This window comes from Humulus lupulus, chromosome 8, assembly GCF_963169125.1.
Source record: "Humulus lupulus chromosome 8, drHumLupu1.1, whole genome shotgun sequence".
NCBI classification, from domain to species: Eukaryota; Viridiplantae; Streptophyta; class Magnoliopsida; order Rosales; family Cannabaceae; genus Humulus; species Humulus lupulus.
The window spans coordinates 17,308,722-17,452,900 of NC_084800.1; the positions used below are offsets into that span (position 1 = coordinate 17,308,722).

Below are 144,179 nucleotides of genomic sequence, written 5' to 3' on the forward strand. Positions count from 1 at the left end.
GTGGAGGTCACTTTGGTGGGACAAGGACTGCTGCAAAGGTTCTACAAAGTGGGTTCTTCTGGCCAACTCTCTTTAAGGATCCTCATGAGTTTGTCAAGGCATGTGATCGTTGTCAGAGGACTAGTAATATTTCAAGAAGGAACGAGATGCCTTTGATTGGTATTTTAGAAGTGGAACTGTTTAATGTGTGGGGTATTGACTTCATGGGCCCTTTTCCGTCATCCTACAACAATCTGTTTATTTTGCTAGCTGTGGACTACGTTTCTAAGTGGGTGGAAGCGGCTGCAACTCATGCTAATGACGGTAAAACAGTTCTTACTTTTCTCCAAAAGTACATTTTCACCCGGTTTGGTACTCCTAGAGCTATTATTAGTGATGAGGGGAGTCATTTCTGTAACAAGCAATTTGAAGTGTTACTTGCAAAATATGGAGTTAGACATAGAAAAGCATTACCTTATCACCCGCAGAGTAATGGACAAGCTGAGATTTCCAACCGGGAAATTAAGTTAATCTTGGAGAAGATAGTACAACGTTCGAGGAAAGACTGGTCTAAGAAGCTCGATGATGCTTTGTGGGCATACAGAACAGCTTTCAAAACACCTATTGGTATGTCACCATATAGGTTGGTCTTTGGGAAAGCGTGTCATCTTCCAGTGGAACTAGAGCATAGAGCATTTTGGGCCATGAAGACCTTGAACATGGACTTGGTAGCAACTGGTGAGAAGAGGCTTTTGCAATTGAACGAGTTGGAAGAGTTTAGAAACGAAGCCTATGAGAACGCCAAGATTTACAAGGAGAGAACTAAGAAGTGGCATAACCAGAACCTTGTCAGGAAGGAATTTCAACGAGGTCAGCAGGTATTACTCTTTAATTCAAGATTGAAACTTTTTCCGGGCAAGCTGAAATCGAGATGGTCTGGTCCTTTCACGGTATTACAAGTGTTTCCTTATGGCTCCGTCGAAGTAACAAGTGAAAAGACTGGCAACTTTAAAGTAAATGGTCAGCGGTTGAAGCTCTACTTGGGTGGTCAGTTTGATCAAGCCAAGTCCGCCATCCTCTTGGCGCCGCAGTAAAGAGGAAATCAACGTCCGGCTATATGACGTTAACGACAGCGCTCTTGGGAGGCACCCCAACTTTTTACAGTAATTTTTGTTCAGTTTGAGACATTCTAAGTTTTATTATTTTTTGTTTTTTTTAATTATGTAGTCTTTACACTAAAAAAAAAATAAAAAATAAAAATTTCTGGCCAACCAGCGCGACCGCACTCACAGAGAGCCAGGCCATCAGGGCGACCGCGCCAAGTGGGGCGCGTTCGCTCCCATAGAGGCCCAGGCCAAACGAGGCCACTAGCGCGACCGCTCTAGGATGGGCGCGACCGCGCTCGACGCCGCCCCTACGCAGCTTTGGAGGATTGTAGCGCGACCGCGCCAGGTGGAGCGCGACCGCGCTGGAGCGTACCAGGGTGTTTAAAACACTGTCGAACCTGACTAATAAGTCACAGCTTCACAGTTGATACTAGCACCTTTGCCAAACCTGACTAATGAGTCAGTATTGTGCACAAGTGAGCAACATATGCTAAGCATTCTATATTCAATCCATGTCCATATTCTCACAATCAACATGCCTCATGAACATCCATGCATGTCACACTTGGGGTGCAGTTCTCTTACCTTTGATTCGAGCTAGAATGAACAAAAGAACAACCCTTGAGAACGGTTTAGCTTTTAGTCCTTTAGCGGTTACCTAATCACAACACATATAGGATACCATCAATAATCAAGATATTCAAGGGTCTCAAACCATTATCTAACCTCCAAGAGATCAATCCAAACTAATCCAAGTAGCAAGGACACTCTCGAGGCCTAAAACTAGGTTCCCGGGGTCAAAACGAGCAAACGGGGCGAAAACAGGGCAAGGGCTGCAGCCCTAGCACCTTGGGGCGCGGCCCCCAGGGTTCCCAGAGGCTAGGGCCGCGGCGCCCTTCATCAAGGGCCGCGGCGCCCAGCGAGCACAAGCGCCCCATGTAACGACCCACTAATCTAGACTCTTGGACCATTATCGAACTATACATACATATTCTTACTAAAACATATATTTGCGAAAATACCACAATTTATTATAAACTTGTAGAAACAAAGGTTACTTTCATAAATAATAAGTAGGATATGGGTACCCATTGTCTTTAAAACAAAAATAACTTAAAAACTAAAAAGAGTTACATAGAAAATGCGGAAAATACATTTAAAACCATAAAAGCATAAACAAGACTACATCCTCGAATCGAATAACGCTCGGCCCCTTGACTCCATTCACCATCGATACACATCCTCCAAGCGTCATGAATCTTACCGCCTCTAAAGCTTATTTCCTGCACATAAACAGAAAGGAGTGAGCCTAATGCCCAGCAAGGAAAATCTAACACATAGTCATAAACATAAACATAATTTCATAATAACGTAAAGACATATCATAACACATAATTCACTTATTATAATGGCCATTATTACTTGGGGTCCCATAGACTAAACAAGCTTATGCCCATGAGATTAGTGGGGTCCTACCAGCTAAATAGGCTTATGCCCACAATCTTTTTGGGGTCTTGTTAGTCAAATAGGGCATATGCCCAAGCCTACAACATACACATCAATAACATATTCATAACATATGAAAACATAACACATAAAATAGCATAAACATAAACATATAGATTCTAGCCTATTTTCCTTACCAAAGTTACCGGGATTATGGACTGAGTTGGGACTTTTGGAACACTCCTAAAACCATAAGAAAGAGTGAGTCTAAAGAAAGGAGATGAAATGAAAGAGATGGAAAGACTAAACCATAAAAACATACTTACCAACTTATATGCTTAAGAGCTTGGATTCCCTAACCAAAATAAGAATAAGGTTAGGGGACTGAGTAGAAGGTTTTGAGAAAGGAAATAACATAAAATACAGAAAGGAACTAGAGTTTTGGGTTTACCTCAAAGATTGCAAGATCAATCTAACCTTCACCGAAATACTATAGAACTCACTTCCCAAAGTGTTTGATAAGCTTATGATGTTTAAGCTTATAGTTTTTCCCCAAACCAAGTGTTTACACTCTCACACTCACTTAACACTAGCAGCTTCTGAACTTAGAGCAAATGGTGAATAATGGCTGGGTACTAGGTCCTATTTATAGAGTTTGGGAATGAAAATATCTTGATTTTACTTGAATAAAAATAATGGCTTTTTAGGTGAAAATCATTTGAATAATCGTTCAGCAGAGGCTGAAGACTCGTTCACAAGATGCTGGACTGTTGAAGGAGTTTGAATGGCTGAAAGGAAATGAATTCAAAAGAGTTTGAATCCATGCTGAAGGAGGCGATATATCGCCCCCTGTAGGCGATATATCGCCTGGGCCAGTATGCCCGAGGCGACCGTGCATCGTTTCGTGTTTTCCGTATCTACGTGCTGCGACATATCGCCCCTATAGCTGCGATATATCGGCACACGCTGAATATTTAAACACGAAATTACACATTTTTAGCTAAGTTTGAATGGAGTAAACAGCCTTGACTAAGCCCTCAACGTACTCAAAGCTGCTGACTGACCCTATAACATTCAAACTTTACTCCTTATTATATTTAATCCTCAAAAATCTTAATCCTTAATTACCATTCAAAACATGTGCTTAAAATCCTATTGGTTGATGTCTAAACCTTATAATATAATAATATAATCCTTAATATCAGTCACATTAATCAAACCTTAGGTTATACTTAATATTCTTAAACTATAGGTTAAACTTAGAAAATCTATAAGTACTACTATGAGTGTCCAAATAACTCCCGGTCTGAACCAAAAATCCAAAGTAACAAAGATAATGCTATAAATACTATCATACTACTATCTATCTTAGCTAAGTAAAGTACTTGGACTCTACACCCCACCTGCTTCTTCAAAGAAGGGCCGCGGCGCCTCAAGAACAGGGCCGCGGCGCTCCACCCTGGGCCATTACCAACCGCGTTTCTTACACTCCAAAGCCTCCAAAAACATACCTAAACATCCCCCAATCATCAAGACAAAGTTTCCAAGCTTCCCCATACATCAAAACCCTCAAAACCCAAGGCTCGAACGAACCGAAAACTCAACAATTTACAAAATCAATTCAAAGCTTAGAAACTCGGAAAAACTCAAAACTTAAACTTCGATTACCTTCAATTGGGTTGTTTTCCGTCGAATCCTTCGGTTAAGAAGCTTCTAATCTTCCCTAGGATCGCTATGCCTCGATCCTCACTCGATTCCGACTCCTAGAACTCAAGATTTCGTCAAAAAGGCTTAAACGGTAAAACGGACTTTGAAAAGAAAGAACGGAAGGTTTTCTTATCGTATGTTCTATCTGATAAGCTACTTCAAACTTAAGTAACCTCAAATAAAACCTAATGCTCGGGGTCCCGAAAACACCCCCGGGGACATTATAGTCAAAACCTCCAAAATTTCACCATGTTCTCAAATATTCCCAATTTATCATCAAATGAACATTTCTATTACCCCAAAATTGACCCCATTATGGTAAAACCGCTAATCCACTAAAAATAACCGTCTCATGTTGCTTAGCTCGAATATATCTCCATAATAATGGAATCTCATTCACAAATCAAGTTATGCACCCAAATACACAAATTACCCTCAACGGGCCAAATTACCATCACACCCCTGTAATGAGAAATATGGACTCACATGCATGCATTTCACACCATATCATAATATAATCAACATATACATGCATTTAATCAATTAACAACATATTTAAGCAAGTATGGCCCTCCCGGCCAACTATTCATGCCGTTAAACACATCGGAGAATTCAGGGCATTACAAATTTTGTTAGTACTTAGCTACAATTCCCTTGGGTTCGACCTCACCTGTGTGAGTACTACTTGTATGATACGTGCACTTGCGTGTATTAAAATATAGCAACAGTATATGACATGCATGGTTTGATATTGAGGCATGTTGGTTGATATATGTGGACGTGGATTGCATATTAAATGCTGATGTACGCTGGTTACCTGTTTAAGACACTGACTAGTCAGGGACCGACTCTAAAGTCGAGAATCATGCATTGAATGGCTTTATGGCATTAATGCTAGACCGACCCTAAGGTCGAAGAACTTATAAGCGCTTGCCTGGTCTACGACCAGATGGTTATAGCCAAGGTATATGACCCTGGTGACCGTTTGTCACATGGCTAAGGGACGTTGTCCATAGTTTCGACTCTAGAGTCGTGAGGAAGGTTATGTTGGTGACTAGTCACCATACACCTGTCCTGAACAAGCTTATGAAAGAATCACCTATCAGTTAAGCCCTGGTGACCCTATCGTCACATGGCTAGAGGGAGCGATGCTCATTATTGTGACTTTTGGCTATTGTCACCTATTTGCTTGGACTGATAGTCCTGGATGGTTATTATGATCGTTGTTGATATTATATCGTGTCTTATTGTGTTTTCTTGCTGAGCCTTGGCTCATGGGTGCTATGTGGTGCAGGTAAAGGGAAGGAAAAGCTTAACCAACCCTGAGTGGAGAGCTTGGGTGATGTGGTGTACATACAGGGCCGCTTGACTGCCACGGTCAAGGTGTTCTCAGAGGGACTAGGGGTTTACCCTATTTTTGCTGCTTAGGCTGGCGGGGGCTGTAAATCTGAAACAATAGCAACTCTTTTGTAGTACAAACTACTTGTAAACATTTTGAAAGGCTCATGAGCAGTTTATTTACTTAATGAAATGTACCCTTTCCTTTTTACTGATTTTTCACCTTAATCTGATAATAACACTTAGATCACGTTTTTAACTGTAACTCCCATTTCTTTCTACAAATTCATTATAACAGTTATGAAAAATAATAAGAGAATATATTTTTATTCATACTTTTGAGTGCATTACAATGCTAACCGAATGTTAGAGCTATTAAGTAAAGTGGAAGAATAACTAATGAATATGCAACTATAACATTCATGGGCATTTCATTAGTATAATACCCATAGAATGATGCTAAATACAAGCAAACAATCATTAAAGTTATGAAAAATAAAGAGAAATTCATGATTTGATGATGAATTTTATCTAGAAGGTTAAGAGATGAAGAAGTTGTGCAAGTAAATGGTTGAAGGAACAAGTATTTATAGGAAAAAAACTAGCCGTTTATGACCGTTGGTGAATAGTGATCATGACCGTTGGGGATATAGTTGTTTTCTATTATGAGATTTTAACAATTCTAAGTTGTTGGAGTAACTAACAGGTGGGAATAATTAATTTATGGGTGTTAGAGAAACATTTTCAGAAAAGTTTGTGAGTAAAAAATGTTAAACTAAGTAATATAAGAAGATTGAGAAATTTCATTTTTTTACTATTCACCGGGTACTATTCATAGTGGGGTCTGCAAGGGTCCCACAGTAGGGTCCACATGGGTCCCACAGCGGGGTCCACCCCATGGGTCCCACATGTTGATGCAGTAGTGATATAGTGATGACTTAAGCAAATTACTATGCTTGATATTTTGAATATTTTATTATTTTACTATGCTTGATATTTTTAATATTTTATTATTTTACTATGCAGCATAGTAACCCAATGTTTTCTTATAAATAGAGCCTTTCAGAATTCATTTTGAATTACGAAAAATATTTCTTTCTCTCACTCTGCCTAAAACTCTTCTTAACACTCTTTTAAAGTTTTAAATCTCTAAAATCTAGGCGAAGTTTTGTTTGTAACGCTAGCCTACGAAGACCTTTTTGGGTAAGCTCCTTCCCGAGCCTTTCAGTTCAGTTATTTAACTATTATTTATATATAGATTATTTTACTATGCCTTTATAATGTCAAAATTTATATATAGATTATTTTATCATGCCGTTATAATGCCAAAATTTATATATAGATTATGCTACTGTGTTTAAAAATTTATATATAGATTAATTTACTATGTCGTTATAATGTCAAAATTTATATATAGATTATTTTATCATGCCATTATAATGCCGAAATTTATATATAGATTATTTTACTATGTCGTTATAATACCAAAATTTATATATAGATTTCTTTACCATGTCGTCATATTTTACAATGCTAAAATTGAAATATGAACTATTTTTTTATGTATCCTCATAATGCTAAACTTATATAGGCTATGGTCATACTTTGGACTATTATTATGGACTCTTATAACCTTATTCCCTATTATTATGGACAAGTATTATGACCTGGACTTTTTCGTATGACCATGACCATGACTTTTAGACTAAGACCTTGCCATGGACATATTTAGTATGACCATACGCCTGGACATAAAATAAGCAATAAAACTGGGATAATAACAATTATAAGCTAACATTTCATAATGTAGATTTTATGTAAATTAATAGTTTGTGTTTTTATCAGGAAGCTAACAATTTCGGTTGTTTTATCAGGACACAAGGTAAGTAGAATCCTCATCTACAATACAAGTCTTTTATGTGTCTTATGTGCATTTATATGCTTTATATGTTATTCTGACATGTTGTTATGCATAAGTTATTTTTAAGAATGTTATATTTCTTATGCATAAGCACGATTAATGTTCACAAACAAGTTATTGAAAGCGTTAAAGTAGAGGTGCTGCTTGGGAGACCTACGTCCCAAAAATGTAAGGAGGGAGATGTACGTCCCTATATAATGAATGTTTATGAGGGAGAAATTCCCTATTATCATGTTTATGTTCAGGTGGGAATGTGATTCCCTATGTAATGCCGGCAGCAGCATCCTCTGGGGCCCAAAAGAAAGGAAAGTGAAAGAAAGAAAGAAAATACATAGCATGTTGCATGTTTATTTTAATGCATATGAGGTAGTTATTCTGCTTACTGAGCCTTAGCTCATCAGATAATGTTTTGTATTGTAGGTAAGATGCATCAAGTATAAATCGTTGATGAGTATACGTGGAGCCAACATGACTGTACATATGGGGCTGACCTGAAGGGAGTGGAGTTCTGCTATGCTATTTTATAAATAAACGAGAAACTTGATTTTATAATTATATTTCATTAAAATTATTTTGTGAACTTTATAATTTACTTAAAGCTTTAAAAGTATTTCATGAACGTTGTAATTTACATAAAGCTTTTCAATTTATCGGTTGGATACATAAGTATTAAGATTTGTATGTAAGATAAAGTTTTTATTTAGTTGTGAGTATTGTATGGTTTGAGGTTATGAACATTAGTTATGTATTGTTTAATAAAGTTTTTGTAAATTCAGAATTTCAGTATTGTTATATTCAGGTTAAACTTTGTTTTTACACTATATATATGTATGTTAAGAAATGAGGTCGTTACATTAACCAAAGGATTCGGGTAACGAGTCAAATTTCCGGTTCACTGTTCACCGTAACTGTTCTGGGGTAGCCAGGGCGTTACACTATATCTCTATTAAGATACAACTTTTTATAGCAATAAAAATTAGTATCATCCCAACATTACTATTACTTAGAATTTTATTTTATTTTTTTCCAAAACCAAAGAAAAAGAAAAAAGAAAAATCTAGGGTAATTAAAATGTTTCTTTCTATAAAATAATGCATCGGAATATTATAAATATTCAATTATATTTGTACACAGGAATCGTCACCATGATGTGTTATTTATTCAATCAAGTTCTATTCGTAACCTTTTTTTCACAATCAAATCTGACTGAAACACTAGCAGCCAAAAGTTGAGCTTTATATGGATCAGTATTAACAACATAGCACTACATGTTATGAATTATTTAAGATATGTATATATAAAAAGAAAGATCTACAACCAATATGACGAATTTAAAGATTAGTCGCCAATGGGAAAAGGTTATGGAAATAGTTACACATGATTATTACTTTGTCAACTCAAGTAATGTCTATTTTGTTTAAATATTACCATTTTGGTAAAAGAAATTGTAAATGTACCATATTTCTAAACAAATTTTCGAAAGTAGTGTTCGGTATTTTTGGGCGTCCTATATTTATTTATTATTGTTTATATGTATTGAGAGACTCTCCTATTGGGGCTTCAAAAAGAACTCTACTAGTGGGGTTCTTGTGTATTTCCGACTCATGAACAGTTTTCAGTACGATTTTTTTATCACCGTGTATTTTGTAGTTATTTAAAGCATCCAGCTAATTTTCATAAAATTCCGAATAATTTACACTACTGAAAATTAGGTTCAAAACAAATTGTTGTATACGTGACTAATTTTTTTTTAAAAAATTCACTTAAAATGTCAAATTTAGTAAAAACATTATGACACTGAAAAAATTACTTTAATACAATCAATATGTGTGTTTTACATTTTTACGGCACCTACTGCTTCTTGTTCTTTTGATCGGAGTAGCCGACATCATAGTGGATCGAACCCAGAAGCATCATCGTCCAAGGCCACTCGAACCCCATAACTTGGCTTATCATCGATTTTAATGGAGCCGGAACAAAAAAGGACGATCCTGGGCGGTAGGATGGCAACGGTCTTTGACCGAAGAAGACGATCCTTGGGCTGTCGTCACCAAGAAGCTTCCTCATGTCGTCGGCAAATGAAGAAGATCCATTCCCTACTTTCTCCGAGCTGTCCCATGACCAGATCCCCTTCCCTTTATTCTGTGTCATTTAAGATATTTAAAATACTCTCTTCTTTGCCAATCAACTCTCTCACCTAACCTATTTTTACAGTGCTCTGCATAAGTACCTAGCAAGTTAGTGGGAAAGAAACCGAAGAACGACCTTTTAATTTTACAGTGTATATATATGTATATGACACGTCAATTTCTTCTCCAAGTTGAGCAAGTCTTAGCGCACAACGTTGAGTTCTATTCGAAGTGGATCGATCTGCGACCACCCTCAATTGTAGGTTTTGCTGTACATTAACTAGAAGAAAGAGATCTAAGAAAAAAAGATACCCTTTTAACGTTGTCTTCGACCTCCCCAATCATAAGGACCTTTTTTTTAACAATACATATAGTCATAAAATTAAGATCATAAAATTAAGATCATGTAACCCACGAAACTTGTCACATTGGAGCACTTCATTCTCTTACAAGAAAAGTCTATCCGGTGTGATGACTTTTAATTTTGTTGCTAGTTGTACATATAAAGCTCTCCTTATGCATGGTCTTAAGTAGGGAAATATGGACATGTATAATGTTTCTGTTAGTTGAGTTGACTCAGCATTTAACTTTTATTGCTCTTGTATGTGCAGATATGAGAATTTGTATTAACATTACATATAATATATATTATATGAGAATTTGTATTAACATTACATATAATATATATTATATTTATTTGTTGCTTGTTATTATATAATTTACCAAAAAAGAAGTTACAAATCAAATAGCTAAAAAAGTTGTATACTTTTATTGTAAATACTTCATACATAATGTATGTCTAATTGTTCTAAGATATATTTTGAGTATTTTTTTTGACACATTTTAATATGAGTTTTAAGTTTCTTTTAAGTATAGTTTTGGTATACTTTCCGTACAATTTAAATTTATATTAAGTATATGTTGATTGATTTGTGTTTTTTTAAGATTAATTAAACTATATGTGTTGTTTTGTGATTTTTAAGGTTGATGTTTAGTTATTTTGTAGTTTATTTTGAGTATATGTGCAGTTGTTCTGAGGTATTTTTAGTGTTTTTTTATTTAGTTTAATTTAGGTAAATTATTAGTGTATATTTTTAATTTTTGTTGTTGTTATGTTAGTTGATTTTTCATTTATTTTGGGTATAAGATTAGTTTTCCTTAAGTATATTTTGGGTTGATTTTTAATTGAGAGTATTTTTTGTTTAATATTTTATTTTAGGTATACCTTAGGTTTATATATATATTTTGAAAAATAATCTTTGTGTTTAATGGTAATATTTTTCAAGTTATTTTTTAGTTTATTTATTTTTTTGTACATGTTTAGTTGTTTTGAGATATATTCTAATTGATTTGTAATTATTTTTTCAACAATTAATGTATTCTATGGAGTTGTTGTCTAGTTAGTTTTATGTTGCTTTTTTAACATTGTTTGTTGTGGGGTTAATGTCTACTTAAAATCGTATTTTTGTAGTTATAAAACTTTAAAATTGTAGTTTTGAAAACTTGAAAAAAAAAAATCAAGGATCATAAAAAATATAAAAAATGTGTATTTATGAAAAATTCTTATTTTTTGATGTGCATGGTTTTTTTTTAAAGCACCTACAATAAAATTTCTCTATATATAAAAAAAGATTGTTTGTGTATATTTTTTTTAGTGACCCTATTAAACCCTTTGGAAATGACCAAAATAAATAAGCTCTGGCGGGCTTGATGTGGAGTACTTACCAATTATAAAATCGAATTTATTTTGCCTTTTTACAATTGATGTTGTTTTTTTGAGCAACACATTTGATGTTGTTGTGAGTTGGATAACAATAAGAACAGCAGTAAATAATAACTATTCTCCTACTCATCTCTGATTATTCTTTTTTTTTTTTTTTTATGGAAAGGAAAAAACCCAAACGAAACAAAGAGAGAACCGAAACCACTAACTAAAACAGGGACTACACTTCACTTCACTCCAATTTATTCCTAGACTTTTTTGTCATTGTCTAACAGTTGATGCTAGTAGTCAATCTGATAACGAATGTAACAAATTAAATGCCCAAAAATGAAACATGCACCTACTTCAAACGATGTGCTTATAATTATAAACAAAATCTGAATTATTAAGGGGTATGGAAAGGGATCTTAACTATTTAAAAATTCTGAAAGCAAATGTTATCTCTCTTCCTTCTTTACAAGGATTCCTAGCTATGAAGATCACAGAAGAAGCTAGTTGAAACTATAATAATAATAATGATAACAAAAATCATCATTTATTGGAATACATAATAAAGTCTGGTTGCATTGTCTAGCCAAGTAGCCGACCAATACCACCATAGAACGCAGAAACATGGGTCCCTTTTCCCTCGGATATATGGGGAATAATTGTGATAAGTTGGTAGCATCAACAAATTTATTAAGTCCCATTAATTTGTTTGATCTGTTAATACAGATATATTATCTTGTGATCCTTGGAAGAAATAACCTAATTATACATTAGTTTATTGTTCCACTAGAAGTTGGATTTGGTTGTTACTTACAAACTATTGCTTCTTAAACTACTGTTTATTTATATGGGGCAACAATTAATTATGACATAAACTACTTTTGTTTGTTTATTTTTTGTTCTGTTTCTGTAATAATATTCCCCTTTATTGTGAGAACTTTTTCATTCGATATTCTAAAGGAAATTTATACAAGTCATTTACTTGCACTGGTGAGACTTTAAATTTTGGGTGGATTATTCTTTTTCATTTATTCTCTTTAGTATTTTAAACTTCTAATCTCAAATAGATTCAGCAATAATTATAACATAATCTTCTGGGTTCCGACATTTAAAAACATGTATTTGATAAAATTAAAGTTTAAAAAAAATGATAATCGGTTTAACGGCGCAGCCAGTTACTTGTAAAAAAACCAAATGAGTATTATAAAGACAATCGTCGATACAACTATTCATTGGTGTGAGAGCACATGGGGCCAGTTCTTTATGCAAGACATATCATGGCGAAACTCTTGTGACCAAAAATTATTCTTTTTTGTAGTTTTTTTTTATAATATTCTTTTTGTAGTTTATTTTTTTTTATAGGAATATACAGTTTTGTCTTTGGTTTTAAAATGAAAAATAAAAATAGGAAAACAAATTAATAAAAAAAGGAAGAAAATTTGCCAATTAGTATTATAATATATTAACTTAAATAAGATTTGAATAGATGAGATGTAGCCACGTAGCATTCACATTGATTTTTGGTTAGTCTTAACGACCTGGACTAACAACGTCAATAAAATCATCTTTGTCAAATTTTTTACATAAGCTATTTAAATCTAATCCATATTTGTTAAATTTATATATTTAATAATTTAAAGATTTATGTTATTTAAGTCTTACTTTTAGTTTGATTTAATAGTAATCTTAATCTTGAATTTCACATTTTCTTAATTTAGACACTCAAACTCTATATAAAAAGTTTTACTTCAAATTTTTCTATGACAAATAGTATTATCATCAAAATATTTACATAAGTATTTGAGGGATACACAAATATCTTAACAGGTTTTGCCTCAAATATATATTAATCTTTAATTTTTCATGGTAAAATATAATGAGCTCCCCATATTTTTTGTAAACTGAAAAAGATGGTTTGGGTATTTGGTTTTCATATCTAAGTCATCATTTGTAATTTTTTTGTTTTGGTAAGTTTCTTGTAGGTTGTTAGTTTTTTTTCCCACTTATACCTTTTATATATATTGAATCAAGCATGAACTAATGTTATCGAATTAAAATTTCGAAATTGAAAATGCATATGTATAAGACCATGATCTTCTATTCTTCGATGTTTTAAACTCCACCATTTTGCACCATTCATGATTGAAAATTAAGATTATCTTCTATTCCCTTTTCTAAAATTGCACTGTTTTACTTTTTTATTCAATTTATTTTCTATATCTAACTAATTTTATTGCTAAATAAAATTAAATCTCAATAATTATTTTTTAACTACATTGAAAAACTATAAATAAATATATAAGTTCGGTCAAAATTTAAAAATAATATTAACTAGTTTGGAAAAAAAAGTATTTTATAGAATTTATATAATAAATTATTAATTAAAATGAGTTTTGAAGTAAAAGTCAAAACTAAAATAGTATCTTACGTTCTTTTATCAATTCAATCAAGTCTTTTTCCTCATTACGTTACTGTATGCTTAGTGAAACAGTGAAAAGATGCATTCCTGAGCAGTAACTATATAAATATATATATAAAACTCCGACAAAATCTTAAAAAGCTCAGCTTTAACATATATTTATCTTTTCAAAAGCGTAACATTAACACCATCAACGCATGAAGTTAATTCAACACACAACACGAACTTATTATTATTTACTCCGTACAACTTATGCTTATAATATAATATAAGCTTAAGTTTTTAAAAGCTACTATAAGTTACAAACATCATAGAACACTGCCACCCATTTAATAAAACATAACTAACAAGAACAGACATAGCTATACGACGCAAACTAATAATTTAACTAAATCCCATGATCTATTTTGCTGTCGTTTTGCTCTTTTTGATTAAAATATTAAAATAAAGCTTGTTCTTACTTTCTCAAACAATTGCAATAGGACCCACATTGACGGTGGTTTCCATGGCCTTCATGGCTTCAAACCTGGGCTCCTTAGCTTGGAATTTCAGTCCGGCGTAGAGCTTCATGTAGTCCTCAAACACAAACTTTGGGTACACAATTGCTTGGCTTTCGTTCTGGTCCGCTGCAGCTTCTTCCACCAATGCCGGCGCTGGAAAGATAACGGCGTCACTTCCAGGGTTATAGAACGATGCTATGGACATCCTGTTACCGTCCGATTGAGCTATCACCCGGTGCACAATACTCTTGTATTTTCCGTTAGTGATTACCTATACACGGAAAATATTCGAGTTACTAAAAAAAAAGGGTCAAACCTCGCCAAATACGTGTTGAGACAAAGATATGAATATGTTAGACGGGGGTTTTGCTTTACCTCAAGTTGGTCACCAAGGTTGATGACAATGGAGTGTCTCATTGGAGGAACGTCAATCCACTCACCGTCCTTAAGGAGCTGAAGACCACTGACCTTGTCGTCCTGGAAGAGAAGTATGAGGCCGCCGGCGTCGGTGTGAGCCCGGAGACCCTTAATCAGCTCGGGTTTTGGGCACGGTGGGTAGTTACTGACCTTAGTTCCATAAGTTGGGCCTTTTGATCCGAAAAATGCCTTTTTCAGGTATCCTTTCTCGAGTCCAAGATTCTCACACAGCAAGTCCAGAAGTTGCTCCGCCAGTTTTTCCAGCTCTTTAGCAAACTCTTTCATTGCATCCCTGTAATAATTACATGGGGAAAAGTTCATGTTATAAGTTTTCTTTTTATTTTCATAATAAATAGTAAATATAAAACTCATGATAATAATAATATTTTAGACCTGTAGTTTTGATCTAGATCAGGGATTTCGGACATGTTTGAGGTGGGACGATGGCGCAAAAAGAAGGTGCTTTCCCAGTCCAAGTCGTCGATCTCGGACTGTACGGCCTCAAGGCCTTTGCTTGCCACCATATCCTTGAACCTTTGTTCCATGCACTGTCTGTAGTGCTCCTTTGTTAGCCTCTCAACCGTGTCCAGGAGGTCATGTGATATACCATGGTTCATCAACTAAGATAATTTTATTTGAAAAAAAAAATCAATTAAGGATCCCAGGAACAAAATAGAAGATCAGAGCTTTATACTCTATATATAATAAATATAAAGTCTAGTTATATATGCAGTATATATATATAGTACCTCAAAGAAGCCCCAGTTCTCACAAGCGTCGTTGATCAACTCCATGGTTGTTTTTCTCTCATCAGTGCTGAGTTTTGCCATGTCAACAATGGGAAAACTTGGTTGAATTGCCATTTTTTTCTTCGCTCTCTCTGTTTTTTTTTCGAAGTGACTTTCACTCAGTACTCTATTTTCTTTTGTCCTCAGAACAGTGAGTGCTCTTAAGAAATAATATGCTTGAAAGTCGGAATGTGGTGAGATTGGTCTGAGTTTGAGGCAATTTATAGGCGTTAAAGAGAACAAATGATGAAGATGGAATAATAGAGTTCTGAATTCTCTATAGTGAAAAAGAAAATAGTAAATGTTTTTTTTAATTTATTTAAGAAAAGATAAAGAAAGTAAAATGAAAATGAAAAGAAAAAAAAAGCTGAAGTGTAATGCAATAAATGAAGCTAAAAAAAGGAGCTGGAGTCGTGGAAGACGTATGTGAGCACATCCTGTGGGGGCCCTATTCTCCTTTGTGCTGTGGCATAATCTATGAGTTGTTTTATCCCAAAAAAATTTTAAAAAAATCTATGTGATGTTAAGTTATGCTATTTTCAGGGAAATGGGCCTATTTCTTCTTTGGCTCTTTGTGGTTTATTATTATTATTATTATTTTCTTGTGTCTAGTGACTCTCTTTCTCTTTTCAGACTCTTTTTAACAACAAGAATAATGGTAATTCTCATGTGTTCATTGAGACGAGTTAGATAGCTTTTGTTGTAGCAAAACCCACTAGTTATGTATGTACATTGTTGAATGTCATATCTAAAAAGAAAATTGTAAAAATAGTAATGATTTGTTAACATTAATTTTTTTTATATTATATATATATTCTTTTTTTTAATGCTAAGAGTAGTATTGCATTTGGAACTTGGATCTTAAAGAAGATTCCCTTCGTCTATAGAAAATGTGTCACAGAAAACTAATTACACAGAAATAGAAAAGGGGAGATATATGTGTGAAAGTGCCTCTAAGTTTCGTATGCATTTTACTCATTAATAAAATGCAATCTAGTATAGCTGTGTCTTCAATTTCCTCGAAGAACCTAGAAAGAGTTCTTTCTTTTGCTATTTTAATTTCAGGGGTGTATGTATATATATATATATATATATATATATTTTAATCATCTCTCAGATGATTTAAAATTTGCCGAGCTTCTAAAGTTTGTGTACACTACACCCTTTTTATATATTTTTGTTTTTATAAAAATAAATAAATTAAAATCGACTGAAAAATTGAGTCGTACTTGTCTTGACAAATATGAACGCGATGTTCCTCTTTTAAACCTTTGCTAATAGAATATTTCGGCTACATATAATCATGTCGTGCTTTGGTTTAAAAGTTAAAATTAAAGACAACTTTTGTTTATTAAACAGAATGTACTTAAATCTTAATATATATGGCTACTTTTACCTATATTGTTGCATAGACTTTAAAATACTCAAAATAGTGTCGGCCATTAATTTAATTTTGTTCTAAAGCTTCGAGAATCCTCATAAAATTATAGCACTCCAGATTTATAATTTATATTCTGATCACATCTAATCTAATGTTATATCCTGCTAACTATATTAATATATCTCTTCTATATAAAAAAAAAAAGTGTGTAGATAAAGAAAATTATTGATTTTAATGGTTGTTTATTTGTTTTTGTAATTTTAACAGAATATTCTTATATTTAAGGGTATATTGTAAATATAATTTAAATTTAGATAAAATTAAATAAATAAACAAATTAAAATAAAATATTTTTGAGATATTTTACAATATAATTATTTAAAAATAATAAAATTATACGTTTTATAACTTAAATAAAATTTAATTAAACTTAAACTTAACGTATTAGAATAATATCATATTAAACATATAATATAATCTACTATCAACTAACGATAAACTTAAATTTAAAATCCACGTATAATATTAATATTATATTAAACATATAATATATGATCTCTTGTCGTTAATATCAAATTCAAAAACTAGAACAAACATAAACTTAAACAAAAATTAATTAATTAATTAAAATATAATATTTTAAAGATATTTTATGATAATTTAAATGATTAAATCATATTTATTTAAAAATAATAAAGGTATACATATAATTATGTTTTTATCTTATAAATTTTTGTGATAGTTTGTTTTTTATCAAGTGATTTGGAGTTTTTTTTCTTCATCAAATTCATCAAAGAATATTGTAAAATAATTAGAAACAAAAAATAGTTGATGCATACTACTGTCTATATTGTGACTTTTTTTATTCTTATTTTATTTCTATTATTAATTTCTTTTTAAATATTATTATAATTTATATATATGTCATGTAATCATATAAATATATATCTATATTAATATTGTGTTTAAATATCTTATATATAAATACTTATATATATATACTATAAAACTATAATTTATCATATTATATATATATTTTTTAAAATAATAAACTAATTTTTATTAAAATTATAAATAATATTTATAACTTCAAAACTAAATAATCATGCATTATATATATAACCATCTACTTTAATCTACTCTTTATAAACACACGTCATACTTCATATTTTTTTGCCACGCCATACTTCATATTAAGCTTTGCCATTCTTATTAATTTTAATTTTCCTAATATAAATGATTTTACTTTTACACAATAATTTATTATTCGTTTGATTTTCTTGATTAATTTTACAAAATCTTAATTGTTCAACCGGTATTTTCACACACAAAAAAAATGTTGATTTATAATAAGGTGTTATACAATTAACATTATTATTCATTGAATATAAAATGCTAATAAATATATAATGTAATTTTTCAACCCTAGTCTATTTTTCGTTTTTTTTTATTAATTTTTACAAAATTTCAATTGTTAAACTTTTGTTTCTTTTCCTCCAAAAAAAAAAACGCAAATTTATAATATAAAATGTATTAGAAAAGTCGTTTGAGAAGCATATTGAGTATTTTACTTAATATTGTTAATAGATAAATAATATAGATATATATATATATATCTTTTAAGAGAATTAGGTCATTTTTAACAACGTATATAACATGCTAATAAAAAACCAATATATATAACAAATTTAAATTGCTTACAAAGTAACTTCAATAACCAACACAAACTTATTATTTACAATTTTCATCATCAAAATATATTAACTTTAATAATGACTATAGCTTTTCAAAAAAATAAAAATAATAATGACTAAAGACTTATAATTATTCAAAAGAATAAAAACTATTATTAAAAATAAAACAACCATCCATAAAATCTATGAACACCAGTATTACATTATGCCGATAAATCATGAATTACAAATTAGGGAGAGATGCCACAATCGATCATCATGATGGTAATCCTCACAAAGATGGTAATAATTTTTCAGCCCACGTCTAAAAAGTATTAAAAACTCCCAAAGCAAGTCCTTAAAATTGTTAAGTAAAACACTCATTTTTATTTAGCCCAGATTTTTTTAAGAGTCGCATTTTTTTAGGACACTTATTGCGAGTCTTAAATTATGTTTTTTCAGTACTCTCAATAAGTGTTCTAAAAACTCCATAAACATTTTTTAAAGACTTGCATTTAAGTGTGTGCCCTAAATAAGTGTTCCGTAAAAAGTATTTTATAGTAGTGTCATTTTGCCTAGTATTATCACTAATAACATCGCATTGAGTGCGTAACTATCACAAAAACAGAAAAATAAACAAAAATATTCTCTAAATAATAAATACATTAGTTAGTAAGAAAAAAAAAAGGCGAACAAAAAAATCTAAGGAAAAGTGTGCTACAAAAAGAATCGAATTAAGAATTAATATAAAGTGAATTTTTTTGGCGTAAGTTAGTGAAATCATTAATTAAGAAAGAACAAACTTTTGATTAAAATGAGTGGGACCTAAAGAAAATGAACATTAATAATTAAGTAAACATAGTAGAGAAAGATAATGAAGAGGACTTTCCGAAAGTTTACACTTTTCAAACGAGGACTCTGAATCATGAAAATTACAAAAGTAATAGTAGGGGTTTCACAAAAATATTATGATTATTTGTTTGAAAAATCTTCAACCTATATAGCTCACATTTTGTATTTAGGTCTCATCATCAGATTTTAAAATTTGATTGCCAAATCTTCTTTCTCTCAAACATCCTTTTAATTTTCCATCAAATTGTCCGTAAACTAAACTTTTGTAGCAAAACTATGCAACCTAACTCATTGTTTGCACTTACGTTCTTAACTTAATCCACATTTTACACTTAGATCCCCAACATTACAATTCATTATTTTTTTTTCCAAAATTGAAGATAACTTCAAAGCTGATTAAAAAAAATACATTTATAATTCATAATTATGCATTTACTTTTTAAAAATATATAAAATCTTAATGTTGATATATATAAAATCCAAATAATAATAATAATAATAATAATAATAATAATAGCATTATGATTTAACTTTTGAGCTCTTAATTTTATCAATTTTATTGGGTTTTTTTTTATTTTAAATTATTTTTGCTAGGGTTGGGTTGACCCACACTTGCCCAGAGTGGATGCTAACTCTATGAAAACAAACGTATAATAATTTGATTTTTTTTTTATATAAAAATATATTTAAAAAGCAAAAAACAAATAAGCACAAATAATATAAGAAATTGATTTTTTTTAATAATGTTGTACTAGGTATATACGAATACTATATTATCACTGTTAAAAATAGAGCTTCTACCCACAATATGTGTGGTCGATAGAAGACACCGTGTTGTCGGTAGTGCCCTTTACCAACAACGCGTTGTCAGTATTGAGTTGACAGTAAGCCCTGTCGGTAGAAGCCAATCTCTACTGACAACAAATGTTTTTTTTTTTAAATATCCATATTGTGTTGTCGGTATAGGTTGTAACGACAACACTCGTGGTCGACAGAAGCCTCCTAAGTTGTCGGCGGAGACTCTATCGAATCCTTTTCTTGGCTGCTTTATGTCGACCATATTAATATTAATAATATTATAACATCAATTTTTTTTATCAATATTTAATTAAATTTTGTTTTATATCCACAGTAATAATAATATTATAAAAAAATTATACTAAAACACTTTCATTAAAGGCTTAAAGCAAAATACATGTGAGTTTTTAAGTTCAAAATCATATATTGTTCTTAAAATTAAAATATCATAATTTGTGAAAACAAAACATACAAGTAATAAGTGGACCTACTGGCTCGCTCCTCCGACATCAGGATCATCAGGTGGTGGAGGTGGATCTCTGTAACGTCTTAAATTCCCTAATAAGGCTTAGTGTCTTTATTAGGGGGCTAAGAGGGCAATACTTGGATTAATCATGTGTTTATGTGAGTTATATTATGATATGACTAGTGCTGCATGTTTAAGTGTATTAAATATGCACGTGGACTCGTTTCTTATTAGAATGGTATTTTCGTAATCTTGACCCGTTGAGGGTATATTTGTAAATATATGTGTGTTATACCCAAAAATTGGAGATCAATAACGTGGCAATAAAGGTGACAAGTGGCAGTGCATGGTCAGTAAAAGACACATTAATAGTCAATAAATACATTGACTCCTCAGAGTTGTGATAAAGTGACCCGGTAGACTGACTAAGAATTTGGACTGCTTAAAAGATGTCATAACCAAGCCAAGTGCATCCTAGGAGGCTAGGGAGAATGCATCCTAGGAGGCTAAGGAGAATGCATCCTAGGAGAGCTAAGGAGAGTGCCTCCTAGGAGAGCTAAGGAGAGTGCATCCAAGGAGACCCCAAGAGAGTGGTCCTAGGAGACCCCGAGGATGTGGTCCGAAGAGAGACCAAGGGACCTTGGATCGAGGAGAAGTCCAAGGAGATTGCCTCGGACCTATCCGAGGTGAGATGCCAAGGAGGTTGCCTCGGACCTATCCGAGGTGAGATGCCAAGGAGATTGCCTCGGACCACCTTGGTCCGAGGAGAGCCATGCATGCATAACCTTGAGCCAAGGAAAGCCTAGAGGAGTGCATGTCCTACCACCATGCATGTCCTACCACCATGCACGTCCGACCAACAAATGTTTGTCCTACCACCATGCACATGTTCGACCAGCACTTGCATGGGTGGTCAGTAGGAGGTGGATCAACTAGCTAGAGGAGACTAAGTCAAGATCCCCAGAAACAACTTCAACAAGATATGCGGGAATCTCTCATTCTTCCCACAAATAGGGGGTTTGTTACATTTTGAATTTGAATGTTTCTTTGTAATTTAAATGTAATAAATATATTAAAATATCCCGGTTCTAGGGGATACCGTATGTATGACCCTAAGCCTATAAATAGAGGGCTTATGGGATGAGAGAAGGGCTTCTTCTGCTTCTTCTTTCTAGAGAGAGAAATTTGGGTCTGAGTATTCTAGAGAGAGAAAGTGCTGGAATTTGAGAGAATTCTTGTATTTTTGCAATCTGTACTGAAGAAACTCAGTTGGCTCAGTCCATCTGATCTTGAGTACAGATCTATAAATCATAACTCTAAGTGGATTAGGCTATTACCGACAATCGGGGCTGAACCACTATAAAAATCTTGTGTGTTCTTTATTTTCTTTATTAAACTGTCTGTTGTCGTTTACATTCTCTTGAAGGCTTGTCGTTATTGACGTTCTCACGTCGTTGGCTAAAAACGCAGTCAACAATGTGATTTGTGATTGATACTACATTATTATGTTGATATATTTGGGTTACTCGGCACGAGATGATCCTAGTGAGCAAATTAGCAGAAAGGTCACAACATGATTAAATACATGGTTCGAGGTGAGTCTAAGGGTATTTTGGTAATTTAGTACATTACCGGGGTCTATCAAGTAATGTGAAATTATTTGATAAGTATTTGGGTGTAATGAGAATTAGGAAAAAGACCGAAATGCCCTAGGTTTGGTTAAATGGGCATTGGCTTGGGTAAGGGCAAATTTGTCATTTTGGCCACTTGATTAGGCAAGAATAGACCAGAGGCTGAGCATTTTGGCATCTATCTCTCTCCCTCTCTCTCTCTCTCTCTCTCTCTCTCTCTCTCTCTCTTTCTCTCTCTTTCTCACACACACACACACACACTCTCTCTCTCTCTTATGTTTCCTTCTTGGAGAGGTTTTGAAGACAAACAAAGCTTGCGACCACTTCTAGATCTTTTGTTGAGGATTCTTGGATTTGGAGGCTTGGAAAGGAAAATCAAGGACTGGGGAAGGGAAGATTGCAACTAAACACTCCATTTTTCAGCCTAGGGGTTCACCTCATCATTGAGGTATGGATCCTTTGAGTTTGCCTTATTCTATTATTCATGTTCTTGAAGGAATTTTGGAGACTTGCTTGAATTTCAAAATCTATGGGCATAGATTTGGTTTGGCTAATTGGTTTAGGTTTAAAGATGAGTTTCTATGTTGTTTAGGAGGTCTGTTTGAGGCTGGAGGTTAAGAGTTGCTGTGAGAATTCTATTTATTTTTTTAGAAATGGGTTTTGAGACCCAAGACCCTTTTTGGGATACTAGCAGGAATTCTTGGGTATTCTAGATGATCTATTGTTGTTTAGGGAGTGTTGTGGTGATTTTTAAAGTTGGTCTAGGCTTGAAATGAGTTTTGGATAGATTTGTGAAGTTTTGGGTCGGTTTATGGTGTTTGGAGTATGCGCCCTTGCGCTAAGCAGGGGAGGGCTTTGGGGAATTTCTGACTTGCTTGGGTACCCCTACCCTTCTTCTAGGCGCTCCTGCACTATGCAGGGGAGTTCCTGGGAACTCTCTGACTTGTTTGGGCGCCATTGCCCTTGCTTAAGGCGCCCCTGCGCTATGTCAATTTCTGCAAGCCTCATTTTTAGATCCTTGGAAGAACTTGAGGGCTCGGGGGACAATTCCACCACTCCGTTGGGTGGAATTGGAAGTCCCGATGGCAAGGGATTGGCCCTGGAGGTTGTAAATGGGATTGAGTCATAATGAGGATATTATTTATGGTTGTGACTAGGTTACCGCTAGGGCTCGGGAGAAGATCGTGCTCGAGGGTCATTTTTATCTATCCAGTGCTTGACCAAAGGTAAGAAAACTGCACCCAGTATATGATTAGAGCTTGACCCGGTTATTGAACATGATTATGACCATGCTTGGACTGTTTTATTAGACATATTAATTGTGTCGTGCATACTTGTAATTTATAATGTATACTTATCTGTTTTACTTGATTGAAAGACTTGGCTTTTGAGTCACGAGCGGCAATAGTGCGCTCGGTGTAGGCTGGTATGGTTAGGCCTATATAGGAGCGTGGTATACGCTTGACCGGCCCTATGGTCGCTTGGAAAATAAAGTGCTACATACGCTTGGCCAGCCCTAAGGCTGCTTATACAGAGGATAGGGCAACAGGCCCTGGGGTGACTCTACAGTCATTTATCTAGGGCAACAGGCCCCAGTGTGACTCTATAGTCACTTATCTGGATTGAATATGCATGCACGAGTAGGGTTATTATGGCTAGGATACAACCTTGCAAGATATAAGAACATATATTTTAGTTTATAAAGCAATTGGACAATGACTTAGTAGACCCATCCAACAAATTTGTTCTATAGTCTTGACCATTAAATTCATTAATGCAATAGATATATATCTTACATATCTAAGTGGAATAGACAAACCACCACATACTCTTACAGATATATACAAGCACAACGATCATAAATATCATAAATATAACTATGTTGGAGACAATATGTTCAACCTCTTGTTACCTTCTTTATAGCCTACAATCAAAATACAATTTAATCATCAATTGGCCTTGTGTAACTTAGACAAAAAGATGAGAAAATACGTCAGCTTTATTGTTATGACAATTCTAAATGCTTACCTTATAGGCAACAATAAGGTATCAAATATTTAAACACACCTAGAGTTCTTGCAATTTTATATTAAATAACTAGATAAACGGCTAGCATTACTATATCAAATATTTTCTCATAATCAAAATTAGTAGTTGTTGATATTTGTTGACGCGGTTATTCGGCAACAGATAATTATACGAATAAATGGGATGGATTAGTGCTAAATAATGAACCGTAATATGAAAATATTTATATTCCACACTGGCGAAATTAGTATTGTGGGAAAGTTATCACTCCTTTCCTTTTGGGTGGTTCGAAGGTTAAAACCCCTTTAGTCCACCAGTCAATATTATTGATATCTCTTGAGTATTCCTTACAGAGTGTTTCTTTACAATAAAAATGCCAACCCTTTGCAACGTCCAGGGTCTCGGTATTTATAGGGAGAGGATATCTGGGTGTTGGTAAAAGGGGTCATCCTGTGACCTTCTTACCCATCATGTCAAATCCGTGACACTTATGATTAATTCCTAAAACCTGACAATGAGGTGTTGTCTAATCAATAGGTAAGGGGAGATAATGGGCCGCATGGCCCAAACCAGTCGTGGGGTGCTTGAACACGCACGTTTATGCTGCATGTCCGAGAATTCAGGAATGGAATAGACATGTAATGTCTAATATGCGCACGTTTACATTGCATGGCTGACTTCACAAATAGTCGGGGATTCCAGATCTACGCCGCACCTCGAGCTTGTTGTAGTGCCAGCTCGTGATATCCATACTGCTGACCCGTTGCCTTCGAGTATACTGCCAACTCTTTGATTAGCTCGGACTAAAGAGGTGGAGACTCGTAACAACTGCTCCGGGTGGACGGTTTACACGTGGCGGACTGAATTAGGCCATTTTCTAGCTCGCTAATAACTCGTGGATACTTAGGGCGTACAATATTAAAAGAGCAAATCAAAGATACGTAACGGAGAATAAGCATTTTTTTAATAGTTATCAATACCAGCCAAGATCAAACACACACACATATATATATATATTAAATCACATACAATCAGATAAGAGATTACCTCTCGTTGCCTATCAAGTGTCATTGACTCTTTTTGTATAAAATCAATGATCTTCCTTTCCAAGTTCTGAAAGCTCACACCTTGATCTTCCATACCAATGCTCAAACACACAAGGACGTGTGTGGGCACGTATAATTCAAAAGGTTAATTTATGACTCTCTAGATGTACTCAACACATGAGATCTAGAGATGTTTGATAAAGACCGAGAAGAGGAATTGAATAGTTTTCAGGTTTAGGAAAACTATCGCTTATGTCTTAGAGAGAGAGTCCAACAGTCTATGAAAACAATCTTCTTTAAAAATATAGCTTCTTTTCAAGTTTATAGAGATAACTAACTAATTTAATTAATCTTTATTCTATTAAAATAAAACTGATCAGTTAAAATCTTATTTAATTATTTAATTTAAATCATATTTAAAAAATAATAATAAAATAAAACCAATTATTTGAAATTCAAAATTCAAATCCCAGAGATAGTGTAATGTCCCAAATTCTTTAATATGGTTTAAGCTTAGATTAGGGGGCCGAGAGGGTCATAATTGATTTATTATGCAATTATGTGATTAAATGCATTATTATGTGAAATATATGATGATAATTGCTGTAACGCCCTGGCTACCCCAGAACAGTTACGGTGAACCGGAAATTCGACCCGCTACCCGAGTCCTTTGGTTAAAAACGTGATCTAGGTGTCGTTAACAGGTTAAGGTGCAAAACCAGTAAAAAGGAAAGGGCAATTTTCATTAAGTAAATAAACTGCTCATGAGCCTTTTAAAATGTTTACAAGTAGTTTGTAATACAAAAGAGTTGCTACAGTTCCATATATACAATCTCCGCCGGCCTAAGCGGCAAAAATAGGGTAAACCCCTAGTCCCTCTGAGAACTCCTTGACCGTGGCGGTCAAGCGGCCCTGTATGTACATCACACCGCCCAAGCTCTCCACTCAAGGCTGGCCAAGCTTTTCCTTTCCTTTACCTGCACCACATAGCACCCATGAGCCAAGGCCCAACAAGAAAACACAGTAAAGCACGATATAATATCAACAACGGTCATAGCAACCATTCAGGACTATCAGTCCAACAAATAGGTGACAATAGCCAAAAGTCACAATAATGAGCATCGCTCCCTCTAGCCATGTGACGATAGGGTCACCAGGGCTTAATCGATAAGTGTTTCATTCATAAGTTTTCTTAGGACAGGTGCAAGGTGATTAGTCACCAACATAACCTTCCTCACGACTCTAGAGTCAAGTCTATGGACAACGTCCCTTAGCCTTGTGACAAACGGTCACCGGGGTCATATACCTTGGCTATAATCATCTGGTCATAGACCAGGCAAGCGCTTATATGTTCATCGACCCTAGGGCCGGTCTCGCATTAATGCCATAGAGCCATTCAATGCGTGATCGTCGACTTTAGAGTCGGTCCCTGACTAATCAGTGTCTCAAACAGGTAATTAGCGTTCACTAGCATTTAATAAGAAATCCATGTCCACATATATCAATCAACATGCCTTAATATCAAACCATGCATGTCATATACCTACACAGGGTGCAGCTGTGTTCATACACTGTTTTCTTACCTCAGATTCGAGCTAGAAAGATTAAAAGAACGGCCCGCGAGAACGATCAACCTTTAATCCTTTAGCAGTCACCTAATTAAAACCAAACATGAGACATCATTAATAATAATGATCAACATAGGTTCCCACACCAATATCTAGCCTCCGGAAGATCAATCCCAACTAATCCAAGTAGTAGGAACACTCCCGAGGCCTAAAACTAAGTTCCCGGGGTCAAAACAAGCAAACGGGGTGAAAACAGGGCAAGGGCTGCGGCCCTGGCACCTTGGGCCGTGGCCCCCAGGGTTCCCAGAGGCAAGGGCCGCGGCGCCCCCCAACTAGGGCCGCGGCGCCCAGCAGGCACAAAGCCTCCACCTGCTTCTTCAAAGAAGGGCCACGACGCCTCAAGAACAGGGCCGCGGCTCTCCACCCTGGGCCATTCCCAACCGCGATTTTATCACTCCAAAGCCTCCAAAATCATATCTAAACATTCCCCAATCATCAAAACAAAGTTCCCAAGCTTCCCCATGCATCAAAACCCTCAAAACCCAAGGTTCAAACGAATCGGAAACTCAAAAATTCACAAAATCAATTCAAAGCTTAGAAACTCAGAAAACTCAAAACTTAAACCTTGATTACCTTCGATTGGGTTGTTTTCCGTCAAATCCTTCGGTTAAGAAGCTTCTAATCTTTCCTAGGATCGCTACGCCTCAATCCTCGCTTGATTCCGACTCCCAGAACACGAGATATCCTCGAATATGCTCAAACGGTAAAACGGGCTAACAAAAGGAAGAACGAGAGGTTTTCTTAATGTACGTTCTATCTGACAACTACTTCAAGCTTAAGTAACCTCAAATAAAACCTGGTGCTCGGGGTCCCGAAAACACCCCCGGGGACACTATAGTCAAAACCTCCAAAATTTCACCCTGATCTCAAATATTCCCAATTTATCATCAAGTGAACATTTCTATTACCCCAAAATTGACCCCATTATGGTAAAATCGCTAATCCATTATATATGACCGTCTCATGCCGAATAGCTCGAATATATCTCCATAATAATGGGATCTCATTCACAAATCAAGTTATGCACCCAAACACACAAATTCACCCTCAATGGGCCAAATTATCAGAATAGCATAATTATTTAAATGTGGACCCACATGCACGCATATAACATCATATCATAATATAATTCACATATACATGCATAAACACATTTAATGGCGTAATTAAAAAATTATGGCCCTCCCGGCCTACTAATCCAGCCATAAACCATAACAGAGAATCCGGGGCGCTACAATTGCATATATGTATATTTATGTGCATGTTGGTGATTTATGGATGATACCACATTATAATGTGGATATGTTCGAGCCATTCGACATGAGACAATCTTAGAATGCAAATTGGTGGTTTGCTTATAACGGGGTAATTTACCAGGCTCGGGGTAAGCCTTGGGGTAATTTGATGTTTAGTAGATTACTGGTAATAAACGGGTAATGGGATATGATTTAATTACTATTTGAGAAAATTGGGAGTAACGAGAATTGTAGGACGTTAATTATGACTAGCGGGATAAGTGGGAAATGTCGGTTTTACCGTTGTTAGCCTTGAGAGGGAAATAAATGACCTAGGGGTATTTTGGTCTTTTGACCATGGGATAGACTTAAGGTTGGCTGGTTGTAGAAGGGTATAAGGCAAAACAGAGGAGATTGGTTCATCTCTCTCTCGATCATCTCTTTCTCTCCTTCTCGGTTTGGAGTCTTGAAGCTAAGTGGAAATTGGAGCTTGAGGGTTAAGGTTTGGAGACTTAGGATCCTGTTCAGTGATTGAAAGAGGTCTAATTCGTAACTGGGGTAAGATTTCCAGGCTTAGATTCTGGATTTTTTCTCTATTTTTATGTTGTTTCAAGCTTGAGAGTTTTGATCTTAGAAGTGGTTATTTGGTGTGGTTTTATGTGTTTTCAAAGCTTGGGTTTTGTTGCTTAAATGTTGGTTGTGTTGTGGTGATGATTGGTGTTGATTTTGGGATTGATTTGAGGAAGGTTTGGTTGTGTTTGATTTGAGAAAAAACAGGGGGAAAATATGGTTTCCAGGTCGAGTTGCAGCCCTGTTCTGGGGCTTAAGCTGTGCAAAGGAGAAGATGGTATTGCTGGGCTATTAGAGTCGCAGCGCCAATTAGGAGCGCCGCAGCGCTAATTCTGTCAGAGAGAGCTTTGGGCTCCTGACTTGAGCGGCGCTGCGACTCAAGTGCTTGGGGTCGCGACTCAAAATGTGAAATCTGGCCAAAATGGGTTTTAAGTGACAGAAACTTGAACCTAAGGGATCGGGATCGAACCTACTACCCGATTTAGTAGAATTCGACATCTCCGAGGTCAGGACTTGCTCTGGGAACCTTTATGTAATGCCCCGAATTCTCCAATGTGGTTTAATGGCGGGATTAGTAGGCCGGGAGGGCCATATTTGCTTAATTATGCCATTAGTTGATAAATGCATGTATATGTTAATTATATTATAATATGATGTTAAATGCATGTATGTGGGTTCGTTCGAGCTATTCGGCATGAGACGATCTTGGATTATTGATTAGCGGTCTAGTCATAACAGGTTTAAGTTCGGGACTCGGGATGAGTCTCGGGGTGATTTTAATGATTAGAGCGTTACCGGGAATTAAAGGGAAACGGGATATGAATTATTGGTGTTTGAGATTATCGAGAATAGCGGGAATTGGAGAGCGTTAATTATGATTAACAAGATTGGTGGGGAATACCAATTTTGCCCTTGGGAGCCTTTGGAAAACCTTATTTGACCTAGGGGTATTTTGGTCTTTTCACCCCTAGGATAGATATAAACCATTTTTGAGCTGTGAAAGAGGTAGAAAAACAGAGCTTCTTCAAGAGCCTTCCCGTACCATCATTTCCTTCATTTCCTTTGAGATTTTTGAACCATTCTTGAGGATTCAAGCTTGGGAAGTAAGCCTTGGGAGTTTGGGAGAGTGTTCCTCCATTGAAGAGCATCATAAGCTGAGCTTTGGGTAAGTTCCTAGCCATTAAATTCCCTGGTTTGCCCTGTTTTAGTTATGTTTTGCAGTTGTGATTTCTAGGTTGAGATCTTGGTTTTGTTGGGAGTTTTTGCTAGGGTTCTTATGGTTGTGATGTTTGAGGTATGTTAGGATGGTTTATGGGTTCATTTGGCATCAAAAATGGGATTTGGAAGCATTGGAATCAAGTTAGAATCGAAGGAGTTGAAGGAGGTTTCAGGGGGTATCTGGTCTGGAGGTAGCGCTATAGCGCCCACCCTAGGGCGCTACACAGGAGGCATTTGAGCGTTTTTGGGGTTCTGAGAATAGCGCTGGGGCGCTAGGGAGCAGCATTGTAGCACTACTCTGTTCCTTCAAAGTCCCGTTTTGAGTATTTTTAAGGGTTTTTGGCTTGGGATCTCAATCCTTAAGGCCCGGGATCGAATCTACTCACTGTGTGGGCATGTTTCGAGGTCCCGAGAGTGGGGTTTAGATTAAGACCCTTTCCATGTTGATTTTCATTAATGGAGGTTATAATTGGTTGTGATTAGGTAATCGCTAAGGAACCAAAAGGTTGATCGATCTCAGGAGTCAAAAACTACACCCTGTGTGTGTGACATGCATGATTGTTGTTGAGGCATGTTGATTGATAAATGTGGTTATGGATTGCATATTAAATGCTAGTGAATATTGTTTACTTGTATATGGCACTGACTAGTCAGGGACACTGACCTAAGAGTCAGAAACGGCATAAGCGTCCTGAACGCAGGGTCAAATGAAGATTAGATCTAATCGATATCATCGTTAATTGACTCTAAGGCATTAACGCTAGACCAACCCTAAAGTCGATGAATCTTATAAGCACTTGACTAGTCTAAGCTAGTTACTCAAAGCCAGGGCCTAAGGCCTAGGTGACCGTTTGTCACATGGCTAGGGAACGGTGTTGCAGGGTTATGACTTTATGGTCATGAGGAAGGTTATGTTGGTGTCTAGTCACCATGCACCTATCTTGTTTAAGCTAGTGAAAGGCTCACTTATCTGTTAAGCCCCGATGACCCTATCGTCACATGGCTAAAGGGAGTTGTCCCCATCCTAGTGAATTTTACGACTGTCACTTAACTGTTTGGACTGATAGTCCTGAATGATTATTATGATCATTGTTGATATTATATCATGCTATATTGTGTTTTCTTGCTGGGCCTTGGCTCATGGGTGCTATGTGGTGCAGGTAAAGGGAAAGAAAAGCTCACCCAACCTTGAGTGGAGAGCTTAGGTGGTGATGTGTACATATGCGGCTGCTAGACCACCACGGCCAAGGAGTTCTCAGAGGAACTAGGGGGTTTACCCTATTTTTGCCGCTTAGGTGGGCGGGTTTGTAAATTTGAAATAGTAATGACCATTTTCAGCTGTAAATAACTTGAAAATGTTTTGATGGGGCCCATGATCAGTTTTATGTTTTAAATAAAATATATCTTTTCCTTTTTATTGGTTTTCCACCTTAGCCTGTTAATAACACTTAGAGCACGTTTTTAACCAAAGGACTCGGGTAGCGGGTCAAATTTTCGGTTCACCGATCATCGTAACTGTTCTGGGTAACCAGGGTGTTACAACTTGGTATCAGAGCGTGCCAAGGTTAGGGTTCCTATAGACTGGCTGGGCATGTACACACATCACTGAAGTCAAGCTCGACTCATGGTTTGGTAACTATTTATGTGGTTATATGTATAACTACTTAAATATAGTCTACATGCTTTACATGTATGCATGAGACACCTTGTTAAACCTGTGCCCTGAAATATTATATCCTTAGCAAATGTGTGCTAATTAGTACTGAGATTGCTGGAACATACTTATAAGTATGGTTGATTGTGAACTATTATGTGATACATGCTGAGTGCTAAATGCTATAAACATGTATCTGCTTGTATAAATTTATGACTGTGGAATATGATAATTGTCTGCTTGTTCTTGGACCGTAAGGCAGCAAGAGGTTTAGTTATTGCTACCTGACTGGCTGTATTGATCATTATTTCAGCAAGGTGTCAGATAAGAATGAATCCAGGGCAGACAGATACTTCAGCTGGCCAGAGTGATCAGGGCCATAATAATAATAATAATAATCAGGGTCAGGAGAATGGCCAGTCACAGATTCCACAGCCAGCTCCTGTAAACTGGCAGCAGATAATCAGTGATCTGTAGGCAACAGTGTTGAGATAGGGAGAAGAGCTTCATCTCCTGAAACAGCAGTAAGTGCCTGCAGTGGCTAGTGTATCAAAGGCACCTCCTTTGTCGGTGCCAGCAGCTGAGCAACTCCCTGAGGTTGGAAATAAGTGGGAACATCTCTATGAAAGGTTCAGGAAGCAGCAACCTCCGGTATTTGAGGGCAGTGCAGATCCTGCCAAGGCAGAACAATGGATGAGTATGATTACCACCATCCTTGACTTCATGAGGGTAACTAGTAATGAGAGGGTGGCCTGTGCCACTTATATGTTTCGGGAGGATGACTGAATTTGGTGGGAAGTGATTACCCAGGCCAAGAATGTTAATGCCCTGAGTTTGGAAGAGTTTCAGACTCTGTTTAATGAGAAGTATTATAATGATGCCATCAGGGCAGCTAAAGCTGAGGAGTTTATTAGGCTACTTTAGGGAAGTCTGTCAGTCACTGAGTATGCCTTGAAATTTGATCGTTTGGCAAAATTTTCCATGGAGCTAGTGCCCACTGATGGGACCAGGAGAGAAAGATTCCTTCAGGGGCTTCAGCCTATATTAGCCCGTGATGTACGTATCACCACTGTGGCTGGGGTTACTACCTATGCATAGGTGGTTGAGAAGGCACTCACGTCTGAGAGTGCAGAGAACAGGATCTGGCGTGACAGTGCAGCCATAAAGGATTTTAGGAGGACAGGTCCTCCATTTGTGGGTTCTGGTAGGGGTATAGGCCCCAGTGAGCAGAAGAGGAAGGTTCTTGACACCTTCCCAGTTCCAAGTCCTGATAGGCGGCCCCGTGGTATTTCTATGGGTCGTCCAGGTGGTAGTGAAGCCTGGAAGTCTTATCCTGAGTGCCCTAGATGCAAGAGGCATCATTTGGGAGAGTGTAGGGCAAGGGCCTGCTTTTCATGTGGGGCAGTGGGCCATCTTAAAAAGGATTGCCCTAAGGCAAGAAAAGAAGAACCCATGAAAGCGGACAGCTCGGCCCTAGCTCGAGTGTTCACATTGACACAAGCAGAAGCTGAGGCTTCTCCCTCAGTTGTTACAGGTCAGCTTCTTAGTGCTAGAACCCCTTATAATGTCTTGAGTGATTTTGGTGCTACACATTCTTTTGTTGCTAGTAGTGTTATTGATAGATTGGGTAGACCCTATGATTTTTATGCTGTGGGGTTTGGAACTTTGTTACCCACTGGAGAGTTAGTGGTATCCAGGAGATGGGTTAGAGCTTTGCCAGTGACAGTGGAGGGCAGAGAGTTGTCAGTGGAATTGATAGAGTTGGTTATGACTGACTTTGATATGATGATGGGTATGGACTGGTTGGCAAAGTATGGGGCAACCATTGATTGCAGAAGGAATATGGTCACCTTTGAGCCTAAAGGTGAGGATCCTTTTGTGCTTGTTGGTGCTGTGCATGGACCTTGCCTACCTATGATTTCTGTATTGAGGGCTAGGGATTTATTGCAAGGAGGTTGCATTGGATTCTTAGCCAGTATGGCTGATACCACTCAGGTCGTGCCAGTGAGACCAGAAGATACTAGACTTGTTTATGAATTTCTGGATGTGTTTCTAGAAGATTTGCTAGGGTTGCCACCACACAGAGAAATTGAGTTCGTTATAGAACTGGCACCAAGGACGAAGCCAGTGTCTAGAGCACCTTACAGAATGGCCCCAGCTGAGTTGGAAGAATTAAAAGTACAGTTGCAAGAACTGTTGGATTTGGGTTTTATCAGGCCTAGTTTCTCACCTTGGGGTGAGCCAGTTCTATTTGTAAACAAGAAGGATGGTTCTCTGAGGATATGTATTGATTACAGAGAACTGAATAAGCTGACAATTAAGAATAAGTATCCTTTTCCGAGGATAGATGATCTGTTTGATCAGTTGCAAGGTAAGAATGTATTCTCAAAGATCGACCTTCGTTTTGGTTATCATCAGTTGAGGGTCAAGGAGGGAGATATAACAAAGACTGCTTTTCGTACCAGGTATGGGCATTATGAGTTCCTAGTCATGTCTTTTGGATTGACTAATGCCCCTACTGCTTTTATGGATCTGATGAACAGAGTGTTCAAGGATTATCTAGACTAGTTTGTGATCGTCTTCATTGATGATATTCTGGTATATTCTCAGTCTGAGTCAGAGCATGAGTAGCATCTGAGGTTGGTTCTACAGAGACTGAGGGAACACAGATTGTTTGCTAAGTTCAAGAAATGTGAGTTCTGCTTATCTTAGGTATCCTTTCTTGGGCATATTGTCAGTAAGGAGGGGATTAAGGTAGATCCATTGAAGATTGAAGCGGTCAGAGACTGGCCAAGGCCAAAGAATGCTTCTGAGGTTAGAAGTTTCCTTGGATTGGCAGGTTATTATAGGCGTTTCGTGGAAGGGTTCTGAAAAATTGCTTCTGCGTTGACTGAGCTGACACGCAAGAATCAGAAATTTGTGTGGTCAGATAAATGTGAGAACAACTTCCAGGAACTGAAGCAGAGGTTGATTACAGCTCCGATTCTGAGTCTTCCAAAAAATCAGGAGAAGTTTGTGATTTACTGTGATGCTTCTCATCATGGTTTGGGCTGTGTTTTGATGCAATCAGAGAAGGTAATTGCTTATGCTTCTCGTCAGTTGAAGGAGTATGAAAAGAGATATCCCACTCATGATTTAGAGTTGGCGGCTGTGGTTTTTGCTTTAAAGATATGGAGGCATTATCTTTATGGAGAAAAGTGTGAGATCTACACAGACCACAAGAGCCTGAAATACTTCTTCACCCAAAAAGACCTGAATATGAGGCAAAGGCGTTGGCTCATATTCGATGAAAACTAAAAGTGTTTGTCTAGTCTAAAGGCTAGTTACGTAGAGTCAGGGCCAAAAGGCTCAGGTGACTGAATGTCACATGGCTTAGGGTGCAGAGCCCTAGAGATAGACTTATTAGTCATCTATTCAGAGTATGACTTAATAGTCACTTATCTGATTAGGGTGTGGAGCCCAAAGTGTGACTCACTATCTGATTAGGGTTGCAAGCCCCAGAATGATTTCCATAATCATTTATTGATATTATATACATGTAGTAATAAGTTTTCTTGCTGAGCCTTGACTCATGAGTGTTATGTGGTGCAGGTAAAGGGAAAGAAAAGCTCACCCAGCCTTGAGTGGAGAGCATAAGGGGCGATGTGTACATATGCAGTTGCTTAACCACCACGACCAAGGTGTTTCTCAGAGGAACTAGGGGTTAACCCTATTTTTGCCGCTTAGGTCGGGGAGTTGTAATTTTTATACTGTAATGACTATTTTGGATTGTAAATAACTTTGTAAACACTTTTATGAGCCCATGTACAATTTAATGTTTTAAATAAAATATATCAATTCCTTTTGATCAAGATTTTTCACCTTAGCCTATTAATGACACCTAGATACACGTTTATAACCAAATGACTCGTTTAGCGAGTTAAGCACTGTTTAAAGTCCACAGTAACGGTCTTAGAGTAACCGGGGTATTACAGATAGGAAATCCCTATGTGTGGCACCACACTCACTGTACAGCGAGTGTGTCGACCACACCATTAGGGTTACTCCTAATTTTCTCAATTGTTTCTTTAATTAATATTTAAGACCATATATTTATCCCAAAATAAATATCAATTAATTCAAAATTAATTTTATCTTAAAATATCAATTTTAAATAAATAAATAAATACCTTATTATAAATAAGATAATTATTAATCTCTCTTTATGCATTAATCCAAACAAGATTAATATTTATTTTAACCTATAGTTTTTCAAAATAAAAACTATATAGTTAAAAAATTAATCAATTGCCTATAATTATCACATAATTATTTCCTTGCCCTAGAAAATTAATTCCTTTGCAATTAAATCCTTCTCTCTAAAAATCTTTCTTTTGACATCCATTCCCTTGACAGTGTAAGACAGAGGTGATTTGGGGACCTTTGACCTATAATACGAAACTCCAATAAACCAGATTATTAATTAAACTCCTTAATCCAACAATCTTATTTATTAATTCCATGAATACTCCACTATAAATATGGAATTTCACTCTAAGTATTTACAAAATTATATTTAAAGAGTTTATTTGTCCTCTATTTATTGGTTCGTTAATTAGAGTTGGTCAAGATTACCGTTTTACCATTCTAATGACCTCTTGATCCTTAAGTACCTTTAATGCACTAGCAAATAATTAATCTATAATCAAATTATAGATTTGAGCTCAATAACTATTCAGTTCCAGAACTAACCCTTAAGGGAACCAATATTCGATCTGTTAGGAAAGTATGAATTCTATTATTTTAATTCATGTTCCTCGCCATTCATGATATCGAATCTTCAAAACAAAAGTCATTAGCCTCATTATACTAAGAAAGATTAACGGGTGAATCAAAAGATCCAATAAACACAAACAAGAGTTCATGAATACTCAGGATTTAGACAGATCTACAAATGATCATTTATTATGATAAGAATCAAATCTTTATGTCAAACGACAAGTTTATAAAGATGACTAATTCTTATCGCTCTTGTCATATATAATCTCTATTATATACAACACATTTATTAACATGTTTATCCACATCAGTAATCCGAATATAGAAGATCACTTGCATCTCGTATGCTTACTAAACCACACTCATAACCATTTATTAAAGATTCTGTACTTTAATATGTTACTAACTATTTTATTCATTATATATGATCTTAATTCTCTCATACTAATATAAGATCATATTCTCATGAATGAATAAGGAATTTTCTTGATATTATCATATAATTAATTCAAACAATAATTATAATATTCAAATATAATAAAATTGTTCTTTTATTTTATTCAATAAAATGTTTGTATTCATGCTTTTAGAGCATTAATCCTAACATTAGCAAGCACCACCAGAAGTACTAGATAATAATTAGAAATTAGAAGGGAAGTTAGTCTATGAAATCTTCATAAATTTCATAATAATCAAAACAAATAGCCAGATCAATAATATTTTTTTAGCTTTTAACTAGCTAGTAGCCAAGTTCAATCGTACATAGCAATATCGATTGGCCATATAATACTCAATACATACCTCACTTACAAACTTAAACAAAGCCTTACCTGAAAGGCAAGCAGAACATTCAGGTTCAAACAAATTAACATAAAACTCAACATCAAATTATATGAGTATGTCCCAAATAGTTAGCAAAAGAACATAGAAAATCCACGACATAACATGCAAAATGTACAAAATATATATACTATAATCAGATTCACATGAACCAAACCATTCTATAGACAACAAAATTTTGAAGAACTGAGAATCAAACCGTTAGCAGATGAAGAAACCCATACCTTGTTCGCTGTTGCAACATGTTTTACGTCTATCCCAGCCCCTCACTTGTGCAAGTCGTTCATCTTCATCGTCCCTGCCCCGAGCTGTTGCTGGTCGTGCGTCAAGAAAGAGGGAAAGAGGTGTGTGGGGTCACTGGCTAAAGGGAAAAGAGAAGAACTGACAAAAATTTTGGTTGTTGTTTCAGACCTGTGTTGGTCGGAGTGAGTAAAACTGAGAGAGGAAAATAGAAGAATGAAGGCGTGACTGAAATTTTGAGAGAGGCGACAGTAAAATAAGCAGCTCCTTAATTTTACTCTTCTAGGGTTTTTCAATGAGAAAGAGATGGAGAATGGGTTAAAGTATTGTAACGCTCTGGATAACCAAGACCGTTACACTATGTGTTTAAAATAGTGCAGGACTTGCTAATCAAGTCTTTCAAATGAAAACGTGATCCTATAGTCATAATCAGGTAGAGTTTAAAAGATTTTGGTGATAATTCTCATTAAAATGATTGTTTAGTACATGGGATCCCAAAACAAGGTTTAAAAGACATATTTACAAAAAATTCTAAAAGTTATAAATAAACATGGCCATTCTAATGCCAAAATATACGTTTTAGGTTTTCGTCCCTGTACAAACCCTCGACCATGGCGGTCGAGCAGCTGACAATGTACACCTCACCCCCAGAGCTCTCCAACTCATGGTTGAACCATCAAACCATTGCCTTTACCTGCACCACGTAGCACCCGTGAGCTGAGGCCCAGCAAGAAAACTCTATTGCATTGCATAATAAAAAATAGTAAACAGATAACTCACAAATCATTAATCAAATATTCAATAGACCGCATCATTCACATAATCAGTGATATAAGCCAACCAACCAATAATTAACCATCAAGACAATGAGCATGCCATAATCATCATATTAATATCAATAAACATATCACACAATATTTAGGGTCGACACCCTAAGGTCGCACCCTCTGTTTAAGTCACTGTCTTCGGCTCACTTAGGCTGAGCCCAGTGTTCAACCCACTAACTCTGGCTCGCTTAGGCCAAGATCAGTGATTATTTGATTAACCTCAGCTACTAGTGGCTGAGTCGCGTCCTGTGCACAAATATTGATTCCGGCACTCTTAGGCCGTTTATCACATGTCCCCATGGCATAATACCATCTTATAACATCACATAAAAGTATAGGGAACTCTTAGTCCCAACATAACCACAAACCCGGGTGCAATTTTCTTACCTTTGTTTCCGAGCGCTTTGGCTAACTGAAGCTACACTTGAGCACGATCCCGATCCGAGCCCTAGCGAAAAGCTAGTCACAACCATAGAATAGAACCATCATTAACTCAATTCCGTAACCCAACTTTGGGACCAATCCCAAGCCCTCGAGAAGCTCAATTCCACCAAACGGGGTGGTGGAATCGACCCTTGAGCCCCCAAGCAAAAACCCTAAGAAAAACACCCAAAACCCACTTCTGAAGGCAGGGTAGCGCTATAGTGCCACAAGGTGGGCGCTACAGCGCTACAAACAAGGACAAAAACCCCCCAAGAAATGAAGGCTAGTGCTGTAGCGCTCCAAGGCTAGCGCTACAGCGCTACAAACAACATGAATGAATTTTCTGGGTTTTCCCTTCGAACTTCCCCAAGCCAAAGCTCTTCCAAAGCACTCCAAAACTTATCCAACCTAAAAATTGACCTTACTACCCACTATAACTCAACCAAAACAACCCATCAACATAAAAAACTAAGCCAAAAACATTATCAAACACAGAAATCACACTTGAGCTCAAGAGCTTAAGAACACCATCAGAAAACCAGAAACCCATAACTTTAAGGTTAGAATTGATTACCTTAATTGAGAGAATCCGACCTTAGGTTGTTTCTATGCCCTTCCAGCCTTTAGTTCCTCAAATCCCCAAGCTCAAGCCCCTTTATTTTCATCCAAAACTCAAAATCAGAATCAACTTCTACAAATTTAGAAAAAATAGACCAAACTCTTAAACCTTACCTTAACTTGAGCTAAATCTTGCTGAACTTCTAGCCACTCCAAGGATCAGAGTCCTAGGACCTTGCCTAGACTTTTCTCTAAGTTTCCAGCTCCAAGATCCACAAGAAATGGTGAAGAATAGGCAAAACAAGTGGAGGAGAAAGAGGTATTTGTTTTTTCCTTCTCCTTATCTTTTCTTTCCTTCACCTTCCAATTCTTTCTACAAATTCCACTAACTCCAAATAGACAGAATAACACTTATCCCCCTAAAACTCCAAAAGATCCTTTTGCCCTCCCAAATAGGCCTAAGCCTTTAAACACTATAAGGGCATTTTGGTCATTTGCTCCCAATTCCCGCTAATTCCTCGAGTGTCTAATTAATCACCAATTATTTTCCCCAATGCCTAATAATCTCTAATATATTTCCCAAGTTCCCAGAAATACCCCCAGGCTCCCTCGAGCCGGGTATAAATTCCCACCGTGACTATTTCGTTAAACCGCTCACTAGGATCGCCTCGAGCCACAAGCTGCAAATATATCCACATAATAATATGGTCTCAAAAATTTATCACATATAATTACATTTATGCCTCAACGGGCCAAAATTAAAAACATGCCCTTGTGAACAAAGCAGGGCCCACATGCATATTCAACACTCATAAACATGCATCTAATATCCATATACTCATCTAATCATGCATGTCATATAATCATGCATTTAATCAATAATTCACATAAATATCAATTATGTCCTCCCGGAACACTAATCAATGACCTTAAGCTTTATTAGCAATTTTGGGTCGTTACAAGTATTGAGTGAATATTAACTTCAGAAAAAAAAAAATTGTGTGCGTTAGTTTAGAAAAAAAAATGATACTATTTACCTAAAAAAAAAACTTATTAAATGTGGCATTATATTCTAATTTATATATTTATACTAAAAAAATAAAATAACCATGGTTTTCAATATTAAATATAATAAATTATTTATTAATAACTAATATTAAATATTAAATATTGTTAAAAAATCTGATAAATATTTAAGTAGCTTATTTTTAAAACAAAAGATATTTAGTATTGCAAATTATTAATTAATATTATCTTTTATATTAAGCATTCATATTGAATATATCAAACATACAAATTTAATTAATAATATTACAAAAATTATATGACTTTATACCACAGTTTGTATAGAAATGTCATCATGTATTAAAAGTAGACATGTAAAAACAATTTTATTGGAAGTGTTGTCTCATGTATGTTTTAATTGACATGACACAACAATTCGAGCGCTACTGTCGTCTCATGTTTATTTTTAACATGAGACGATAGTTCTACGAAAATTGTTGTCTCATGTAATTCGTCTAAGTACAATTTTGTAGAGTATTCTGTATATGATGAGAAAACATATCGCAACTAAGTGAATATTATATACCAAAATTAAAAGAAAGAAATAATTAATGAATACAAATGATATGGGAATGTGAAACAATATTCATGTTGTAGATCGATCTATACAGATTAGTCATTTTTGTTATAATAATTTTACAAAATATAAACCTTTTGATATTAAGATGCATTTTGGGCCATTTTTAATAATAAAACAAACATTTTACCAATATCCGCCGCACAAAGTGCTATGGTCGTTTGAGTTACAAAAATTTGGACCCTTGCCATCTTTAGCTTTCAACTTCTGACCTAAGAAAAAAATTATTCTTAAACACTCCAAACTTTGGATCTTCAAATCACATGCAATGTCTTATTTGTAATCTGGCTCTACCAAACCACTAGTCATTAATTTGTATAATTTATTACTTGTTCGTTTTATATGCAATTTTGGCAAAGAGTAATGTTGAAAAGAGAGGAAGAAAACAAAACATAATTCCATATTGTTTTTGGTAGAGCTTTCCTAAGTGTTGTTTTGTCTATTCAGCCATCACAATACTTGGTTGTAAATTGGGATAGTGAGTTATGACTCATCATACTATGACTCTGTGTTTGAACCAAAATGAGTGGACCTGATAGAGAGTGAGACTCAAAATTATTTGTTTGGCTAGGGGAGAAGCATTACAAAAGATTATACATTCTCTAGGTCAACCGTTTTTAATCCTTCCAAAAATAGAAATATTTGAGCACTCGTTCTATTTTTTTTTTTTGTAAAATAACACATTTGCTCTCTTAAAATAATAATTTAGAAATAAATACTTATTTATGTAATTCTAAATGGATCTCTAATTAAAGTTTCAGCAAAATACACACAAAGAATTTCATAGAGGAACAGAGAAAAAAAGACCATGCCACTGAAGTTGCATCTCCTAATTTTTCATAATTAAATTCCAATACAAATAATGTCAAATTCTATCCCTCTCCAACCATATATATAATTAATGTGGGACATCTTTCTAGAACTTGGAGATTTTGACTACTTATAAAAATATTTTAATTAATCAACACACAAAATTTATATAGAAATGTTACAATTTAAGGATATATATATATATAAAAATATATTATGTAATGTCTATATAGCTAATTTTTGGTGGTTGATGAGTCTTGAGTGTGTGTGAATAGTGTGGGATTCTAGTCTTCATTACACACAAACATATATATTTATATATATATATAGGTGGGTGTATGTGTGAGGAGTGACCCTAGGGTTCCTAATGTAATAAAGTATATTAAAAAAAATGTTGGCTGATTTTATGGATATTGGATTCAAGTGCTACAGTACTGCTGCTAGCTTTATGTAATGTCAAATAACAATTTGGCTACTATTCTTATATTGTTCTATAACAATTAGGCCGCAGAGTTAAAGTACATTGAAATAGTTGCTAAAGACAAAGTATCAAAATTAACTTTTTTCATATTGTTGTACAGATATAACAATATCCTCTTCGATTTGTGGGTAACTTTATATTATAATTTTTGGTCTTGATGATCCTTTTCTTATTATTACAGATAAATCTCATTCTGGTAAAAATGACCATACATACCATTACTTTGGGGGACATAAAATTAAATAAAATTTCTCCCACACCATGAGTTTGCTCCCATTTCATAACTGAGCAAAGCACATGCCCAAAAAGCCACAATGGGACGAAGACCCATGTTTCGCTGTGTTAGGTTTTGGATCACGTTCCATATTCTATGAATTTATTTTTACGTGTTAGATATTTTGAATCTAATAATTATATATATTACGCACGTACAGCATTAACGTATATATTTGATGGGAAGTTTTCCATATCGTAGTTTCCTCTCGTGCATTTTTCTATGTATATATGATGGAAATATTATTATTATTGTTGTTGTTGTTGTTTTCTAGAATTAGTTTCATTTGAAATTATTGAAAATTCAAATTATTCCTTGATGACCCTTTGGATATATAGTCTGTGACTGTGAATGTTATATATATTTTATTTCAGTGTTTTTTTTTTAAGGATGTAACGTGAGTGGAGTAATATATAATTGCGTCTCGAGGATGAGTACTACTGCATATACTTACTTGTACCCACTTAGATGACATACCATGTTCTTTCCAACTCCTCTACAATTGGCTCTATTAGCTAGGTATATAAATCTTTGGAAATATACACACGTATATACGAAACCTATATCCGTCTATAGATATAAAAAAAAAATATACATATATCTCACAGTGGTGTACCATTTTGATGGTCAGTAGGTGTAGGTCACAGACTCATTTTACGTACAGACGTAGTCAAGAATATTATTACCAGCTTGGAAAAAAAATATATAAATATTTTATTTTATTTTTTAAAAATAAACTCGTGGTTCGTCCTACTCGACATATTGTCATTACATTAATTTGCTATATAGTGGGACCGAATGTGAAATAAAAAGGAAACTAATCCACCCATTTGTCAATTATTAGTATAATTTCACGAGATTTTACATATCATAAGAATATTGCCTTTTTATTTGTTATTATTTATTTTTTAAAGGGAAGTATTGTTTTAGCTAGGCTACTACATGGTGGTACACATCTTTATTAGTGTGGTATCCATTTTTATTAGTGTAAGTTGATGAGAAACAGCACTAATAATCAAACTCTAATAGAGTTTTCATTTAATTGTGTGTGATTGGATTATGTAAATAAAAATAAAAATTAAATGGTGATTTATTATAAATTAAAGAAATGGATGTTGAATGTTTGTATTAAATATTTAAGTGAAACATTATTATTTCATCGTACAACATGTCTTAAATAACGTCTCTCGACTCTACATATGAAACCAACTCAATTGCTCTGGCACTTTTGTCTGGTAAGGATATAAGTACGTACGAGGGAACACGTATGCATTAATTTATTTATATAGTTTGTAGTTTGTACTGTATAATGTAAATATATATTGCATGTAATATATATATAAATTAAACTTAAATTATACAAAAATAAAAATAGAGGATCGAAAGTATAGAACTTGTATCGGAGTTAATATTCGGGTTGGTCATGAGGCCAAAAGCAGTCTCTAAGTTAAACCAAAACACAGCTTGTTGGAAAGTTAAAGGCTGTACATAGTGTTATTTAATTACAAGTAGGAAGGTGGAATATCCTTTCAACAAATTGAGTCAATCAATATAAAACTTTGTTTTTCAACAAACAAAAAAAAGTGAAAGTTATTATAATAATGATAAAAGAAAGAACATCGTCAACAACTATTATTGCTTAAGAGAATATTTATTGTATCGATTTGATTTGTGACCAAGGGATATGATTCCTTTCAAATGGGAAAAAAATGTTTAGGACCAAACATAAATTATTGTCATAAATTGGAGCCTGGTATCTAGTACCAAATGCTAATATTATACCACGCTTATTTTTAAAACCATAATAACGATACATATAGATGAGTACTGTGGACCACGAGTTATAACAATTTGGTAATTATATGCACGCATGTATGATTGCACTATTTTTTTCGCTAGAGCATTGCCGCCTTCTAATATTTAATATATCTAAACGTTTTTATGGCGTTTTTTTCCACAAAATGTAGTAATGAAAAAGCAGCTTTTTGTGATATATAATATACATGATTTTTTTGTAATTATTGTGCAATCAAAGAGTATTTAATATGTAACCATTAGGAAGGTTTCATTTTGTAAAGGCAAAGCATACTCATATATAATTATGGAACCAAATTTTCTATCCCACTTACATGTCTCAATTCATGTCACAACCACTTATATATAGACAACTCAATTAAAATACCACATATACATTTAACAAATTTTTTATTAACTCATATACTTTTAACACCACCGTTAGTGCAAGAGGACTTCTTTGCAATTAATGACCTCTTTTATGCAGTCCCATACGAAAAAAATAAAAAATTATTTGCAATCTCTTCTAAATGCCACATTCTCTCTCCTGTCTCTTCCCAAATTTCTCTGCTAATTTTCTCCACTTTCATATTTATATATAATATACATATATATATATTACAATATATATATCAAATAAAATTCATTCAATAAAAGAAAATAGGACTATGAACCAACAAAAATTTATTATACCGAAAATTTTAAACGTGGACTAAAATTTTTACTAAACCAAATCAAAGGAGAGGAGCCTCAAACAAAGGAAAGTTCCAACAAGGACAACAAACACAAAATAAAGAATCACCATAGATAACTTAAAAAAAAAATCATCATAGATTTTAATAATCAATCGCCAAACTAACAAAAACAGAGAAAAATTTATATTAAAACAAAAAACTCTTTATGTTTGGCCAAGATCACAAAGAGTTTATAATATAAAGTCTCAAACCATATATCAAAATGCAAATTATTCATTATCACTGTGGTGATTTTTGAAAATAATTGCCAATAAATCTTTGAAATGTAGTAGGAGTTGATATAGCCTGTAAAAAAGAAAAATTACAGTAAATATCATCATATTTAATAAAATTATGTCTCCAAACAATATATGGATACATACACAATTAATTACTTGTTGCAATAGTTCAGTCATATTTGTATTCTCATTTAGATCTTCATAACCATCATAATTATGAGTATATGGTGGAATATGAAATTAAGATTTTAAATACATTATTATAGAAAATAAGTTTGATAAATAAAGCATAGAATAAATGACAGATGTGACAATATAAATACTTCTTTCTGATGCAAGGAAGCTATATTTGCTGATGAAGATGACATATTCTCTTGAAAATAATTAGAAGACAAAAACGGTATTCCACTTCCATTATTGATTTGATCATTTGCTTTTTGTTCATGAAAATCCTATAGCACATCAAAATACGGTTAGAAGAGAGACTATGAAAACAATTATAAATGACAATATTTAAAACTAAGTGAACATTACCTGTTGTGATGGAGAATCTTCCTTAACCATCTTTTTCTTATTTTTGGCTCTCTCAAGTGCACCTTTAATTCTTCTAGATCCACCATGAGCTTTTCTTTTAGTCTTAAACCCTTTAATTTGATCACTTATTCCATTATTGTTCTTGTTTTCAATATCATTATGTCTGGTAGTAGAAGTTGAAATCTCTTTCCCTTGAGCTCTATCATTTGCATCCAAATCTACAAAAATCTTACTAAACGCAGAAACAACAATTTTGTATGCTTTCTCATCTTCAGCGGCTTTTGTTGCTAGCTGAGTTTGCATTCTACAAACTTCTTTGTAACGTTTTGCCATTTTTGCTTTTGCATCTTCAACAGACACACTCTTGCTCTGCATAATTGAAGAAATTCCAGTTTTTGAATGCATTGTCCATCTTTTTAAAATATATTGAGAAGGAATTTTTGTGACATTCCTATATGAATATACCTTCAAAATATGTGCACATAAAATTCCTGCAAAATCAAATTTCTTACAACCACATGTCACTGTATCATTAGAAGAATCATATGTAACAATATGCTCATAAACCTTTCCATGAGGGGTCACTGTATACTCTGACACTATTCCATTCTCACTTTTAATGTTCATAGCACAATCATAAGCCTTGCAAAATTCTTTCTCAAACATTCTGAATACAGCTGGAGTGTAAACAATTGATGTATGCTTCAAAATTTCTATTGGCAAAGACAATGACAATGAAGTTTGAGTTGCTTTAAAATCAGCCTTCAACTCATCATACCGATGATCCTCAACTAATCTTTGAAAATGCTGAAAAAATCTTGGTATTTCATGCTTGTAGCTAACATAATTCTTAATTACATTATTCATACTTTCACTCCGCTGAGTAGTTGTCATGTCTGCACAAAATGTCTCTCTTCCATATACCAATGCCCATTTTTCCTTCAAATTGAACATTTTTTTTAGCCACTTATTGTCTCTAAGATCATATTTCTCAAGCATACTATTCCAAGCTTCAATAAAAACATCCTTCTCATCATAATCATAAATACAACTACTAAAATCCTTTGTGAATTCTCTAAAATTTTGAAAAACCCCACTAAGATTTTTTGCAGCATTCTGATATATGTGCCAAATGCATAAACGGTGAGTTGTTTCTGGCCATTGAGACTCTAAAGCTTTTTCCATTGCTGCGTCTTGGTCAGTAAGAATAGTCTTTGGCTTTTTTCCTGACATTGTTTTAGCAAAAGTGTCAAATAACCAAGCAAAAGTTTCAGCAGTTTCATCGTATAATAGTGCAGCTCCAAAGATAATAATTTGCTTGTGATGATTCACCCCAAGAAACATTGCGAACGATCGACACTCTTTATTTTTTTTTGTAAGTTGTGTCAAAGGAAACAACATCACCGAAATAGAAATAATATGTCATCATTCTTCCATCTACCCAAAAGATATTGATTATCATATCATCTTCATCAGCTTGCATGGCACTAACAAAAGCAGGGTCTTCTAATTGCATACTTTGAAGATATTCAAGTATACCACCAGTATCTCCTACTCTCATTTGAATTGTTCGTTTACTCTGCAAATAATTTCGACAATCAACAATAGTATATCCAAAGTTCTCGCACCCACCAACTCGCCTAGCCATTAAATCATAACTTGCCTTAGGAGTAATTCCTGAGATGTTAGCTAAATCAATTTCGGCAGCTTGGGCTACAGTCAATCTTCTTTGAGATCTATGTAAATGACTTTTGCTAGGACTTGATGTCACATGTGTATGTTCCATAACAAAATCGACCACACGATATTTACTATTTTGACGAGAATTGATTTTCATTCTTGCCAAACAATCAAATCTCATTTCAGCACGATGAGATTTCACTATAACATCCCGTTTATCTTTTTCTCGATGACCTTCACATGAGCAACAAAATATTCTATCTATTATCCGTCCATCTAAAAAATCTTTATGCATTTTACTCATTCTAATACTAAAACCTATCTTATACGCATATGCATTATAAAAATTATAAGCTTCCTCTTCAGTATTAAACTCCATACCAACCTTTGGTATTGCCTCTTCATCAATTTTAGAATGAAGAGATTTTATATCAACATTTGAAGACAATATCCCATCTTCACTTTCAAAATCTATTTTTCGACGTGATTGTAAATCATTCTCCACCAAATTAGTATTGTCCATCCTCTTCAATAAAAAGACAATAAATTTTATAAATTCATGTAACAAATAAAATATTAGACACTATTTTGATAATTGATAATTTTATTAGAATACACTACATGACTTAACATATATATATATATATATATAAAAGAACAAAAAGGTTTATACAAAAATCTGATCAGAATTTTAATTTATAAAATTTAGCCATCAACTCAATATATAATAATTTTTCAAACATATCTCTCAATTTCAAATATTCATATATAAGTCTATATTGATGTAAAGATTTACCCTTTAATAAAGAATTTTAATAGTATTTAAAAGAAATATAATATGGTTCTTAGCATATGAGTCAAGATTGATTTTTTTTATATATATATATATATATAATAAATAAATCAAATAGAACAAAAAGTAGAGATATATATATATATTACTAATCTTTCACAGTAGGACCATATATGTAGAATTTTGTGAGTGACTATAAGGCAGAGAAATCTGATAGTTTTTATTGATCAAATTAAAAAGAGAAGCTTAATAGGACTAACAATAATAAAAAAAGGAAACGAATTTGAAAGGGTTTTTGTAAATAATAAAAATATTAATAAAGAGAATTAATTGCAAAGAAGTCATCCTGCACTTACAGTGGTGTTAAAAGTATATGAGTTAATAAAAAATCTGTTAAATGTATATGTGGTATTTTAATTGAGTTGTCCACATATAAGTGGTTGGGACATGAATTGGGATAGAAAATTTGGTTCCTATAATTATACTATTTTCGGAATAAAATCCATTAGATATGAAAAACCATTTTTTATTAAAAAAAAAAAAAAAAAAAACAGTTTCCGGCGGCGATGCCATTTTATAAATCTATGCGCATCAAAAAACATTTGTCCATCGACTCGGTGGATCTCCTCTTCTGTGCAAAATTACATCCCAAGATAGTAAATTTCTAAATAAAATAAGAGGCACATATTTATTTATAACTTCTTTTAAAAGTAAGGACACAATATATATATATATGTAAATGAAATGAAATCAGTAGCTGGATTCTTGATTCTAGATGATAAATTATGTATCCTCTGGAGTCTTAAATTCAACTATACATATATCAAGCCTATCAGCATGGTAATATATTCATATATACACAACTATTAATATAATATATATTGGACCACATAGAGAGCTTGCAACTGAAAAAAAAGATGTAAAAGGAGACCCCACATGAAGATATGGGAAGATGAATATCAATCAAATGAGGATTTAATTGGATCCTTTTGATGGTATATTTAACTATTTTATAGATGACCCCACATCCGGTATTATCCACCCACCCACCTGAAATAGTAATCAAGCTCTTACATTTACTATTGATATTAATTATATATATATAAATCTTAATTTGTGTTTGGCTTTGAATGACTTATCCATATGGTTTGACCAGTTGCTGTTTTGGTCCAATATGATTGTGATTTTAGAGTGGATAAAAGTTTATATGTGGGACACAACAGGCGTGCATGTTATGGGAGAGAGACCCGCACATCTAAGCTAAGCTTTATAATGTGTACATTATAGTCTAGAATATGATAATGATTCCCAAATTTATGTACAAACTCCAACTCAATATAGTCTACTAGATACGTTTTTGAGGAGTGTCAAAACTTGCTAATAAAAAAGAGATAGCAGTTCCACATTATTACAACATGGGAACCAACAACATCACCTATTAAGAGAAGAAATCTATACATATATAATATGTAAAATTAATGGCGTGAGGGTTTGAAAAAAATTTCTTCTCAAGAGAGATTGAAGAACACCAACATGTCATTTGAAAAAAATAAAAAAGAAGAAAAAAATAGGGATTTCTCCCATCATAAAATGGGAGAGAATTATATTTTACTTAGAGTGTTGTTATTCGACACCTTAAGGTACTAAACATCACATAAAAGTGACATAATATATGGTTGATTAGCTATTCTTTCACTTAATAGTAAAAAGTTTATATAGTGTACTTCTCCGGCATATAGATATAGAAGCCAATTTGGATGAACTTTTTTAAAAAGTACTATTAATGTTGGAGATACATGTGCGATTATAAATCCAAGAACAGTTTATTTCAGATCTTGATCATAGATTTAATCAAAATTGTTAAACAATTAATTATATCTCTTTTACCAAATAGATTTTGGCTTACAGATTTTTTCGCGAGTGATTTTACTTTATGCCTAAGTATTATAGGTTACATCCTTAATAAGTATTAAAAGTTGCCAAAACTCCTTTTTTCTGTATTATTTATAGAAAAAAGGAAAGAAAAGAATAAAACGAGTTTAAGATCTTTTAAAGGATTACATCAAAGAAAAGCAGAAAAAGATTGGCAGATGGGTAAGAGTACCTTATGTCATCTTTCTGAGACCACATAATTGGAACAAACACTCCAAGTTGAACATCTTCCACTAACTCTCTCATCATATAGTTCGGAAAGAAGGTTATTAATTATTTTATTTTTGGTTTTGCATAATTAAAAAGATGTACATACCTTGCACGTAACAAAAAAATATCAATTTCACAAAGCCTATAGAATCATATGCTGTCGAATTCAATTTATATAAATGTGCCACATTGATGATGATCATGAGTTTCTCACTCCTTGATCTCCCTTTAACTCATTCTTATCCTTGATTCCCACTTCTGCTTATAAATAGGAAAATTCCTATTCTTTCTGTTAGGCACGTCCTCGTAGACTTAATTTGCTTAAATGTACGTATGTGTGTACATATATAGTTATATATTTGTTTATATATAGTTGCTCTTATAAAGAAAAAAATATCAAAAAGAAAGATTCTAGTACTGGTTTCATAACAAGATGATATAAAATAGAACTAACTCTTTTTTATACTCGTCTGAATATTTCAGCTTTGATTAGGTAGTGATTGCTGACTAGAGCTTTTAGATCTCTAAAAGCAATGGGGAAGCATATCCATTTAACTATTTGGTTATGGATTCATAGCGGTTAATGAAGCTTAGGCCCAAATCCAGGAGAAGGCCCACCCTAGCTGCTTCATGCTATATCCATTCTTTACATCAAAATCTGACCCAGCTCAAAAGAGATGGGTCTATGAATAGAGTGGGCTCCAGCATATATGCTCATTCAGTAGAATGTCTATAAATTTTAACAGCCCAAGAGTCAAAACCAAGTAATGGTGGAATAGATGAAAGGCCCATCATGTGTCATTGCTACGAGAGGCCCACGACACTACGATTTCAAAGTCAATAACAATTAATTTTGCATGTATTTTTTTGTTTTTTAATTTATGTATCAGGATAACATTTAAGAAGTAATGATTGTGATTTGGTGATTCATATGTTGTAGCAGTGTAGCTAGTATAACGTATTGTGATTTGGTGATTAGCGGTTGGTTAAGTGTGCTCCTTTTATATTAGGATTAATTAGGTATTTCTTTTATTATATATATATATATTAGTTTAAGAGCGTAGATGTCTAATTGTCTGGTCTAGCATCTTAGCATCTGTACATGTTTTTCTGGAAAAAGCTTTTAAATATATATAAATAAATACTATATACTGTATAGATGAGTTTTGATATCTTGTTCTGAATTTCTTAATTGTTAATATGTTTAGTACAAGCAACAAGCGTTGAAAGTTACATAAGTAGTTTATTTTACTTGATTTAACAAAGCGTTGAGTCAATGTCTCTATTTCTATGTACGTCAAATAACCAAGAAAAAGTAGAGACTTTGCTTCATTGTAGTACTTATGAGGAATATATATAAAAACTATAATCTCATTCTCACGTTGAAATGTAAAAAGTTATAGAGTGATTTTTACGAAGAGAAAGAAACAATAAAAATGAAAAAGGAATTTGTTAACCCAGCTCAATCAATACTGAGCATTTTCACTCTCTCTCTCTCTCTCTCTCTCTATATATATATATATATATGGGGTCGGCAAAATGACCTCTTTTTATAGTGCAATTTGCACTCTGGTCTAATTTCAATAGTTTTTAGTTAAATGACTTCTTTTATTAATGAATTTTTTATATTACCCATTTTACCCTTAAAATAAAATAATAATAAATTAAAACAAAAATCTTAATAATAACTATCATCTTCTTCCTCTCACCCATCCACTCACACCCATCCACAACTACCCACTATCATCCCCCGCCGCCACCACCACCAGCGACCACCGCCCCTACCGCCGGCGAACACTGCTCATCACCGGCTGCCACCATTTCTGCACAAATCCGACCACCACTCATTCAAAAGGTTGGTTTATAAAGTTTTTTTTATTTTTATAAAATATGAGATTTTTGATATTGTTTTTGTAGATTTAAAATGAAAAATGATTGTTTTAGTATGTTGAAAGTATAAGTAAGAATTTAGGTTTATTTCTTGAGTTTTATGGAGGTTAAAGCTTGAAAATCTGAAAAAATTAATGGTGGTTTCAGTTATTTTCGAGATAGAAAAATCAAGAATTTTTTGACAGCTTATCTAATTTTTCGACAAGGAGTCTAAATTTTAGACTAGCAGTCGTATTTTTTCGACCACCTGTCTAAAATTTAGACAAGTAGTCTAATTTTTAGACGGGTTGTCGAATTATCAGACATGATATTTAATTTTCAGACAAGTTGTCTAATTTTTAGACAAATTGTCGAATTTCTAGATTTTTCAACTTGATTTTCATTTTTTTATATAACTTTTTAATCAAAGTAATACCAATAATTTATATTTGTTTATTGTATTATTTTTTTCAGATGTCTTTAAAAAATATTGTAATATTATGTGATGGAATGTGGAAAAAGAATGAGGACTCGTGGAAATGGATTTCAAATGGCTAACGATCAAGATCAAGTTTGGTACAAACTAACCTAACTTATGAGGAGTTAGTTGAACATATTTATGAAGTTACAACTAATTGATCGCAACCTCTTCGATACAGAATTAACTTACAAGATAACGACAATGGTAGAGATTGAACCAATTGCAATAAAAAAAAATAGTAGAGACATTGTTAGTTTCTTTACATGGCAAGAGCGTGATTTGGTTCCATTATGTGTGTGTTTGATCAAGAAGATGGAAAATGTGCTCATTAAGGATAAACTTGTTACTAATATTGATTCTACTACAAATGTTAATTAAGATCCAATAACCTACTTTCAAAATTGTTCTACCCGACAACCATCTTCTCCTTGTAGTATGACAATGTTTATGTATCAAACTCTTATAGTATGACTTGTATTGGATATTTATTAGCAAATGCAATGGAATGGTATTTTATTTATGTATCAAACTCTTATAGTATGACTTGTATTGGATATTTATTAGCAAAGGCAATGGAATGATATTTTGTTTATGTATAAAACTGTTCTGGTATACCACAAACTGTTATAGACTACTTGTGTTGGATGTTTCCGTTTCAGACCTCTTTGTGTTATATTTCGACAGCCTGTCTAAAACTTTCGACAGCTAGTCTCAAATTTTGACAGCCTGTCTAAAACTTTTGACAGCTAGTCTAAAATTTCGACTGCCTGTCTAAAACTTTCGACAGCTAGTCTGAAATTTCGACTGCTTGTCTAAATATTTCGACAGCTAGTCTCAAATTTTGATGGTCTGTCTAAAACTTTCGACAGCTAGTCTAAAATTGCATCTGCCTGTCTAAAAATTTCGACAGCTAGTCTGAAATTTCGACTACTTGTCTAAACATTTTGACAGCTAGTCTAAAATTTTGACTGACTGTCTAAAACTTTCGACAGCTAGTCTCAAATTTCGACAGGTTGTCTAAAATGTTTGAAATGTCTAAAAATGATCCAATAACACAATAAAAGAACATATATCTCAATTAACATTTTATAAAGTGAAATAAAACTTAATCTTTATGAGATTATGATGATTACAGATTGAGTGGTACATATTTCAATCAAACTAATATTGTAATGCCCTGGCTACCCCAGAACAGTTACGGTGATCGGTGAACCGGAAATTTGACCCGCTACCCGAGTCCTTTGGTTAAAAACGTGATCTAAGTATCATTAACAGGTTAAGGTGAAAAACCAGTAAAAAGGAAAGGGCACTTTTCATTAAGTAAATAAACTGCTCATGAGCCTTTTTAAAATGTTTACAAATAGTTCATGTTACAAAAGAGTTGCTACAGTTCCAAATATACAATCCCCGCCGGCCTAATCGGCAAAAATAGGGTAAACCCCTAGTCCCTCTGAGAACTTCCTGACCGTGGCGGTCAAGCGGCCCTGTATGTACATCACATCGCCCAAGCTCTCCACTCAAGGCTGGCCAAGTTTTTCCTTCCCTTTACCTGCACCACATAGCACCCATGAGCCGAGGCCTAGCAAGAAAACATAATAAAACATGATATAATATCGACAACGATCACAATAACCACTCAGGACTATCAGCCCCACAAATAGGTGACAATAGCTAAAAGTCACAGTAATGAGCATCGCTCCCTCTAGCCATGTGACGATAGGGTCACCAGGGCTTAACTGAGAAGTGAATCATACATAAATGTTTAGGACAGGTGTATGGTGAATAGTCACCAACGTAACCTTCCTCCCGACCCTAGAGTCATGCCATGGACAACGTCCCTTGGCCGTGTGACAAACAGTCACCGGGGTCATATACCTTGGCCATAAACATCTGGTCGTAGACCAGGCAAGCGCTTATAAGTTCTTCGACCTTACGGTCGGTGTGGCATTAATGCTTTAGAGCCATTCAATGCATAATTCTCGACCTTAGAGTCGGTCCCTGACTAGTCAGTGTCTCAAATAGGTAATCAGCGTTCAATAGCATTTAATATGCAATCCACGTCCACATATATCAACCAACATGCCTCAAGTATCAAATCACGCATGTCATATACCAATACAGGGTGCAACTGTACTCAAACACTGTTTTCTTACCTCTGGTTCGAGTGAGAATAATTATATGAACGACCCCTGAGAACGATCAACCTTTAAATTCCTCGACGGTCACCTGGTCATAACCAAAATATAGGATTCATCAATAAAAATGATAACCGGGGTTTCCCAAACCAAATCCCAGCCCCCGAGACCTCAAATACTACCCAACCGGGTACTAGGTCCAACCCCGAGGCCTATGGTTTGAATCCCTAAGCTAAAAACCACCTTTTAGCAATTTTGGCCCTATGGGCCGCGGCCCCCAAAAGCCGTGCCGCGACACGCCCCAAACAGAAAGCCCCCCCCCGCCCCTTCTACCAGACGCTCATGGGCCGCGGCACACTAAAGCCGTGCCGCGGCACCCAGCCCAGGAAGCAAGAACACCCAAACTCGAACCAGTTTTCTCCCTGAGCTCCTTCCTCTCAAACCAACCCCTCAAACCAACATAGAACCACCTTCAAACATGTAATTAAAGCCCCAATAACACCCTTAGCTCACTCACATCAAACCCCAATCAAACTAACATCAAAACCGTCTTTGATTCACACTTTCCACAACCAAAACTCATGATCTAAGAACTAAAACGAAAACAGAGTATATGTAAAAACCAGTGGCTAAAAGCTTACCTTAAGCTCAGGTTATGGTGCTCTTCAACAATGAAACACTCTCCCAAGGTACCAAGGCTTGGCTTCCAAGCTCAAATCCTCAACAAGCCCACAAAATCTCACAAGGAAGATGAAGGAAAAGAAGGTACGGGAAGGGAAAGAAATCACCTCTGTTTTACTCTGTTTTATTCTACAACCTTCAAGTCACTTAGTCATATAGATCCTCCCCTAAAAAGACCAAAATACCCCTATGTCATCTTAAGCCTCCAAAGCCTCCCTAAGGGCGAAATTGGTACATTCCGCTAAACCCGTTAATTATAACTAACACTCCCCATTTCCCGCTAATCTCAAAATCCTCAAACACCAATATTTCATAACCCGTTACCCTAAAATCCCCGGTAACGCTATAACCTTTAAATTCACCCCGAGACTCACCCCGAGCCCCGAGCTCAAACCTGTTATGACCAAACCGATAAATCATGTTTAAAGATCGTCTCATGTCGGAATTCTCGAACCAATCCACATTATAATGTGGTCTCACAACATATCATTAACATACAACAAATATTCAATTATACCCTCAACGGGCCAAATTACCATAATACCCCTGTAAACAAATGTGGACTCACAAACATGCATTTAACATCATATGATAATATAATTCTCATAAACATGCATAAACACATTTAATGGCATAATTAAACAGTTATGGCCCTCCCGGCCTACTAATCCGGCCATTAACCATAATAGGGAATCCGGGGCATTACAAATATGATGATCAAAGATTGAGTGGTAGATAATCTATTGAGGTACTATTATGATGATTATGTTTATAGTATAAGAACAACACTTTATCATGTAGAATTAGATCTTAATTAATTATATCTTTTTGACAATTAGTCGAGAGTTTCGAAAACTTGTCTAAAAATTTATAAAGTTAAACAAAACTTAATCTTTATGAGATTATGATGATTACAGATTGAGTGATACATATTTCAATCAAACTACTATGATGATCAAGGATTGAGTGGTAGATAATCTATTGAGGTACTATTATGATGATTATGTTTATAGTATAAGAACAACACTTTCTCATGTAGGTTATTGGATCTTAATTAACATTTGTAGTAGAATCAATATTAGTAACAAGTTTATTCTTAATGAGCAAATTTTCCATCTTCTTGATCAAACCCACACATAATGGAACCAAATCACGCTCTTGCCATGTAAAGAAACTAACAATGTCTCTACTATTTTTTATTGTAATTGGTTCAATCTCCACCATTGTCGTTATCGTGTAAGTTAATTCTATGTCGAAGAGGTTGCGATCGATTTCTGTAACTTCATAAATATGTTCAACTAACTCCTCATAAGTTAGGTTAGTTTGTACCAAACTTGATCTTAATTGTGAGCCATTTGAAATCCATTTCCACGAGTTCTCATTCTTTTTCCACATTCCATCACATAATATTACAATATTTTTGAAAGACATCTGAAAAAAATAATACAATAAACAAATATAAATTATTGGTATTACTTTGATTAAAAAGTTATATAAAAAAATGAAAATCAAGTTGAAACATCTAGAAATTCGACAACCTGTCTGAAAATTAGACAACCTGTCTGAAAATTAAATATCATGTCTGATAATTCGACAACCCGTCTAAAAATTAGACTACATGTCTAAATTTTAGATAGGTGGTCAAAAAAATACGACAACTGGTTTAAAATTTAGACAATTGGTCTAAAATTTAGACTCCTTGTCGAAAAATTAGACAAGCTGTCAAAAAATTATGGATTTCTTTATCTCGAAAATAACCGAAACCTCCATTAATTTTTTCAGATTTTCAAGCTTTAACCTCCATAAAACTCCAGAAATAAACCTAAATTCTTACTTATACTTTCAACATACTAAAACAATCATTTTGCATTTTAAATCTACAAAAACAATATCAAAAATCTCATATTTTATAAAAATAAAAAAAGCTTTATAAACTAACCTTTTGAATGAGTGGTGGCCGGATTTGTGGAGAAATGGTGGCAGCCGGTGATGAGCAGTGTTCGCCGGCGGTAGGGGGCGGTGGTCGCCGATGGTGGTGGTGGTGGCGGCGGCGGCGGGGGATGATAGTGGGTGGTTGTGGATGGGCGTGGGTGGATGGGTGAGAGGAGGAAGATGATTGTTATTAGAGTTTTTAATTTTAATTTATTATTATTTTATTTTAAGGGTAAGATGGGTAATAGAAAAAATTCATTAATAAAAGAGGCCATTTAGCTCAAATGTTTTGAAAGTAGGTTATTGTACAAAATGCACTATAAAAGGGGTGTATTTCCACCAATTTCTATATTAATATATATATATGCTTAAAGAAGAAAAGTAATTTACAAGCTACTACCAATAGGAGCTTGGCGCGTGGTAGAGTTTATTACAAAAAGATGGATAACAACCTATAAGAAATTGTACAGCAATACTTAGATAATATTATCGAATATACAGCCTTATACTTACACGTGTAGCATTTCTAATTACAAAATTAATTGACTACATACAATTATTTCTTAACTCCACCCCTCAAGCGAAAGGGGGAGTCCATCACACCGGGCTTGCTGACTAAAAATTAGAACTTGGATTGTGACAGTCCTTTAGTTAAACAATCACTTACTTGTTCTTCAGAGGGAACATAACAAATTTCCAATTGCCTCTGCAAAACTTTGTCTCTCACAAAATGCACATCAAGTTCAATGTGCTTTGTTCTTGCATGATAAACTAGATTAGCATCTAGAGCACTTACACTCATATTGTCACACCATATAATTAGTGTCGTGAGTTGTTGAACCCTCATTTCTTGTAATAACGCCTACAACCAAGATAGCTCAGCAAATAACTGTGTCAGTGATCTATATTCAGATTCAATGATTGATCTTGCGACCACGGACTGCTTCTTGGATGACCAGGAAACTAAAGAATTTCCAAGAAATACACAGTAGCCACCTACTAATCTTCTGTCGTTTGGGCAGCATGCCCAGTCGGCATCCGAGTATCCCACAAGTGTTAGTTGATCACTGGGCTTATAGCCCTAAATAGAAGAGTGACAATTGTAAAAGTCACTAAAGTGGGTTCCGCTCCCTTTACAAATAAGTGATCACGTCACTAGCTTAAACAGAATAAGTGATAGATAAGTAAGTCACCAATGCAAACCAATCAAGTGACCATAGAGTCAATACTGTGGGATTTCGTTCCCTCTAGCCATGTGACGATACGGTCACTTGGGCCTTCTGACCCCGGCTCTGAGTAACTAGTCATAGAACTAGGCAAGCCACCAGTGTAAACCAAGAGATTGACCATAGAGTCACAACTGTGGGTTCCGTTCCCTTAGCCATGTGATGATAGGGTCACCTGGACCTGCTGGCCCTGGCTCGGAGTAACTAGTTATAGAACTAGGCAAGAGGGAGTGACCATAGGGTCACAACTGTGGGTACCGCTCCCTTAGCCATGTGACGATAAGGTCACCTGGGCCTTTAGCCCTGGCTCTGAGTAACTAGTTATAGAACTAGGCAAGCGCTTATAATTTTCATTGAACTTAGGGTCGATCCAGCATTAATACTCTATATGAGTCATTCAATGCCGATGTCGATTAGATCTAATCTTTTATCGGCTCTGCGTTCATGACGCTTATGCCACTTCTGACTCTTAGGTTAGAAACACACGACCAGTGTCGATTCTGACTAGTAAGTCAGTGCCACGTACAAGTAAGCAATGCTACCAAGCATATATCATATGTCAAATATCTTAATATAGGGCATTCAACATGCTTACTTAAGAATTACTAGCATAATTAGGATCATGCACAAACACAGAGACTCAAGCTCTGATCAATCTCATATTTAACATTCATGGCATGCCCTAACCACATGTTCGTCGTGCATCACATTTAAACACTCGACATGCCTCAATAATAACCATGCATGTCATATACATAAGGTGAAGTTTTCTTACCTTTGGTCCAAGCACAGGTTGCCAATAAACGAGCCACAAGCACGATCCTGATTCCAAGCCCCTAGTGATAACCTAGTCACAACCATAATATAAAACCTCATCAAAAACTATAAATAAATACTTCCAAACCCAACCCAAGCCTCCAGGACATCGAATCCCACTCAAACAGGTAGTAGGATCGATCTCAGACCCTTAGAGTTAAGTTCCCATGACAAAAACACAATTTTGGCAACTTTTTCCCTTAAGTGTTGCGGCCCACCACACACCATATGCTGCGGCCCGCCCCCCAGATAAAGTCTACCTCCCTCATCAACAAGCTTGGGCCGCGACGCCCTTGAACAAGGACGTGGCCCAACCTCGAACCAGCCATTTCTCCTTGTTTTTAACATTTTAAAACCTACCCAAACATATCCAAACTCAAGAATCAAAGTTCTCAAACATCCTCATGATCCAAAACCAACAAAACCCAAGCCTCAATTCAATCAAAAACTCATCAAAACATAAAATCCAATTCAAGCTTAAAAACTTAGAACTTAAAACTTGGATTACCTCTGCTTGAGTTGTTCCCAACTAAATCCTCCGGCTAATAAACTTCTAATCTTCCCTAGAATCCCTATGCCTCGATCCTCGCTTGAATCCGAGTCCTAGAACTTAAGTTTCCTTCGAAAATGCGATCGGGAGACAAAAATGGAACTTTGAAGGAGAGAGAACGTTCTGAACATTCTTTTTATTTCTTAACAGGTTACTTTAAGCTTAAGTAGCCTCAAACAAATTCTAATGCTCGGGGTCCCGAAAACGTCCCCGGGGGCAAAATAGTCAAAACCTCCTGAATTTCTCCCTGATCTTACTAACTCCCAATTTATCATCAAATTCTTATTCCTATTACCCAATAACTCGGTAATGTTAAATACCCCTTGACTCACTCCGAGTCAAGCATAAATCTCTTTGTGACTCTCCCACTAGCTTACCTCCTAGGATCGTCTTGTGCTGAGTAACCCTAGCATAACCAAATAATATTGAAGCACCACACACATATCACATATTTGCCAAATATGCCTGAAATGGCCAAAATATGAAAATCACCCAATTAATCGAAAATGGGTTCACATGTATATTTAATACACCTAAACATGCATATTATCATTTAATAACATAATAAATCAATTATGGCTCTTCCGGCCTCCTAATCAAGGTCCTAAACCTTATTAGGAAATTTAGGACATTACATCTAGACACATAGATCCGACCATGAGGAGACAAACATTTAAAACCTTTTTGATGCTCGCTAGGACCTAAGTTGACACATTTCATAGAGTGAAATTGTAACGCCCCACGTCACTATGGCTGCTTCCATGAATGACGATTGGCCCTACAAACCAACACGAATCTTTCCAGCGTGCTTTGTCCTCACTCGCACGCTTCCTGGGAAAACTTCCCAAGAGGTCACCCATCTTGAGATTACTCCAGTTCAAGCATGCTTAACTTTGGAATTCTCAAGTGATGGGCTACTGAAAAGAACATGCATCTTGTTGATATAGGTAGTACCTATCAATCAATTTAAGCTTTCTTCAACTATGTTGTCCCATACCTACACAGTCTTAGAATCACCACACTAGACCTTCCCCAGGCGGTGTGGGATTGCACAGCTTTACCCGGTCTTTCCCTTTACGGATCACGGGATTCTGACTATCACAATCACCCCCCCCCTTACGGGCCCGACGTCCCCGTCGGACACACTTCTGGCTGGGTCAAGGCTCTGATACCATTTTTAATGCCCCACGTCACTATGGCGGCTTCCTGGAATGACGACTGGCCCTACAAACCAACACGAGTCTTTCCAGCGTGCTTTTTCCTCACTCACACGCTTCCTGGGAAAACTTCCCAGGAGGTCACCCATCTTGAGATTACTCCAGGTCAAGCACGCTTAACGTTGGAGTTCTCAAGTGATGGGCTATCGAAAAGAAGATGCATCTTGTAGATATAGGTACTACTTGTAATGCCCCAAATTTCCTAATAAGGTTTAGGACCTTGATTAGGAGGCCGGGAGGGCCATAATTGATTTATTATGGTATTTAATGATTATATGCATGTTTATGTGAATTATATTATTATATGATGGTAAATGCATGCATATGGGAGTATTTATAATTATAAGGGTATTTTGGTAATTTGGCCGCTGTGGGTGTAATTGTGTATTTTGGGTGCATGGTTGTGATTAATTAATATAGCCACATTATAAGGTGGATTGGTTCGAGCTATTCGGCATGAGACGATCATGAGATGTAAGTGTTCGGTCTAGTCATAATGAGTTTAAGTTCGGGGCTCGGGGTGAGTCTCGGGGTCATTTTGATGACTAGAACATTATCGGGAATAAAAGGGTAATGGGATATGATTTATTGGTATTTGAGATTATTGAGAATAGCGGGAATTAGAGAGCGTTAATTATAATTAACGAGATTGGCGAGAAAGGACGGTTTTACCCTTGGGAGTGTTTAGGAGCCTTTATTTGACCTAGGGGCAAAATAGTCTTTTCACCCCTAAGTTATATATCAGCCTTTGGGAGTGTTTAGAAGGCTGTAGAAGTGTAAAAAAACAGAGCCCTTATCTCCTTCTCACCCGTGCATCATCTCCTCTTCTTACCCTTGGAGGTTTTTGGTCCCAAATTGAAGAAGCAAGCTAGGGAGTCAAAGCTTGGGGATTATAGATTGAGTTCATCCATTGGGAAGGATTCAAATCAGCTTAAGGTAAGGAATTGAACCTGAGTTTAAGCCATACTCTGTTTTTTAATTAAGTTTTAGTTGGTGAGTTATTGATGGTAAATAGTTGGAATTAATGGAAGTTTAGTTGATGTTTAACTTGGGTTTTGATGTGGGTGAGTTGTTGATAATGTTTAGTGGTTGAATTGGATGTTAGGTTGAGGTTTGGAACTGGTTTGAAGGGTTGGTTCCGAGGGAAAACACAGGGGGAAGCAAGCTGGTGCTTGCTGGTTTTGGTAATGGGTCGCGGCACGGCTATGGTGAGTCGCGGCCTACGTGCGTTTTTGTGAGGGGATTGGCTATGTCAAGAGGGTGAGCCACGGCATGGCTCTGGTGAGCCGCGGCCCATCAGGGCAATTTTGGCCATAATTGTGTTTTTAGCTTGGGGATTCAAGCCATAGACCTCGGGGTTGATCCTACTACCCGGTTAAGTGTGGATTGATGTCCCGGAGGCTAGATATTGGTTTGGGAACTTGTATTGATTATTTTTATTGATGATATTCTATATTTGGTTATGACTAGGTGACCACTAAAGGACTAAAAGTTGATCGTTCTCAAGGGTCGTTCTTTTAATCATTCTAGCTCGACTCTGAGGTAAGAAAACTGCACCCTGTGTATATGTGACATGCATGACTATTATTGGTGCATGTTGGATTGTTAAATGTAATGCATATGATGCATGAGAAACATGTGATTAGGACATGCTTTATATACTGAGTATGATATCGTTCAGAGCTTGAGCCTCTGTGTTCGTGCATAGTCCTAATTGTACTAGTACTTGTTAAGTAGGCATGCTGAATACCTTGTTATGGATATTGGATATGTGATATATGTTGGGTGGCATGGCTTACTTGTGTGTGGCACTGACTTACTAGTCAGAATCGGCAATGGTGTTAAATCCATCTGTGAAGCTGTGATTTACTAGTCAAGTTCACAATGGGTTGAACACTGGTCGTGTTTTACTGACCTAAGGGTCAGAAATGGCATAGCGTCATGAACGCCGAACCAAATGAAGATTAGATCTAATCGATATCAGCAAGAATGACTCATATGGGGTATTAACGCTGGACCGACCAGAAGGTCGACGAAACTTATAAGCGCTTGTCTAGTCTGAGACTAGTTATTCAGAGCCAGGGCATATGGCCCCGGTGACTGTCTGTCACATGGCTGGGGAACGCTGTTCCATAGTTACGACTCTAGAGTTGGGAGGAAGGTTATGTTGGTGACTAATCACCATGCACCTATCCTGTTGAAGCTAGTGAGATGTTCACTTATTTATTAAGCCTTGGTGATCCTATCATCACATGGCTAAAGGGTGATGTTCCCATATTTGTGACTTTTGATATCTGTTAAGCCCTGGTGATCCTGTCATCACATGGCTAAAGGGTGTTGTTGTAATGCCCCAGATTCCCTATTATGGTTAATGGCTGGGTTACTAGGCCGGGAGGGCCATAACTGTTTAATTACGCCATTAAATGTGTTTATGCGTGTATATGTGAATTATATTATGATATGATGTTATATGCGTGCATGTGGGTCCACATTTAAATAATTATGCTAATCTAATAATTTGGCCCATTGAGGGTAAATTTGTGTATTTGGGTGCATAACTTGATTTGTGAATGAGATCCCATTATTATGGAGATATATTCGAGCTATTCGGCGTGAGACAGTCATATATGATGGATTAGCGGTTTTGTCATAACGGGGTCAATTTTGGGGTAATAGAAATGTTTATTTGATGAAAAATTGGGAATATCTGAGATCAGGGTGAAATTTTGGAGGTTTTGACTATTATGTCCCCGGGGGTGCTTTTGGGACCCCGAGCACTAGGTTTTATTTGAGGTTACTTAAGCTTGAAGTAGCTATCAGATAGAACGTACGATTAGAAAACCTCTCGTTCTCCCTTTCGATAGTTCGTTTTACCGTTTGAGCATTTTCGAAGATATCTCGAGTTCGAGAAGTCAGAATCAAGCGAGGATTGAGGCATAGCGATCCTAGGAAAGATTAGAAGCTTCTTAACCGAAGGATTTGACGGAAAACAACCCAATCCAAGGTAACCAAGGTTTAAGTTTTGAGTTTTCCGAGTTTCTAAGCTTTGAATTGATTTTGTGAATTGTTGAGTTTCCGATTCGTTTGAACCTTGGGTTTTGAGGGTTTTGATGCATGGGGAAGCTTGGAAACTTTGTTTTGATGATTGGGGAATGTTTAGGTATGATTTTGGAAGCTTTGGAGTGATAAAATCACGTTTGGGAATGGCCCAGGGTGGAGAGCCGCGGCCCTGTTCTTGAGGCGCCGCGGCCCTTCTTTGAAGAAGCAGGTGGAGGCTTTGTGCTTGCTGGGCGTCGCGGCCCTTGATGGAGGGCGCCGCGGCCCTTGCCTCTGGGAACCCTGGGGGCCGCGGCCCAAGGTGCTAGGGCCGCAGCCCTTGCCCTGTTTTCGCCCCGTTTGCTCGTTTTGACCCCGGAAACTTAATTTTAGGCCTCGGGAGTGTTCCTACTACTTGGAATAGTTGGGATTGATCTTCTGGAGGCTAGATACTGGTGTGGGAACCTATGTTGATCATTATTATTAATGATGTCTCATGTTTGGTTTTAATTAGGTGACCGCTAAAGGATTAAAGGTTGATCGTTCTCACGGGCCGTTCTTTTAATCTTTCTAGCTCGAATCTGAGGTAAGAAAACAGTGTATGAATACAGTTGCACCCTGTGTAGGTATATGACATGCATGTTTTGATATTGATGCATGTTGGTTGATATATATGGACGTGGATTGCATATTAAATGCTGGTGTACGCTGATTACCTGTTTAAGACAATGACTGGTCAGGGACCAACTCTAAAGTCGATGATCACGCATTGAATGGCTCTATGGCATTAATGTGGGACCGACCCTAAGGTCGAAGAACTTATAAGCGCTTGCCTGGTCTACGACCAGATGACTATAGCCAAGGTATATGACCCCGGTGACCGTTTGTCACGTGGCTAAGGGACGTTGTCCGTAGTTTCGACTCTAGAGTCGTGAGGAAGGTTATGTTGGTGACCAATCACCATGCACCTGTCCTGAGCAAACTCATGAATGAGACACTTATCGATTAAGCCCTGGTGACCCTATCGTCACATGGCTAAAGAGAGCGATGCTCATTATTGTGACTTTTGGCTATTGTCACCTATTTGTTGGATTGATAGTCCTGAATGGTTATTATGATCGTTGTTGATATTATATCATGCTTTGTTGTGTTTTCTTGCTGGGTCTTGGCTCATGGGTGCTATGTGGTGCAGGTAAAGGGAAGGAAAAGCTTAACCAACCCTGAGTGGAGAGCTTGGGTGAAGTGATGTACATACAGGGCCGCTTGACCGCCACGGTCAAGGAGTTCTTAGAGGGACTAGAGGTTTACCCTATTTTCGCCGCTTAGGCCGGCGGAGTTTGTAAATTTGGAACTATAGCGTCTCTTTTGTATTACGAACTACTTGTAAACATTTTGAAAGGCTCATGAGCAGTTTGTTTACCTAATGAAATGTACCCTTTCCTTTTTATTGGTTTTTCACCTTAGCCTGATAATAACACTTAGATCACGTTTTTAACCAAAGGACTCGGATAGCGGGTCAAATTTCCGGTTCACCGTAACTGTTCTGGGGTAACCAGGGCGTTACAGTTGTCCCCATATTTGTGACTTTTGTGATAGTCACCTATTTGTTTGGACTGTTGGTCCTGAATAAGTAATACAATCTCTATTGATATTATATTATGTTATATTGTGTTTTCTTGCCGGGCTTCGGCTCACGGGTGCTATGTGGTGCAGGTAAAGGCAAAAGAAAGCTGGACCATCCTTAAGTTGGAGAGCTTAGGTGATGAGGTGTACATATGCAGCTGCTCGTCCACCACAGCCGAGGTTGAGAAGGAACAAGGGTTAAACCTTTTTTTAACGCATAGAACGACCTGTTGTAAATATCTTTTTGTAGTAGACTATGAAATTATTTTTGGGATCCCAATGTATATATTAAACATTTTAGTGAAATGTTACATCTTATCCAAAGTTTTTAATCCCTAAACCGCTAATCACACTTAGTTACATGATTTTGGCCAAATAACGCGATTAGCGAGTTTAGCACTATTTGCAAGGCACACCGTAACGGTCCCTGGAGTTGGGGTGTTACACTACCCATCCATCCATTTAAGTCATCTTCAACTGTGTAGTCCCATACCTACACAGTCTTAGAATCATCACACTTGACCTTCCCCAGGCGGTGTGGGATTGCACAACTTTACCCGGTTTTTCCCCTTACGGATCACGGGATTCTGATTGTCACAGAAACTGAAATTTATGTGTTTGATATGGGCGAAGACAAGGAAAACAGGTACTGCCAAAGGTCCTAAGAGCTTTATAATATGGTTTCTTTGAATACAAACATTCAAACGGTGATAGACCACCAAGTACCTGAGTGGGTAATTGGTTAATGAGAAACACAACATTTTGGAAGGCATCAGTCTAATATTTCTGAGGCATTGCTGCTTGATCTAAGAGCGTTATACCCATTTCGACAATATGCTTATATTTATGTTCTGCTCTCCCATTCTGAGCAGAAGTATGGTGACAAAGGTGTTGAAATCTATTCCACACTGTATAGCCAGATTAGAAAATGTCCTATACTCTCCTCCCTAGTCAGTTCTAAGGGCCTTAATTTTATGTTTGAGAGGAAACAACCAGGTATATCGGCTAAAATCGTCAACAAAATGAATGTAAAAACTGCAATTGGTATGTGATATTGTAGGTGTCGTTCCCTAAAGGTCAAAATGAATTAATTATAAAACATGAGAAACTCTACTAGTCGACTGAGTAAAAGGAAGTGAATGAGACTTGCCAAATTGGCATGCATCACATAATAGTATTTTTTTTCATTAGATTTAGTTTTACATTTGTCAGTTTAAGCACTTGATTCATTACAAGACTAGATGGGTGTCCAAGTCTTCTATGCCATATGTTAACTTGACTCACACTGGATGGCTGTTTATTGGAATGCAACTAAGAAGTGACACCAGTAATGCACATCGACTTTGATTTCTGACTTGTAGTCTTTCCATTCACCAACAAGGAAGTGTCCAATTGATACAACCCCTCCTTAAGAGTTCCGCGCAGAACCACCCTACTGGTTTGTCGTTCCTTCACACAACAAAAATCACAGAAAAATTCAATAGAGACATCATTATCGGTAGTGAGTTGAGAATCATTGTCAAGTTCTTAGCAATTTGAGGTACATGTAGTAAATTATTCAAAATCAGAGGAGATGAATTATTAGAATTTAAGCTACTAATAGAGGATGTGTGGGATAGTGTATTGGTACCCATTCTACTTAGATGACTGTCAAATCGTAAGAGTAGTGTAGCGTCCCAAATTTGCTAATAAGGTTTAGGATCTTGATTAGTGTGCCTGGAGGGCAATAATTGATTTAATTATGATATTATGTGGATTTGGTAATTATGTGATTGGACATGCATGATTGTGTGTATTAATATGCATGTGGGCCCATTTCCGTGAATAAAGGTGTGTTTGTAATTTTGGCCCATTGGGGGGCATAAATGTAAGTATGCATGTGTTGTGAGTGAGACCCTAGTGTTATGGGGATATATCTGAGATGTGTGATCCGAGACGATCCTAGGGAGCTCTTTGGCTAGAAAGTCACAACGGGGTTGAATACCCGACTCGGGGCGAGTCAAGGGGTATTTCAGACATTAGACGTTTTATGGGGTTATCGAGTTATGGAAATAAATATTTAGAGATATATTTGAAGATAGAATGTTTAGGAAGGAATATCAGGAATATTTATCATTTTGCCCTCAGGGACTTAACGGGATTTGGTAAAAGACTAATTGCCCTTGGGGTTACTTAGGGGTAAAGGATAGGCTTAAGGGGCAAAATGGTAAATTGGCTTTAGGAATGGATAAACTTGGCTGAGGAGAAGTCATCCAAGTTTTCCTCCCTTAGACATATGCTGGAATCATCTTTGGAAGCTCTAGAGGAAAGGAAAAGCTAAGAGAAGAAGAGGAGGAAGAAAGCTGATTTTCTTGGAAGCAAAGGAGGAATTCTAAGCTAGACTTTGGGGGCTAGAAGCTGGAACTTAGAGGACTAATTCAGGGATTTAAGAAAGCTCAAAGGTAAGTTTTAAACTTGATGAACAAGCTGAAATTCTGCTGGTTTTGGTTGTTAGAACTTAGGCATGCATAGATTGGTTTCTAGGATTGGTTTTGAATGTTTAATGGGTGTAAGAATTGGTTCATGAGTTTGTTAGAATGTTTAGGTTGTATGGGTATGAATTTTGGGCTTAATTTTGAGATTGGGTGAAGTTTGTGGTGTGAGACATGGGGTTAAACTTGGGGAAAACTTGAAGGAAAGGCTGGTTTTTCTGGGTTGCAGGTCGAGTCGCGGCCCTAGGAGGGGCATGCCGCGGCCCGTGTGCACACGAGGCCTGGGGAAGCCTCTGATTTTGGGGTGCACCGCGGCGCTTGACTAAGCATGCCGTGGCCCGTGTCTCTTTCCAGGGAGGTGTTTTTGTAACGCTGTGGATAGCCAAGACCGTTACACTGTGTGTTTGTAAAGTGCTAGACTTGCTAATCAAGTCGTTTAATTAAAAACGTGCTATTGAAACTATAAAGGAACTAGGGTTAAAATGTTGTGGTCTCAAAAGTCACATTATTCATAAAGAGACGTTTCCTGTTTACACGGGATCCCAAAAATATTAAGATTAAAGACCGTTTACAAAAGACATAAGGTTTAAATACAATATCAAGCCATATTAAGGCAAAACAGACAGTTAGGCAATCCCTGTCTTGATCCACTCCTCGACCATGGCAATCGAACAGCTGGCTATGTACATTCAACCCCGCAGCTCTCCATCTCAGGATTGGTCCAACTTGCCTTTGCCTTTACCTACACCACGTAGCACCCGTGAGCCAAGGCCCAGCAAGAAAACACAACAATAGAGCATAAGCAATCAACAGACAAATCAACATCTCATATCGCATCACATATTCTTAACCATATCAACATTCAGAATAGTCAAGTATTCAGCATACTAAACATATCAATTTATAGCATACACCAAATCACATACGATAACTAGGGTTAGCGCCCTCAAGCCGCACCCTCCGTTATCCCACTGACTCCGGCCCGCTTAAACCGAGCTCAGTGAATATTAAGCTGTCCTTGGCTACCAGTGGCCAAGCCGCGCCCTGTGCGCAAATATTGTGTACGACACCCTTAGGCCGCTTTCACATGTCCCATGTCATAATACCATCATTGACATAATACAAGTATCGAGAGCACTTAGTCCCATCACAAACATATAACCGGGTGCAGTTTTCTTACCTTTCAATTCGCTAGTTTTGATCACTTGACTCCTTGAGCACGATCCCTCTCGAGCCCTAGCGCTCACCTAAACACAACCATAGACCAAAGTCATCACCAAACCTCAAGTCCAAAACCTAGCCTCGGAACCAATCCCGAGCCCTCGGGAAGCTCCAATTCCACCAAACGGGGTGGTGGAATCGAACCCCAAACCCTTGGTCAAAAACCCTTGCAAACAACCCTAAAATCCCTTTCTGGAAGCAGGGTAGCGCCCTCCTACAAGCAAAAGCAAAATCCCCCAGGAAGCATGGCCTAGTGCTACAGCGCCCAAAGGCTAGCGCTGTAGCGTTAGTCACAGACAAGCAATACCTCAGTTTTCCTTCATGTGATTTCCTCGAACCAAACTCAACCAAAACCTCTCCAAACCTTCACCAAACTCAAAAACAACCTTATTAACACACTCCACTCATCCCAAGCACCCCAAATTCCCAAAACTTAAGCACATGCATCCCTAATCTCAAAATTCACCATAGCTACTCCTAGACATCAAAACTCAGCAGAAACCAGCCAAAACATCAGAGTTAAAAGCTTAGAATTTCATACCTTCAATGGGAATTCGATTTCAAGAAAACCTCTACACCTCCTTATCTTGCTCTTCCTCAATCTTTGGCCTGAATTCCCTAAAATTCCCATCAAGTCCAGCTTATGCACCATAGGTCAAAAACTAAAACCAGAAACTGAAGAAGCTACAAAGTCTTACCTCAAGTGATGGTGTGTTCTTGCTAAACCCCTGCCAATTCTTCAAGCCTAGCTTAGGATCCTTGATGCTCAGCCTAACCTAGCTCTCCTCTGAGCTTGCTCCAAGAAAACCCAAGAAAAGTGGTGAGAGAACCACAAACCAACCCTAGAGGAAACAGCTCTATTTTCCTCCCTTTCTTCCCTTTCTTTTCCTTCTTTCTTCAGACTTCTATATTGTTCTAAAATTCCCACTAAGTATAAATCCTTAACTTACTTATCTCTGAAAATCCAGTTGACCAAAACGCCATCTCTATTAATTCTAAACCCTTTAGTCCACTTAGGGCCATTTTAGTCATTTTACCCCAATTCCCGCTAACTCCTCGAGTGTCTCTAATATTTTCCCGCTTACTTTCCAATACCTAATTAATCACCAATAATATTTCTCAATGTCAAAATAGACTCCAATATACTCACTAAATTCCCGTTTATACCCCTAGGCTCACCCCGAGCCGGGTATAAATCCCCGCCATGGCTTTTCCGCTAATCTGCTCACTAGGATCGTCTCGAGTCACAGATCACATATATATCCACATAATAATGTGGTCTCAACAATTATCACATATATCAATACAGTTATGCCCATAATGGCCAAAATTACGATTATGCCCTTCTAACCTAATCAGGGCCTACACGCATTCTAATACACATAGTCATGCATCTCGAATATTCAAATAGTCATATAACATGCTTTAAATCATAATCATGCATTTTACTCATTAAAGTCACACATAATTCTCATTATGCCCTCCAGGCACACTAATCAAGGCCCTTAAGCATTATTAGCGAATTTGGGTCGTTACAGTTTTTCCTCTGTTTTTAGGCAAGCCGCGGCCCTAATTCAAATGATGGGTGTTTTGTGGGTTTTTGGCTTGGGGAACCCAATTGTTAAGGCTCGGGATGGATTTTATCACCCAGATTGATAGAATTCAAGGTTTCGAGGATTAGAATGGCAACGCGAAGTTATTTACTAGAATAGAAGTTGATGGATGGCTATTGTTGATGCATTGTGGCAAGGTCTTACTGCTCAGGCTCAAGATTAGGATCGTGCTCAGGATCGCTTTGGATTGTCAGCTCAGGACACCCGATAAGAGAACTGTTTGTACCTGTAGAGCTATGTGGTGTATTGTATTCTATGTATTGTTTGTTATTGTTGTGTCATATATGTGAATATGACTGTTCGGCACGGATCGGAAGCGACAGAAGTCGGGAGAGGCAAGAGCCGGGAGCAGCAGAAGTCGGGAGAGGCAAGAGCCGAGTACGGCAAGGGGCTGGGAGCAGCGTTAGCACGTGGAGTGCGAGTTGCCAGGGCGAGACCCTCAAGGATACCTGGGATGTCCTTAAGGTGTGGACCACGAACCCAGGGCTTGGTAAAGCGCTTGGGACGGCATGGCCGCTATGTGCTTAGCCTGTTGGCTGCTTTAGTATATGATGTGTTTGTATTGAGCTACTGCGTGAACATACAGTTGTATTTCTACATTGTCTGGTTATTGTGCTAATGTTATAATCCACTGTTGTATTAATAGGCAGTTATGCTATTGTGCTTTTGAGCTGGTCTAGATGTTGTGTCTTTGAGCATGCTACTAGGCCATAGTATTTGTTTGTTGCTCTGATTGAAATTCTCTTGTTGGACCTTGGCTCACGGGTGCTCTGTGGTGCAGGTAAGAACAAAGAAGCTGGATCCTACAACCATGAGTTGGAGAGCATGGAGCAGTGTGTACATGTTTGGCCTGCTTGGCCACCACGACTGGGGTATTTTAAGGAACACGTGGTAAATGTTTGATTTTGTCACCTAGGTCGATTGTACTGTATTTTGGGTTGTGACTGCTTTTCAAAACATTGTTTTGGGATCCCAATGTAATATCTTTATGAATTTTAATAAAAGACCAACCCATGTACTTAACGTTTATTAAATAAGTCTTTTTTTTATCCGAACACACTTTCTAATCTTAATCCTCGATTGGCGAGCTAATGGCACATTTATAAATCACTTAGTAACGGTTCTAAGGAAGTAGGGCGTTACAAGTAGACTCTGAAGTTATTTCCATAAGGTGTGTGGTCTGGATTCTACCTGTAGAATCAAAAGCAAAAATGCCACATCTAAGCCAGTAAGAACATTAGACACCAAATGACCTTCTGGATATGGCTCCCCTGCAAGTGCCAAGGTATCAGCCCACATTCGTTTTTGCCTCAGATTCTTAGTCATCGGCATTGTGTCTTTCTTCTCTGTCTGTAACTTGGTTCGCAGCTCATCTATGTGTGCCTTTGAATAGGCACCATACAAGACCTCAAGAGCCGACCACAGATCGGCTGCAGTTCTGCAACCCATGACCTCAGAAGCAATACTGTCGGTCATGGAACCATATAGCTAGCCCATTAGTAGTTGATCATTCATTAGCCATTGTGAATAGTCTGGATTAGCTATTGGAAAGGAAGGGGAAGAATGTGAGTTACTTGCATCTAGAAACGGTTGAGGAGAACTTTTCTCACCATTGATGAACACATCAAGACCATGACCACGGACTATGGTCGTCACCATCGTCTTCCATAGAGGGTAATTGCTGCGATCAAGTTTCAGAGAGAATGGTTGGCTCAGGGTGTTGCTAAACGGAGTTGCAATCGGAGGTTAACTTACTGTGGGCATCTTGACAATCGCAGCATTCGGAATAGTCGCAGTCGACGGTACATCGCAAGATGTGTCCCTGGGTACTGTCTCTGAGTTAGCAGAGGTTTGTTGAGTTGGGGATTGATCAGCCATGGCGTGTGCCAATCTTGCTCTGATACCAAGAAAAGAAACAATAAAAAATGCAATGAAACAGGAATTTGTAAAGCCAGCTCAATCCATACTGAGCATTTCCTCTCTCTCTCTATATATATATGCTGAAAGAAAAAAAGCAATTTACTAGCTACTACCACTAGGAGCTTGACGCGCAATAGAGTTTGTTACAAAAAGATGGATAAGAACCTATAATAAATTGTAAAACAATACTTAGAGAATGTTCTCGAATATACAACCTCATACTTACACGTGTAGTACTTCTAATTACAGAATTAATTGACTATATACAATTATTTCTTAACACGAAGTGTGCTCTGAAATTCACATGATATGCAAATTTAGTCGTTGTTATGAAATTTATAATATATTTATATTGTTCATTATTGAAAGTATTAATACTAATTATAAATTACTTTCCTTTCGTGAGTGACCCAACCCAACTAAGCATCATTATCAAGGGTTTTGCCGTTTGGAAAGGCGTGTCTTCTTATTTCCTTCTCATGGTAATTATTATTTCTTATCATAATTCATATGTGGATTTGTTGAATAATTGAAGTAAATAATAGAAGTATTATCTTGAAAAAAGGGAAAAAAAAACAATAATGAGAATTTTCATTTGATGTAGCAATTGTACACTAAAATCATAGAAACGATATTTTTTTACATTACAAAAATAAAAATGGAATGTGGTTTTTTCTGTTACGTGAAAATTCTTATAATTCGACCCAAAAGCACAAAAGTCGAGCACAGATCAAGCGAAGAGATGATGATGGTGATGGTGATGGTGATGGTCTTAGAATATGTCGAGAATCTCGAGGATGGGACGATTACAGAGGGGACAGGCACCTCGATTCAACCACATCTCTCTTGAACACACCCTGCAAAAGGTATGCCCACATGGGATGAAAGCCGCGCCTTTCTTCCTTCCCATGCACACGCAGCACACCGAATCATTCCCCACTCCTCCTCCGCCTCCTACATTCATCTCCGTCGCATCACGACCATCCGTTTCCTCCAGTAATCTCATCAGCGATACCCTCATAGGCGTTCCCGGACCCGTACTCCCCGCCGTTCTTGTCGCCGCCTCGTTCCCAGCTCCATCCCTCGCGGGGGCTTCGTTTGTTTGCCGGAATTGTCTTTCGGCGGCCAGAGCCGCTGCAAGGTTCATGCTCGGCGCCGAATGACCCGGATCCGGATCGGAGCAATCCGGATCCGTGTTGTTCTCCGGCTGATTCTGCCGAGTCCCGTTGTTTATTATGGTTTCCAGAGCTTGTCGTTCTTGATTTTCTCCTTCTTCGATGTCGTTTTCGTTTTCTTCGTCATTGTTATCTCTAACGCTTATCACTGTTGGCCTGAAACCCCACGTGGCCCCACAGCAACCCATTCCTTTCAATCCAAACCGTTCTTTCAGACTCCTCCTCCTACCTCTACCTCCATCCACTACGTCCATTTGTTCTCTCAGAAAACACAGAATCGTTCTCGCTTCCCTCTCTCGACTCAGCGATTCCTGTAATATCATACCGAGTTGACTCATTTTCCTACAGACCCAGAAGCCACAAAATCAAGAAAATGAAAATATATAAATAAATAAGATAATGTTATGAAATACAGAAAAGCAGAGATTTAGAGACAACAAACAAAACTATATTTATGTATACAGATATATACAAGACTTACAAGTTTGGATCGGAGTAAAGGGTATTGCAATGTCCATGGAAATCTCGTGAAGTTTCTTTTCCATGAATGAGGAAACACCCACCTCTAGATTAATTCACCAGAGGACAAAATAAGAGTGAAATTGCATAGTTGGTAGGATAAATATTAAATACTATTCTAGAGAGAGAAAGAGTAGTTCATATGAAGCCAACTCCGTCACTGAAAAAAAGAGCTCTTCAAAATCTGAGAAAGAAAGATAATTAAAGCAATAAAAGATGAGACAAAATAGAAGAAGAAGAAGACGAAGGAGAAGTAAGAAAACAAAAATCGAAGAGGAAAATATGGCTGCTTTACAGCTTACGGGTGTGTGTTCCCCCCTAACTGGTTTTGATTTCCCACCTTTTTTTCATTCTTCTCGAACTTGGGATCCGTTTGTGACAAATATTTGTAAAAAAATATATTTATAATATATCACTCACTTTTTTTAATGTAAGGAAATGAGAATCAGAGTATTAATTTAAAGTAGGTTATTAGACATTAGGTGAGTTGAGGGTGGCCGGCCAATATAAGCGAAGTCAAAGCCATTGAAGCCGGCGCGTCAACCGAGGTGTTGCCAAGTGGCACTTTCAATCCAATATATACTGCTCACTGGTCAGGAAAGGACAGGACTCCCTCCTCTTCACTCAGTTACCGTCTTTATCCTCACTTTACACTAAATTAACATAAAAATTATTGTTAAGTTTTCATTTTCAACTCGAAATTATTACAAAAAAAGTACTAACATTTAACAATCAAGTAAAAAGAATTAAAGCTTGTTCTTTTTTATTTCTTTCTTCTTATAACCTAACCAAATTCTTGCCGATCTGAAAACATATTTAGAGCACTGATTGCGCTATAAAGGGAAAAGATTTCATTTGAACGACAATTGCATGAATACAAAAGAATCTTTTTTTCAGAAGACTAAATGATTGATCATACTCTGTGTAACAATGTGATTTTTGCATTGGGTGGGCCTCATGTTTGATTAACATATTCTATATATAGTTATATTGATTGTTTTTTTGGGTCTAATTTTTTGAAAAGGTTGCATGCAATTATGCATACAAATATTCTGTCATCACACCATAATCACAAAACCTTAACATCAATAATGCTATTTGCTTCGAGTTAACGTATTTGATTGAATGGTCAATATTCTGTTTCATTAATAATACTTTATAATGCCATGTTAAGTATGTTATTTTATATTTTATTATTGAATGATTAACGTGTGTGGGTCAAATAGAGTCCAGTACGTAAGCCAACATTTTTTAATATGTGGACACTACCCTGATACAGAGCATCACCCATCCTCCCCAACCAAAATTTCTCACGCACGTATTAAACAATTTTTCCAATAATTAATGTATATTTTTCGAGTTGAGACTTGGAACGATACCATATTTTGTATTACGTGATAACAACCTCGTCGACGTGGAGTTCATTATTAATATCAAATTGTTGTTTATATTTACAATTTATAATTTTGTTTATTAGTTGTTATTTGTTTACGTAATATTGATCCGAAAGAATAAAACATATATCTTATCAAATTTAAATTAAAAAAATGGATGTTTGACTAATTTTACGGATAACCATCTTGTGTACATCCGCAGCAATATCACGTCTTATTTTAAAAAATCAAAACAAATGCGAATAAGACCCACAAAAAAAGTTGTTGATCGAATGATCTACTAATTTAGTTGTACTTAAATGATTAGGCTATAAATAAAATAAGTGAGCAAAAGGATGTCGATTGGCTTCGGTAAGACTAGATCAACAACTGTTGAACGTACTCAATAAAAGATTTGCAAATATTTGACCATTTTGAGCCGAAGATAATTCAGGAATCTATAATTCTCCAGGAAAAAAAATTGACTCGAAATGAAAAATTAGCTCATCCTAAGAAAAATATTTGCAAGGGATTGAATATAAAGAGAAAAAAAAAGTGTTGTTGATGGACACAATTAAACACGTAATTGACGGCGAAGAATGAGGAAACTACTTACATTTACGATGCAACTTACTTGGATGAAATGAGAAGAAAGAGAGTATGAGCCACAATAGGGAATTTAATAGCTATAGCAAAATTATAATATTTATTACTCCATAATTAAAAAAATTTGGTTTTTTTTTTATGATTTGCTTTTTAAAATATTGATAATTTAATTTTTGTAAGGACTTGTTTGGAAATAAAGGTGTAATTAATAGGTTGTGTAATTACAGTACAATGTGTGTTTGGATGTCTAGTGGTAAATTAGAATACACTTGGAAAGTCACTATGTAATTGGGAGTAATTATTCAATTTGGCGTGTTTGTGTGATTATATAATTACCCAATAACTATGTAATTATAAGTAATTGAGAGGTCTCAATTACACTCCAATTTTTATAGCTCTCATGAGAATTATTTTTTGTGTAATTATTAACTATTTTGTCAAACATGACAATATAAATTCATAAATAATTATACTATTTACATCCAAACACACCTTATATTTTAAAATATAGTTAATTACTCACATATGTAAATGTAACACCCTGAATAGTCAAGACCGTTACACTGTGTATTTTAAATAATATTGGACTTGCTAATGAAGTTATTTGAACATAAACGTGTAACTAGAAGTAATTAACGGATTAGGATTACAAAATTTGGTCAAAGGAATCTTTACTTTCATTAAAAAATTTAAGTTCGTACATGGGATCTCGAAAATACACATTTGAAAAGTTATTTACAACTCAAAAGATTGATACAAAACATGTCGGCCTAAGCGACAAAATTAGGGTTTAACCCTAGTTCCTCCTTGAATCCCCGACTATGGCGGTCGAACAGGCTGCATATGTACACGCTGCCACCGAAGCTCTCTAACTCATTGCTGATCCAACTTCTCATTTCCCTTACCTGCACCACATAGCACCCATGAATCGAGGCTCAGCAAGAAAACATAGACATGGTTATGTAAGCACTTAATAACATATTCCAGAATCTTATATGCATGCCTACCAGTAATAACTCTACTCATGCATGCATACAATCCAACTAAGTGACTATAGAGTAATTACCACTAGAAATTCAAATACACATTGTAATTGGAAAACCACCATGTAATTAGAATTAAGTGTCATTGAGAGTAATTACTCAATTTAGTGATGAATTATTCTAATTAAACCTAATTCCAATTACAGTGGCATTCCAAACATACTCATGTTTGAATTTTTTAGAAAATTACATTGTCATATGTTTTTAATTTTAATTTAAAAAATAACGTATATGACTTAATTATCAAAAAAAATTCCATACCATATTTTAGAAACTTTTAAAACTATCTCTCTATCTTCAAACTATTAGAGTAAGTTATCATATTCCGGCCACCATACTGCTACATGCGATGGACATGAGGGAAGAAAATTTGCCGATGATCTCATGGTCCAAAGCTCACTACCATTCTACGTCGAAGAAGACCACAAGCACTGATGCAACTTTGTCAGCATTTTCTGGCCAACTCCGACCACACTGAGTCTCGAGTATGTTACTATTGGAACGAGCTCTTCAAGGGGAACATAACCCAACCATTCACTCCGGCTATATCGTTGGTGTTTTTCCAACGAATTTGTGGGTATTCCGCGAATTTAGAAGCTTTTACCGGCCACATCGCTGGTTGTTTGAGCTCAATAATGGTACGATCGCGACCTACTCTTGAAGGTGATTAGTTTGATATATGGGAAGCATATGTTTTCTCGCCATTTCTGGAAAAGATGACCAGAATTAAAAGTAATTTTTTAGTTTCTTTTATATTTGATTAACCAAAAAGTGACCAAACTTTAAACTTAAACAAAATTTAATATACCAACCAACTTGATGGGTTACTAAAAAATATTTTGTCATTTCACATTTAAAAGTTACAAAATAGTATTCTAAATTAGCCTATTTTATAAAGCAATTTTGATAGGTTTCTGAATAAACTTATAAGGAAACCAAACGTTATCTTAAACAATTTTTTTTGTGTTGCATATAAAATTAACTATTTAGTTGCTTGTTAACTTGATTGACCAAAAATTCATAATAAAAAACCAAAATGTGAAATTTTTATTATAATTCGAAAGTAAATTCTAATTTTCTTTTTTGTTAGATTAATAAAAACAATATTATTATTTATATATAAATTACATTTGTGACTAAAATGTATTCAGTTTAAAGTAACTAAGAACCCGGAATTGAAATTAAATAAAATAATAATATTCGTGAATTATCAGAACTACTTCGATATCTCTTTTTTTTTAGTTCCTATCCACGTAATTTTGTGAATCCGTACCACTTTTGTTCTTCCATTTCTTTCTTTTTTTCTTTTCTTCGGAATCATTCTTTGAATTCTTTGTTCTTTAATTCGTGATTTAACTTCATTCAATATTTAACTCAAAATTACAGACGAAAGAGAAAGACTTTCGTCGGAATTCCTAGACAACACTAGTAGTACAAATTAGATATATTTTTAGTTTATATATACCTAGTTAATATTTAATATCACATATACATGTCTTTCCCCTATAACTTAAACCAACTATTCGTATCTTAGATTCATTCGAATTCTATTCTAGAATAATTCTTTGAAACATCCACAAAAATTGTCTTATAGCGAGTAGATTACACCCCCTTTTGCCGGATTATTGCCGATGTAATCATAAAAGGCTAATTTTTCTGGAATTTTAGACCAAGCTTCAGATAAACTTTGATTTTCGGCTAGCCCAACACTAACTCTTCGATATAATTCTTGTTGAAAGTATCCTTGATCCCATTGATAACGAGTGGGCCCAAATAATTCAATCGGGGTAGTTTTCGAACCATACCACATAGCTCCAGCAACTACAAAAGCTGCAAAAAAGACCGCAGCGATACTACTGGAAATGACGGTTTCAATATTTCCCATACGTAATCCTTTGTATAGACGTTGGGGCGGACGGACACTAAGATGGAATAGACCCTCCAATATGCCCAAGGTTCCCGCTGCAATATGATGAGAAGCTATTCCTCCCGGAACAAAAGGATCAAAACCTTCCACGCCCCATGTTGGATTTACAGCTTGTACCCTTCCTATTAGTCCATAAGGATCGGATACCCATATTCCAGGACCATACAATCCTGTTACATGAAATGCGCCAAAACCAAAGCAAGCCACCCCTGAGAGAAATAAATGAATTCTAAAGATCTTGGGCAAATCCAAAGAGGGTTTTCCTGTACGTTCATCAGAAAATATTTCTAGATCCCAATACACCCAATGCCAGATAGCTGCTAAAAAGCACAAGCCAGAAAACACAATATGTGCACCAGCCACACCTTCGTAACTCCAAATACCCGGGTTCGTTATAGTTCCCCCTGTGAATTAAAATTTTTCATTATAAAAAATTACTATATAGTATACTAAAAGTAACTTGTTTTATGATAAGCAATATAGTAATTTGTTATACTCTATTGTGCCTCATTAGTTCATAAAACAAGTTTGAAGGTAACGTAAAAATATTTGAATAATAAGACACTATAATATAACCTAAAAAAAAAGACTAATCATCATTTTAAGATAAAAAAATTCAAAAAATAAAATTTAGAGGTAACTCAAATGTATATGAAATAATATGCTCTAAAATTAAACTTTTTATGAAAAAGTAGCCAATTGGTAACTTATCACCATAAAAGTAACCAAAATGTTACTTTTAAAAACTCAGAAAAATCAGAAATTCGAGATTTTAGGAATGTTTCTAATTCAAGTATATTATTTTTGAATTCATGTATTTTTTGATGATGTGGTTGTTGGGTTTTATGCCCTTATAAAACCACATTTCTTATGTAATTAATTCATTATCAATAAAGTAGAATAAATCATTTTGTTCAATCAAATTGCGTTGTTTACATGTTTTATTACGTGATTAATTATTATTAATACAAACGTTTATAAAATCTCAAACATATGTATATTTACAATTATAGTGACTCGACCACAGTGGATTATAATTGTAATTACATGTTTAAAAGCATTTTGTTCTAAGATTAAATCAGTACATTGGATTTTTACTGATTGGGTAATCTACGATAAGATCTACTTACACATCTGGTGTGATGTACATCAAGGAAATTGATCAAGTAGATAAGATCGAATGTATTTTGTTACCTTGGACTGGACTGATATTGATTATTGACAAGATAAGAAAGTATCGTTATTATCTAATCTAATCATATCACCATAGGTTAATTCAATCTTAATTCTGAGTGATTAATATTCTGCTAATTGTATTATTCAAGTATTTTGTTTGTTCGTTACCAACTTACCACAACAAGAAATAAGGTTATTAGCGACGGACTGACACAACCGCCACTAATAATTTATTATTACCGGCGGACAATAGCGGTGGATCCCGCCGCTAATACCAATGTCAAAGTCGACTTTATTACCCGCGAGGTCCGCCGCTAATAAATTTTTTATTATATATTTTAAAAATTAATTTTTACTAAATTAATATTTGTTAAAATTAAATATTTTTAAAAATAATTCATAATAAAGTTTAAGAAAAGAACCAATTAATTAATTTAAACATAACTAACATTAAAATTAATGTGAATAGTTTTAATATTTATCAAACTAGTCAATATCACTATTGTCATTTAAAATAAATACAGTATTAATTTAATCAAAATACATAAACTAATAACTAAATAAAATCATTAAGGTTAATATTGCAATTATCCTCATCTTCAACATTTTGTTGTGGCTGTGGCTGTGGCGGTGAGGGCGATGGCTGTGGCTGTGGCAGTGAAGGAATATAAGGCTGCTGTGAAGATCGTCCAAGCGTGAGGTCTCCAAACTGATCCCGAGGTTGTGGCTGCGACTCGCCCCCAAACTCACCATATCTAACATATGGCTGCTGCGACGAACCTCCAACTTCCCCATACCTAACATTAAGTAGCGGATGCTGCATCGATCCTCCTTGAAAATCGGTAATGTTAAAATATAGTGGAGGAGACTGGGAAGAGCATCCAAACATATATTGGTTTAGAAACTGAGGAGGTTGTTGCGACGACACATGTGTCAGTTATGGTGGAGGAGGCTGGTACTGCTGCTGTGGCAGTGTATGAAGGTCAGGATGGGCGATGTTACTTTGAGAAGACGTACCACCTTCAAATTGCGATGGCAAATACCTCTGCAGAAAACTGTCAAACCGTGGGCCATAAAGATTACTGGGTTGCTGAGGTACCACCATCTGAATCGTCTCACGCATTGCCTTCATCATCATAGCCATAGTAGTCATATCTTCATTAGGCATAGGAGCAGTATGTGCATGGGATTGACTTTGATCTGTAGAGCTGGAAGTTGTCTTTCTTGCCTTCCCTTTCACCCTATAACCCACTCCTCTTTGGTAGTCAGATCTCTCTCTGAGTACTTTACTTAGTACCTCTTATTGATCGACCGGGGATAAATCAACGCCAGATACATTAAGAGATCCCTCACTTGCTGTTGAGTCTGCCTATCAAGATGTGACCTCTAAAACTCCGCCGCCATTTTTTCCTATATAAAGAAAACTTTATAAACAAAAATTAGAAACATTAGAAACAAGAAAAAAATACTATATACTTACATAATCTTGTTGAGTTGCCTCATTGACAAAAGATTTTGTCGATTTTTTCATATGAGCATCCCTCCAAGTATCAACAACATACGCATCTGGGTTCTCCTATACAAATGTAAAAAAAAATGTTTTAGAATATGTTATTTTATAAAATTAAATTAACATCTTCACTTACATATTCGTGACGCTTAGCTGCCATCGATTTTGTGCCTTGCGTTGTTACATACTTAATTTGTTTTCTATTTGCTTGGTTTTTAGCGAAACAAGCCAAAAATCTTTCGCTCAAAAACCATCAAATCCTCTATGCTCTCTGTGTCTACCATATTTACAAGTGAAAAATACATTTGTTACAAGTTTTTAATTTAATATCAAAAAGTAAACCCAAAAAGAGGGAATAAATGACATTTGTTACAAGTTTTTATCAGAATTGCATCTGTCTCAGCTCTCTACAGGTCAAATGTATTAAGACTCAACAACTTTACCATCATAAATACATGTTTGGAAATTCTACAAGAAGATATATGTGGATACACAGTTGTCCTTAATATAAAAAATTGTTAATATCCAAGAAAACATATGTTACCTCAGAATCTTTGGGTATATGTTGCACAACATGTATGATAGCTAATCTTCCCTCAAAGACCAAAATAGAATTTGGCATGCAGCTAAGCAGCAAAAACATTTAACAAATTGAAATAAGGAGGATGGTACCTAAAACATATCAATCAACTAAATTTTTTAACTGATATAGTTACCTGTGGTTAATAATGGAAATGATAGGAAATAGTCCAGTCCCAAAATGCTATATGCATTACAAGCAAGCTACATAGATAGAGAAAACCCAAAATTAATAAACAAAAAAATAAGAAAGAGAAAACCGAGAGATAGAAATATCACTGTCATTTACTAAAGAACAATAAAATTGCATTGCAAAATAAATAGTTATACATGCTTATAAAACTCCTCTGTCTCATTCATTTACACTAAAGTTGAATATTATATATATATATAAGTTAATAGGATAATTACATTTAGCCAACCAAAAATCCAATCCCGATTAACAAAATAGAAAGAGAGATATACATTCTTAGCAGATAGAAAGAGAGAACTGAGAGATAAGCTTCAGGCAAAGGGAGGAGATAACCGAGAGATAAGTTCAGGCGAAAGAAAATTTGTTTCACTGATTTGGGAGAAGAAGACGATGGGGGTGAATAAACCGTAAAAGTATTAGCAGCAGGGCGACCCGCCGCTATTAATATCATCCACCGCTAATAGTACTATTAGCGGCAGATAGGCCGCCGCTAATAAAAGAGATTACCCGCCGCTAATACTATTAGTGGCGAGTAGGCCGCCGCTAATAAAAAGAGATTAACCGCCGCTAATAAATCTTAAAAAAACCTTATCACTTTCATAGGCATTTTCTTTTGTCTATTAGTGGCGGACTATTCGCCGCTAATAATAGCAAAGCCGCCGCTAATAGATATTATAATATTTTTTAAATAATCGATGCATTACTAGCAGCGGAACCCCTAGTCTGCCGCTAATAACCTCTGCAATAGCGGCGGACTAGTTACGCCGCAAATGACCCTATTTGTTGTAGTGTACCCTACGGACTAGCTCGTACTTACATATTGGAGATTTTGTAGTATAATTGAGTGGGAGTATTTATCATAGATATGAATTCTACAGCTTTTGATTAATAAGTGAAACGATGATTTCCTTATAGCTTGGTTCAAGTGTTAAATGATAGAGTACTCATTTCTGTAATTAAATTTACGGAAATATCATTTACAATGAACTTAGTGTGAGTTAAGGATAAAATACCAATGAGGGGTAAAGCGGTACTTTGCACTTGTCTCATTAGTAGATCATCTATAGAGGATTGAATGATGGTTATGGTTATAACAATGGTTAACGTATTTACATTTGGTGTAAAACGTTCTATGAATTCAAGAGTACAGTTCTGAGTCTATAGTGGAGTCACGATGAATTAATAAGGTAGTAAGATTATTTGTTATAAATAAACTCACGACAACTTATTGGAGCATGAGTTCATGGATCCAAAGTCCCCATGTCATCTCTTATCAAAATGAACATAGTAGTCTTGAATAATTAATTATAAAAATATCACATTGACTAGGTCAATGAAAATAAATAATGTTAAACTATTTATTGATATTTTGTGAGAAAAGAAATAGAAGAAACTTTGAGGATTTTATTGCAAAGTCTCAAAAAGATAGTATTATAGTCAATTTGGATAATTTTGTTAATATTGATAAATTGGTATTAATATTAATAAAATGAATTAAATAAATGTCGAAAGTATAATTGATTGATTTTGACAAGTATTTAATTAATTAAAATAAAATGGGTAACTAAAACTTATTTATGTCATAGATAATTACATATATATACTAGTTATAAAATGCATTAAAAAAGCTGAATTTGACAAGGTAAAAATTCACTACTAATATTCTATATCCAGCAGCCCACTCTCTCTTAGTTTTTCTCTCTAGGAAATCTCTTCTTATGTGTTGAGACTTGCCCACACAAACACTAGGTTGTTTTAGAGAAGGTCTTAGAAGACTGTGGTCTTGTTTCAAAGCAGTTTGGATTCCTTGCAATACCTCGCATAATTCAACAATGAGAAAAGGTTAGGGAATCCAAAGGGTGTAATCATTGTTCATTTACGCATCTCGTAAGTACTCTAATGGTTTTGTTGTAGGCATGGCCCTGCCCCACCTCAAAAACTTTTTTTTTCTATACTCTAACTCAATTCTCTCATGCTACTTATATACATAGTACATAAAATTGATATTTTATATGTGGTTTAGAATATCTTTAATTCTATATAGACTAAAAAGATTTATAAATATTGAAAAATATGTTTCATATAATTCATCCTTATTCTTGTATTTATTTTGTAAATTTTAAAATAAAAAAACAAAATTTAATATTTGATGGTGTAGTTGATACGAACGAATTGTAAAATATAAAAATTACAATAAAAAATAATATTTATGCTTAGGGAAAATTCTAAAATTATAATTTAATGTTTATAAAAAAAAGTTAAATGGGGCGGGCCAGACCTGCCCCGATTAAGCCGGGGTAGGGCAACTCGCCCCGCTCTAAGAAACTAATCGAGGCAGGGCGGGGCGGGGCGGGGCAAAGTATTTGCGGGGCGGGGAGGAAGCGGGGCGGGGCAGACCTGCCCCATTTACATGCTTATTTTATTATTGTATTTACGAATCTCTGTATGAAAATTACTTTTATGCATGTATTTATGTTTTCTATTGTATATTATTTTGTGCAATAAAGATCATGCATATATACTTATATAAAAGAGCTCATACGGTGGTAAGGTATTTTTGTAAATAAAATTTGTAGGTAATTTTTGTAATTATTTAATTGTAAAGATTACTAAAAAAAATAGGTTATGTTTAAAAAAATAAACAGTCAATTTTTCCAAACAAATAGTAACACTGAAAAGAAAAGTTGATGTTGTATTTTTTATTTTATTTTTTGTAACTTCCTCTCTAATTATTATTATTATTATTATTTTCGTCGCAACTCTCTAATTAATTACTTCTTCATAATATTTAATAATGTGCTTTTTTTTTTTTTACTTGTTCTGACTAATTAATAATAGTTTTATTGAACTTTCTAAAAATCTAAACAATTAAAAGTTTTCCTATTTGAATGGTTGGACTTGTTTGAAAGAAAGAAAAAAGAAAACATCACAACCAAATCCAACCATTAAATAATCTGTAAGGCCCATGCTTCACTCACCAATCACCATCACAACCTACTTTCCATAGATGGCGTGGGAAGGCCCATATGCAAGATCAAATCTAGCCTCCCAGAAAGAGGAATTTACATGAAATATGGGAAAATTCTCTAAAATTTGATATATATGGCTTTTTATTTTGTGTGCATTTTTTATGGTTTTTTTTGTTGTTTTCCTTTTTTATGGGTTTTGTTTTCCCATATTTATCAAAATATTGCTTTTATATCCCATATTTTTTTGTATACATTTTTTTTTTCTATAGGGGTATTTTTATGAGTAAATTTTTTTCTTTTTATTTTTATTATTATTTTTATTATTTTGGTAAACATTTTTGTAAGAAAATTTTAATTCAGTAGTGGTTTATTATGCATTTATGTGTATTTTTGTGAGGGCTTTTTAGTCATTTTATGTGTTTTTTTTATTATTTTATTTTATTTTATTTTTGAATTTTTTTTTGTAAAGAAATCAATTCCCAGTATGCATGCAGGTACTTGAGTACCCAGCCTCTATCACGTTTTTATCTTCTTCACGTTTTCTGAATTTTATTAGTATATTTTATTAAGTATCACGTTTTCTTCAGTGGTGATTTGTGTTCTTAGTTTTCGTTCTTGTGTTAGGGTTTATTTGAGTTCTTTGTTGTCGATTTTCTGCCCTCTGTGCGTGTGTTTCGTCTCGGTGAGTACCTGGTTTCAGGTATGTCTTTTTCCGTTTGCTTCAGTATCACGTTTTTTATATATCGTTTGGTTCAAATTTTTTCTTTCTTTCAGCATTTGGTTTTTTGTGTTGATTTCTTCTTTTTTTTCTTTTTCTTAGGATTTTTATAAGTTTCTCGTTGTGGATTTGTGCCTCTTTGTGGTGTTTTCGTATCGGTGAGTACCCGGTTTCAGGGTTTATTTTATTTTATTTATTTTTAATGTAAATTGATTGTTAATTTTGCTTTGTATTATATATTTTTCTGTCGTGGGTGGTTGTTTTTTAATCTGTGTTAATGACGGTTTTTATATTTGGTGCACGATTTTATCGTTAGTTTTTTAGTGGGGTTTTTGTCAGTTTTTGATCAGTTTATTATTTGGGAAGTTTATGGGTAGTTATTTGTAATTTGTGCTCTATATATGTGTATATCTGTTTTTCTTTTTTCATTTGTGTTGTTTTTTTTTTTTTTTATGCAGTGCATTGATATTTCTCTTGCTCGAATTTGTGTGATGGATCACTGTGGTGAATGCGGTGGTGTTTCTGGTTCGGAGAAGAAAATTTCTGGTATAGTAGAGGATGAATCGAAGAATGTAGGGGATGATATTTGCGAGATTCTTCCTCGAAGGAGTAACATTACACATTTGAAGTCTGTTGCAAGGAAGAAGAGTAAATCCCCTTCCTCTGTTGCAAGGAAGACAAGTAAATCGCCTTCCACTGTTAAACAGGCGAAGGATTCGTGTGCATCTGGTAGTAAGGATGCTGGAGATGATTCTCATGAGACTAAACATGTTGTGGTATGTGTTTATTTTTTTAATTATTTTAATATAAAATTGTTCATCTGTTTATGTTTCTGTTGTTGTGTTTCACATTGGGTGGATTCTGTTTGTTTTATTTTTTTATGGTTGTGTATTTGGTTTCTTGTAGTTTTGTAGTTAATTTGTATAATGTTCAATTCTGTTTTGTGTTTGTTTTATAGTTATTGTTGTGTTTTCTTTTGTTGTTAAACTGTTTTTTTTTTTACCTGGTTACATGTGTACCTGGTTACATGTGGATTCTATTTTTTTAATTTTTTTTATGGTTGTGTATCTGGGTTCTTGTAGATTTGTAGTTAATTTGCATAATCTTAAATTCTGTTTTGTGTTTGTTTTATTGTTATTGCTGTGTTTTTTTTTTGTTGTTAAGCTGTTTTATTATTTTTTGGTACCTGGTTTCATGTGTACCTGGTTACATATGTACCTGGTTACTTTACAGATAACAGTGAACGATGTTGCTTAATGAGTTTTGAACTTGTTTACCTTAGTGAATGAATTGTTTTTTTTATATGTATATTTAAACCATACAAAGTTAAATACATATAAGTCGTTTTATAAATGTAAAGTACTTATAAATTTTTCATGTTTATATTTTTTGAAACTAGTTGCATGTTTAATTGTTTTGTTTTTTTCTGCAGGCTCATTTAAAAATATACCCCTCCAAGAGGTTTGGTAGTAAGGTTCAACATTTTAATGACAAGAGTGTCAGTACTGACTTGAAATCTAAGTTGACTAAAAGTCAGAAATCAGTGTTTAAGAAGACCCCATTTGGGCAATTTTTAGAAGTATGTGATATTCATTTTCAAACTCAACTTGCCCAGCTTGTGTTATTGAGAGAGGTATCTCATGAGAGGGAGGAAGAGGAAATGTGGTTTAAGCTTAGTCGTAGAGTGTGTAGGTTTTCTATTGAAGAGTTTGCTCTAGTTACGGGTCTTAGATGTGATGGTGATTTTGATTTAAGTCGTTTTCAAAAAAAGAAGGTTTTGTTTAAGAAAAAAATATTTGGGCGTTTTGTTGGTAAGGTGTCGAAGTCTGAATTACGCAATGCTTTTATTAGTAAGGATCTAGTTGATGATGAGGATGTTGTCAAATTGGGTATAGTTCATATCCTAGTTAACTATTTGTACGGCTATACTAGTGATAAGTTGGTTGATGATTTCTTTTTTGAGATGGTTGATCGAGATTTTTCTGAATTAGCAAATATTAGTTTTGGCAAGTTTGTATGGGATAGGAGTTTTCAATATTTGAAAACTGCTTTGAAGGGTGGGAATAAAATATTTGATGGACTGTTCGTTGATGGGAAGGTTGGCCTTCACCCTTACAAACTTCTTGGGTTTCCCATTGCTTTTCTTGTATGGATTTATGAAAGTATAGCTGAGTTGAGTCCTGAGTTTTGTCAACGGGTTGGGAAAAAATTTCCCCGTTTGTTGAATTGGAAGAGTACAGATAATGCGTTCTATGCAAACTTGGTGGGAAAGGTTTTCAACAATCAGAAGGTATAATCTTTTTGTTTTGTAACTGGTTTCTTGCTAAATTTGTTTGATTCATTTTTGCATTTTTGTTTGTGTACCTGGTTTCAGTTGATGGTAACCAGTTTTCTTGATTTTGTATATATATATATATATATTTTTAATTTATTCAGTTGACTATCCTGAATGTCTATCCGTCTTCTGAGGAGAGAAAGAAACTGGCAGTAAAGAAGTTTAAGTTTGAGCCTCTATACTTGCCGAAGGTGTGTGCTGAAGATGGAGACAGTAGTCCGGGTACCCAGGTACTGGTTAGTTTTGTTGTTTGTTTTAGTTAAAAAAAAATATTATTTTGTTTTGAAATTTATAGGTTTCTTTTTTTTTTTTTTTTGGCTGTTTTGTAAAGTATTTTATTTTGTTTTGTAGGTTGATAGTGAAAAGTTGAGATTGATTTGTGAATCAATCTCATCAATAAAAGCATGCCAAGAAACTATTATTAGTGACATTGCAGTTACAGTTATGAGATCTGAGTTCATGGGGAAACTCAGTGATTTATCTGCAATGATTGCAAAATTTGTTGCAAAAAATTCTGAAAAAGTTGCAAATTCAAGTGATGAAAGTGCTGGTTTTAATGAAGGGGAAAAGCCAGATGATTTTGATAATGTTTCCAGTCCTATTTCTGATGATTCTAAGGTAACTTGTTTGTTTTTATGCTTTATTGTTTTTTTTAACCATTTTTAGTTGTAACCAGATTGTTTTTTTTTTTTTTTTGGCTAGGATTGTGGAAATGATTCAGCTGAAGAGTCTGATGGTAGTAAGGTAACTAGTTTATTTTTCTTAATAGTATGTTTTCTTTCTGTAGTTGTTTAGTGTAACCAGTTACTGTTGTAACCAGTTTCATTATTTCTTTTAGGGTGTTGAGAAGGATTTAAATGAAAATTTTGATGCTGTTTATTCTGGGTTGGAGTTGTCAAATGTTGTGGGTGGAGATAAGGTTTTGTAATTTATTTTTGTTTTGTTTCTTGTATTATTTTATTTAAAATTGAATTTGTTGTAATTGATTTTATTTTTATTCATTATAGGATTTTACAAACAAGCCTGAGTTCAGTTCAGTTGGTTTAAGTTTTGAAGAAGTATATGTTGATCCAGAGATTTTGAGTGTTATTGATAGAACTGTTCAGTATGCAGAAGGAGAAAAGAAATTTACCGGGAGTAAGGATGATTGGAAGGTTGTGATGGTTGGTGATGATGATGAGGTTCCTGTTGCTATTGAAAAGAGGGAGCCTAAACCTAGTACTCATGTCAAGTCTCCTTTTGTTACTGAGTTTGGTTCTTCTGATGTTAAAGAAACTGTGAAGAGGAAGGGAGTGGAAGTGGTGATTGTTAGAGGATTGGTTCCATTTGAAAATGAAATAGGGCAGAATGTTTCAAAGAATGATTGCCTGGATTATATTTCTTGGATTGAGGATAAAATGAATTTTAAGAATAAGTATGTTTTTTTATATTTTCTTTAATATTATTATTCTTGATATTTAATTGTTTGTTAATATATATATTTTTTTTGTTTTAAAGGAAGAAGAAATTTTCTGATGTCAATAACATTATCAATCCCCCAATGGATTATTCATTTGTTAAAATTTCTGAGAAAATGTGGTTTTACAAGCTTCAAACTTGTGGGGAGGAGCTTATGGACACTGTAAGTAACCAGGTTCTTGTTATAATGTTTATTTAGTAGTATTTGTTTGTTTAGATTTTTTTTTTTTTTTTGTTGATCATGTTTAAGTCAAGTAACCAGGTTCCTGTTAATAAGTGTGTAAAGTATTTTTAAATTTTGGGTAGTAACCAGGTTCTTTGAAGCATTGTGTGTAACTTGTTTTTTTTTTATTATATATTGGCTAGTAACCAGGTTCTTGGTATAATGATTCTTAATTAGTCTTTGTTTTGTTTAGATGTTTTGTTTTTGTTGTTGATCATGGTTAAGACAAGTAACCAAGTTCCTTTTAGTACTGTCTGTAAATTGTTTTTTTTATTTATGGGTAGTAACCAGGTTCCTAACTTTTGTATGTTTATTTATTTTTTGTAGCATATAAATGTATGTTTTTATTACCTGAGGAAGAAGATTAAGCTGGTTGATGGTTTGAACAAGAGGGTTACAACTACAGACTCTTGGTTTGATGCAACTATCAAGGGTTTGTATGATAACTTTGTGGCAGCCAAATGTGATTCAAGCATCATTCGTTTTGATAATCTAATTTCAGATTACATTATTGGTGAATATTTGTTTTGTAACACTCCTTGGGTGGATGTGGATCATGTTTTTTTTCCTGTGCATGTGAAGGTTCAGTTGCATTGGGTTTTTATTCACTTTTCCATTAAGAGTAGGATGTTAACTGTCTACAATTCTTTGACGGGGAAGAAGAATGAGAGTATTGCTTTGCCATATGTGAAGGCTTACTCTGTTGTTTTACCATATTTTCTAGATTTTCTTGATTTTTATTGTTCTAGGAAAGATTTGGACTTGAATGTTGGTCCATATTCTGTTGGGAAGAAGGATCCAATTGATTTTAACTTTGCCAAATACTTGTCATTTCAAGAGGATAAGTAAGTAACTGGTTTTTTGTATATTGTTGTTTATTTTTCTATTTTGTTTGTTTTTAAGTAATTTCATATTCTGTTTTTTGTGTTTTTTGTTTTTTTTTTTTGCAGTGATTGTGGAGTATTTGTTATCAAGTATGCTGATTTGTTTATTCATGGGAAGATTGATGACATCCCGAAGAACATGACTGCCAAAATTGCTACCTATCGTGATTATCTTGCCATTAACTTGTATAGTCATGCAAAAAAGAAGCAGATTGGTGGGTACAAGACAGAAGATGATGCTCCATCAAAGAAATCAAAGAGGAGGAGGAATTATAAGTAGAGATGTTGGAGTTTTTTTTTTTTTAGCTGTATTAACGACCATGTCTTTTTTTTCTTTCGTTGTTTAATAGTGAAGTTGTGGTTTGTAACTGGGTACTGTTTTAGTACTGGACTTATGTATGGTTTTTTTTTTTTTTTTTTTGGTCAATGTAAAGAATTGGTTTCAACTTTTGGCTTAATATAAAGTTTTTTTTAATGTATATTATTTTAATGTGTATGTTTTTTTATTCAATAGTGTTGGAGTTTTTTTTTTTTTAAAGTGTGCAGATATTGTGATGTACATGTTTTTTTTTCATATAGGTTTCAATTATTATTGTATGAAGATGGTGTAACCGGTTACTTCTGTGTTAGATTGTAAAAGCCATATGTTTCAGGTAACTGGTTACTGTTTCTTTAGTTTTTATTTCTATTTTTTAAATTATTTTTTATTTTTTTATGTTTGTTGTTTTTTTTTTTTTGTGTGAACGATTTCTGATTATATAACTAGGTTTTTAAAGTAGTTGGTTTTATTAATATATAGTTGTTTGTTAAAATTTCTTATAGTGATTGCTTTTTGTTTTTTATATTTTTATGTGTTGTAACCAGGTACTTGAATTTTCAGTTTTTGAATATCTTGTGTTGGAACCTAGAAGTTGAGTATCAAGTTTATAATATTTTTTGTTTTTTGTGAAAGATTTGTGGTTTTATAATTAGGTTTTTAAATCGTTGGTTACATGTATATGTAGTTGTTTGTTAAATTTACTTATAGTATCTGTTTTTTTTTTCTTTCTATAATATGTGTTGTAACCAGGTACTTGAGTATCCAGATTTGGAATATCTTTGTGTTTGGAACCATGAAGTTGAGTATCAAGTTTATAAAATGTAAAATGTTTAAAAAGTTTGTACTTTTATTGAAGTAGAAAACATTAGGATACAATTTTATTACATGAAATGAAAATATTGAAATTGTAGTATATCTATTCTTTAGAAAATTATTTGTCTATTTTCTTTGACTTTGTTGTGTTTCGCAGCTTTGGGATTGGTTCATTCCTGCATGTTTTTCTGTTATGCCCTTGTTGTGCGCATCTTCCACATTTTATTTGCACCTTTGGTTCTCCTCTAGATCTGATTCTTTTCCTTCTAGGGCGGCCTGGTGGTTTTCTTGATTTTGGTGGTAGGACAATTATGTTTAAAGTCTCTGGCAGTGTCCATTCGCCTTCATTTGGCAATGGATGAACAGTTGAGTCATATGTTGCTTTCATAGTTGTAGTTTTGTAGTAATCAGCAACATAATCATATGTTTTCAGCCGTGTTTTGGCGAATACTGCTATTGCATGTGCACACGGTATTTCGTCTTGTTGGAATCTTTTGCATTCACATGTTTTCTCCATTAGGTTGACCAAAAAATTTCCTTTATGTTCAACCACAACTTGGTACAGTATAGTGTTTACTGGGAAGACCTGTTTATTTTAGTAGAGAAACACATGTTAGAAACTGGATACTGTGATATTTTTGAGTAACTGGTTACTAAGAGTTTTGATAAATAATATTCAGTGCTCAATATATGTCAGGTACCTGAAATTTAATGGCACGAATAAAGTTTTCTCTAAGCACAGTTTCAGTATCTGTTGTTACTTGTGTGAATGTTCCGTTTGCTTCGTTACCATTTTTCCATACCCATTTTTGAACTAAACTTCGAAGGCCCTCCATCATTGTAGTGATTGGCAGCGTTCTTGCAGCTTTCAATGCAGCATTTATTGATTCAGCTATATTTGATGTCATCATTGTATATCTTCTTGTTGGAGCATGGCATCTAGACCAAGTTGAATATCCAATTTTTGTAAATACGGTCTTATGCGTGTGTCAATCTTGTCTATTTCATGCATGTAATGCTCAAATGATTGTACCCTGTATGCCTTTGCTGCTTTGACAAAGTTTAGGTTTAGGTCCTCCCCATGGACACCAAAATTGACTTTGATGTTGTTTAACAGGTGGAATATGCATGCTCCATGGAAAGCTTTTGGGTATACATGGTCTATAGCATTTTCTATGCTTTTATGCCTGTCTGAAATGATTGCCATACCTGTTTTGCAAAATCACAATGGAGTAACTGGTTATTAAGTATTAACTGAGTAACTGGTTTCATTAATTTATATGACTGTTATTTTTTTTTTTACACTGTTTTCTCTATTTTATTGCTGGATTATTATTAAACTGATAATTTTATGAGTTTAGTTTGTTTCAATAAGAATATAAAGAAGAAAACCGTACCTTCTCTTTCTCCATATGTCTCCTTTAGCTTTGTGAAAAACCATAACCATGATGAATCATTTTCAGAGTTTCCAATTCCAAAGGCTAATGGGAATATGTTGTTGTTAGCATCCATTGTTGAAGCAGTGAATAAAGTTCCCCCAAATGATGTCTTCAAGTAAGTTCCATCTATCACAATGACTGGCCTACAGTGTTTCCATCCTTTGATGGAATTTGCAAATGCTAGGTACATATATTTGAAGTGATCTGTATTGTCTGTAACCAGGTGTGTAATTGTACCTGGGTTCGATACTTTTAGCATGTGAAGGTAGATGGGAAGTTTTTGGTATGAATCATCTTGGTTTCCCCTTGCCAATTCTAAAGCTTTTTCTCTTGCTCTCCAGGCTTTTTGGTACCCCATTGAAACACCAAAATCATCTAGCATGTCGTTGATTATGTCATGTGGTGTGTGTACTCTCTTTATTGACATGTATTTTGATTTTATTAGTTCCCCAATGACATTGCAATTAGCCTGCATGTGGTCTTCCATAATGATATCCAAGGAGCAGGTGTGAGTTTTTACATACTTTCTGATTTTAAATGTTTCTGTTTTCTTGAACTTTGAAGCTCTAAGTAACCAGTTACAATTGTCATCCACACAGGTTACCAGGTACTCTCTTGGTTAAGATCTTTTTGTCTTGAATTGGAAGTTGTGGATCATAGCATAATAACATAGAGCAGATTTTAAGAGCTTTTTGTCCTTATAAATCTGGCCTTCTTCAACTTTGAAAATTTTATGATCAGTTATAATTTCTGTTTCTTCTTTTCTTTTTCTTTTGTTTTCTTCTGTTCTCTCTATGATAAATTCTGCTACATCATCAGCTATGTCTGTAGTATTTGGGAAGGTTTGTACCTGGTTATTTCTGGTGTAGGTTGCTTCGTGATATTGTAATTATGTAGCTGATTGCTCGTTGTTTAGTTGAAGAACTAGCTTTTCTAAATCTGTGTTCTGTTTTTGTGTTTCTTCTTCATATGTAGTGTGTTGAACAGTTTCAGCTATTGTTTGATCAACAGTGGTGATGCATAGTGGTAGCTCAGTTACTTCATTTTGCTTCTTTTTCAGCTCAATGTAGAATAGGACTGAATTGTCAGTGAGTAATTTCATTGGTGGCATACCTGGTGATAACTGGTAACTCAGCTCAATATTTTGAATATTGCATTTTATTTCAGTTTTCACTAAATGAACCAAATTGTTTAGAGAACAATTTGTTGGTATTATCAGTCCAGTCATGGTGTACTCATCATACTGATATCTATCTGTCCATTTTCCTCCAAATCGAATCAATGTCATTATGGTCTCCATATCTGCAATATAGCACAACATAATTTTTAGTGATGTTTAAAATGTATCTGGTTGTGTTAGTGAATGAATATTATTAATGTTGAAATTATTTTAGTAACTGGTTTCTTTTTCTGAATCGAGAACTATTTTCCAGTTTCCATATTTATTTATGTTGCATTAAATTCTGTTTTTGTGTGTGTAACTGGTTTCACGTTTGTAATTAAAAAAGTTTTGAAACAAGTAGTTTGAGTCAAGAATTTTATCAGGAAGTAATTTGCAGATTATTTGTGTAAATATTTTGCATGTCGTATATTTGAAGAAAGATTTGCTTACCTGTTTGAGAAATCAGAGAAGTTGATGGATTTATGCGTTTGCTGATGTGAACGAACGTAAAAGCAGGGGATGTAATCGGAGAAGAAGATCTGCCAGAGAAGAAGAAGAAGAAGATCTGCCGGAGAAGAAGAAGAAGAAGATCTCAAATTCAATTGAATTTTTAATTTGATGACTGAAGAAAGAAGACGATGATGAGAGTAGCAGCCAGATCGGAGACGATGATGAGAGTAGCAGCTATCACTTCTTGATCGGATTTTGATCGGAAAGAATGGAGAATATGAAGCTGTGATCGGAAAAAATGGTCGATGAATTGCTGTACCATACAAAAATTTTCTTGATTGGCAGTGGGTGAGAAAATTATGGGAATCTGTTAGTTTAGTTTATGGGAATTCCATATTTATTATTTTGTATTAACCGTGTATTACCATATTTGGCTTAATTATTTTTTTGTCTATATATATTTAAAGTTTATTTAAGATTCCCATATTTATGTTAACATCTCTCCCAGAAACTTGCTCTTAAAATCGTTAGGGGCTCGAATTTGGACCTCAATAATTTTTGTTTTTCTTTTAAAAAATAGTTTGTCCTTGCTTTCTTATTTAGGTCATGACAACAACAACTACTCTTACAGGCCACAAACAAATATTGAGAAATTTATTAGCAAGGAATATTCACATAAATGACAAAATTATTGTGACGTTTCGAAAAAAACAGCAATTTCAAAGTGCCAATTATGAAATAACGTAACGAATACATGGCATAAAAACATGATGGTTTCAATCTGTCAAGTATAATCTAGAAACTCGAATAGATGTATCATAACAGATTAACCCTAGTTAAAATGACTTGATAAAGACAACATTATTTTGAAAAAAAAATATACATGCAAAATAAAATTCATTTTTAAAATATATTATAAATTAATTTTAATAATCCTTTTCTAATATAGATTTATTTCTTTTATAAATAAAATGTTATTTTATTATTTCAAAAAAATTAAATTTGAAATAACGTAACGTATGTACTAATAATCTTGATTGAAAAATAAAAATCAAAGATAATTCCATCATGACACTTGATCTATTATTAAGGTGTATGTGTGCACGTAGGGTCATATTTTACAAATTTATTGGACCGCATTGTATATGTGGTTTGAACAGTTTTTCAAATTATATTCGTATTACATAAACCTCAAACCACAACCTATCGTATCACAAAAATATAGTACGATACAATATGGATAATTACACTTATCACTAAATAATTTAACAATAAGTTAAATGAACAATTAAACATAATTAAATTCAATAACTCATAATAAAAGTTCATACAAAAGTTGACAACAAAATTCATGATAACGTTCATCTTACCAACATATAAAAAAAAATATCCTGCAATGATGTGTAGTCTAAGCTACATTTATAAAATTTCAAACTATACATTGCACACTAAATCATATTGTGCGATTTGAAAAAAATACAATTCACAACTGCACTAAAAATGTTTTCAAATTTTATATTTTTGTGTAGTGTGGGTGGTTTGTCCGTAGTTTGACGAATAAGTGAATAACCAATATTGTAAATAGCTAGTGAAATATAGGTAAAATAATGCTGTAATATTTTTTTATTTTGAAATGAAAGAATCCTATAGAAAACTATTGTTATTAAACATTGAAATTTCGAGAATATAATAGGTATCTATTATGGAGTTAAGATCTCTTATTAAATTATTGTGTCACATAATATGTTTAATCAATATAATAATATTTTATTTAATTTTTTTATTAAAAAACAGTTACTTCTTTTAGTAATATGAGGTGGAAGATTAAAATAATTTGATACATTATCGTATTATATGAGAGGAGATGGTGATGGTGTATTATGTGTTTGGAAGTGCGGTGTATTATGTGTTTGGAAGTGCACGTAACTTATTCTTTTAGGGAAATTTTACTTTTTATACATATTAATATGTACAATTACAAAAAAATCTTAGCATTATTAACTTTTTCAAATTGATGCTAAACTTTTCCCTCATACCCAAAATACCCTTCCCATTCAACCTCGGCCTTATCTCTCTCAGTCTCACAAAAATCCCCCAAAAACCATCGAACCCCCACCTCCGTCGAGCCCGCATCTCCATCGAGCCATTGAGCCCACATCTCCGTCGAGCCCCCACCTTCTCCGTTGAACCCCCACCTTCTCCCATTTCTCCGTCGATCTCGAGACCCACTGCAAACTCCCATTTTTCTGTCAAACCCGAGACCCACGGAGCATATTTCCTTCAAAGTTTAAAAAACAAAGGTAAAATCTTGAACCCAAGTCCATATTTGCTTTATATTGTTGTTGAATCTGTGATTTGTGGAATGGGTTGCTCGATTTTGTGGGAAATTTTTTCTGGGTTTGAACTAGTGGCTCGATAGGTTCGATAGTAGGATCGATAGGGTAGTTTGAACAGTACGATGGTGGATCGATAGGAGCTCGATAGATCTATGGCAATATATGAAACTAACTCGATAGGATCGATTATGGTTCGATAGTAGGCTCGATAGGAGCTCGATAGAAGCTCGATGGATATGTGGTATTATATTACAAGGGCTCGATAGGATCGATTATGGTTCGATAGTAGGCTCGACAGGAGCTCGATAGAAGCTCGATGGATATGTGGTATTATATAGGGGTGAGCATCTAAACCGACAAACCGCGGTGACCGACCGCACCGCAACATACTACACCGCAAACCGCGGTGTCAAAAGTGTAATGGTTCGGTATGGTTTGTATTTTAGCTAAACCGCGCGGTGCGGTGCGGTGCGCGGTTTGGCGGTGTGAAATTTTGGTTTGCACCGCACCGCACCGCATACTTACAAATATATTAAAAATAAATAAACTTTACATATATACCATTTTTTATAGTTACCCAATATGAGAGACTTGTATATTTTTTTTGTGTTTCACTGAACTTAATTGATAACTTGTGATGTTGTTTAGAACTTATTAAGGATCTGTTATGAACTAAGGATCTAGTATTTTTTAAAAAATTTAAATTTTGTTATGACATATTTTTTAACACAAACCGTGGAAAACCGCCCAAACCACACCGCAAAAAATGGTTTGGTTTGGTCGGTTTGGTGCAACCAAATCACACCGCATGGTGTGTTCTAGTTACTAAACCGCACTTGTGGCGTGGTGTATTAAAAAGTGTTCAAACCGCCCAAACCACACCGTGCTCACCCCTAGTATTATATTACAAGGGCTCGATAGGTTCGATAATGGTTCGATATTAGACTAGACTGTAGCTCGATGGTAATTTATGTAGGCAGATTTTGCTTAGCTCGATAGGCTCGACACTGGCTCGATAGGCTCGATAGATTTAGGTTGTTGATATTGCTCGATGGAACTCGATAGTTGCTCGATAAGGTATGTTGTAGCTCGATTATAGCTCGATAGAGCTCGATGACAACTTATTTCAGTGTTTTTATGAAATTTTTTTTATTCTATTTTCTTACCAATTTTTTTCATGTGTTGTTACAGATGCCTAATTTGCTTGTTCCGTTCAGTGATCACTTTCCTGGTCGAGTGACATATCGGGGTAGTAGTACTTTAAATCACATTAAGACCAGGTTTTTGGAGCTCGGGCTGCTTGAAAGGGCTAAGGAATCCCCTTTCAAGCAGTTCTTTTTGTCTTCGGAGTTTAATTTCTCCGGAGTCTTGGTGCATCAACTGTTTCTCAGGAAAATCACCAGCAACAACGAAGATGAGGTGCATTTTTTGTTGGGGTCGAAGTCTTGTAGATTCGGCATGGGAGAGTTTGCCCTGGTGACGGGGTTGGATTTCAGTACCTTCCTGTCACCAGAAGAGTTGGAAGGGCGTAATCTCAGCGACCGGTTGTTTAACGCCCAAACGTGACTTCCACTTAGCAGTTGTCGTAGTATAGATCGGGCAGTCGATTCCACAAGGAGACAAAGAAATAAAGTTAATCAATAAATAAGTGTTAGAGATAAATAATATGAAGAAAATAGAAAAAGTGATATTTTTGTTGTTTTTTAAATTCAAATATTAGAAATAAAGATAGATTAAAATGCGATGTAACAATAGGTAACAAGTAGGAAGGATCAAGAATCACCAATATGCATACTTATTTATTTGGATCTTTGATTCACAAAAATTACACAAATTGATAGTTCACATCCCAACTATTCATTTGGAAGATTTAACATTGAAGCACAAATATATTTCACAAAATGTATTCAAGTGATTATTATTCTTTACCATGAAAAGATGAGATAAATCTTATGAGAAATCTAAAATTGACATTATACCATTGGCAATAATGCAATAAAAGATTGGACATAAAACCTAACACAAATATTACTTTTACTATTTATAAAATACATAGAAAGAGCATGACTAATTCTATATAGATTTAGTAAAAGTAAATATATATGAATGAGATGAAGAAAATGATGAAGATATTATCTATATTATTTTCACTAATTTTATAATACATAGAAAGTGCATGACAAAATCTATATACTATTTGTAAAGCCCCGAATTCTCCGATATGTTTAACGGCGTGAACAGTAGGCCGAGAGGGCCATACTTGCTTAATTATGTTATTAATTGATAAAATGCATGTATATGTTGATTATATTATGATATGATGTGAAATGCATGCATGTGAGTCCATATTTCTTATTACAGGGGTGTGATGGTAATTTGGCCCGTTGAGGGTAAATTGATTATTTGTACGCATGTTGGTGATATATCTTGAGACCACATTATGATGTGGGTCTGTTCGAGCCATTTGGCATGAGACGATCAAGGAATGTTAATTATCGGTTTGGTCATAACAGGCTTAAGCTCGGGGCTCGGGGTGAGTCTCAGGGTGTTTTAATGATTAGAGTGATACTGGACACTGGTCACATAGCACTGATTTATTAGTCAGAACGGCCTTAGCGTGGATCATGCAAGCCAACGGAGATTAGATCTAATCAACCATCAGTATTGAATGACTATTAGCATTGAATGGCTCAAAGAGCATTAATGCCAGACCGACCCCGAGGGTCGATGAATGAAATAAGCGCTTGGAGGCTAGTGGCTTACCTAGCAGCCACTCTCCCTCGCTAAGATCATGTGGTGTTCACCTATTTGTTTGAAAGCTTTATGCTCGGTGTGATTATAATGATAATCATTTGATAATGTTATGAAAAGTATTATGTTTTCTTGCTGGGCTTTGGCTCATGGGTGCTATGTGGTGCAGGTAAAGGGAAAGAAAATCTCACCTAGCCTTGAGTGGAGAGCTGATGTGGTGATGTGTACATATGTGGCCGCTTGACCACCACGGCCAAGGAGTTCTCAGAGGAACTAGGGGGTTTACCCTATTTTCGCCGCTTAGGTCGGCGGGATTGTAAATTTAAAACTGTAATGGCCATTTTGAACTGAGAACCACTTGTAAATGTTTTGTTTAGCTCTGCAGAGCAGTTTGTAATGAAAATCTTCATTTCCCTTTTTATTGGTTTTATGCCTTAACCTGTTAATTACACTCAGAGCACGTTTTTGACCAAATGACTCGGGTAACGAGTCAAATTTCCGGTCCACCGTTCACCGTAACTATTCTGAGGTAGCCGGGGCGTTACAACTTGGTATCAGAGCAATGCCAAGGTTAAGGTTCCTGTAGACTGGCTGGGCATGTACACACATCACTGAAGTCAAGCTCAACTCTTGGTTTGGTAACTCTTTATGTAGTTATGTGCATAACTGTCTAAATGTGGTGCAAATGCTTTACCTGTATGCATGAGATATTATGAACTGTTATGTGATACATGCTGAGTGCTGAGTGCCATAAACATGTATCTGTTTGTGCATATTGAATGGTTGTGGAATATGATAATTGTCTGCTTGTTCTTGGATCGTGAGGTGGCAAGAGGTTTAGTTATTACTACCTGACTGGCCGTATTGATTGTTGTTTCAGTAAGGTATCAGTGACAGAATGAACCCAGAACAGACAGACACTACAGCTGGCCAGAGTGGTCAGGGTCAGAATAATGACAACAGCCAGGGTCAAGAGAATGACCAATCCCAGATTCCACAGCCAGCACTTGCAAACTGGCAGCAGTTGTTTAATGATTTGCAGGCTATAGTGTTGAAGCAGGGAGAGGAGCTTCATCTCCTGAGGCAGCAACAAGTGCCTGCAGTGGTTAATGTGTTACAGGCACCTTCTGTGTCAGTGTCAGTTATTAAGCAGCTGCCTGGGGTTGAGAACAGATTGGAATCTCTTTATGAGCGGTTCAGGAAACAAAAACCTCCAGTTTTTGAAGGCAGCGCTGATCCTATCAAAGCTGAACAATGGATGAGCATGCTTACCACCATTCTTGACTTTATGAAGGTAGTTGGTAGTGAGAGGGTGGCCTGTGCTGCCTATATGTTTCGGGATGATGCCCGGATTTGGTGGGAAGTGGTTGGCCAGACCAAGGATGTTAATCTCCTGAGCTGGGAGGAGTTTCAGATCTTGTTCAATGAGAAGTACTATAATGATGCTATTAGGGCGGCGAAGGCCGATGAGTTTATGGGGCTGTTTCAGGGAAGCTTATCAATAACTGAATATGCCTTAAAGTTTGACCGTTTGGCAAAGTTTGCCAAAGAGCTGGTGCCCACTGATGGGACCAGGAGGGAGAGATTTCTCCAGGGACTACAGCCCAGGTTAGCTCGTGACGTTCGCATCACCACTGTGGCAGGAGTCACTACTTATGCACAGGTGGTGGAGAAGGCACTCACAGCTGAGAGTGCAGAGATCAAGATCTGGCGTGACAATGCAGCCAGAAGGGATTTCAGGAGGACAGTTCCTCCATTTGTTGGTTCTGGTAGGGGTGTTGGCCCCAGTGATCAGAAGAGGAAGGTTCCTGATACCTTCCCAGTTCCAGGTCCAGACAGGAGACCTCGTGGTGTTACAGTAGGTCGTCCTGGGAGCAATGAAGCCTGGAAGGCTCGTCCTGAATGCCCTAGGTGCAAGAGGCGCCATTTGGGAGAGTGTATGGCAAAGGCCTGCTACTTGTGTGGAGTAGTGGGTCATCTTAAGAAAGATTTCCCTCAGATAGGGAAAGAAGAACCCAGAAAGGTGGACAGCTCGGCCCCAGCTCGAGTGTTCACGTTGACTCAAGCAGAAGCTGAGGCTACCCCCTCAGTTGTTACAGGTCAGATTCTTAGTGCAGGGACCCCTTATCATGTGTTAATTGATTCTGGTGCTACACATTCCTTTGTTGCTAGTAGCATTATTGATATGTTTTGTAGACCTTGTGATTTTATGCTGTGGGGTTTGGTACTTTGTTACCCACTGGAGAGATAGTGGTGTCCAGAAGATGGGTCAGATCTTTGCCAGTGACAGTAGAGGGCAAAGATTTATCAGTGGACTTGATAGAGTTAGTTATGACTGACTTTGATATGATACTGGGTATGGATTGGTTGGCAAAGTATGGGGCAACTATTGACTGCAGAAGGAAGATGGTCACCTTTGAGCCTGAAGGTGAGGATCCTTTTGTGTTTGTTGGTACTGTGCATGGACCCCGTATTCCTATGATTTCTGTGTTGAGGGCCAGGGATCTTTTGCAGAGAGGATGCATTGGATTCTTAGCCAGTGTGGTTGACACCACTCAGGTCATGCCAGTGAGACCAGAGGACACTAGACTTGTATGCGAGTTTCTGGATGTGTTTCCAGAGGATTTTCCAGGGTTGCCACCACACAGAGAGATTGAGTTCGTTATAGAACTGGCACCAGGAACGGAGCCAGTGTCTAGAGCACCATACAGAATGGCCCCAGCTGAGTTGAAAGAATTGAAAGTGCAGTTGCAAGAGCTGCTAGATATGGGTTTTATTAGACCTAGTTTCTCACCCTGGGGTGCGCCAGCTCTGTTTGTAAAGAAGAAAGATGGTTCTCTGAGGATGTGTATAGACTACAGGGAATTAAATAAGTTAACAATTAAGAACCGATATCCTTTGCCAATGATAGATGATCTATTCGATCAGCTGCAAGGTATGAAGGTATTCTCTAAGATCGACCCTCGTTCTAGTTATCATCAGTTGAGGGTCAAGGAGGGAGATATACCGAAGACTGCCTTTCGTACCAGGTATGGGCATTATGAGTTTCTAGTTATGTCATTTGGATTGACTAATGCCCCTGTGTTGCGAATTTTTACTACTGCGCAAGTATACGCAATCGAATAAACAAGTAATAGTAGTGGAAATATATTATCGTTCCGTCAAGGAATTGATCTAATAATTACCAATAGCAAACTTTTCTTTCTATTTGACTAATAAAATTTTAATGACAATTAACAATGAACAATAAACTAAGAAAGCACAATTTAATTAACGAAATTTAATATAAGCGAAAGATTAGAGTATTCTAATTTCATCAACCTTCAATTATATTCAATCAATAATACAACTAATATGTTTCTTTGATCTATGGTTATAGCAAGTTTACTAATGACAATTCTATTCTTTCTCAAGATATAAAATATTCAGTTTACCTGTGAATTCTCTACATGTCTGTGATAAATTCTACACATAAACCGCATTACGAACAAAAACCTAATTGCTACACAAACCAATTTGATACTTTCGTTCTAAATTGAAATCTATGTCTATTGTCTAAAGCTATTCAAATTCTCACTTTTCAGATATTGAATTAAAACCAATAATCATGCAACAGATGGCCATTCAATTACAAGCATTAAACATAAGAACAATAGATAACCATAAATTCAAAGATTCATAGAAATTGCATTAAAGACGAATAGAATATCCAGTGACTACATTAAAATACTCTAAATACGAATTTAGTTCATAATATTAAACTTCATCACACAATCTAAAATTCAAAAGCATAAATAAACACAAACAAAATAAACGTGGATTTTTCTCTGTTTCTTTCCCTCTGCCGTCAGAATGCTTCCCCTTTTCTGTCCCTCTCGATCTTCTTTTTATTCTTTTTACAAAAATCCAAAAACCTACGAATTTCCATGAAAATTTCCAAAAATTCCCTTGTGCCGATATATCGCCTATGATGCTGCGATATATCGCCTGTTGAATGTTCTCGATAAAAACGCGAGTTTCTGATGTCGTTCTGCTTAAGCCGAAATTTGGAATTCCATAAGCGGCGATATATCGCCCAAGACAGGCGATATATCGCCTGTGCCATATTTCCAAATATTAGCCAATTTTCTGCTACTAAAACAAACATTTATCCAAATTCTCGAACAAATCAGAATTATAACGACAAATTGCACAAGTTCACCAAACAGATTAAATAGAAACTTTCTCTTGAGAAAAACAACCAAATCAATTTGAAAATGTTATAAATAAGCGTATATTTTGTACGCTTATCACACCCCCAAACTTGACTGATTGCTTGTCCTCAAGAAAACAAAAGAACGAACAAAGAAACAATCCAAAACTAAAAAAAAACTATTGGATGACTTAACTTCACAGAAAAATTTAAACTTAGACTGGGGCATAAATTTTCTCAAAAATTCCAATTCTTCTTCAATCGCTCAACCAATGCTTTAGATCATATGACTAGAATTTCAACATATCAATAATTTCTCCAAATACTGTCATTCATGCGAATACACATTTCATTTAATAAATACCGTACAAAACATAATTTTACAAGTATCAACATTCATTCATACCACAAACCCATCAAAATTCACCATAAGCTTGCTCAATTAACTTGTCTCCACTAATATAAAATCTGTATCAAGTAGATCATAAGGACTTTTATAGGCTCATAACATTAGGCTTAGGTAAAGGTAGATAAATAGTCATTTAGGCTCGAAATTACCATAAGCATATAAACCTTGAAACCAACCAACTTTCTCTTCACCACATCAAAAATCACCCTTTTATACAATTAGAGAGAAAGATTACATACTTTCATCATTTTCTTCTTTTCTTTTTTTGTATCATTTTTTTTTCTAGACTTATCACTTTTTTTTTTCAAATCACACTCCCCCAAACTTAATATTTTCTATATATAATCAAGGAGTGTGACAAAGTGATTTTTTTCTATTTTCTCAAAAACTTCTCTCTCTCTTCTTTTTGTACAATCATACTACATTCACATCATACTAATACCTCACTATTTTCCATTCTACTTTCCTACAAATTATATGCTTATGATAACAAAGGAAAAGGAAAAATAATGAAGTTAGGAAATTTAGGCTCAATAGTATAATCAAGAACAAAAACCAAAGCTTTAGGCTCAAAAAGGGTAACTAAGGATAAATTTTTATGGGTCAGCTGGAAAGGCTCAAACGTTTACCAAAGAAAATTGCCTAAATCATCTCTACTCAATACTTCATTTAGCATTTCGTCTCAACAAATAAACTGAGCAAGTTCTAGCTTATTTCAACATCCACCATACATACCAATTCCCACAATACTTATAAACTTATATAATGTAGAGCATAAATTAAATAAAACACATATAATACACAAATGACAAAACTCAGATCAATTATCAACAGGTTAAGCACACAGTCTACATATCCAAAGCATCAGTCTAACAACATCAAGGAATTAGCATAATTCATCATTGAAGCCCACCTGTCTTAGTCAATAATAGTTCCGTACAGTCATCCAACATTAAAATTAGAAATAAAAAAAAAAATCAAAAGAAAAGTAAATAGGCCCCCACACTTAAAATAAACAGTGCCCTCACTGTTTCACAAAATCCAAAGGACCTGAACTAAAAGAAAAATAAAAAATAAAAAATAAAATAAACTAAACTAAAAAAAACCTGACAACCGAACAGTTACTCTTCATCGTCAGAATCTGGAGGCGGCTGATATGGCTGGCGCAATTCTGGAGGACATTGAGGAAAATCATTGAATCCTGTATAGCGCGCAAATGCCCCACAAAAACCAGCCATGTAATTCGTCATGTGGAATTGACGATCTCGAATATCCGCCTGACCATGTAACAACAGTTGTTGTTGTCTCTTCAACTCTTCAATGTCTTGTTGCATGGTACTATACTGCCGAGAACTAGAGCCTTCAGTAGCTCTAGAAGTAGATGGTTTTCGTCCCTTTCTCTTCGGCCTTGTGGTCTCAGGCTGTTCATCGGTCGGTGGCAAGGACAACAGACTCGGATCAACAGACTCATATCCCAAACCAGTGGGTCGAGGAACACCCCCATAATTCTCATCCTGATGCAACACTGATTGATGACTAATTATTGGAGACTATTCACAGACTTCATTAACGTTCATTGGCACGCCTTGATCCTTACATAGACTGGTAATTAATGAAGCATGTCCATGACCACCAGATGTGGCCCCTCGCGCAATGTAACTGATACTCTCTGCAATGAGCCGCCCAACATTGATCGACTTGCCCGAACAAATACAATAGAGCAAGTAGAGGCGTTCAGTAGTCACTTCCATTTGTTGAGTGGAAGGCATGAGAGTACTAATGACGAACCTGTTCCACAACCTCCCATACGGACTCAAACATGTAGCCCTGATTGATCTTGGAGTAACCATGTCACTCCCCATTTTGTAAGTAGAACCGGGCTTCGTCATTTCCCTTAAGAGCAAATCATAGTCCTTTTCTGCGGCCCCTGTGCGATAATCGTCATCCCATGGATCATTGAGGCTGTAGAACCTGTTTATTACTTGCGGAGAATAGCAAACCTTCTTACCTCGAACTAACACTGTGTGATCATCCCGCTCGACAAAAGCGTTGGCATAAAACTCCCTTACCAAACTAATATTAGCCAAAAGTTTTGGCTCGCACAACTGCTTCCAATTCCTATTTATAATCATCTGTGGGAGTATGCCATCCAATTCACTCGGCCTAAAGTGAGACTCCACAGTCATTGTTTTATTTTTAACTATCCATTTCTCGAATTTATTTTGTGCAGTGGGGTTAACAAAGGTATGGGCAATAGTTACATTGGCTCGTTGGACGGTGGACATGGACTTTGCTTTCTTTGGAGCCTTGGAGTAGTTGAATCTCAAGAACACAAGGAATAGTCTCTGAACACACTAATAAGCCCAAAGCAACTCAGAAACACACAAGAATGTCCAAAATATTCCAAAACCGTTCACTGAGTACTTTTATCGAACACCTAGTGTGCAATCGTGAAACAATGGCCAACAATACTCAATGAACCCCACAATCTTTCCCAACTTTAAAACTTTGAAGAGGATGAAGAAAATGTTCTTAATCACAGCAAGATTCGGCCCCTTCCTTTGATGCGTGATGATGATGATGGAATGCTTGAGAGAGATTTGTTTGAGATGAAAAATGGGAGAATTTTTTTTGGGAAGGTTTGAAAGGGGGTTCGGTTCTGGAAGATGAGGTCGAATGGGGGTTTATGTTGGGGAAAAAGAACTGATATGTAGCCAGCATGTGCTCCCCACGTGCCTTTTTATTTTCAAAAAAATCGACCAGGCGATATATCGCCTATATGTGGCGATATATCGCCACAAGCTGTATGTGAACGGTGTCTCTGACTTGCGTGCCGATATTTCGCCTCAACCACCCCCAATATAGCACAGCCCAATTTGCTCTAGCCGATATATCGCCCAAGGCAGGCGATATATCGCCTGGGACCTAAAAAAAATTCCAAATTTGTAAGAAAAATCCATCCGAATCTGTTGTCCAGGCGATATATCGCTTGAACACTGTTCAAAATTATCAACTTTTTTTTTCACGTTTTTCACGGTTCTACTACACTAAAAGAAAATAAAAAAAATTAATAATGTCAAACGAAAACAAAAACAAAAATAAATTACAAAATAATGAGGTGCCTCTCAAAAGCGCTGTCGTTAACGTCATTTAGACGGACGCTGCTTTCCTTGCCTTCAAGAATCCACCAGTGTAATATTGACCTTCGTCTCAATTTCGCCTCCATAGTAATGCTTCACCCGCTGTCCATTAACTTTAAACGGCGAAGAATCACCTTGTTGAATCTCCAAAGCCCCGTATGGAAACACTTTTGTAACAATGAATGGCCCCGACCATCGAGACTTTAATTTTCCCGGAAATAACTTGAGACGGGAATTGAATAACAGCACCTTATCGCCCACTTGAAAAGTCCGATTGACAATATTATTGTCATGCCATTTCTTTGTCTTCTCTTTGTAGATTCTTGCATTCTCGTAGGAATCATGGCGCAATTCATCTAACTCATTCAGTTGAGCTAGCCTTAATGCTTTCGAAGCGACCGGATTGAAATTCAACTTCTTTAACGCCCACTGTGCCCTATGCTCCAATTCAAATGGAAAGTGACAAGCTTTACCATATACAAGACGGTAGGGAGAAGTACCAATTTGGATGAAGAGAGATGTAGTAGAGTATGTAGCTAAGTGCTTGACATGTCAACAGGTCAAGGCTGAGCATCAGAGGCCGACAGGGTCACTGCAGCCTCTGGATATTCCATAGTGGAAGTGAGAAGACATCACGATGGACTTTGTGGTGGGCTTACCCAGGACTACTGGTCATCATGATTCTATTTGGGTGATAGTGGATCGCTACACCAAGTCAGCACACTTTCTGCCAGTGAGGACTACATTTACAGTTGATCAATATGCAGATCTCTATGTGAGAGAGATCGTGCGGCTCCATGGTGCACCTAGGTTGATCGTGTCAGATCGGGACCCCACTTTTACTTCCAAGTTCTGGGGGAGTTTACAGAAAGCCATGGGGACAAAATTGAAGTTCAGTATAGCTTATCATCCTCAGACAGATGGACAATCTGAGAGGATGATCCAGATTTTGGAAGACATGCTGAGAGCGTGTGTACTGGATTTCGGTGGTTCTTGGAATAAGTATCTGCCTTTGATAGAATTCTCCTACAACAACAGTTACCAATCTACCATTGGAGTAGCACCTTATGAGATGCTATATGGTAGGAAGTGCAGATCTCCCATCCATTGGGATGAGACGGGAGAAAGGAGATACTTAGGTCCTGATGCAGTTCAGAGGACCAGTGAGGCTATTGAGAAGATTAGAGCTAGAATGTTTGCTTCTCAGAGTAGACAGAAGAGCTATGCGGATCCCAAGCGCAGGAACGTGGAGTTCCAGGTAGGGGACTATGTTTTCCTCAGAGTCTCGCCATGGAAAGGGGTGAGAAGGTTTAGGAAGAAAGGCAAACTAAGTCCTAGATTTGTAGGTCCATTTGAGATCCTAGAGAGGATTGGTCAGGTGGCTTACAGATTGGCTTTGCCTCCGGCGTTGTCTGCCGTGCATAATGTATTTCATGTGTCAGCTCTTCGGAGGTATGTATCTGATGTGGGCCATATTCTGAGTTATGAAGATCTGGAGCTTGAGCCAGATCTCTCATTTGAGGAGCAGCCAGTTCAGATACTTGATAGAAAGGACAAGGTCTTCAGGAATAAGACAATACCTTTGGTTAAGGTATTGTGGAGGAACAGCAAGGTCGAGGAGGCGACCTGGGAGCTGGAGTCAGATATGCAGAGTCAGTATCCCGAGCTGTTCAGGTAAATTTGGAGGACGAAATTTCAGTAAGGAGGGGATAGTTGTAAAGCCCCGAATTCTCCGATATTTTTAACGGCGTGAACAGTAGGCCGGGAGGGCCATACTTGCTTAATTATGTTATTAATTGATAAAATGCATGTATATGTTGATTATATTATGATATGATGTGAAATGCATGCATGTGAGTCCATATTTCTTATTACAGGGGTGTGATGGTAATTTGGCCCGTTGAGGGTAAATTGATTATTTGTACGCATGTTGGTGATATATCTTGAGACCACATTATGATGTGGGTCTGTTCGAGCCATTTGGCATGAGACGATCAAGGAATGTTAATTATCGGTTTGGTCATAACAGGTTTAAGCTCGGGGCTCGGGGTGAGTCTCAGGGTGTTTTAATGATTAGAGTGTTACCAGGCATTAAAGGGTAACGGGATGTGAAATATTGGTGTTTGAGAATATTGAGATTAGCGGGAATTGGGAAGCATTAATTATGATTAACGGAATAGGTGGAAAGTGCCAAAACTACCCTTGAGTTGGATTTAGAAGCCTTAAATAACCTAGGGGCATTTAGGTCATTTGGCTAGGATATATGTGAGGTTTAGATGGCTGTAGAAACAGAACCAAAAACAGAGAAAGAGCTTCTCCTTCCCGTACGTTCTTATCCCTCATTTTTCTTCTTTGGAATTTTGAGCTCAAAGGGTGGAATTAAGCTAGGAGATCAAGGGGCTAAGGTTGTAGACTTGGTTCAGCCATTGAAGAGGGTTTGGTTTTGAATTTGAGGTGAGTTTTATCCATGATTTTTCTAGTTATACTCTGTTTCCGTTTTAAGTTTTCAGCTCTAGATTTAAGTGTGGAAAGTTGGAATCAAGGGGAGTTTTTGTGGTGTTTTACTTGGGTTATGATGAGGGGGAGTTATGGGTGATGTTTGGAGGTTTAAATGGGTGTTAGGAAGAGGTTTAGAGTTGGTTTGAAGGACTGGTTTGAGAGGGAAAACCCAGGGGAGTTTGCTGGTGCGTGCTGATTTCTGGGCTGAAATGCGTAATGAGCCGCGGCCTGTCTAGGGTGTGCCGTGGCCTAAGAAGGCTTCAGAGGTGGAAACGCCTCTGTCAGGAGGGTGAGCCGCGGCATGGTTCTAGTGAGCCGTGGCCCAACAGGGCAAATTTGGCCAGAATAGTGTTTTTAGCATGGGGATTCAAACCTAAGGCCTCGGGGTTGAACCTACTACCCGGTTGAGTAGTGTTTGATGTCCCGGAGGTTAGGTTTTGGTTTGGGAACCTTTTATTGTTCAATTTATTGATGGAATCCCATAATTGGTTATGACCAGGTAACCGCTAAAGGACAAAAAGGTTGATCGTTCTCAGGGTTGTTCTTTTATTCATTCTTGCTCGAACCGGAGGTAAGAAAACTGCACCCCAAGTGTGACATGCATGGATATTTGTGAGGCATGTTGGTTGTGTAATATGGACATGGATTGAATATAGAATGCTTAGCATAAGTTGCTCACTTTTGCATGGTACTGACTTATTAGTCAGGTTTGGCAAAGGTGCTAGTATCAACTGTGAAGCTGTGACTTATTAGTCAGGTTCGACAGTGGTACTGGGCACTAGTCACGTTGCACTGACTCGTTAGTCAGAATTGGCAAAGGTGTTAGTATCAGCTGTGAAGTTGTGACTTATTAGTCAAGTTCGGCTGTGATACTGGACACTGGTCACATAGCGCTGATTTATTAGTCAGAACGGCCTTAGCGTGGATTACGCAAGCCAACGGAGATTAGATCTAATCGACCATCAGTATTGAATGACTATTAGCATTGAATGGCTCAAAGATCATTAATGCCAGACCGACCCCGAGGGTCGATGAATGAAATAAGCACTTGGAGGCTAGTGGCTTACCTAGCAGCAACTCTCCCCCGCTAAGATCATGTGGTGTTCACCTATTTGTTTGAAAGCTTTATGCTCGGTGTGATTATAATTATAATCATTTGATAATGTTATGAAAAGTATTATGTTTTCTTGCTGGGCTTTGGATCATGGGTGCTATGTGGTGCAGGTAAAGGGAAAGAAAAGCTCACCTAGTCTTGAGTGGAGAGCTGATGTGGTGATGTGTACATATGTGGCCGCTTGACCACCACGGCCAAGGAGTTCTCAGAGGAACTAGGGGGTTTACCCTATTTTCGCCGCTTAGGTCGACGGGATTGTAAATTTAAAACTGCAATGGCCATTTTGAACTGAGAACCACTTGTAAATGTTTTGTTTAGCTCTGCAAAGCAGTTTGTAATGAAAATCTCCATTTCCCTATTTATTGGTTTTATGCCTTAACCTGTTAATTACACTTAGAGCACGTTTTTGACCAAAGGACTCGGGTAGCGAGTCAAATTTTTGGTCCACCGTTCACCTTAACTGTTTTGGGGTATGAGCTCGATGATAGCTCGATATGAGTTCGATAGGAGTTTACAGGATCGATGTGAGCTCGATGGAGCTCGATATGAGTTCGATAGGGATGTTAAAATAGGGTTGTTCTTTACTGTTTCAGACTAGCTCGACGTGAGCTCGATAGTAGTTCGATAGGAGTTCGATATGGATTAGGGTTGTTCTTTACTATTTCAGACTGGCTCGATGTTAGCTCGATGGAGCTCGATATGAGTTCGATAGGGATGTTAAAATAGGGTTGTTATCTTCTTTTGTAAACATGGGAGCACTCCATTTTCTGTGATCTTCTGTTGAACATATTGAAATGTTCCCTGTATAGTTATATTCTGTTCCACCAAGACGAATAGAGCTGGTGTCAGGTGTTCGACGTCCTTGACTTGGTGGATTCGTCCGTGCAATATGGTGTATTGGTTGTTCTTGTGCTTCTTCTACTTGCAAATGTTTAGCTAATAGATCATCATCCACTGAATTGTCTCCTAAGTCCTCATTGTGTCAGCTACCGGATCGTCATTCACATAGGGGTTGTACTCATACTGGTTGTCCTTCAGGTCACCAATAGGAAATCCTAAAGTACTGGCTGCTCCCTCAGGTCCGGGAGTGGAATATGGGTCTACAATGACAATCTTTTTAACAGGAGTGACACACAAGGCCAACCTTTCTTTAGATGTTACTCCTAAGAATGCACGGACACCAAGATCACTTTCAACATGAACGGGTGTAAACGGTTGGTCGCCGCAAGTGTAAGGAACCTCAAATTTCAACTCATACATCTGTTTATCAACTTTAAGTTCCTTGTGCAATATGTCAAGAAGTTGCAAGTACGTTACAGTATCCTCCATCGGTATCACCATGCATTGAGGGTCCTTGAAAATCCACTTATTCCCTTGTAATTCCCAAACACTATTGTAGGATACAAAAACGTAGACAATAGAGCCTGTGTTGGAAAAAAAACATTAACATTGTCAGGAAAACTGTCATTTTTTCAGAAATACATTAAAAAAGAACATTATCGAGCTTTATTGAGCTAACATTGAGCTTTATCGAGTTCGCATCGAGCTCTTATCGAGTTAGCATCGAGCTACCATTTCTCAAAACCGAACATAAAACCTAACCAAACCCTCCATCGAGCCGCATCGTGCTCTTATCGAGTTAGCATCGAGCTACCATTTCTCAAAACTAAACATAAAACCATCTACCTCCACAGGTAATGCCCTGATCCACTTCCTAGAGACTACCAACTCCCCTGTTGGCAACAAAGTCTGAAATCCCCTGGCATACACACCACTAGGTCTACAAAGCTGATCTATCACCCTAACAGATACAAATGAATGGGTAGCCCCTGAATCAAACAAGGCATAATACAAAGAACCAGCACTAGAGATCTGACCTGTCACCACTGAGGGGCTAGCCTCCGCCTCAGTCTATGTCAAAGTGAATACCCTGGCAGGAGCAAGACTGTCACTCTGCTTCTGCTCCTCCTTCTTAGCTTGAGGGCAATCCCTCTTCAAATGGTTGGCACTCCCACAAACAAAGCAGGCCCTGATCCTGCACTCACCCTAGTGTCGACGCCTGCACCGTGGACACATAGGAAAACTCCTCCAGTTATCACCGCCACCCTGTCGGCCGGTGGTAGCATCCCGCACTCTCCTATCAGTACTAGGAGGAGTAAATGAATCCGGAGCTCTTCTTTTCTGCTCGCTGGGGCCACTGCCCCGACTGGTCCCAACAAAAGGAGGCACTGTCCTCCTTGCATCGCGCCTAACAGCGCTGTCCTTCCATATTTGATCCTCATCCCTCTCAGCAGTAAGGGCCTTATCCACCGCTTGGCCATAAATGGTAGTCGCTGGATCCAAGGTAATGTTCACATCGCGGGCAATCATAACATTCAACCCCCGCACAAACCTATCCCTCCTGGCCGCATCTGACAGCACTAGATCTGGCGCAAACTTCGCCAATCTATCAAACTTGATTGCATACTCTGTTACTGTCGATCGATTCTGAGTCAGGTTGATAAACTCATCAACCTTCGCAGCTCGCACTGCCACACTGTAATATTTCTCATTAAAAACACTTTTAAACTCCTCCCATGTCATAACCGCAACATTCCTCTGCTGGCTCACCACATCCCACCAGATGCGAGCATCAGCCCTGAGCATATAGCTTGCACAATCAACCCTGTCATGTCCTTCGACCCTCATAAAATCCAAGATCACAGAAATCAGGTTCATCCACTGCTCTGCCAGCAATTGGTCTGAACCACCCTCAAAGGTAGGAGGTTGCTGCTTCCTGAACCTTTCATACAAAGGTTCCAACCTATTCTCCAGAGTAGACTGAACAGGCACTGGCACTGCAGCCTGCTGCATTGGCAGCCCAGTAACCTGAGGCGGGGCCTGCTGCCTCATCTGTCGCAGCTCTTCCTCTGTTCTCTGCAATCTGGCCTCCATTTCAGCCAATATCTGTTGCCAGTTCTGTGGGGTAGGTGGAGGGTCCTAACCTTGGTTGTCATCCTCGGCCCTACTGCCGCGGAGTCTAGCTGATTGACGAGGCATCTCAACAAATATGCCTGCAACCATCGACGCCGCTCATTAGGCAAGACAACAACGTCCAGAACCACCTTCCAGGCACATCAGTAATCCACACAAAACAACTCATATAGCACATAACACACAGCGGGCCATGCCCTAGCATCATGCGTATGTTAACTAATTCATCATGCTCTATACAAAACATACAGGCATACAGGGCATTTAAACACATATTCAGACATATCAACCATTCTTACCAACCAACCCTGAGTTAAGCCTGTCACTGACTGCGTGTGTACATGTTCGGTCAATCTCCAGAACCAATAACCTTGGCTCGCTCTGATACCAAGTTGTAACGCCCTACCTCCTTAGAGCCGTTACTAAGTGTGTTTAAAATCGTGCTATCAACTCGCTAATCGAGGTTTTAACTCAAAACGTGTCACTAAGCCATAGTTAAAAAGAAAACATTAGAGAAAGTAGTTTTTCATAATTAATTATAAAAGTTTACATTTGGGATCCCAAAACATAGTCTAGAAAATATTTACAACACAAAACTGATCAATGTCGACTAGGCGACAAAATCTAAGTTCATTTACAAGCATCTCCCAAAATCCCCTAGATGTGACAGCCAGGCCAGCCGGACATGTACACGCCGCCTCACGCCAGCTGTGCTTCATGGTTGGTTGATCTTCTCTTTACCCTTACCTGCACCACAGAGCATCTGTGAGCCGAAGCCCAGCAAGAAAACCCATAACAGATAACATATGCAATACATGAATCAAACACATAAGCAGGCCACCAATGGCTGAACACGTACGGCCTGGCCGTCCCAGGCGATTACCAAACCCTGGGTTCGCGGACCATGCCGTTAGGATATCCCAGGTATCCTGCTAGGGACTCGCCTTGGCAACTTGCACCCCACGTGCTCAACGCCGTAACCGGCCTCAAGCCGTTCTCGGCCTTGCACTCATCGTGCTTGATGTCGTTCCTGGTCTACACCGTTCCCGGCTCTTGCCGATCACACATATAATATCAAACACAATATGCCAACAAGCACAGAATTTAAGCATAAACAGATAAAGAGCCATGCTCTGCAATTCTAGTATATAGGGCTCGGCCCTGCATGTCATTTCTATTCAATATATCGGGCTCAGCCCTGCACACAAGCTCTATGGATACAGGGGTTTTCTTACCTGAGTTCCGATGCCCCGATCACAGTCCACTAACGTGAGCCTCGCCGAAATCCTAGTCACAACACATAATAATATCTGACCATCAAATTCCAACCCAACAAATAACCTCAAACCATAACCCTAACCTCCGGGATCTTGATTTCTATCAATCCGAATGATAAAATCCATCCCGAGCCTTACCCTTTAAGTTCCCAAGTCAAAAATATCATTAAAATCCTCACTAACACTAAGGGCCGCGGCCCCACCCTCTAGAGTCGCGGCTAGGCTCAAAACAGAGGCTAGCTCTCCACTGACCACCACGCGGGTCGCGGCGCGCTCGAATTTTCTCAGCCTCCCATGGCTGCGCGCGCATGCAGGCCGCGGCACACCCCTCCTAGGGCCGCGGCTCCATACGACGAACCCAGATTTTCCATCATTTTTTCATCCCTTCTTCAAGCCAATTACCACCAAAACCAAGCTAAAACTCATAGATATTCAACATAATTACTCCAGCACAGAAACAACATCAAAACCTCATCAAAGTATGCTCCAAAACTTAGCTAAAACACCCAAAGATTAAGCTAGCTTAGCTACATGCAATCCTCTAGAACCAGCAGAAAGTTAAAGACTAGACTTTAATGTTTAGAGCTTACCTTGCTGAGCTTAATCTCAGAATTTTGATCCTCAATCCCAAAGCTTCAAGCTCCTAAAGCATCCCAGCTGAAATCCCTTCAATTCCTTGGTAATTCCTTTAGGTTTCCTCTTGAATTCCACCTTAGAGAGTGTAAGAGAAAGGAAAGCAAAAGCTAACTTCAGTTCTTAGGAGAGTATGAGTCGGTTTCTCAAGGTTTCTAAACAGTTCCTTTCTTTTATTGTTTTATATAACTTAATTCTAAAGGTTACCTCAAGGCTCGGGGTGTCAAAACGTCCCCGAGGGCAAAAATGGTAAAATCCCCAAATATTCCCACCTAGGCATTCTATCCTCAAATATATCTCCAAATATTTATTTCCATGTCCCAATAATCCCATAACTCAACTAATACCCGAATTACCCCTCAACTCGCCCCGAGTCCGAATCTCAACCCCGTTGTGACTCTCTGGCTAACCGCTCCCCAGGACTATGTCGGATCGTGCTGTACAGACATATCACACGTACACAACATATATTTCATTTATCACATTTATGCCCCCAATATCCAGACGGGGCCCACATGCACATTTAACTCAATTAAACATGCATCATAATGATATATACACATAAATTCACATATAAGCAAATTAAACCACTTATTTCCCTCCAGGCACACTAATCAAGGCCCTAAGCCCGATTAGCGAATTAGGGTCGTTACAAAGCTCCTATCGAGCTCATATCGAGCACATATCGAGAAAACCTAAACCTATCGAGCTCAAATATTATAGGGTCCAATCGAACCCTTATCGAGTTTCCATCGAGCACAATCGAGCACTAAAACCCAAACCTATCGAGCTATAATCGAGCTCACATCGAGCTACATCGAGCTCTTACAAGACCTTCTTCTACATACCATCGAACCGTTATCGAGCAAAAAAATTGCAGAAAACCCAGAAAAACACAGATCGCGGAATCTCTAAAAAAATTCTGAAAAATACACCAATATAGGCTCTGTAACGCCCTGGCTACCCCAGAACAGTTACGGTGAACGGTGGACCGGAAATTTGACTCGTTACCTGAGTCCTTTGGTAAAAAACGTGCTCTAAGTGTAGTTAACAGGTTAAGGTATAAAACCAATAAAAAGGAAATGGAGATTTTATTACAAACTTCTCTGCAGAGCTAAACAAAACATTTACAAGTGGTTCTCAGTACAAAATGGTCACTACTGTTTTAAATTTACAATCCTGCCGACCTAAGCGGCAAAAATAGGGTAAACCCCCTAGTTCCTCTGAGAACTCCTTGGCCGTGGTGGTCAAGCGGCCGCATATGTACACAACACCCCATCAGCTCTCCACTCGAGGCTAGGTGAGCTTTTCTTTCCCTTTACCTGCACCACATAGCACCCATGAGCCAAAGCCCAGCAAGAAAACATAACACTTCTCATAAACATTATCAAATGATTATCATTATAATCATACTAAACATAAAGCTTTCAACAAGCAAATGAGCATCACATGATTTTAGCGGGAGAGTGGCTATTAAGTAAGCCACTAGCCTCCAAGCTCTCTTTTCTAGCGGGAGAGTGGCTGTTAAGTAAGCCACTAGCCTCCAAGCTCTGTTTGTTCATTGACCCTCAGGGTCGATCTGGCATTAATGCTCCTTGAGTCATTCAATGCTAATAATCGATTAGATCTAATCTCCGTTGGCTTGCGTGAACCACGCTAAGTCCATCCTTGACTAATAAGTCAGCGCTAAGTGACCAGTGTCCAGTATCACCGCCAAACCTGACTAATAAGTCACAGCTTCACAGCTGACACTAACACCTTTGCCAATTCTGACTGACAAGTCAGTGCATCGTGACCAGTGCCCAGTACCACTGCCGAACCTGACTAATCTGTCACAGCCTCACAGTTGATACTAGCACCTTTGCCAAACCTGACTAATTAGTCATTGCTATGCACAAGCGAACAACATATGCCAAGCATTCCATGTTCAATCCATGTCCATATTACACAATCAACATGCCTTACAAATATCCATGCCTGTCACACTTGGGGTGCAGTTTTCTTACCTCCGGTTCGAGCAAGAACAAATAAAAGAGTGACCCTGAGAACGATCAACTTTTTGGTCCTTTAGCGGTTACCTGGTCATAACCAAATTATGGGATTCCATCAATAAAATGAATAATAAAAGGTTCCCAAACCTAAACCTAACCTCCGGGACCTCAAACACTACTGAACCGGGTAGTAGGTTCATTCCCGAGGCCTTAGGCTTGAATCCCCATGCTAAAAAGCTCACTTTGGCCAAAAATGCCTTAAGGGCCGCGACCCTCCTTGGCCATGCCGCGGCCCGCCCCTCAAACAGAGGCGCCCAAACTCAGATTTCACCAAGGGCCGCGACTCTCCCTGGCCATGCCGCGGCGCAACACCCAGTTCAGCCAAAACCCCTGTTTTTCTTCCTCTACGATTTCTCTTAGAACCAACCCGTCAAACCCAGTTTAAACACCACCCAAACCTCTCTCAAACACCCATTTAAACCTCCAAACATCACCCATAACTATCCCTCATCATAACCCAAGTAAAACATCCCAAGAACTCCCCTTGATTCCAACTTTCCATACCAAAATCTAAAGCTGAAAACTATGAACGAAAACAGAGCAAAAACCAGTAAAACAATGGATAAAACTCACCTCAAACCTGGAATTGAACCCTCTCCAATGGCTGAACCAAGTCTATAGCTTAAGCCCCTTGATTTCCTAGCTTAGTTCCACCACTTGAGCTCAAAATCTCCAAAGAAGAAGCAAAGAAAATGAAGGAAAGAGAAGGTACGGGAAGGAGAAGAAGAGAACTCTGTTTTGGGTTCTGTTTCACAGCCATCTATACATCATATATATCCAAATCACAAATGACCATAATACCCATAGGTCTTTAAAAGTCTCTAAAGTCAACTCAAGGGCAATTTTGACATTTTCCACCTACACTGTTAATCATAATTAACGCTTCCCTTTTCCCGCTAATCTCAATATTCTCAAACACCAATATTTCACATCCCGTTACCCTTTAATCCCCGGTAACACTCCAATCATTAAAACACCCCGAGACTCACCCCGAGCCCCGAGCTTAAGCTCGTTATGACCAAACCGATATTTAACATTCCTTGATCGTCTCATGCCAAATAGCTCGAACATACCCACATTATAATGTGGTCTCAATTTATATCACCAACACGCGTACAAATAATTAATTTACCATCAACGGGCCAAATTACCATCACACCCCTGTAATAAGAAATATGGACACTTATGCATGCATTTCACATCATATCATAATATAATCAACAAATACATGCATTTAATCAATTAATAACATAATTAAGCAAGTACGGCCCTCCCGGCCCACTGTTCACGCCGCTAAATACATCGGAGAATTTGGGGCATTACAGGCTCAGATCTGTTCAAAATAGCCAAAAAAATGTAAACAAATAATACCCAACACATAAAATGTAAAATCTTATTACCCATGGTTTTTCTCCTCCAAAAACTCTCAAAATAGATGTTGCCTTTGATATTAACGACTTTACAGAGACAATGGAGATGACTAACAATGATTTTGACAAGAAAATTATACAAAATTGTAGGTTTTATAGATGATTTCGTGAGAATTAGAGAGAGAGAGAGAGAGGGAGGAGGGTGGAAGAGAAGGTTTTGTAATTTTTTGATATAATAGGAGGGGTATTTTGGGTATGAGAGGAAAGTTTAGCATTAAATTAAAAATATTATTAGTGTTGGGATTTTTTGATAATATTAGACATTATTAGACATAAATGAAATTTCCATTCTTTTATAACACATATTTTTTATAGTCGGATATGTTTACCAGTATGAAGAAAACATAATTATAAATTTTGGAAAAAGACGCAAATTTTGAATATACCGTAGGCTTGAACTCAGACATTGAAATCAGCTAGGGTTACATATTTTGTGTAACCAATAGAAACGCTCACAATAAGCCAAAAAGAAAAAAGAACCCACCTATTAAAGAATATTCTAGAGTAGGCCACGTAAACAAAATGAATAGTTTCACATTATCACATAATCTTTTTTGCACGATTATCACATAATTTTTTTGGCTGGAAAAAAATATTACAGTTGTTCCTGTAGACGGTAGACCCATTAGTCGTCGTCCACGTGTCAAAACCAGGACAAGTATCTATGAACCTTGTCATCAGTATATTATTCCAAACATGCCACAAAATATTATCCCAAACCCCATTTGCCCTCAACAACACACCACAAAAATCTTATATGAAGAGGATACAATTGTCTTTTCATTAAATACTAATACCCCTTCTCATTCCGAGTTATATAAACTTCTCTAGTCTCTTGTTTTTCCGGTAGTGAGTTACTGTCCTTGGAAGCCATAGATAGCTCTGCTCTCAAAAACCCTCTCTGTAGCTAGAGAAACCCTGATCATGGCGTCCGTCTCTCAATTAAACCAATTCCCTTGCAAGACCTGCTCTGTGGTTCCACTGCGGCATCAATCGAAATCCTCGCTTCCTCCGAATTCGATTGGAGTCCCTTCGAGATTTTCAGAGGGACCCAAACTTGCCACCCGGGAATTCGGTCGGGCAAGACCCGTGTTTCGAGTCTGGGTAGCTGACGATGACGAATGGGGCCCCGAGCCGGTCGTTGGAGAAGGATCTGCGGTGGCGGTGGCTGAGGAGGAAGCGCCCGTTGAGCCGTCCGAAACTGCGAAATTGAAGCAGGCTCTGGTGGATTCATTTTACGGGACTGATCGGGGGCTTAAGGCTTCGAGTGAGACTAGGGCCGAGATTGTCGAGCTCATCACGCAGTTGGAGGCCCAGAATCCGACCCCGGCTCCGACCGAGGCCTTGCCTCTCCTTAACGGAAAGTGGATTCTTGCGTAAGTTTGCTTTTTCATTACTGCGATTTTTTTTCCTTCTTCAAGTAAACAGTTTAGTTTGAATTGGGTTTTGGTTAAGTACGTTGATTAGTTGAACCTGAGAAAATATTTACTGGTTAGTATGATTTTTGTGGTCAGTTTGCAAAGTCTAGCTCCTATAATGTTTATCTTAATAGGAATTTCAATATACTTAAAGTATGATAACTTTCTTGGCTGTGGATTTTAACAATTCTATTTCAATCTGTCCTACAACATGACCGTGACAAAGACATTGTTTTTATTTTTATTTTTTGGGGCAACGAGTTCTGTTTTGTCATTCTTTGTAGCCGTCAAGATAAAGTATGGGGTCAGATATTTGTTTCCAACTTTTTTCTGTTTGTGCAGATATACATCTTTCCCGGGCGTGTTAACATTGTTGTCAAGGGGAACGCTGCCATTAGTAAAGGTAGAGGAGATATCACAAACAATTGATTCAGAGAATTTGACCGTTCAGAACTCTGTCCAGTTTGCTGGTCCCTTGACTACAACCTCCATTACTACCAATGCCAAATTTGAAGTCCGAAGTCCCAAGCGCGTACAGGTTTGTTTCATTTTCTAGCTGGCCCTTGTTATTTCTGATTAATTATAATCCTTATAGCTACAAGACCAGTAGCTAAGCAATTTCCATAACACTGTTCTGCGTTCAACATATAATGTTGAATTTGTAAATTACAGCTTACTTGAAAAGAGAGAAACTTTAATTCTTCTGAATTATAATGTTTCAAGAGGTTTTGAGTCGGTTCTAAAAGAATTTCATTGTTTTTCTCTCTTCAGATTAAGTTCGAAGAAGGCATCATTGGAACTCCCCAACTAACAGACTCAATAGTGGTACCTGAGAATGTGGAGTTTCTGGGTCAAAAAATTGATCTTACACCTTTCAAGGGCTTGATCACCTCTGTTCAAGACACAGCTTCTTCTGTTGTGAAGACCTTCTCCAACCAACCACCACTGAAGATCCCGATCTCAAACAACAATGCTCAATCATGGTTGTTAACCACATACCTTGACGGTGAACTTCGAATTTCAAGGGGAGACGCGGGCAGTGTATTTGTGCTAATAAAGGAAGGAAGCTCCCTGTTGACCACCTGAGTCATCTCACACACCCTTTTCTTCTCATGTACTAATCTATAGAAAGTGATAATGAATTAAAGAACTTGGTTGTAACTCTGGCCTTGTTATAATTAAATTATAAAGTATAGTTGTAATCCAAGGCATTTCAAATGTTTTAGGTACATATGTCATAACTTAATTCCGCTACCACTAGACCGCATGTAAGTTTCCGTCTAGCGGTTCAGAATATGGTTGTAGAATTAGTGGTGTACGGTCGGCGGTTTGTGAATTTTTTTTATTTGACCGTTTATAGAAAAATGCAATTCATAGCTGCTCAAATGTGCATTTTGGATCTTGTTTTTGGCAAATTTATGAAGATTTAAGGGTGCGTTAGTCTGTTTTATAGTAATTATCAACTTATGATATTTAAAAAAATAAAAAATTATAAATTATAAACTCGTGAATCAATATATTAATAATTTCAACTATTTGAGTTTTGTTGTGAAAAGTTTCACTAATATTAAACCATTAATATTAAACCATCAATACAAGTAACACTATTCTTTTTTTTCATCTATTTTTCCTAAATAAGTTTTTATATACAATTCCTAAATTACACTATTAATTTCACAGCAAGGAAACATTTCATTAAAAAATGTTAAATCTTTGGACTACCATAAATATATATGTATGTATAAATATAAAGAATATAATGATTCACGTCCCAAAATTCAATACATCTATTAAACATATTAGAAGGATCACAAATTTTATAATTTTTAGAGTTTATATCTTTTTAAACTCTGTATTTTGTCACATTACTTGTTTGGATCTTGTATTTTGATAAATTACTTTTTAGACTCTATCTTTTGTAAAATAGTTCAAATTGAACCCTAAATCTGATTTCGGTCAAAGTTTTCTCAACTGAAATCACAAATAATTTACCAGACTAACAATTCTAAACAATAATAAAAGCATTCTGCTTAAAAACTGTGTTGTTATATTAAATTTTTTCTTCACCAGGTTGAACTCTCCTTATATTATTGCATCATTTACCTAATTTATCTTGTGATGGGTTGGGTTGAATCCAATTCAATTTCGGGCGGAATTTTTAATGGACGGGTTCAAAGTGAGTGAATTTTAATAGGGAAATTTGATAAATCATGCTTACATTAGCTTAATATTTAAAATTTGAACCAAAGTTAACTACCATATGAAACAAATACTCATCTTTCATTTAATACCAAAAATACCCCCATACCTTTCCTCTCTATTCTCCATCTTTCTCTCTACCTTTCATTTAATAGCTTAATAATTAAAATTTGAACAAAAGTTAACCACTATTTAGAATGCTGTTTAGATGTTGGATTTGTAGTTTGTTGGTATTTTTTTGTAGTTTTTTGGGTGAAAATCGTGTTCTGTGAAAATCTGCGTTTTTTTTGGGTTCCTTGAGTTTTTTTCGAAATGCCCGATAGTGTCCGATAGAGGCCCGATTCGGGCACGATAGTTGTTGAGTTTCAAGGTTAGGGATGAAGGTCCGATGGAAACCCGATGGTTGCTCGATAGTTTTGGTTACCCGATAGTTGCCCTATCGTGCTAATGTCGTACCATCATCGTACATTTATGGCAAAAACTACAGTATTGCACACTATCGTACCCACTATCGTCCCACTGTCGTACCATCATCGTACCATTGACAAAGTAAGTTAACATTTTGAAACTAACTATTATCGTACTACCATCGTACCTATATCGTCCCACTACAAATTCTAAAATTACGATGTTATAGTAACTACTTAACAAATTCTATCGTACACCTATCGTGCTAATATCGTACCATCATCGTACCCATTATGGAAATAACTACAGTATTGCACACTATCGTACCCACTATCGTAATACTGTCGTACCACCATCCCTAACCTTGACTATCGGGCAACCATCGGGTTGTCATCGGACCTTTATCCCTAACCTTGAAACTCAATAACTATCGTGCCCGAATCGGGCCTCTATCGGACACTATCGGGCATTTCGAAAAAAACTCAAGGAACAAAAAAAAACGCAGGTTTTTACAGAACACGATTTTCACTAAAAAAACAGCAAAAAATACCAACAAACTACAGATCCAACATCTAAACAACATTCTAAATGGTGGTTAACTTTGGTTCAAATTTTAATTATTAAGCTATTAAATGAAAGGTAGAGAGGAAGAGGGAGAATAGAGAGGAAATGTATGAGGGTATTTTTGGTATTAAATGAAAGATGAGCATTTGTATCATATGGTGGTTAACTTTGGTTCAAATTTTAAATATTAAAGTAATGTAAGCATGATTTATCAAATTTCCCTTTTAATAGGTTAAGCGGGTGGTGTGGATTAGTAGGTTTTTTATGCACCCCTAAATAGAATAAGCATCCCTGCTCGAAAATCTCTCTGTGGTTGTCCTGTCCCACGATGGCTGGGGCTCCTCACCTATTATATTTATGCAATACTAATTTTAAAACGAGTTAACGATTTTGTGTGGAGCTTTAGAAGAAAAGTAGAGTGCAACATTGACAAAAGTACATCATATGATAAATGACAGCATAGATCTCTCACTCTTGCCTGGCTCTACATTGTTACTGTTGAAAAAGAAAAAAAAAAAAGAAAAAAGAAGAGGATACCACATTCTGCTCTCTTTTTTTTAAACTGGAACGTAGTGCCATCTGTCAACTTCAGAGACCCTTTTTACTTTTACTTTTACTTAATCAAGCAAAGTGGATACCCTCCCGTATATATTTATTTAATATATAGGAACAACCAATTCCTAAGACCCACCTTAAATTTAGATTTTGGAAACAAATTATTTTTTTTTTTATTAGTTAGTAATCATTTTATTTTTATTTTTTTTAATCTTTTTGTAATGGATTTTTAAAGAGGTTTCTATTTTTGTAAGAAACGGACAAATGAAATAGTGACACATGTAAGTTATGTCATCACGTTACAGTGGCACTAATGAGTTGAGGAGAAAAATACGAACGAAAATCGCCTGACCCATTTTCCTTTCTCATCCCTGTCTCTCCAACAAATAGCTGCAACTTTTTTTTTTTTTGCATAGGCGTCTACTTTTTTTACACACAACCATAAAAAGTAATATATAAAGTGTTATTTCAATTGGAAAAATTATAAAAATCAATATATTGATATATATCTTATATTACACATTAAGTATTAAGTAAGATCTAGATCATGGCTCAAATACATCATGAGCAAGTTTTTAAACTGAAAAAATGAAAATTTTCATTAAAATCTTACATATCAATTTTTTAAAATGATAAATAAGTTTTTAAAGTATTTGTTAAGAGTCCTGAAATTATGTATTCACTAGATGATTGGAAATTTTGTACTCACAAATTGTTATAATTAATGGTATGTTTTTTATTTTATTTTATAGTATTTCAATCTCAACTGTTTGAAGTTAATTTTTTTTTATTGAAATGCTCAAAATATATATTTTTTTTATATAATTTGAATAGCATAACAAATCCACTTAGAAAAGTTTTCAACGTTAATTATTTATACAAGTGAAAAAAAATTAATAATGTTTATTTTTTTGACAAAAGACTAGTATAGAGTTTTGATATAACCCCCTTTTATTTAAATATAATTTTTTATTAAAATTGTATTTATTTAGATAAGAGATGAGATAGAGAAGGAATTACTTAAGGCCAATTGAATTCGTTGTTCCATCTATTTATTTTATACATAAAATATAAAATTTTCTTTTAAATCTGTACCTTTTAAACTTTAGTTGTTATGTATGTTATTTTACTGACTAAAGAAAGTGAGGATGAAATAATTAATGAGGTTGATGATTTGAGGAGATAGAGAAAATGAATTATCAATTGAGTGATAAAGAAGAAAAGCAGGTGGCAGCTATTTATTGGAGGCACAGGGCTGAGATAAAGAAATGGGGACAGGCGATTTGGTTTTCGTTAGAAAAGTACATTTGCCGTCGTTTTGTTTAATATAATGCAACAACAGTTTAAGGTCTTTTACCTCAAATATATTTTTACATATGTATATATAGTCGTATACAGTTGCATTTTAACATACTACTGCTCATAAACCATCCAAATTTGACATGGAGATGGAGAGCGAACTAAGAATGAGAATAACTAAGCCTTATCGAGCAGCCATGAAGGAAGACTGGAACTCAGTGAAAGAATTCTACAAGGAACGGAAGGAGCACTATCAAATGATAATCTTGCCTATGACAATAAGTGGGGACACTGTACTTCACATTGCAGCACACAGTGGTAACACGAAATTTGTTAAATCTCTACTTGACGACAATTTTGACCTCCCAAACATTAACCCATCTCTAGATTGGAGAAGATTTTATGCTTCTGATATATTTCCGATTCAGAACGAATATGGCAATACGGTTCTCCATGAGGCAGCCTCAGGTGGACATATCAAAATGGTTAAGGTCCTGCTGAGATATGAGGGAGGAGCAGGACTTCTAGAAGTTAAGAATGAGAGAGGAGAAACTCCTCTGTTCCGTGCTGCCGCCTTTGGTAGGACGGAAGTGGTGAGGATTTTAGCTTCGAAAGTGGAAGACATGGAAGCTCATCGCCGGAGAGCGGATAGCACCACCATTCTTCACATTGCTGTCCTAGGCAGATACTTTGGTAACATATATGCTTTCTCTTTACTACAATTGTGGTTTCTAAAAATCTACTAATGATCCAATATTTGCATTCAACTCAGAAACCGCTGTCGAATTACTACAACATGACAACTTGGCAGATTCGGTCGATGAAAATGGCATGACATGTTTTCAGCTGCTAGCTAATATGCCATCTGCTTTCAGGAGTCGATGCTCCATGGGCATCTTGACCAAGCTACTCTATTATTGTAAGGATACCTGTATTTTCTGTTTCACAAAAACTTAATCGTTTTTTCTGTTCTTCTGAAAATAAGATTCTTTCTTTCAAATGTTTCACTCGTAAAACAGGCCTTCCTGAAAAATATGAGGAAACTGTTTATGTACCGCAGAGTGCCTCAAATAAAGAGGAGGATCTGGAAATTGGCCGCAAACGTCACCAGAGAGTGAAAGCAAACCATACTATCGGTAATAGATCAGGCGACTCTTCATTCGTGCAATAAATTTGTTTAGTCAATCTCAATCAAAATTCTAAACTCGTTATCTAGTCTAATCATCAAAGCAAGAGCCAGAGTCAATTCTTATTTACATTTTGTTTTGCACTAGTGTGTATTATATAATTTTTTGTTATCTTGCAATTAAGAGTATAAAAAACATACTGTTCTAATTAAGTACTTGAGGTTACTATTGCAGGGATCTCAAATGTGTACTATAAAATTTGGTGTTTCATAGCTCGAGGTTCGTTCATAACTTCTTTTATACAAGACAGCATAAATAAAACACAAACCTTGAAAAAAAAAAGTTTCATATAACATTGTGTGATTCGTACTTTTTTTGTGAAAAAAATAAAGTATTGCCAGCCATTGGAGAACTGAGGGAGAAAAAGAAGGGTCATAGCAAAGTGGTTGAGCTTGTCGAAATTTTGGCTAAGAAGGATCTGTCGTGGATGGGTGGAAACTACGGAGGAGACCCAGATGATAAAATCCATATCCCTGTGGAAGAAAAGGACGACGGTGATGTTGAAAAATATGATGAAGCAGATCATTTTTCTGGAATTCACACGGCTTCGAAGACTAGTTTTCTCTCCGATAGCCCACTTATTGCTGCAGCAAGAAATGGGATCGTAGAGATAGCAAAGGCTATCCTTGATGTGTATCCACAGGCCATTGAACATGTAAACCACAAAAGTGAGAACATATTCCACGTTGCGGTGGCATATCGCAGGGTAAATATATTGGATCTCCTACAATCCTCACATACTCCCATCTTAAGGCTAGCAAGAAAGATCACTTCAGATGGTGACAGCATTTTGCATAAAGCAGCAGCTTTAGCCGAGTATTCCTTGAGAGAGAGGCCCGGGGAAGCTCTTCTGATGCAGTCTGATATCCAATGGTTTAAGGTGCTTCATTAGCTCTTCTTATATTAGTCAGTACTTTTCTTATTCATTTCTAATATGGTCAACCTAAAATATCTTCTTATGTTATGAATGCAGCGAGTGCAGAAAATGGTGCCCTCATATTTTATCAACCACCGAAACAACGACAATTTCACTGCCCAAGTCTTGTTCAGCATTAAACACAAACACCTCGTCAAGCGCGGCCAGGAATGGCTAATGCGGACCACGCGGGCCTGCACGTTAGTCGCGGTCCTTATAGCCACCGTCGCCTTCACCTGCGCATACACCATTCCTGGAGGCTCGGATTCGGAGACGGGCCAGCCCTTGCTCCTGAAAAAGACACCTTTCATCGTGTATACGACGTCCGACACATTGTCGCTCTGCTTCGCCCTCACTTCCGTTGTCGTTTTTCTCTCCATCATGACCTCGAAGATGCAGGAGCAAGACTTTCGAAGGTCTCTGCCGATGAAGCTGGTTTTAGGCCTCACCACTCTGTTTTTCGCTGTGTCGTCAATGATGGTAGCTTTCGCTGCGACTCTCGTGCTTATGATTAGACAGAGGCTCCATTGGGCGGCCATTCCTATTTATACGATTGTTTGTCTTCCGGTTGCGATTTTCTTGGTTCTACAGTTGCCATTGTATCTTAACATTGCTTGGTTCACTGTACATGATATAGTGTACAGTTTCATTGCCTCTTTTCCTGGCTGCAGGTGTTTGAATCAGAGATCATGCACTAGAGGATCTTCTTCTGTGCGCAGTTGATACAGTGTGTTGGTTAATGGTTGGCTAATCATGCCATAACTACATCCATCTTTCTTTATTTTATTTTTACAGGTTTTTGAAATGTGTTCTTTGTGTAATTCACTAAAATTTTAATTTTTATTTCGCGTTTCATATTTTTGTATCAACCCACGTTTGGTTTGTTTCCAAATCTGATATAATCATGTGTGTAACATATATAACTTACGACTTCGTGTCATGAATTAATTGAATTCAATAACCACAGTTATTTGCAAGCCCGATTTTTATGGTTTTATTGGTTTATAATTATGTTGTTTTTGTGCAGCATGTTATATATTTACCACATAAGATTACAAAATTTTCACTTCACACACAAAAATTCAAAATATGTCACGTATCCCAAAATAAAGTAATTTTCTGGGTCATGTTTTTAGAAGATACACCTTAACGAGAATTGCTAAGGGTACGGTGAGTAATGATGTGTGACCATGCTCTTGGTACAATTTAATTTTAGGTCTTATTTATTTAAATTTGTTGGGTGTACAACCAAAGTCCTACCAAAGTCCTACATTGGCTAGAAATGGGAAGGATCTTGGGTATATAAAGTTAGACACCATCTCCATTGGAATGAGGCCTTTTGGAAAGGTGCCCAAAAACAAATCCGTGAGGGCTTAGGCCCAAAACGGACAATATCATACCAATGGGGAAATAGATAGTGTCCGACGGTCCTTACAAAATTTAATAAGTATCATGAAGTATCACCAATTAATCATAAAGTGCTACTTCATGTGTTGATGAACATATGTTAAAGTGACAAATAACCATACTCTACTTTAATTTATGTTTTCGTATTAAGAAATATAAGATAAAATAAAAAGTTAATATATAGGTGTATTTTTTAATATAGTTTTACTTTAAGTTATAGTTCAAGTACAATAAGGATTAATATGGTCTAATCATAGCGTAACTAAGGACAACAATAAATTTCAACTATTTTGACGAAAAAAATTGCTGAAGTGTGATAATTGTGTATTTGGTATATTATAATTTAAAAGTATTGTAAAATAATATTATAATATTTGATAAATTTTACAATCAGATTGTTGTAAGGAAATAATTTAAGATATAAATATTTTAATATATCTACTAAATGTAGGCTATAAAAATAACTTTTTTAGAATAACATTATTTTTCTAATAATTGATTTTTGTATTTTTAATTCTTTATTTTGAATAATTTATATGAAATTCGATCAATATAAAATAATTAAATCTTTATTAATAGGTTAGAAAAGGTTAACAGTTATAAACTTTAACTTAATAGTTCAGTATCCCTTGTATCAAAAAAAAAATTCTTTATTCCAAATTTTAGAATTATATTGCTAAAAAATATAGAATTATATTTCTTACGAACAAAAGCTACTGAAGGAAAAAATAAGGGAGAGCTTCACCGACAGTAGTGATGCTATCGCTAATAGAAAAAGCAAATAAAGCAAAAGGCAAAGTATTCTTATTCTTATATATACTGACAACAGGAATAACTCAACTAATAAATTAAAGGGCTACCAGAAAATGACCTATCGATTGAAATCATTATACATAAATTCTTTACTTCTTATTCTTATATATACTGACAACAGGAATAACTCAACTAATAAATTAAAGGGCTACCAGAAAATGACCTATCGATTGTAATCATTATACATAAATTCTTTACCTGAGCTTCAAGTTAAGACCCAAAGGCAAAAGTAAACATATACATATATAGCGTCTATGATCAGTGCAAACTAATCATCGGGTTCTGTATATATTGAACACAATTCTTTGTGATTTCAGATAAAAAACTAAACAGTACAAGTCTCATATATATATAATAGTAGGTACTCTTCTCTCTCTCTCAGAAGATAATGGATAGAATATCCCCTAGTGATTTTGCGTCTTTCAAACACTAGTACGAGAGTGTAATGAAAGGAGACGAAGAGAAATTTAAACAACTCTACACAGATAGTACTCCATCATCATTAGCCCCTTCACGCCCCTTGACGGTGTCCCAAGACTCCCTTTTGCACATAGCCATATACATGGGGCGCAAAACCATTGCCAAAGAAATATTGAATGCCATAAAAAGAGGTGGTGGTGGCGGTGATGAAACGCTCACCACTAGGAACGCCCATGGAGACACAGTTCTTCACGAGGTTGCCGCCACCGACATGATGGATCTCGCCACGGAAATGATGAGCATGGCTCCCAATCTGCTTGTCATTCCTAACAATCTTGGTGAAAGCCCTCTCTTTAGAGCCGCACATCATGGCCAGGCGCAAATGTTTGGCCTGCTAGCTGATGAGGTCGATAAAAAGAATCCAAATGTTCCGGAATTTCATCTCTCCAGGGCTTGTGATTCCACTACAATTCTCCATATCTCGATTCTTGCTGAGTTTTTTGGTGCGTATAATATTTCGGCTATTTTAATATTATTAATTATAGATCACTACACACACACACACACACACACATATATATATATATACTTTGTCATCAATAAAATCATGTTATATATATAACTTCTTTGGTAAATCGAGTACAGATCTTGCGTTTGACATAGCTAAGAGGTACCCTGATTTGGTGAATAAAAAAGACGAATCTGGGATGATAGGTCTTCAGCTACTTTCAAGCAACCCTTCAGCATTCAAGAGTGGAAGAAACCTTGGATTACTAAAGAGATTGTTATACTATTGTACGTATGGTTGATCTTTAATGCCCTTAATTGTCCAGATATTGTATGGTAGTTATATTTTGGTTTGGTGTCTCACTATATAGTTACAGAAATGAAATAATCTTATCTTATCAATTTGTTTAGGTATGCCGAGTAGTGATGATCAAGAAGTATTACGTCGTGAAGGCAAAAAGGGCAATAATTTGTCTCCAACAAGTAGTATAACTCGTTTCATGCAACTTTGTCGATTTGGTACGTACGTTAAATTTGTAGATCTAGCATAACATTAATCAACGTTGATCATCATACAATTTTATATATATATATATAGGAAAATTCTTTGAAAAGATTCATCAAAAAAAAAAAATCTTTGAAAAGTGTGGAATAATTCTTGTTCCTTTGAAAATATTTCTTATTAATTCCTTCTTCAAAAGTTCGGTTTAATTCCTGCAGCTCTGAACAAGATTAATGTACGGATTTGGGGAAAACTTTGTAAAGGTACGTAATGTAATAGTACTGATCTGTCCCTCATTAATTCTATCCATACCCTCATATATGAATTTATATGATAATTTTGCATTTGGAATAGGATGGCCTATGATGGGAGATATTTACAGTGAAAAGAAAAAGCACGAATCAGCTCAGAGACTAGCCAAGTTGCTTATAGAAAAAGACACTTCGTGGGAGGTATCTAGGTCCAATAATGAGGACAGCAATATGGGCAAGATTTCCATTGGCATGGAGAAAGGTTGGTCCGAGGAAGATAATAATGACAATAGAACCACCACTTCTGTTCAAAGTCATGCTGCTACTGAAGGCCAGTCAAACCAGAGAAGAAAAGAACAGAACTCACGTCAAACTACTACTACTACTACTACTACTACTGATCATCTTCATCTAAAAGAGATAACAACCACAACATATCAATTAGACCCCTTGGTACCACCAAATCTTAAAGCCGTAGATAGCGGTAATTACGTAAAAGACATAAAGGGATATCCAATTGGAGGAGGCCTCCCCAACCCAACAAATGAGATCAGTGGTATTAGTAGCGAATCTGCTAATAACAAGAAAACCCAAAAAGCGAAGAAAGCTTCGTCGTATCCTCCTCCAACCTCACTGCTCATCGCAACAAATAACGGTATAGTTGAGATTGTGACGGAGATACTTAGAGTGTATCCTCAGGCGGTGGAGCACGTAAGTGATATGGGGCAGAACATATTGCATGTGGCAATTAAGCACCGGAAGCTGGAGATATTTCGTTTAGTTAAGAGGATGCAATTTCCAATGTCCAGGTTGGTTCGGAGGATTGATGTTAATGGCTACACAATCTTGCACCACGTCGGGGTCATGATGTATTACACCGGCGGCACTCTCCCTGGTCCCGCTCTCCAATTGCAAGAGGAGTTGCATTGGTTCAAGGTAAAAGAACAACCTTTCTTTTATTACCGACACATCTATTATTATTATTATTATTATTATTATTATGTTCGATAGTCATCACATTTGCCTTAGTTTTATTTTCTTCTCAGAAAATATATATATTCTACACTATTTTTGTATAGATTTATAATTAGCCATATCTAATAAGTTTATTAAAATACTTGATCATTCAATACAATTAAATTACAAACTCTTTTCTGGTAAGGTTTTGTGAGAAGGAAAAAAAATGATTGATATGACTCTGATACTATGTAGAAAAAGTCAATGAAAGAGTTAGTAACTGAATTGGAAATTAAATGAGCAACTATTTTCATAAATTTTAATGATTATATATATAAATGGTATAAACATGATAATGTGCATGAAATTATATATAGTAAAAACAGAGCGTGAGAATCATGCTACTGTGAGAATATAAGGCTAATGTTATGCGAGAACTATCGATCTAAGATAAGAATAATGCAATAAGCTAACACAATAGTCTATGTACATATAATTAACTAATATACATAATGCTTAAATGTTGGCAGCGTGTCCGCAAGATTATTCCTCCCCACTACGAAATGCACAAGAGCCACTATGGTAATAAAAGCGAGACAGCCGAAGAGCTCTTCAGCAGAACCCACGAGAGCTTGTTCAAAGAAGCACAGGAATGGCTAAAGCGAACCTCAGAGTCATGCTCCACCGTGGCTGTCCTCATAGCCACTGTTGCCTTCGCCGCGGCCTACACCGTACCTGGTGGTTCGGACGACGACACAGGGATACCAATCCTCCTAACAGACCCTTTCTTCTTGGTTTTCACCGTAATGGACGTGCTCTCCCTGGCCAGCTCCTTGACCTCCGTGGTTATGTTCCTCTCTATCCTCACCTCCCCATTTCATCTCCAAGATTTCCACCGCACTCTCCCTCGAAAACTCATTCTGGCTTTCACATTCCTCTTCTTTTCGGTGGCTGTGACGATGCTTGCTTTTGCAGCCACCATTATTCTGATCGTTCGCTTGAAGAAGAGCTGGACTAGGAGTATTATTTATACAGTTGCCTTCCTTCCCGTCACGGTGTTTGCGCTCTTGCAGTTCCCGCTTTATCTTGCCTTCATGGATACTATGAGATCCTCCCTCAAGTTTATTAAGACAATCCTTCCCTCGTATACGCTTCCTCGTTGTATAATGTCTAAGACTCTTTGAGATAATTTTCATCCCTTCATATATTTACATATAAATATATTTTATTTGATTTTAAAAACTAATAGTTTTTAATTGTGGCCATAGTCATAGTCTCTATTAGTTCCTCATATATTTTTTAAATAAAAAATATTATTCATAATTTCAAGAGTTTCTTCAAATTTTATATACAGCTAGCTGGTTAACCAAGTTGAGGTCTTGTTGTTGGAGATTAGAGTTGCTCAAAAGCCATATATAGTAAGGATTGTAACTCTTTGAATTAATTTTTATTAGAAAGAGTGTTGTAACAATATGATATTAGTGCATATTTTAATATTTTAATATTGAGTCCACACATTCAAATTTAAAATAAAATAAATGGGACCAAAATTAACTTACATCAATCACTCTTTAAAGCACATGTGCACCACCTAACATTTTATTAAAAAGAATATTGTTATTTAGTATTTTATGGATAGTTATTAATATTCTATAATTCTTATTAAATACAAATATGCAGCCATTGATATTAGATTTCCCAAATATCAATATGTCAATTTTTTATACCCATTAGCAACACTATTTTAATGGTGTATGCGTATAGAATGGTGGCCATAGCTTGGGTTGTGCTTTTTGGATAAAAATTATTTAATAAATAAAATATTTTTTATTGTAAATAAAACGAGAAGTGGTAAATAGAGACTAACTAAAACCCTACTCTGTCTTACCTTCTCATGATCCAACTCTCCCATTTCCATTATTTCCTGTAACCCAAATCTGTACATTTTCTCTATGCACCATCACTTCAGAGGAATGACTGACATATCTCTTGTGTTTTTATAGCTATTCTAATGGCTTTGTTCTATTTCTACCGTATTAATGAATTACTGATTGTATGGTAAAAAAATTTAGGACAAAATGTTTTTTCTCCGAGTATTAGTAGACTTTTGCCACTTAAATTTTTTCTTATAAAAAATACATTCGAATTATACAAATGATTTGTACACTTTTCAAGCTTTTGTCTAAAATAGTAATGGTTTGCTAATGTGTTAGTTAAAGAAAATTAAATTAAAAAATAAATAAATTTAAAAATAAAAAATTAATAAAAACTAATTTATCAATTTATTAAATATATAAAATCCAATAAATAAAAAATTAATAAACATAAATCATTTTTAATCCAAACATAATTTAAAAATAAAATAAAATCAATATTTCTAAACTAAAATATACTTTGAACTAAACTAAAGTAAAATCTTTAATTTTTTGCTTGATTATTTTCTAAATGTATTTGATTATTTACCTTTGAAATATATGCTTGGTTGAGTTTTTAATTTAATTTATTTTAGAAATATTGATTTTAATTTTTAAAAATTATATTTGGATTAAAAAAATTATGCTTATTGAGTTTTTTATTTATATAATTTCATAAATTTAAAAATCATTTTTTATTTTTTAAATAATACTTATTTATTTTTTTAATTTAAAATTAATTAATTAATAAAAAATATATTTAAATATTTTTTTTACTGTTACATCAACAAATCTTTACCATTTTAAATGGAACAGACAAAAGTCTAAAAGTTTTATAATTCGGAAAAATAACAATTTGTCCAAATTTTAGTGTCGTGATTATAGAAGTCACGTGCCACCATAATTTACTTAAAGAGTGATTACGTGCTTGTCTTAGTCCCAAAAAGAAAAGGTCACGTCATACTTATTTTTTTAAAAAATATTTTATGTAAACTATTATTTACTATCTATGTATTTACATTCTATCATCTCAGTACAAAATGACCTGAAACTAACGAAAATGGTATATACCAACGTTATTGGTGCGAGAGTGAAGAGAGGTAATTTGCGAGAGTTGATTTTTATTGGGGAGGAAATGCGGGCAAGAAATTCACTTCGATTATGAGGAGTTTCCAACCATTTGTACCTTATAATAAGGGTTAATTTTTTAGAATTGCTAATCGGTAACTAAGTAGTATATTATTATTGGTGTAATTTAATATTATCTCTCATTTATTTGTATTTAATAAGTATTATAGAGTATAACTAACTGATTATGAGATACCATCTCATATCGTGTTGAAATAACATCTTAATTTTCTATTTTTGCCTGATTACATTGCATTCCTTTCTTGTAAAAAATCAAGAGGCAAAAAGTTACTTGTACCGTTGGAATAAAATTTCACTAGGCAAAACTCTGCTCTTTGTAAGGACTCTGTTTTACCAAAAATGTAAAGCAAGAAAAATTGAGTTATAAGTCATGAGTCACAATTCTAAGCTGATTCAAGAGGACAATAGCGAAGAAAAAAATGCTCCTGGACGCATACATATACATATAGAGACAGAGACAGAGAGACGAATGATCTCATTACATTATCATTTTGATATTGATTATCAATAATGGCCTTTACAAGATAAAAACAAACGGGAGCAAACTTCATGGAAGACCTCCAATATTATACCATGATATTCATCCGAATTCATGGAAACATAATAGTTTAAGAGACTGCGAAGATCCTTAGGCTCTCCAATCCGATTGGCCATAATCATCTCCACCATGGATTCTCTAAAATCCTCTCTAATATCATAAGAACACTTCTCCATGGCCACCATTAAAACGAACTTTGTACTAGTCCCTTGATCACTACTACTACTTACTCTTTGCCTTCTTCTCTCTGCAACGTTACTATTGATAGTCTTCACTTCCTGTCTTTCTCTGATCATCTGCTCCAACCTTTCCTGGACCATGGCGTGAGCCAGGCTCGAAACCGATGCGAACCGATCCGAACTGGTGCTCTCAGCTTCCTCGGAAGATGAAACACTAAGCCTGCAACTACAACACAAAGCTCTGCTGCATCCTCTTGATCTGATCTGCTGAAGCTGATCTTGCTTTTTCTTGTGTTGCCTTAGAGAGGAAGCTTTCATTTTTTCCCTTTACGGACACTAATTTGAAGCTGTGAAGGGATATTATGTTACCAAAATAATCATTTATGCAGAATTGGCAAGTGGGTCACGTTAAGCATGATTGTGTCTTGTGTTTAACAACATATGTTTAATTACTAATTATGGTGTTGTTTATAAGAATAGTTAAGATAATTAAGAAGGTAATTAGAGAAACTTTTGTGTGGTTAATCGAGATACTAGTGATTGTGGTGCTTAAGTGGACCTTCAATAATTCCCCTCTATAAGGATAGTAGTATATTAGTAAATTAGGTGGCATGCTTTTCAAAATCTGCTGGTGAATATGTAAAGCAGCTTAAAGTGGTCCGGGAAGGCTATAGATGATTAGGACTAGTGAAGATAGCTAAATAAAATAAAGGAATCACAATGAAAAACTTGGTTTTTTTTTTGGTACACATTTCACATTACAGCTTTAAAATTGTACTTGTTAATCTTCAAAGGACAGAACTACCACTTGCTATTGGCATAGGCAAAGATCTCCCAAAAAATAAATGGATCTTTTCTGGGAGGTGAGGTGAGTTTTTAAAGTTAACTACTACATACACGGACCATATATAGTAGTTTGATTGTAAAAAATTGAGAATTATTTTATCCACATATTGATTAGGTGAGATTAAAACCAAGAATATAATGATGGGGTTCAACTTTTTACATATAAAAATATTTGTATGTGTTTAAAGGGAAGATTGTAGGTGGTTTAGGAACAAACCACGTCTTAGCCTTTGATCGAGTATCTTTTTAGGATGTAGATGATAAGATGAACTGAATGGAAGCTTATTGCAATCAGAATTTTCCACTTTTGTGTAGTATCGAGGAAAAAAAAAAACTTCTCTACTATAACTACACTTGTTACATGCTTTTTCTGTTGCCTCATCCAATTGCATAGAAAATCCGACAAAGATATATACACAGCTGGTGAGAATCTTCAAAAGATAGTCTACGCCTTACGTCTCGGACAGACCAAGTGGCTAAAAATAATTACCAAAATACTAAAGCTGGAAGCACAAGGTGTTGTTCATGTGTTAATAGAGTTATATTTTATTAACAAAACTCAAAATAAAACGAATTGTTTAGTGGTACATTAAGTTGGTGTACTATCAAAGATGACGGCACATGTTGTTATAATGATCATTGGTAAAGAAAGATAAAGCCTAACGTCATTGTAGGCGAGTGGAGTAAGATAATGTATAATCAGAGGCCAGACTGTTCTTCGCTTTCCTGAGATAAAGAAAACTCATTTCATAGGCTCCATTAGAGCTAATTGATAAAGATTATTGCATTTCATGTCTAACAGTCGCTTTCCTTTGTTTATACTTTATCATATAAAGAGTCTACTTCTAGCAGTTCTAGCAGTGCTTGAGGAATTACTTTTATTTATTATTGAACCTATTGCACAGTTGGTAAACAAAAGATGGTGAAAAAAGGCTCAAAAGAAGAGACGAAAATGTCAATTCTGAACTTTTAGATTTAGTTATGCAAATGGGTTACTTTGTAATGTTTTTTCTTTTCTTTTTTTTTAAAAAAAAAAAAGAAAAGATTTTACTCATTAGTGTAGAGCGCCTATGATCTATATATCTAAAGCCATCAGTTTTCTAATAAGAAGCTCGCCACCAATGATATCATCTACATAACTGGTTAGCATTATGACTAATGAGATCTTGTTCATAAATAAAATAATCAAACAAACAAATGCTCAACTAACTATGAACTTCTACACAAAATATACCAACAAGTTTACGAAAACTTCTATCCCAAAGTAAAGAAAAAAATGCAAAATCTTTCGAGTACACAATATCATATTTGGTACCCGATTTTAAATACGAACCAAACGAAAAGAATTTCAATATTCTAGTATTTAGTTGAGAAAATTCATTTCCTATTTGTTAGATTTTTATATGGAATTATATAATTAAGCATTGTTCACACATCTCATTTATAAAATGTAGATATAACTGAATATTTTGGTATTGTATGGTATTTTAGTTGTGTCATAATAGTATAGACATAACCTACTAATAGGTCGGGGCTATGGACACGTTCTCAATGTCTTGTCGCTAGTCCAATGGGCCAAGATAACTATCACTCTCTCTTTGGGTATCAAGGCCCAAAAAGCCCATTTATGTTCTTACAAAATGGGTTTAACACCCTTGTGTTGAATGCTAAGGTAAGATGGGCGTTTTTGCTATGAGAGTAGTGTTCAAAGGTTTCCTAGCACGTTTGTGATTTTGTTTAGCAGATTATGGAGATCTCCCAAATATTTCTATCATTCAAGTTTAAGAGGTATGTGTTTGGGTCAAAATCTTCTCCCGAATCATTTAATTAATTTCACATGTTTATGGATCTGTGATTGGTCCATCGTTGATGTAGATTACCAATAACTTACACATTTTATTAGCAGAACCAATGCCATAAATGTGCTCTTCAATGGAATGAGTGGAGAGAACAAAGAGGGGTGTATGACGCTATGATGCTTAAGTTAGCATAATGCTCTCTCTCTCTCTCTCTCTCTCTCTCTCTTAATCCACAATGTATCCGAACTTTAATTGAACTAAAGTCCAAGGTCCCAAAATTTGGTCTCTCTTATACTATTTATAGATAAATGACAAAGAATAAAGTTAGAGAAGCTTATCGCGATTGATCCACGTGTCTAACTTTACTAACTTTCCTCTTGCCATTTTCTCATCTTCACATCATGAGCCCAGATGCTCATCGATCCTTTCGCTCAATTTCATACTTAAAACTCTTCGCGCGGTCCATCTACTTTGAGCTCATAGCTTATCAATATGTTTAATCACATTGGGCTCAAATCTCATTAATCTATTCAATCACATTGAACTCACAGATTATCAATCTATGCAATCACATTGTGCTCAGTGCTCATCAATTTGTGCAATCACATTGAGCTCATAGCTCATCAATCTAAACAAGCTCTGTCGTATTCTACTCTATGAATAAGCTCTTGCTAGCTCTTTTCTTTGATGAGTTAATTATGGGCTCTGTTTTTCTATGAGTTCTCTTCTGAGCTATGCTCTTCGATGTGCTCATTTGGAGCTCTACTCTGCAATGAGCTCATTCGGAGCTCTTCTTCTCTCAATAAAACCATAGGTTATGCATGATTTATATCTCCAAGTTTATTGGGGAAAATCATTCCCCAACAGTATGTATCTAGTTCAAAGCTCCATTGAACAATATTGTTGTTTATTGTGCTTGTCAAACAATTAAACTATCACAATTTTCACTTCACTCACGATTAACAAGAAATATATAAGTTATTTCATGAAAGTTATCACACTTGATTGCTATACTCGTTATTTTTTTGGTTCATCAACACCATTTAGATTATGCACCTTTTTGCCTTTTTCAGCTGAATTTGTTAAAAGTCATTACCGTATCTAGAATGCTTTAGAATTCTAGAATGTTCTAGAATATACTAAGAAGAACATAGAACATTCTAGAAAGTTCTTGAATAAACTTAGAACTAATTAGACAATATATAAAGTTCTAGAAACATTTAGAAAAATGTAGAAAGTAGTTAAATAAATTATAAAGTTAGAAAATTCTAGAAAGATGTGGATGTTTTCTTTGTAGCCTATAAATACAAATGTAATGTGTGTCCAAGGTAGTAGCAAAGTGAGTGTCCCAAAAGTGAGTGCTCTAAAACAAAGTGTGTAAGTGTTTAGAGTGTGTTGTGATAAAATATTGTATTCAAGTCTTGGTGTAATTACTTTTGTAATCAATGAAGTAATTACGTTTTCACGTGTTGTGGTGTTCAACAATTGGTATCAAGAGCTAAGGTTGTGAGATCTTTTGAAATCCTGAGTATGCTCTGTGGTTGCAGCTTTGACTGAACTTCCACATCATAAAAGATTTCTTGAGATTGTCATTGAGAGAGCTTTTCAATTTTTTGTTAAGTTTCTTTGAGAGATCGTGTGTGGTTTAGTACTACAAAGTTTGTTGTCAAAATCAAGCTTGCTTGGAAAAGATAGAATTTTTGCCAAGCCACGATGGGTGACCTTCAAGTGGTCGGTGGAATTAAGAAACTTAACTGTCAAAATTACAACACGTGGTCGTTGCATATGGAGGCATATCTCCAAGGCCAAGACTTGTGGGAGATCGTTAAAGGCAACGAGTTCACATAACCAGAGGATGCAGCTGCTCTAAAGAAATGGAAGATTAAAGCTGGAAAATCATTGTTTGCTATTCGGACCACAGTTGAAGATGAAATGTTGTAGCACATCAGGGAATCGAAGATACCGAAGGAAGCGTGGGATACTTTCGCATCATTATTCACAAAGAAGAATGATGTGAGATTGCAACTTCTAGAGAACGAGCTTCTCTCTATCACACAACGCGACATGACGATAAGCCAATACTTTACCAAGATTAAATCTCTTTGTCGCGAAATCTCTGCATTAGACTCTACTGCTGGTAAGTCAGACTCTAGAATTAGAAGAATTATTATTCATGGATTAAAAGCTGAATATAGAAGTTTCATTGCCGCAATACAAGGTTGGCCAAGCCAACCTTCTCTTACTGAATTAGAAAACTTGCTAGCTGACCAAGAAGCGTTGGCTAAGCAATTATCTGGAGTCTCGATAAAGAGTGACGAAGAAGCACTCTTTAGTAGTAATAAGAAAGGTCGACCCCGACCAAGTTCTAGCAAAGGTTCTAGAAGATATGATGACAAAGATGGTCATCATGGAAGCTCCCAAACAGGGGGAGCTCAAAAGAAATACAACCGGGGTGTCCAATTTAAGAGTAACAATAGATATGATGGTAAATGCTATAACTGTGGGAAGAAGGGCCACATTGCTAAAAATTGTTGGTCCAAGAAGAAAATAGCAGAGGGCAATGCAGTCACGTCAAATGCAGGACGAGCAAGTGATGAAGAATGGGATGCTGAAGCATCTTTCACTGTGGAGGAAGGAGAATTAGCACTGGCAGTTACTGTTCCTGGACCAATCGACTACAATAATGATTGGATAATCGACTCTGGTTGCTCAAATCATATGACAGGGGACAAAGAGAAGTTGCAAAGCATGACCGAGTACAAAGATGGTCGTGTGGTAGTGACAGCCAACAACTCAAGATTACCGATTACCCATATCGATAAAACAAAAATAGTGCCACGATTCAGTACACAAGAAGTATCACTCCAGGATGTCTACCATGTACCTGGAATGAAGAAAAACTTACTGTCAATAGCGCAACTTACGACATCAGGACACCATATCGTATTCAATCCTCATGATGTCAAGATATATCAAGACCTTAAGATTTCTGGAACACCAATGATGAAAGGGCGACGTTTAGAATCTGTCTATGTAATGTCAGCAGAGTCTGCTTATGTAGACAAGACTCGAAAGAACGAAACAACAGATTTGCGGCATGCAAGGCTAGGGCATGTTAGCTATCATAAACTCAAGGTGATGATGAAGAAATTTATGCTGAAGGGTCTTCCTCAACTTGAAGTTAGAACAGAGACTGTATGTGCTGGCTGCCAATACGGTAAGGCACATCAATCACCGTATGAAGACTCAAAGTTCAAAGCCAAAGCACCGGAGCTAGTTCTCATGGTACGTATGGGTGTTCTTTATAAAAGAAAAGTCCGAAACTTTTTCAAAATTTAAAGAATTCAAAGAAATAGTCGAAGGAGAAGTTGGCAAGAAAATTCAATGTCTGCGAACGGACAATGGCGGTGATGGCTGTCGTATACCACAGAAATTTAACAATGATTTTTCTTTCAATACTTCTAATTATTTCAGT

At 36.0% G+C, this 144,179-nt stretch overlaps 12 protein-coding genes and 1 long non-coding RNA gene across 15 annotated transcripts; 5 read left to right on the forward strand and 8 right to left on the reverse strand.

Moving 5' to 3' along the window:
* Positions 1-13,884: 13,884 nt before the first annotated feature.
* Positions 13,885-15,677, reverse strand: LOC133794851 (1-aminocyclopropane-1-carboxylate oxidase-like). The gene is made up of 4 exons (XM_062232278.1): positions 15,423-15,677; positions 15,067-15,293; positions 14,632-14,965; positions 13,885-14,527 (listed from the first exon to the last, which is right to left on the reverse strand). The coding sequence occupies exons 1-4, from the start codon at positions 15,534-15,536 to the stop codon at positions 14,222-14,224; spliced, it is 981 nt and encodes a 326-aa protein (XP_062088262.1). The 5' UTR covers positions 15,537-15,677; the 3' UTR covers positions 13,885-14,221.
* A 29,825-nt stretch (positions 15,678-45,502) lies between these two features.
* On the reverse strand, positions 45,503-47,139 carry LOC133795084 (protein FAR1-RELATED SEQUENCE 5-like). The gene is made up of 2 exons (XM_062232535.1): positions 45,796-47,139; positions 45,503-45,713 (listed from the first exon to the last, which is right to left on the reverse strand). Exons 1-2 carry the CDS (start codon positions 47,137-47,139, stop codon positions 45,522-45,524), a joined length of 1,536 nt encoding a protein of 511 aa, XP_062088519.1. The 3' UTR covers positions 45,503-45,521.
* A 19-nt stretch (positions 47,140-47,158) lies between these two features.
* On the reverse strand, positions 47,159-47,998 carry LOC133795085 (protein FAR1-RELATED SEQUENCE 5-like). Its single transcript, XM_062232536.1, has one exon. It carries the CDS (start codon positions 47,996-47,998, stop codon positions 47,159-47,161), a length of 840 nt encoding a protein of 279 aa, XP_062088520.1.
* A 25,774-nt stretch (positions 47,999-73,772) lies between these two features.
* LOC133794852 (uncharacterized) lies at positions 73,773-75,421 on the reverse strand. 2 transcript variants are annotated; one of them, XM_062232279.1, is made up of 3 exons: positions 75,236-75,421; positions 74,858-75,079; positions 73,773-74,718 (listed from the first exon to the last, which is right to left on the reverse strand). In XM_062232279.1, the coding sequence occupies exon 3, from the start codon at positions 74,712-74,714 to the stop codon at positions 73,974-73,976; it is 741 nt and encodes a 246-aa protein (XP_062088263.1). In that variant the 5' UTR covers positions 74,715-74,718; positions 74,858-75,079; positions 75,236-75,421; the 3' UTR covers positions 73,773-73,973. The 2 variants fall into 2 exon arrangements, with proteins under 2 accessions (XP_062088263.1, XP_062088264.1); XM_062232280.1 differs by having other exon boundaries at positions 75,198-75,421.
* A 4,084-nt stretch (positions 75,422-79,505) lies between these two features.
* LOC133795086 (photosystem II CP47 reaction center protein-like) lies at positions 79,506-82,164 on the reverse strand. The gene is made up of 2 exons (XM_062232537.1): positions 82,038-82,164; positions 79,506-80,248 (listed from the first exon to the last, which is right to left on the reverse strand). Exons 1-2 carry the CDS (start codon positions 82,162-82,164, stop codon positions 79,506-79,508), a joined length of 870 nt encoding a protein of 289 aa, XP_062088521.1.
* Positions 82,165-86,587: 4,423 nt separating this feature from the next.
* On the forward strand, positions 86,588-87,800 carry LOC133793520 (uncharacterized). The gene is made up of 3 exons (XR_009874863.1): positions 86,588-86,971; positions 87,092-87,147; positions 87,448-87,800. It is a non-coding gene; the product is annotated as an uncharacterized LOC133793520 (long non-coding RNA).
* Positions 87,801-90,181: 2,381 nt separating this feature from the next.
* On the forward strand, positions 90,182-92,169 carry LOC133795087 (uncharacterized). Its single transcript, XM_062232538.1, has 5 exons — positions 90,182-90,232; positions 90,332-90,738; positions 90,822-90,945; positions 91,333-91,850; positions 91,956-92,169. Exons 1-5 carry the CDS (start codon positions 90,182-90,184, stop codon positions 92,167-92,169), a joined length of 1,314 nt encoding a protein of 437 aa, XP_062088522.1.
* Positions 92,170-93,139: 970 nt separating this feature from the next.
* On the reverse strand, positions 93,140-93,929 carry LOC133795088 (uncharacterized). The gene is made up of 2 exons (XM_062232539.1): positions 93,723-93,929; positions 93,140-93,607 (listed from the first exon to the last, which is right to left on the reverse strand). Exons 1-2 carry the CDS (start codon positions 93,927-93,929, stop codon positions 93,140-93,142), a joined length of 675 nt encoding a protein of 224 aa, XP_062088523.1.
* Positions 93,929-94,947, reverse strand: LOC133795089 (protein FAR1-RELATED SEQUENCE 5-like). Its single transcript, XM_062232540.1, has 2 exons — positions 94,419-94,947; positions 93,929-94,230 (listed from the first exon to the last, which is right to left on the reverse strand). The coding sequence occupies exons 1-2, from the start codon at positions 94,945-94,947 to the stop codon at positions 93,929-93,931; spliced, it is 831 nt and encodes a 276-aa protein (XP_062088524.1).
* A 26,687-nt stretch (positions 94,948-121,634) lies between these two features.
* On the forward strand, positions 121,635-123,674 carry LOC133794854 (plastid-lipid-associated protein, chloroplastic-like). The gene is made up of 3 exons (XM_062232281.1): positions 121,635-122,253; positions 122,638-122,833; positions 123,067-123,674. The coding sequence occupies exons 1-3, from the start codon at positions 121,802-121,804 to the stop codon at positions 123,379-123,381; spliced, it is 963 nt and encodes a 320-aa protein (XP_062088265.1). The 5' UTR covers positions 121,635-121,801; the 3' UTR covers positions 123,382-123,674.
* A 3,635-nt stretch (positions 123,675-127,309) lies between these two features.
* On the forward strand, positions 127,310-130,399 carry LOC133794855 (protein ACCELERATED CELL DEATH 6-like). 2 transcript variants are annotated; one of them, XM_062232282.1, is made up of 6 exons: positions 127,311-128,013; positions 128,093-128,239; positions 128,340-128,456; positions 128,682-128,726; positions 128,840-129,387; positions 129,481-130,399. In XM_062232282.1, the coding sequence occupies exons 1-6, from the start codon at positions 127,464-127,466 to the stop codon at positions 130,144-130,146; spliced, it is 2,073 nt and encodes a 690-aa protein (XP_062088266.1). In that variant the 5' UTR covers positions 127,311-127,463; the 3' UTR covers positions 130,147-130,399. The 2 variants fall into 2 exon arrangements, with proteins under 2 accessions (XP_062088267.1, XP_062088266.1); XM_062232283.1 differs by lacking the exon at positions 128,682-128,726 and having other exon boundaries at positions 127,310-128,013.
* A 1,500-nt stretch (positions 130,400-131,899) lies between these two features.
* On the forward strand, positions 131,900-135,782 carry LOC133794857 (uncharacterized). The gene is made up of 6 exons (XM_062232284.1): positions 131,900-132,566; positions 132,709-132,858; positions 132,982-133,089; positions 133,291-133,335; positions 133,427-134,259; positions 134,811-135,782. Exons 1-6 carry the CDS (start codon positions 132,089-132,091, stop codon positions 135,462-135,464), a joined length of 2,268 nt encoding a protein of 755 aa, XP_062088268.1. The 5' UTR covers positions 131,900-132,088; the 3' UTR covers positions 135,465-135,782.
* A 1,900-nt stretch (positions 135,783-137,682) lies between these two features.
* Positions 137,683-138,395, reverse strand: LOC133793521 (probable transcription repressor OFP9). The gene has a single exon (XM_062230850.1). The coding sequence runs from the start codon at positions 138,375-138,377 to the stop codon at positions 137,847-137,849; it is 531 nt and encodes a 176-aa protein (XP_062086834.1). The 5' UTR covers positions 138,378-138,395; the 3' UTR covers positions 137,683-137,846.
* Positions 138,396-144,179: the final 5,784 nt, after the last annotated feature.

What these genes read in the sequence shown, in the direction of transcription:
- LOC133794851 (XM_062232278.1), bottom strand. Translation starts at nt 15,536, where the DNA reads ATGGCAATTCAACCAAGTTTTCCCATTGTTGACATGGCAAAACTCAGC. An exon ending in GATCTAGATCAAAACTACAG is followed by an intron (nt 14,966 to 15,066) that starts GTCTAAAATATT and finishes TAATTATTACAG; the next exon opens with GGATGCAATGAAAGAGTTTG. An exon ending in ACCTTGGTGACCAACTTGAG is followed by an intron (nt 14,528 to 14,631) that starts GTAAAGCAAAAC and finishes TTCCGTGTATAG; the next exon opens with GTAATCACTAACGGAAAATA.
- LOC133795084 (XM_062232535.1), bottom strand. Translation starts at nt 47,139, where the DNA reads ATGTTTCTTGGGGTGAATCATCACAAGCAAATTATTATCTTTGGAGCT. An exon ending in AAGATTCTCCATCACAACAG is followed by an intron (nt 45,714 to 45,795) that starts GTAATGTTCACT and finishes GATGTGCTATAG; the next exon opens with GATTTTCATGAACAAAAAGC.
- LOC133795085 (XM_062232536.1), bottom strand. Translation starts at nt 47,998, where the DNA reads ATGGACAATACTAATTTGGTGGAGAATGATTTACAATCACGTCGAAAA.
- LOC133794852 (XM_062232279.1), bottom strand. Translation starts at nt 74,714, where the DNA reads ATGAGTCAACTCGGTATGATATTACAGGAATCGCTGAGTCGAGAGAGG.
- LOC133795086 (XM_062232537.1), bottom strand. Translation starts at nt 82,164, where the DNA reads ATGGCTATGATGATGAAGGCAATGCGTGAGACGATTCAGATGGTGGTA. An exon ending in GCCATCGCAATTTGAAGGTG is followed by an intron (nt 80,249 to 82,037) that starts GTACGTCTTCTC and finishes TTTAATTCACAG; the next exon opens with GGGGAACTATAACGAACCCG.
- LOC133795087 (XM_062232538.1), top strand. Translation starts at nt 90,182, where the DNA reads ATGAAAATTTTGATGCTGTTTATTCTGGGTTGGAGTTGTCAAATGTTG. An exon ending in GGAGTTGTCAAATGTTGTGG is followed by an intron (nt 90,233 to 90,331) that starts GTGGAGATAAGG and finishes TATTCATTATAG; the next exon opens with GATTTTACAAACAAGCCTGA. An exon ending in AAAATGAATTTTAAGAATAA is followed by an intron (nt 90,739 to 90,821) that starts GTATGTTTTTTT and finishes TTTGTTTTAAAG; the next exon opens with GAAGAAGAAATTTTCTGATG.
- LOC133795088 (XM_062232539.1), bottom strand. Translation starts at nt 93,929, where the DNA reads ATGACATCAAATATAGCTGAATCAATAAATGCTGCATTGAAAGCTGCA. An exon ending in TTCGTGCCATTAAATTTCAG is followed by an intron (nt 93,608 to 93,722) that starts GTACCTGACATA and finishes TAAAATAAACAG; the next exon opens with GTCTTCCCAGTAAACACTAT.
- LOC133795089 (XM_062232540.1), bottom strand. Translation starts at nt 94,947, where the DNA reads ATGGAAGACCACATGCAGGCTAATTGCAATGTCATTGGGGAACTAATA. An exon ending in GACATATGGAGAAAGAGAAG is followed by an intron (nt 94,231 to 94,418) that starts GTACGGTTTTCT and finishes TTTGCAAAACAG; the next exon opens with GTATGGCAATCATTTCAGAC.
- LOC133794854 (XM_062232281.1), top strand. Translation starts at nt 121,802, where the DNA reads ATGGCGTCCGTCTCTCAATTAAACCAATTCCCTTGCAAGACCTGCTCT. An exon ending in AACGGAAAGTGGATTCTTGC is followed by an intron (nt 122,254 to 122,637) that starts GTAAGTTTGCTT and finishes CTGTTTGTGCAG; the next exon opens with ATATACATCTTTCCCGGGCG. An exon ending in GAAGTCCCAAGCGCGTACAG is followed by an intron (nt 122,834 to 123,066) that starts GTTTGTTTCATT and finishes TTCTCTCTTCAG; the next exon opens with ATTAAGTTCGAAGAAGGCAT.
- LOC133794855 (XM_062232282.1), top strand. Translation starts at nt 127,464, where the DNA reads ATGGAGATGGAGAGCGAACTAAGAATGAGAATAACTAAGCCTTATCGA. An exon ending in TTGGTGTTTCATAGCTCGAG is followed by an intron (nt 128,727 to 128,839) that starts GTTCGTTCATAA and finishes AAAAAAATAAAG; the next exon opens with TATTGCCAGCCATTGGAGAA. An exon ending in CTGATATCCAATGGTTTAAG is followed by an intron (nt 129,388 to 129,480) that starts GTGCTTCATTAG and finishes TTATGAATGCAG; the next exon opens with CGAGTGCAGAAAATGGTGCC.
- LOC133794857 (XM_062232284.1), top strand. Translation starts at nt 132,089, where the DNA reads ATGAAAGGAGACGAAGAGAAATTTAAACAACTCTACACAGATAGTACT. An exon ending in GATTCTTGCTGAGTTTTTTG is followed by an intron (nt 132,567 to 132,708) that starts GTGCGTATAATA and finishes AATCGAGTACAG; the next exon opens with ATCTTGCGTTTGACATAGCT. An exon ending in AGGAGTTGCATTGGTTCAAG is followed by an intron (nt 134,260 to 134,810) that starts GTAAAAGAACAA and finishes AAATGTTGGCAG; the next exon opens with CGTGTCCGCAAGATTATTCC.
- LOC133793521 (XM_062230850.1), bottom strand. Translation starts at nt 138,377, where the DNA reads ATGAAAGCTTCCTCTCTAAGGCAACACAAGAAAAAGCAAGATCAGCTT.